This window comes from Callionymus lyra, chromosome 6 (genome assembly GCF_982586985.1).
Source record: "Callionymus lyra chromosome 6, fCalLyr1.hap1.1, whole genome shotgun sequence".
Classification (NCBI taxonomy): Eukaryota; Metazoa; Chordata; class Actinopteri; order Syngnathiformes; family Callionymidae; genus Callionymus; species Callionymus lyra.
The window spans coordinates 16,563,207-16,707,385 of NC_141823.1; the positions used below are offsets into that span (position 1 = coordinate 16,563,207).

Genomic DNA, 144,179 nt, shown 5'->3' on the forward strand with positions numbered 1-144,179 from the left:
GATCTATTGATGATCTACCAGTGCAGACGAGTCAAAGAGGGAGTCCGGGGGACCACGTTGGGCCCTTTGGCGGTCATTGTGAGGCCCTCATGAGGTCGGAGTAAAACTGATAGAAGAGCAGAACGTGTTTCTGACAGCTTACAATTTTATTTTGTATTTATTATTGTACTGACACGGAGAATATATTTGTTAAGTTCTTTATTTAGCACTATTTACTTTTTTCTTGGTCCTTTTAGTGAATATTTCTTGCCCCTTAAAATAATTTGAGTAAATATTGAGATCATATTTAGAACAAAAAAAGTTTTTATATATATATATTTTAATGGTTTATACACATTTTATAGGTGTATTTAGATCTGTTTATTGGGGCCTTTATTTTTATACGTGTTTTGTTTTTGGCTTTTTGTAAACAAGCAAGTAAGTAATAGTTATTTGTAAAGCGCCTTTCTAGACCAGGGTCACAAAGCGCTTGATCAATCAAAAGCAATACACAGTTAAAAATACATACAGATTAAAAAAGTCTAAAAGGCCAAGACAACACAGAACCAAATACAGGAGTTCCAGAAAATCAGGGAAAAGCCTGAACAAATAAAAATATATTAAAATGTTTCATGAAGGAGTCAGTAGATCCATCAAACACAGAGGGAGAGGAAGATCGTTCCAAAGCTTAGGAGCTGAATTGTGTTCAGGAACCATCAGTAGATTCTGATCCACAGACCTCAGAGCCCGAGCTGGGGTGTAAGTCTGGATCAGATCAGTGATGTAAGGAGGAGTCTGACCATGAATAGCTCTGAAAGTAAGAACCAGAATTTTAAAGTTGATCCTGAAAGAATCTGGAAGCCAGTGAAGAGTTTTAAGGATCGGAGAAATGTGAGTTCTTCTACTAGAGCGGGTCAGAATTCTCGCTGCAGAGTTCTGTATTCACTGCAGGCGAGACAGTTCCTTCTTGTTTAGACATGAAAATAAACTGTTACAATAGTCTAAACGGGAAGACACAAATGCATGGATTATAAAATCCAGATTGTGTTGTGACATAATTTTTCCTAAATTTAGAGATTTTTCTCAGTTGAAGAAAACAGTTATTAGTCAGTTTTCTGCAGTGTTGAACTAGAGACATGTCTTTGTCAAATACAACACCCAGGTTTCTCAGGCTCAGTTTTACAGACTGACCTTATTCACCCAAGTACTGACACAACCCTGGAACCTTATCATCAGACGCAATTACCACAGTTTTAGTTTTGTCCACATTTAGCTGCAAAGTGTTTTGACTCAGCCATTGCAGTCCCACTTTGCATGAGAACATGAATTTAACGCAAAAAACATGCATTTGTTTCACCTTTATTGCTGGTTCACCTCAGGCAAAAACTGGAATTATAGACCACTTAAGACGCCTCATAACAGATCAAACTTTGTTTACAAGAACACTCGCTGCAGAATGTTCTTCTCGAGGAAGTCCTTGAGCAGCAGACAGTTAATTCAGGGCATCGGCACCTCAACAGTCGGTAAAGAACGTGGGAAACATCATTTTTTGCAGCGAGCCAACACAATTTTTGAATTTTAGATGTTGTGTTTTTTAATATCAAATGTATTTATTTTGATTTATTTATGTTTTAGTAGTTGTAATATGTTACTCTACTGTTCCATCCTCTATTCATGGATGATGACAGTCATCGTCTGAACACTGTCATGAGTGATCAGAGAAGCAGATGGAACACAAAGGCTCCTCCCATGATGCAATACTAATAGACTCAGGGACTCATTCATTCCTAATGCTATTAGATTATATAATTCTGAATTTGGGGGCAAGCGCAGAGTGAAAGTATGATGTATTCTGTTCAATATTAATATTTGTATCCTTTTTCTTCGAGTCATTTCGTTCTTTATTTTGATCCATGTTCTTTATACTTGCACTTAGTTCTTTTGTTTGCACTTTGTTCTTGTTCTGTTTTTATGAAACTTGCTGTGAACTGGAACCTAATTTCCCAATGGAGACCTCCAGTTTTTTTGCTCTTTAACAACTGTATCCTCACAAAAGTTTTCTCGAGTAAAGAACCAGCAACATTTTTGTTGTTGAATTTACAACCTAAGCCAAAGTGTAGTTGCCTAGCCTTGTGGGACATCATCATCATGAGAATTAATATAAATAAAATGACCATACAGTGGACAAAAACAACCCTGAATATATGGGAAATCCTCATGAGAAATTCAACACATTGCATGAACCCACTTTAGTCCATGTTCTGATGATCCAATCATGATCGAAGATCGTGGCAAACCGAAGGATTAGATGAAAACACAAGAGTCTATATTCATCATAAAATTAATCTTACATATCGTGCCTTTAAAGATCAAACTGGTGATGTATGTTTTTTCAAGTCGAGTAATACCATTTTCAATCTGAAAAGCCTTTTGAACGCATTTTCCTGCTGAAATACCATCAGTTAATAATATTCCTCTGCTTAAGAGGAAAGACCTTTGAAATCTCAAAACAAATTCATCTTGAGTCCAAATATCTGCATAAACCTCCGTCATAGAACCCAACGACCAAAGGCACCACGGAGTCAAATTCGTCTCTGGCTTAACATTTAACATCTGCGGACACTCAAAAGAAATTGAGGCTTATTCCGTCTATACAATCACCGCCGGTTGATTGAAGATTAAATGATTATCTGGCACATGTGCTACATTTGCACTGTCACATGCGCCTTCAACTGATTCACTTTCAGTTCCTCTCCCGACAGATCGGTTTCCATATTACAGGGACATTAATTATTCATCTATAGTTGCTTGGCCGGCCTTTTGGAAAATAAAGCAAATCCTTTGGACCCCAAGCTATAGAATAGCCCGGGCGACCTCTCCGCTGACCCCTGCGGCATTGTCCGTCGGACTCCTACAGCGTGAAATAGGAGCTCAGGTGGAGATTATTTCCCGACGTGTAAAACTCGTCTCTACGGCAGCGCGAGGACATAAACTGCTTGGACGGCAGTGCGTGTGTGTGCAGTGCTTGAAGAAAGGTTTCCTTTGTATTGTGCAAAATGATATCTTTGCAGTGTAACCATCTCCGTTACAGGGGGAAGAGATTGTGTTACGCTCTGGATTTGCTTCAGAGAACTGGACAAATGAGCATGTGCGGGGCCCGGCTTCGGACTCTCCAAGTGGCTCGGTGGATTCACAAGGGGGTGGCGAGCTCGGAGATTAAATAAAAAAAAAAAAAACAACCATCCTACAAATAAATTACTCAAATCAACCGTTATTTTCAGCATTCATTTTAATCGAGTGATAGAAAACACCACACATATGTACACTTTTGCATAACAGTTGTATTAAGTCACAAGAAATACTGAGAAATAATCTTTGACAAAATGAAGACGTGTTTTTTTTTTTTTATGATTCATTATGAGGGTCGTTATGATAAACCAGGCGTCTTGCGAACGCCACCTGGGATCGTAACCCTAGCTAGCCAGGTGGACAATGAATGAAGATTGTGTCGTGTGGGATCAGCTGGTCTCATCAAGAGAAAGAAACGGCATCAAAGATAAGCCCGGAAGCCACTTAAAGACAGTGGATTATAAACCTGCATCTTCTTGACTGATTATTGTTATTATAGATAATAAATGTGTTTGTATACACAAATGTAGACTCTAACATATCTATAAGGTGTCTCGCTGCGCTAGTTTCGACCACTTTGGCATCATAAAAAAATGCAATAAATGTTCTTTGTATGCGTTTGCTTCCATTAAGGATCGTGAAAGAAAGTTTGGTGTCATTATCTAGTGAGTTAAAAGCTGCCTTTAAACTTAATTATTGATGTGCTTATGAAGCTTCATGAAGCAGTGTCAAATCCTACAGAGGTCAGTAGGTGGTGCCCAAAGTTTTAAAAATATCATGAAGCCTCATGAAGCTGATGTAGGGGTTGACATTTTATTAAAAAACAAGACTGAAAAATTAGAGCTTTTCGTTTAATTCATCATAGAGAAAAAACATAATTTATTGTCAGAACATTGAATTTCTACAATATTAAAGAAAAACATGAATCAATCGTCGAGTACAGGTAATAATGCAAAAAAAAATGTGCATCGTTGCATCTTTGTTTTAGCAGCCAAATTATTATCTTTTTTAATCACAGCAGAAATGTGATTCTTGATAAACTTCATTTCCCTCAGTGGTTCAACTCAGGGTTACATGTTGTCTATTCACACTGGTAGTTTACCAATGAGTTGTAGAAAAAAAAGCACAGATATGTTACATGTATTACAATATTACCACAGCGAGGGTGTCAATCTCGTGCCCTGGGCGGCTGGTAATACTGCTGAGTGGGTCTCGTCCGCCGGGGCTGTCCGTCTCCGCCTCGACGGAACTCTAGAGAACTGTCGTAGTACCCGTCGTCTTCCTCCTGCCAGTTTACATTTGATATGGTTGTGATGTTACTGTGGGCAATCAGATCAATTGTCAATCAAATCACTTGCGGTGATTTTCTTTCACCGAGAATCCCTTTTTGTTTTGTTTTTTTTGTAAAAAAAAGGTTGTGAAGGTAATTCTGAAGTTCTCACCATAACAGGAAGTGGCTTGATGTTGTGCAACAACACTTCCTCGCAGTTGCCGTAGTCGCTGAAGACCACCACTGCCGTGGAGCCGGACGGATGCACGGCATCTATCCTGGCGTGGTAGAACTTGGTGGAAAAGACAAAAAATTAGATGAACATCTGATACTATATCTCAAATATCTAAATTAATGATAAGAATTATTAAAACAATTATAATTATAGCCAAACATGCTTTAAATTACGTTAAAATCATGATCATCTTTCCTATATAACAAATAATCAGTAAAACTTTTCTTTCACAAGACAAACTTGACAGTAGTGATGGATTAGTGAAGCCTCATGAACAGTGTCATGTTTTTAGAGGTCAGTAGGTGGCGCCATCAGTTTAAAAATGACGCAACAGTTATAGTAACTAGTACAGAGACCGCCATCTAGTGGACTCTGAAAATAGTGACACTGCTTCATGAAGTTTCATCAGACCATCACTTCTTGACATACCTTGCTGTCCTCCCAGTATAAAGCCAGGCACTGGTCTCCAGGTCTCCAAGCCTGGTCCTCAACGTGGTGGCCTCTTTCTGGTCCTCTCGAGCCTTGACCTCTGCCCTGCCCGGTCCTTTTCCGTGGACCAGGGTTATTATTGGGAGCGTTCGCCCTGAACCCGGGCGGCTCTCTTACTGGCGGCTCTCTTCCTGGAGGCTCTCTTCCTGGATGCTCTCTTCCTGGTGGCTCTCTTCCTGGTGGCTCTCTTCCCGGTGGCTCTCTTCCTGGTGGCTCTCTTCCTGGAGGCTCTCTTCCTTGAGGATCTCTTCCTTGAGGATCTCTTCCTGGCGGGGCGAACGGCGTCGACTTAATCGGTCCGGTTCTCTTTGGCTCCATGTCTCCGTTGAGGAAACATGCATTGCCCGTTGACAGATGAGCACCTTGGGATGTTTCGGAGATATTGGGCCGGTGGAAAGGTTCTCCTCGTGAGCTGAACTTTAGAGGGCCACCCTCCCGCTGGGATTCGTTCGAATCGGTTTGATGATTCCTGCCTTTTCTTCTGGCATAGCTGGAATCTTCAGACGTATTGTCAGTTTGTCTCGGCCCCTTACCATCCTGGTTGTTAGCAAAACTACGAGGAGTTTTTGAACCTTGAATGGGGGGATTGTCCCTCGGCCCTCTCCTGTTAAACGATCCAGGAGCGTGTCCTCCGCCTCGATCTTCATTCCGAGGGCGCTGGTAGAAAGACCCGCTTGACTCCGATGACGGCTGAGGTTCTTTGACACTTCTCAAAGAGGCTGGTAATGAAGCTTGAAAAGGCTGCTCTTCCCGGGCGTCTCGTCTCTGCCGGTCCGACGGTCCACACGGCCACCTCTCTTGGCTCTTCCACTGCTGGGCCGGTGCCGAGCCGTGGAAGTGAGAAGGACCCTCCTGCCCTGGCTTCGGGAAGTCGGCGTCCCTGCTGAAGCGAGGCGGTCGGTCATTCTTCTGCTGCCTATGGTCGGGATGTGTGGAGTATTTGGACTGAAAGGTATCCTTGGGAAAATAATTGGAGGAGTTGTAGTGGGATCTCCTGTCATCGTTCCCAGAAGGAACCCTTGGTTCTAGGAAAAGAAAAGAACGTAGGATGAAAAAAAAAAAACGCTTAACTCTTACCCACTACATTAATAAATTGATTTGATTGAAGGATTAAAAACAATTGCTATATACTTTACAAAATCAAATTATTTGACTCACCATCAACGGAGAAAGATCCCATCTTAGATTCCAGGAAATCAAAAAGAGTACTTGGTCCAGACGGCCTTGCTCCTCCTCCATCTTCCATCTCTTCATCCCGCCTGGATCGACCCCTTCCCTTTCCTCTACCTGAACGATAAAATCGGAATAAACAAGGTTAAAGTCACCATGTTTGTGGAGCTAAAATCCTGGTTTTAAAGAACTACTCAATCTTGAAAACATTACAAATATTTACACTAATCAAATACACCCTAAAGCTAAGCTTTCAACTTTTTCCTAACTTAAAAAATTGCGTTTAAAGTTCCTGACCTCTTGGCGGAGGCCGAGTAGGTTCAACGGCCGGCGGGCTCGGGCTGCCGCCGATAGATCCCGTCAGAAGGCAGTTCAAGGAAGCCTCAAGGTCGTTGTTGTTTGCCAGCAGCGCCTCACGAGCAGCCTCTCTGTTGAAGCCCATCTCCATGATGTCTCCGAGTGCACGTTCATCCACCTGCGGCATAGAGAACGTGTTCAAAAAGTTGTGCAAACGCCGGCGGAGACACGTGTCCATCTGTTTGTTTGTGAGGGTTTTAGTTTGTCTTGCACGTGATAAAGTAAAACCTTTGATAGACCTTTATCCCTTGTGATCAAGGTGACCCAAAAACAAATGTGTTTGTGGTACCCCTTGCATTGTCTCTGGGTCAAAGTGAGTCAAAGGACCGAAAACAAATGTGTTTGTGGTATCCCTTGTGTTGTCTCTGGGTCAAGGTGACCCGAAGGATATAAGTGCACATTGTTATTTTAAAATAAACTGAACTGAAAACAAATGTGTTTGGGTCACCTTGACCCAGAGACAATGCAAGGTTTACCAGGAAGGAACGAAAGAAAATGTGTTTGTGGTATCCCTTGTGTCGTCTCTGAGTCAAGGCGACCCAAAGGACGGAAAACAAATGCGTTTGTGGTATCCCTTGAGTTGTCTCTGGGCCAAGGTGACCCAAAGGACCGAAAACAAATGCATTTGGGGTATATCTTGTGTTGTCTCTGGGTCAAGGTGACCCGAAGGACCGAAAACAAATGCGCTTGTGGTATCCCTTGTGTTGTCTCTGCGTCAAGGTGACCCGAAAGATTGAAAACAAATGTGTTCGTGGTATCCTTTGTGTCTTCTCTGGGTCATAGGATACTTCAGACAAGACAGTTGTTTTCTGGCCTCAGGGTCACCTTGACCCAGAGATAACACAAGGGTTAATGATTCATAATGAGCTAATCAAATACAGTGTGCAATGCAAGTTTTATTTTAAGAATCAAAACAATCCTCTCACAATTAGAAATGTTCTCTTTTTCCAAGCAAAGTGTGTTAATTGAAACAACATATGCTTAAAGATAAGCCATCTAACACTAACTTTTAGCAAGTTGAGATAAGTGAGAAAAAAAACACACGCAAATTAAATGAAATTTAAAAAAAAAAAAATAGAAAATGAGCTTTAATTTGAACAGAAATGTTCTTACCAGGTCTCGGTAATTTGCATCTTGTTGCGGATCCACTCTTTCAACTCTTTCTTCTCGTCTCCGGTTCTGGTACGAGCCTCGTCCACGAGAGGAAGAGAAACCGCCAGATAGGTTTTTCCCTGCGTTTCCACCTCCTCCGAACGTGCGTGGACCCTAACAAGAAGAGTTAAGACGACACGGAAATCAATATGAAAGTGTGGGAAGAGAAAACAATTTACTAGTACGGCAAGAGCAAACTTTCAAACTCCTTTCTTGCTGGAGTGCTGGAAAACAACTAGATACCAACGATATCCGTTTGTTAACAGATTAACAAGAACTCAACAACACATGAAAGATGTCAGATGTAGCATGATTAAAAGCAGGCGTGGGTGAATTTTTAACACCGTGACTGGCGCCACCAAGCTAAGAAATAAAGAAGGAAAAAGTATCAAATCTAGTAATAAAAGAAAGCTCAACATAAAGTTATTTTTATTGTATTTTTAAGGGGCTTTGAATTGTTAGTTTCTACATGACCTTTGAGATCCACTAAAAACTAGTGATGGTCTGATGAAGCACCAGATGACACACAAACACTCTGCTGTATGATCCTTTGTTTAAAAAGCTTTTTTTAACCTAACGGCGCCACCTACTGATCTCTTAAAATAGGACACTGCTTCATGAAGCTTCATCAACGTATCACAAAAACGAACCCACCCTTTGAATTATTTAATATTGTGGCTATTTCAGTAAAATCCCTGAAATAACGTCACAAACGTCAAAAAAATTAAGAAGTAACTTACGTCTTTGCTCTTGGCCACCTCCGCAATAGCAGCGGTCCGTTGTTTTTCAAACTCGTCATTCTCATCTGATGTCTTGAGCACGGAGCTCGGAGCTTGAAGGCTTTTCTTTTGGTCCAGATCAGAGCTAGATACCTCTTCATTTTGTGCACACCTCTGCATGTAGGTGGTAAAAAAAAAAGTTATAGACAGTACGTTTTTAAAAAATAATTAAATTAAGTTGCTGTTAAGCGTCTGTTTGGTTTAATATCCCCAAATGTTAGACCTGGATGATACAATTAATTAGTTTTCTTTTTCTTTTTGCTGCAGACAATTTTAAAATAATTGATTTAATAAAATAATTCACTCCCACTGCCAAATGTAATTGCAGTGAATATTCGTGTATATGTCCTATTGTAAGTTCTAGCATTGTTTGAAGCTAGAAATAATGAAAAATGTCATTGTCTATCTTTCTTCAGATTCAGTAATGGTAATTTCAAGGTTATTTTTTCAAGGAAACAAAGGGAGATACTTTAATTCCAAAAGGAAACTGATGAAGTTTGTTGTTAAAAATAAAAGCAAAGGTAACTTGAAATTATTGTTTAATTTAATAAAAAATGTTTTTAATTAGTGTTGTTAAAGCCTTCCCCTCTTTCAGTGAATGATGTTTATTATTGATATTTTTCTTCACTATATCACTTTATCTATAATGGTACTAATTTTATTATCTTAATTTGATTTATTATTAATATTATTGTTTATTAACATTTTTATAATGTATTATTGTTTTGTTGATTTTGAACTTGTGTACTGTACGTCTCCTTCAAGAAACATCTCAAGACATTTTTATTCGTGCAGGCTTTTCCCTGATTTTCTGGAACTCGTGCTTTGTTTTCGGTGTTATCTTGACCTTTTAAGTATATATTTTATTGGGTATTGTTTTGATTTTCAAAGCCCTTCGTGACCCCTGGTCTGGAAAAGCACTCTATAAATATTAGGGTAAGGTAGAACTTTATTGATCCCTCAGGAGGATCAATAAAGTTCTACTATTAATAATATAATATATATATATATATATATATATATATATATATATATAAAAAAAATAAAGTTCTATTATAACTTACTTACTTACTTAATTTGCAAAATACAGGCATGTCTTACTTTTACTTTCTAAATAATTCTTTGAAGAAATAAAATATCAAAGCAGGACTTCAAAGAAAGAGACATTAACAATTTAAATAAACCTTATAAATGTCATTATCATCAGGTCTATATATTAAATTGGCTTTTTCGGTTGTTGAAGGATAACTAAGGATTGTAAAGGCCAATGTTTTTTCAGCCACGTTAATTATAATTTCACGGATTTCACTTTTATTTCTTTTTTTTTTTTTCCACTCAATCTATCCAACCTATTTAAAGGGTGACGTTTACAGTATGTGGGCTTTAATGCTCACCTGACCAAACTGCACAAAAGGAGGCGGTCCACCTTCAGCTCCAATGTTATTTCTGTTGTGTTTGGCCATTCTCTGTGGATAATGTCATTTGTTTTTTTTACACAATCTCAGACAAAAAGCAAGTTCAATCTTGCCGACTCTTACCCGCTGCAGCTCCCATTTCTCCACCATGTGCTCCACCTCTCCTCCCAGGACACAGACCTTGGAGTCATCCAGGAGCAGGAGACCATTTTTAACCGGGATCGTTCCGAGGAGTTTGACTTTGGTCCCCGGGGGGGTGTTAAGACTGAAAGGCAGGATGGAAAAACGCACATGTAATCCTCGGATTATTTCAGGAAGCTAATTGAAACAAACGCACACGGATTTCAAACATTTGAGGCTTCAAACTAATTAAAAGTACCTGGACTCGCCTGCTGTCTCGCCAAAATCACGATATAAATGATATGGAGCAGTGCCAGGGGATGCATAGGGAGACTAGGAGAGACTATTAATAATCCCAGCTGCTCACCCATCCTCCTGGTAAATTAAAAGCCCCTCTATCTCATCAGGCCTGATAAGGCCTCGGCAACATTCATTAGGAAAGCGAAAGGACTTAGAGGGATTTTCCAGCTACTGATGCCCCCGTGCAACAATTAGGGGTTTTGTGCCAAACCTCTGGGTAGCATGCTATGCTCAAGCTAGCAGAAAGAATAACACGTAAAAGTTGCCACGAGTATCGTTCTACAAACGTTCACATTTCCTTCACGCAAATAATCCCTCTCCGCCTTTTTCCCGTGCAACACTTGCTCTCTAACATATTAGCATTAAGATACACAGAGTGTATGTGCACATGTGTGTCGCACATAAAGAGGGGATTTGTTCTTTTCATTGCCTCTCTCTACCCCGCCACCCCCCCCCCCATCATGAAGTTAAAGCTCTCATTCTGGCCACTCCACCTGTACAGACTGGCTGGTCACCATGGTAGCAGTCACCAAGGCCACCGTTGCTGGGTTGGAGACGTAATTAAGGCAGAGGATTGTTAGATCAGCTGCCACGGCATGGAAACCGCGGATTAAGGTGAAATTCAGGCAGGTGGTCGGGACGGGGAGTCATTACCACGATTGTCTTTACATTTTTCTACAATTTTGTAGTTTACAAGTTTGTCACAAACAGAGGCCATTCCTCAAAGAAAAACAGCCACGCATATTTACGCCGAACATTAATTAAACACCTTATTTTGGAAAGATGTTGAAACTCCAGTCCGACACAGTTGATGTGTCCGTCCGTCATCTGCAGACGCAGCATTCTGGGGGCAACCTTGCATTCCTCGTTGTCTTTCGGCGCCGAGATGTTTCGCGTTTTCTGCAGCTGCAGGACACATGGACCATCAACCTGGCAACATATAAATTAAGAGAATGAAAAACTTCATAAAACAAAAAAAAATATCTACACCAGTGGTCCCCAAAACTACAGCCTGCGGCCCGCCTCCACATTTGGCCCCACCCCCTAGACAATACCAGGGACGCATTTTGATTTTATTTTCCTTTACAGATAAAGGACCACCCATTTTTAGGGGGTAAAATATGTTTTGGGGGTTGCTAATTTAAGATCAAGACTGTATGTTTTTGTCATCACACTTTTTCTTTTTTTGTGTACAAACTGACCCCCTGATCTATACACACACACAATTAATTTAAATAACATCATCAACAAAGAGACATTTAATGATGATAACTTATGAAAAGCAAAAACAGTTGAAATGTTGTTCAAATGTATCAATAGTGTCTGGCAAAAATGTATCTGGTGAAGAGGCAAGTTGGATGATGAATCTGGACGTCAAATAAAGAATGCTAGGGACATCTACTGGCCCACGATAGAATTGCAATACACAGCGGTTTTGTTCCACAATCATGTGTGTGATGCACTTCTGTTTTAACTAATAATATTTTCAATAAATGTACCATAAAAATCCGATGAATGAAAATTAATTTACGCACCTTCTCAACCTTTCCACTGTTGATGTCAGGTGGAAGAAACTTACTTCCGATAAGTTTCAGATCATTCTGTAAAAAAAAAGGGTCAGAATGATTAGACTAAAAGTGAATCAAACATTTTGAATTAAAGACACTTATTTTTTTGTGAATTCCATTAAAATAGGATTGACTTACATCAAGTGCGATACGAAGAATGTCATTTTGTGTTAGTTTCTCAGAAGACCCGTTAAGTTGTTCAATTCCTTCGTCGCTGAGGTACCTGTAAAAACAGAAGAGTACGAAGAAAGAAAGAAAAAAGTTAAGTCAAAATAAAGGGTTAGTTATGACTTCATGACATGCAGGCTGATGCACCAACTTTACTTAACCAGTCTGTCGTTAATTATTTTTTAAATTCTCTTGGACTTTGTTTCTTTGCTGTAGTTTGAACAACACAAAAAAAAGCTTCATACAATGATTAGATGTCAAAGTATTACTTCTTAAAGGTTGTAGAAAGGAGACTCCAAAGGGAAACCTGATAACCTACTTTATTTTAGATAGGAAAGGCTTAAGTTGAGTTAAAGCAGAAAGCAATTATTTTCGCCTAAATGTGAACACACCACGATAATTTAATAGTAATGACCTAAGGTGTTGTGAACAAGATATTGATCGTACACATAGATAAGTAAGTAAGTAAGTAAAGGTTTCTGTTAAGCGGCTTTCTAGACCAGAGTCACAAAGCGCTTTAACAATCAATAGCAATACACAGTTAAAATATATACTTTAAAAGGCCGAGACACATAAGACGAACACAGGAGTCCCAAAAAATCAGGGAAAAGCCTGCACAAATATAAATGTCTTAAGATGTTTCTTGAAGGAGTCAGTAGATCATCAAACGCAGAGGGAGAGGAAGATCGTTCCAAATCTTAGGAGCAACAGCCTGGAAGGATTTCTCTCCTCTGGTCCTGAACCGTGTTCAGTAACCATCAGTAGATTCTGATCCACAGACCTCAGCGCCCGAGCTGGGGTGTAAGGCTAGATTAGATCACTGATGTAAGATCTGACCATGCATAGCTCTGAAAATAAGAGCTCTTTTGATCCAACTGAGCCCCAAGGGCTGAACAGCTTAGTCAATTGTTTGCTAGAAATCAAACAATGGCTGAGTGAAAACACTCTACAGCTAAATGTGGACAAAACTGAAACTCTGGTGATTGCTCCTGATGATAAGGTTCCAGGGTTGAGTCAGTACTTGGGTGACTTAGGTCAGTCTGTAAAACTGAGCCTGAGAAACCTGGGTGTTGTATTTGATAAAGACATGTCTCTTGTTCAACACTGCAGAAAACTGACCAGAAACTGTTTCCTTCAACTGAGAAAAATCTCCAAACTTAGGAAAATGTTGTCGGAACATGATCTGGAGCTTGTAATCCATGCGTTTGTTTCTTCTCGTCTGGACTATTGTAACAGTTTGTTTTCATGTCTTAACTAGAAGGAGCTGTCTCGCCTGCAGTTGATTCAGAACTCTGCAGCGAGAATTCTGACCCGCTCAAGTAGAAGAACTCACATTTCTCCGATCCTTAAAACTCTTCACTGGCTTCCAGTTTCTTTCAGGATCAACTTTAAAATTCTGGTTCTTACTTTCAGAGCTATTCATGGTCAGGCTCCTCCTTACATCACTGATCTGATCCAGCCTTACACCCCAGCTCGGGCTCTGAGGTCTGTGGATCAGAATCTACTTATGGTTCCACGCACACGGCTCAGGACCAGAGGAGAGAAATCTTTTCAGGCTGTTGCTCCTAAGCTTTGGAACAATCTTCCTCTCTCTTTGCGCTTGATGGAGTCTACTGACTCCTTTAAGAAACATCTTAAGACGTTTCTATTTGTTCAGGCTTTTCCTTGATTTTCTGGAACTCCTGTGTTGTTCTCAGTATTATCTTGATCTTTAAAGTATATACTTTTTTGAGTATTGTTTTGATTGTTAAAGCTTTAGATTGATTCCACCAGTCTTTTCTGCGGTCAGAACATTTATCTAAAAAATACATTGTTTAAGTTAAATAATAATAATCTGTAGTGATTAATCTGTAGTCATGAGCTGAAACAGTGGGTTATTGTATATTTAGAGGCCAGTATGTGGCGCCATCAGTTTAAAAATGTCATGATGTTTCATTAGAGCAGTTGTTAAAAAAATAAAAAAATAAATAGTGCAGACTGCCATCTAGTGGGCTCTGAAAATAATGACACTGCTTCATGAAGACCAGACAATCACTAAAAAGCTGTACTTATGTACTGTGTGCATTAAAATATTGTCTTGTATTAAAGTGTGTTTTTGTTAATATATTTATCATTATTTTGTTTATTATTGACGTTATTGTATTTGTTGTATAATTTATTTATTATCATTACTGTTATCATTATTATAAGTAAGTAAGTAAGTAAGTAATTTATATTTGTATGAGTTATTATTGTTTTTCCTATTATTTTTAACGTCTACTGAATGTCCTTATACTACTGTATATGTATGTAGGAATAATCTTCTAAAGGTTTATCACTCACTCAAATGCCATCATGGTAAATGTATGTCATTTCAAATCATCATGGAAATTCTTTATTATTTTTCTACATTCAAGATTGATAGAAATATGTGTAGTACTAAAGATCTATCGTCCAAACTTCCGAATTACAATATAATTGATGGCTTTATATACAAACGTTGGCAGTGGCAGGTGCAAAAGTTAAAAACGACACGTTTCCGAAGAGCCAAAAATCGATAACTACAATTTCAATCATCAATGTATAGGATATTAAACGTAAGACGCCTAATAACTTCTAAATAATACATATATCACACTCGTTGCTTTATTTCATTAAAAAACAACGATGAACTTAGTGAAGTTATTTCACGAGGCTAACCAAAGTTAGCAACATTGCTACCTACCAGCCTTGGGTTTTCAAAGAATCTTTCAAGTCGGTCATCGTTGCTCGGGTTACGAAGCAGCACGAGATGTCAATATTACATCCAGCAGTTGATCAATTCATTGATAAGTCGTTAATCGAAGTCGATAGTTTCATATTTCGAGGGCGATATTGTTCGCTATTATTAGTGCTTCACGTTCACAATAGTACTGCCGTAAAGCTGACGCTTGACGTAAAGCAAATACTCGCCGCTACGGATCGTCAAAATGGACAAAATACAACAACACCACCTATTTTGAACGCGTTAACGTTTATCATGACGAGGCAAATACATTGAATAAGGACTGACTTTAATACATGTGAAAATGAATGAAGTCAATGGCTGATGTCAGATTTTAAATATATATTTTAACTATTACATTCTGATTCATAATGCTGTATACTTGGCTCTGGCGATCTGGATAGTTTAAATAGCAAATAATTGGGGCCATCTTGATCTTGGTTTAGTTGAAAAATTATTATTTGTTAGATATAAAAATACAATGGTCAACAAACACTATAGTTTATGTATGTCATTGTTCTTTTAACCACGAGATGGCAGTATGTGCACACTAAAGTGAACTGTCCTCTTCATTTCTTCAACAAAAAAAGGATAATTATTATAGATAAAGAACTTTCAAGCTGTATATAAGGCTTATTGGATGTTCATGTAAAGCAAGTTTCCATTCATAAGCATAGGCTTAAATTGTCAGAAGATCTTATTTTATTCTAGTAAATAAAATAAGTAATGAAAAGTAAGTATGTGTTTAATAGTTGGATCTTTTACGACAATTACCAGAGATCCTAATAAAATGGCATCCAAAATAAGAATGCATTATTGATTAAGGTTTAAGGTTTTCAGGTTAGATACGCTTTCCAATGGAGAGTGAACTACAAAGAGTGTATGTAATTTATTATTTTATTTAAAAAATATTTTACATATATTTGACATACATTTATTTAAAAGTTAAATTATTTTTATTAATCAATTCATAATTATAGCTATTTGAATCAACCTATTTCATGCATTACTATAAGATACAGTGAACACAAAACAAAGAATATAAAAATACTATATTAAATGCCTTTTTATTACAAATATCTAGCCACAAAACCCCCCCAACAAGTTCAATATGAGCAAACAAACCTTTGCGATTCACTGCATATTTTTCCATTCGACTTTGCCTGAATGAAAACAATGCTTTAGTGGTGTTCGGGGAAATCATCTCACAAAAGTTTCTATTTGTTGCATCACATTACTGTCACAGCACAGCAGCGCTTGCTTCAGAAGCAGACAGAGTTTGGGATGTTCACTCACGTTACTCAACGTCAACAATTGAAAACGAACAGTGAAAAAAAAAAGAAATCTGTTGAAGTGTGACAACCCCTAATAAAAACAGAAGATTGTGTTTTCTCTGAAAAGGAGCGTAAGGAAGGAAATTTACCAATGGTTCAATGAAAGATGAATTTATGAACCAAAATAAAAATTGTGACAGCTTGCAGTGAAGACCTAAAACAAATAAAGATCCAAACCTACCTTAAATTTGGGAACATTTTTTGTGTTGCAATTCCCCCTGAAGACTCGTTCTTGTATATGTAGTAGAAGATGGATGGTATATAGAGTGTCACTATTGAACCACCTAATATACTGCAGTGTTCCCCGACCACATGAAGGTAGCTTCTTTATTATACTGTTTTTTCAAACAAGTTGCTTCAATCAGATAATATGTTAACAAAAGTAGCTTCAATTTAAACAATATTTTCAATAAACAAAGAAATTGCTTTATTCAATATATCAAGGGATAATACTTTTTTTTTTTCTTTGATTTCACAAACTTTATCATCCAGGCTGTTCACTCAGCTCCGTCCAGGCTAATAGGAAACTAAAATCTTCTAAACTATGTTCCATTGCACACCTCAACTAATATTACTGACTGCTCTGCATTCTCACCTAAAATGAGTACATGCCTTAAAACCTTTCACTATATCTTATTTATCATATTATACAATTATTTGTATTTTATTTATATCTATTTATAATATGTCTTAAATTATATTGCCTTGTATTACTGTTGTATCTGTGCACTTTACTTGACCTCAAATGCCCTCTCGGTCCACAACACAGAACAATGATGAATGTAATTTTGATTCTGTATTAGCCAAATACGTGTGAAGACATTGACAAATAAAATTGATAGTTTTTTTGTGTTTTGGCCAAATAATGAATAGTACATTTGTGTCTTGATTATCCAGTACCCCAACAAGTTGCGTCGATCAATTCAAGTTGTTTAGGTTTATTTTGTTTATTTTAGTCATAAAGGTTTTGAAATACTTTATTGATTCAACTAAAAAAAGTGTTTTTTTATATCGAGAATATTTATTCATTTTAGTGAAGCCACTTTTTAAGCTATTTTATAATTAAGAAACAAATATACCCAGTCCCCCAAAAGGTTGCTTAAATCAATTGAAGTTGTTTACGTTTATTTTTGGGGGGAAAAAGGTTTTTGGTTGAAGTAAAACATGAAGTTTCAAGCCTTTTTTAAATTGAAATAAATGTATACTATAAAGAAATTAATCTATCTAGTCCCCAATACAGTTGCTTCTATCAAGTAAAATCGTTTTTCTTTTATTAAAGGGAAGTCTTTTTTTTAAATCAAGTGGAAAAAAAGGTTTCTTCAATAGAAATGAAAAATGTTTTTAAAGTCTTTTTTTATTTTAAATAATTAAATATTTTAGTGAAGCTACGTTTTTAATTACAACAAAACACATCTATGAAAACTGAATATCTGTGATTTTATCATAATTCAGGGAATATATATTCCTTTTTATATTTTATATATATATATATATAAAATATACATAAGTATATATGACCACTTACTTTCTTACTATTCCTGTATATGCAACTGTACCATGAGTATACTTAGTTTATACTACAATTGAATTAGTGTACTTGGAAGTGTACTGTTGACATACTGTACAAAAAACTATATATATATATATATATATATATATGTAATATATATAAAAGGGATTTTATGCACAACTAGATGTATAAGAGTATTTCTCAATCATATTCAAAATGTTAATATCTTTGGTTAATCTATGATTCCAGAAATAATGAAAGAGATCACTGTCCAACCAGGTGCAGTTTTTAAAAAAACTAACTAAACGCTCACTAACGTTCAAAATTCCTCACCGGCGCGTCATAAACGGTCATCTTCAAACCTGACACAGTGAATCCCCTTTTCCTCGTGACGCCATGTGACTGACAGTCACCTCGACCAATCAAACGTGGCCTGGATTTGTAAACAGCATCAACGCAACCAATCCCCGTCCAACATGGAAACCCAGCCTCACGCGATTGGCTCGCTTAAACTCGCATTTAGAAAACGTCACTGCGCGGGTATTGTCAAAAAAAGAAGGTACTTGTCAAATGTGTGCTACTGTAGTTCTGCTGCGAAATATTCACGTTTCCTTGAAAGAAGATTAAACGTTGCTACTGGAGAAAAAGGTATTTAAAGTCGACTTGTGTGTTAGAGCTCAGGTAACTCTCGCGATACGTGTCAGTCTTATTAAGTGGATTAGCTTTAGTCGAGGCTTCTGCTGAACGACTGTGAGAATATCGTCCATTGACAAGAAGATTCTTCCATTCATTCTTCTTCTAAACTCATGTATTTACTGCTAATATATCACCTGTGTGTGTGTTTCTAGTGTCCCTGGTCATGGCGACTCTAGCGTAAAACTCTCGGTTCAGGTGTGAATGTTCCTGCAGCCTGTCACCGTCAGCAACCATCAGTTCACTCCCTCAACAACATGGACACCTACGGCCAGAGGTTCGACTCCATGGCTGGGAAGACGCACAAGAAGAAAGGTGTTCCTTCCCACCATGGCTCACACTACGACGATGGGATTCGCAAACCCAAGTTTGTAAGTATGACCACCATATATTCCTGTACATGCAACTGTACTCTGAGTATACTTAGTTTAAACTAAAATTGAATTAGTATACTTGAAGGTTTACTGTTGACATACTGTACAAAAACTGTGCACTAATGTATACTTCATGAAATGTACTTGAAGTACAGTATGCTACTGTACTACTGTGGTGATCAAGGAGGAAACTGTGCAAAGGATCATGGGAGTGGGTGATGGGTGGTCATGTTATTGTTGGAAATACATCCCTGTTCTAGATCTACATGTGTATGATCATATAGTCCTGGAGTTCAAGTTCATAGCCAATAATATGCCCATTTGCAGTACCTTTATGTACCTTAAAAACATGCACACAAGACAGAGAAATGTTTTACTTGCCTTTTTATGATTGATCAAGTTCCTTTCATAAGTCAAGTCAAGTTCTTTTATTGTCAAATATGCATGTATTAAGACATACAGCATAAATCAAATTGTGGTCCTCTCTTACCCACGATGCAAAACATGTAAACTTAACAACAGACATTAAACACTTAAAACAATTAAAGACTTAACAATAAAAGACTTGAACAGACATGATTAAGACATTCAAGAAAATAAATACAAATAAATGACCAACAAAAAGAAATAAATAATCAACAAACTTAAATAATCAACTAATAAACAGAATATAAACTATAGTTATACGCACAGGTTCAGGGTTTGGCATTGGTATTATGTACATGTAAATAACACCATCGGGAAACATGACCTTGTTATTTTTTTTACCTTTAAAGCTTGATGCATGTGTTGTGACAACAATATGTTATGTACGTCAAAACGTCGTTATCCACATTATACATATGGTGGCGTAGTGGCCCGGCGTGTATAACTGGAGGATGCTAGTTCACGTCCTGTGTTAGTCTGTTAAATGGCATGTGTTTTACCAAAATACGTACTTTACGTATTAACCTAGTTCATTATAGAGTATTGTATAAATTCACTCCTGTAAACTCTGAGTGTATATAAAATAAACTGGTAGTTTAGATGGTATATTTAAAAGTAAATTATGTAAACTTCAAATGTTTCAATTAAGTCCAAAGAAGTCCAAAATAAGTATAATTTAATACAGTACAAGTACATATACCTTAGTATACTTACTATACTTAAACTTAAGTATGCTTATAAAATACACTTCAACTGTACTACTTTTTGTGAAGGGCATCCCATACAGACTTAAACTGAACTATAAACTTGGGAGTGTGTACATGGTACACTTGGTAGTATAGATATGAGTATATTTTAATGTAATTATGTGACTTGAAATGTTCCAATTAACTCCAAAGAGGTATAAAATTAGTATAGTACAAGTATACATAGTGTAGATATACCTTAGTATACTTACTTCACTTACTATACTAAGTATATAGTATAAGATGAAATGCACATAAGATATACTACTTTTTCCAAAGGGCATCTTAGACTCATGTCTTGTGTTTCTATTTATTTTATTTAAAAGGGCACAGTGCAAGTTCATAACACGCATGATTAAACATGGTTAAAAAAAAGGCGGAATTAGCCATAAGGATAGTTTGTTTTGTTAGTTTTTCTGTAGTCCCCTGGCCATGATGTAAAACGGGCAAAAAGACAATACAGAGAGAGATTTTATCAGAGTTTCACAAAAGGCTTATCTTTTAGTGTTGGCAGCTATAGGTGCTGTTAAGCCACATTTTTTGTATGTTGTGAGCAGTTAGTAGTTGAATTATATCACACTGGAGTATCCACTAAACAGGATTTGCTTTCGACCACAATACTGTGAAAAGGTAAAAGAAAGGTACATGCCTAGGAGGGTGAGGTGCTTAAGTATAAACTGGGTAGGCCACACCCACAAGTGGATTTACCTATTCTCTTAATCCAGATTCACACACTTCAGGATCTATTGATGATTTTTTTCTTCTTGTGTTTTCCTGTCCAAGCCAAAAACCTGCCTTTTCCTTTGTCTTATGAAGGAGAAACTCCCCTTGTCTGACATTGTAGTTTAGAGGGTAGAAGCTTTAGGGGATCATTTAAAAGTTGATTAATACTTCAAGTAGGTCAACACTTCTGACTCTTAAGATTAAAATTGATTTTTATATGCAAAGAACGTGGCTGTGAGGCACAGATGGTTGCGATTCTTGTTCATTTTTGAGAATAACTTTAATATATTTTATTTTCAACATGGACTTTAGTATTTAATTTTTATTGTTGTTATTCTAATTATCATTTTAACTATCCTCTTCTTTTCAATATTGACTAATTGGTTTTGTTATTCGTTTTAGGATTTGTTTTTATTCCAATTACTTTTCCTTAACAGCAGGTAAGTTGTGGCTTGCTGTGTAATTGCAGGACTGATCCAAGCATATGTCTGACATATAAAGCAAACCATAATCTAAGATTGGATTAAATGTAAATCACTGTAATTATCTCTTCCTTTTACGTACTTGCCACAATAGTTGCTCGTCTGAAATGCATGTTGTTATAAAAAGGAACGAGACAAATGAGTGTGATATTTTTTTTTCGACTAATAATATTTATCATGCAGGAAAAAAGTCACCTTGACTGTTGTTTTTGTTTGGACTGTTGAAAATGAAAAGGTTAAAATTAGCACAGGGTTTATCTCGTATCCTAATCCATGGTCTCGCTTGCACTATCCATGCCATGAGCATTCAACCTACTGCCCACACTATCCTGGGTTCATTTTTTAATCAAGAGAAGATTGTAAATTTTATTTCAGCTTAGCAAAAAAAACCATCTATTTTATTCTTTTAACAATCAAGTGTTATCATTTTGGGTTCCAAACACAGGCTGTCTTGTGTAGTCAAATTCAAAAGACAAGTAGCTGCCATAATTGATTACTTCATCACAGTTGAATTAAGGAATGAGCGATGTATATTAAAGTAGAAATACTAAAGCTTAAACAGAATTAATATTACACTCTATAGTGGAGATAAAATTTGCAGCTTTTAGAGGAATGGGAAGCAATTTGCGTTTCCCTCTTGAAAGGTCTGTATTTCCTGCTGCTTCATGAATAAATAAACAGATTGCCGTTTTAAACTTTGACACTTTGTTGTTATAAGATGAATATAAAGAAAATGTCAGCGTTTATTTGCATCAATATGTCCAGACAAAGAAATGCTAGAAAGAGCGTGTGTGAAGTAGTACTTTATGACTTAAAATCCACTCACAAGTTTAACTTTGGAAAACCCTAATTCAGGAAAACCATGAAGTGCAATGAAGCAGTTTCCTTATCTTTAGAGCCTACTAGACGGCACTTCAGGGGCTGTTTTTTTTGTTACAATGTGTATCATTTAACAGTGGCAACAATATTGTGATATATTGCAATACTGTAGTAACAAGGATCTATTTGTAGTATTGTCCGAGTACTTGACTGTTGCAGAATTTACAGACCACATGACTCCTGACGAAGTCGTAACTGCTTTCATTTGTTTTGAAAACCAAATATGTTCAAACATCAGCTTTATAAGCTGCTGGAGTCGATCGTATCCTCTCGTCCTCAGTCATGGCCCGGGGATTTCAATGTTCATTTAGGTGCGGAGGACAGAATTACTGCTACCATCTTGCGACCAGATTATTATTTTTATTTATTTTTTAATAATCCGTACAGTGCTGTCGAATGTCGATACATTATTGTGATTAAGAATATTGCAATTTTTCGACATGTCAGTATTTTCCAACACCCCTAAGGCACCCACATTTTGAAACTGAGGGCACCAACTACAGACCTGTATGAAATGGTACTGCTTCATCAGAAATCAGAAACATTTAAACACAACATAGGAAATGACAGAAGTAAAGGATGAAATAATTGAACACAATCACAAAATAAGCAACAGAAACACAGAACAGAACACCAAGGAAGCCGTACTCGGCACCTAATCATGAATCCTCTGCAACCTGTTGCTACTAAATACTGAAGAATACTTTATTTTTCTAGTCATGATTTTCAATATGTTTTGAGTTGATCTCGGTTAGAAAACTTCATTTGTTCAGTTAACTCAGAAAGAATTCCGATAGCTTGATTAGATTTATTTTTCCTGATTTTTAGAGGGAGTTTTAATGTTTTTGGTATGACTTTGGTAAATGTTATTATCTCTATGGTGCTGTTTTCAGAGGAATTATTTTTGACACACTGTATATCTCAGAACACTCACACTAAGGATGGTGTTTTGACAAGCTGATCTAGTCGAGCCAATTTAATGTTTAGACCAAAAGAGTGGTTTGATCATCCATGCTGCATGATCCTCACATTTCTGACAGCTCCTGGAAAATTAAATGTTTGTTTATTCACTTTGTATTGCTTATTAGGGCCTATGTTTTGACAGTTTGACTTGGTAACACCTTGCTCGGATAAAGAAAAACAACAAATTAAACACTCCTCTAACAGACATTTTATGTTATAAAGTCTGTTTACACTTGTCTCCAGTTAATTGACAACAGGCCAGATGCCAACTGTCTTCCGGGCTGTCATTAGTTTGTTAAACAGACAGTCGACCAGAGTTTTTTTTTCGAGGCACCACCACGCAGGGCAGTGATGGTTTGAGAGAGAGTTGGCTCGTGTTTCACTTAAATCGATACTGATCCTCGTTGGGCTGCAGTCAATTAACTCCCAACTAATGGTGAAAAATACAAAATGCAATCCCAGTGTCCACACAGGAATGAGCAGATTCAAATTGGAACATCACTACACACATCATTGTTAATGAAGACAGGTGGACAGGGGTGAGAATTTTCCTTTTTTTTTGTGTGTTAAAAGGCAACTAATATCGAACTCGACTCTCCTGACTCACTCACATGTTTCAAATGTTGAATTATTCCTCTCCAAGATGCAGTAAGTCTCTCATCATGACCATGTTTTTAACTTATTACTTTATAAACTTCTCCCCCATATGAAATCTCCGCATACAAGAGGTTACAAGAGCAGATTATTATCTACTAGAAAGGCGCTATACAAGTAGAGATTATTATTGTTATTATTATTATTATTATGACGTAATAATGTGTTCACTCCTCCTCCAGCCAGCTTTAATCACGCCATCCTTTGTTTATGCAATGAGTCCTTTGGAGGTGGAAACTTCTGGATTTGATGACGCGTGGTGACAAACCTTGATCTTTGACCAATCACAGCAGAGTGGGTGTGGTTTGGTAAACAAAAGATTAAAGTCTAAAACCAAATAGGCCTATTTTAAGTATCTAATATTGTAATATGTTTACACATTTATTTTTTTTCCCCCTATCATTCTGTTCTTTATTCACTTGCCTGATTTTCTGATTGTTTTTTCTCACACAACAGGCTTTCATATTTTTAATCTGTAAATCATGATTTACAAACCTAAGAGAGGGTGAAATCAACTTTTTCACAGCTTAAAACAAAACAAGAGTGCCACAAGGATTATGGATATAACAGGATCATCCTCTTTGGTCTCATGATACTTCATGAGACACACTGTTCACTTTAAATAATTAAAATTAAATAGAACATTGAGTTGGTAAAGTACAATTTCAGAGGTTTTTTTTAGGCACATGGGTTATGAACGTGAGTAGCGTACTTTGTGGAAGAGATGAAAAACCAATTATAACAACACAATGGTTGTTAAAGGGCAGTTTTTAACCTTGTAGAGGTATTTTTACTCTGAATATTCTTGTCACTTTTTTTTTCTTTTTTTTTCCTAAGCAATTTCTTTCTCTTCCGTCGTTACGATTAGATTTTTTTGATTAACCTTATTCTTATTTTGTTGTTTAGGCAGTTCAAAGGACAAAGATTAAACATACATACTTACATACCATAATTACTTACTTACATTATATTTAAAATAGGCTACACATAATAAAAATAACAAAAACAAAAATAAAAGAAAGTAAAGTGTCTTCATAAATAGCATTTGCTTAATTTTTCAGAGTAATTTTGTAAATTTACTTTATCCCAGTGATTCACATTTGCAGCTACTCTGTTAAACTATTTTGTTTCTGCTCAATACACATCTGCTTTGACTGACGCACAGGCCACAGGGATGCTCAAAATTAAAAACATATTAAACACACAAAGAGTGGCACAGTAATACAATTTGAAAAAAAGGTCACTACACAAAGAAAGCTACGATACTACTTTAATAAGGTTGTGATTCCTACATTTGTATTGGACTAATCAGAACTGGTCACCCGTGGCCCTTTCATAATGTCTGATTTTGTGTTTTGTAATTTTTTTTTCCTGCAGCACCTTCCATTTAAAAATGATGTGGTAAGATTCTGCACGACTTTTATGATACTCAAGCTAACGGCTCTTTTTTTCCTTTCACTGTAGAGGTAACAAAAAACACCTAACCTTGTTAGTCCCACCGAGTCACGTTGCACTAATGCCTTTCTTTTTTAACTTCTTTATTTATTAGGATGCTTTCTTCAGGATCCTTCTACCTGATTACCATCATGCCTTTTCACCTCTTTTTTTCACATCTTTTAATTCTCCAAATGTCAAAAAGTGTGCACAGTTATTTAACGCACGCATGTCTCTACAGCTTGACAGATTTGCCAGCATCCGAATACCGGGCAGTAAAAAAGAACGACCAGCTTCTCAACATTCGGAGCACGGCACAGCCGATTGGTCCAAGTTTTCATCATCGCATCAGATGGAGGATCTTTCTTCAAAGATCACCTCGGAGAAGGAAATCCTCGCTCTGTTTGAGAAGATGATGGTATGTTTTCGGTCTAAGCAAATACAGATTTGTTGTACGGTTCTGACTACACAGCTGGCGATGGGTTGACGAAGCTTCATGAAGTAGTGTCTTAGAATGTGCTCAAAGCATATGATTATATCCATCTAGTGGATTCTAAAAATAAGCAGTTGCTTCATGAAATTTCATCAATACTTACAGAATTTGCTGTTTATATGTAACGTACATTCATTTTTTTTACAAAGAAAGTTGAACTCTATTCGTTCGACTGGTTTCTTTTCATTTAATAAAATAACGTATTGAGTTCTATAAAAGATCCTTAAATAAATAATGGTGAGAAACATTCTTACCATTTTCACGTTGCTTAATGTATGATCAACCAGAGTTGAACGTTCTTCCCTTTTCAACGGAAGGATGATTTGGGCTTACTTTCTTTTCTTTTTTTTTAATTTGGTTAGGAGGACATGAACTTGAACGAGGACAAGAAGACTCCATTGAGAGACAAGGACCTCAACACAAAGAGAGAAATGGTTATTCAGTATATTTGCACGGCTTCAAAAACGGTGAGTTTTGAACCTTTTTTTATTTTCCTTTACAGAAAACTGTACCCTTCAGATTTTTGTTCCAACCTCCTAGAGTATAAATTATTTCAGAAAACTCTATCAAAAAAATAATCTTCTTAGGTGTAAAACTTATTTAATATTCAGAGAAGTAAGACCTCTACAACTGTACAAAAAGAACTCATTTTTAAACATGATTATTTGTGTTAATAGAAAAATGAATCTGTCACCGTTTAGTAGAATGATGATGGATTCACATGCTTTATTTAGTAGTGAAGAGAAATTTAAAAGGAGAAATGAAGAAAAGCCCAAGAGACAGAGAGAAGAACTGATAAAATACCTTTAAAGACTGGAGACGATTGCAAAAGAAATCCATTAACACATGACATTTTGCAACCTTGTATTTGTTAATGGTCATTAAAACATTTTGATCACTTTTTGGAGACTGTGTTGAACAGAATTGAATTTCAGGGAAAGCTTTGAAATATCAGATCACAATTTGTGATACCACTCGGAAAAACATTGCTTTTTCTAATGTTATTACTTTTAAAACTATTAAAAGAATGTTTAATTTTTTCTTAAATAAGGGTCCGGCAGAGCAGTTAACAACATAGTAATTGAAGTAGAAAATACTCATTAAAGATATGGCCATGGTGTCACTTTCACTGCTGCCCCTTTGAGAACTGGTCTGCCAAAATCCCTCTTTGAGTTTTCGTGTTTTTAGGGAAGCCTAAGAAGCAGCCACCAGATTTCCCCTCAAGAATTCTTGGCAGAGCTGAAGTCGGGAGCGATGGATGAACGTCTTGTTGCTTGTCTCGATTCGCTGAGAGTCTCCCTCACCAGCAACCCTGTCAGGTAAGGTATTTACTATTTTGAAATCCTTGAGAAAATGTGTTTGTGGTAACCCTTGTGTTGTCTCTGGGTCAAGGTGACCCAAAAGGCCCAAAAACGAATGCGCTTGTGCCTGGCTTCCGTCAATACATATGCAGTGGTGGAGGTCAATCACCTTGACCCATAGTTAACACAAGGGATACCAAAAACACATATGTCACCTTGACCCTGAGATAATGCAAAGGTTAAATATGTTGCCCCCTGTTTATAAAGAGTTAATTAAACAGCCTGTTTTATGTCTATTCACAGGTTTCACAGATATTAAAATGAGAAATTCTATAAAATAAAGTCCTAACTTTTTAAATATCTTGTATAAAAAGGCTTTAAGCAGAAGGTCTCTCATCAGGATAAATGTAAGAAAATAATATAATAAAATAAGAACTTAATATACAGTAAGAATAAACTTATAATAGGATGGATCTTGGAAAAGAGTCTGTGTCAATGAACCAGAAACACTCAATTAATAGGGGCTTTCTATTTTTTTTTTAACAATGGTTCGACTAGTCAGGCCCTCAACGCTGCAGTTTTGAAAAATTGGTTTGGAACAGTTTGAAGTGCTGTAAAAGTGATTGAAAAGATCCTGGCTGTTTTACAAGTGTCAGCAAACTGTGGCCAGAAAAGTAAGGACCCCCGATTCTTCCCGTCAAACATGTTTGGGTTGAGAGACCCAATTAATGGAGGAATGTGGGACAAAGTCTCTGAAGTGGTCATTCAATTTTAAAGGTTCACTGTTGTAGATAGTCCTTTGCTAAATAATTTTTCGGTCATTTATAGATGTGAAACCGAAGCTGGTCTGGAGACCCACTTTTTTTTGTGTAACAGATCTTTATCTCGGCTCCTCTCAGCTTCATGCAATTTTAAGCTTTTGCGATCCTGTAACTTGAAATATCTAGGTTTCTGGCTCAATAGGGCGTATTTTATTCATGCAAAATCCACTGATCCAAATTTCGTGTTAGCGATCCGAACCTATTTTGGCCCTCAGACCGCTTTTAAAGACCAAGGTGTGGTTGATTAAAAAGGGGGAAAAATAAAACGAGTTCCGTTTAGAGTTTGTATTTTAATCTTTTTCACTTCGTGACCCAAAAAATCATTAAGGGTCACTTGCTACTTCGGTATTCTTTTTTTTTTTTTTTAATAAAAAAACATTTCAGACAGTAAAAAAAGATTATATTAATTGTTTTTTCTTTTTTTGCGGCATTATGACAAACTTAAAGACCAGTCCCTGGGCCCCGCTCTGGTGGTTAGGAACCACTGATCTGCAAAAATAAATGAATACCATTTAAGTCTTGCCAACACACATCGCACATTATCATCTGTTTTTGCTGTTTTTCCATTGGCGGAATTCATTGAGCAGATTCTGAACATATTTAGTCTTAATGTGTAGAGAAAAAAAGAGGCAATTATTAGCAGTGACCAGGTTGAGTTGTGATGACAAGTGGAGTCAAAACGGCTCTAGAAGTTGCACCTGATTTTAGCTCTTTAAAGGATTCTCAGGGTTTTGTTCATTTAGAAATGATTTTGTAGGAGTGTAGCCAATTTATGTTCTGACCCAGATGACATCACCATCTTCGCCTCGTCAGGGTTTATAATGGCCTTTTCATGCTTTCTTTTCCTGGTAAAAAGTATCTAAATGCTCAGAAGCCGCTTAATGAATTCCACCCACTGACAAACGGCGAAAAAAGCGATTATCAGTGTTACTTTCTTCACCTGTCTGACCCTATATACATCATTCAACACAAACATAAATGGTATTCACCTTCTGAATGATTTATTCAAAATGTTTCACAAGTGAAGGTTTTACTATTTACGCCATTTCCTTTCTCACGGCGCAACTTTGTCGAGAGGTATTTTCTAGGTAATTGACTTCATCTCCCCCTATGACACTGCCATTTGACCCACCAACTGCACACCTGGATCAGCAATTTCACTCCCTCTTCCTGTTTTAGGAGAGGCCAGAAATCTGGTGCACAGAACTAGAAAGGCTACAGGATGCAATGATTGCAAGTGGATTTGATGAATGGTTCTGACACACCGAGTGAAGATCGTCTTTTCATATTATATTAACACTGGCTTCAAGGTTTAAAGCAACTGTTTTCAGTTAAGCTACATGGCTAGGCCATGAAAATAATTAAAATGTAATAGTTTTTTTTTTCCATTCTGCCATCAGTTCAACTTGACACAAATCAGATCAAGGTTGCACTAAAACACCGTCATAATTGAGAATTAAAGACATTTGCACGTCTGTAGCACATCACTTATTATCCATCTCTGCAGAGCTCACTCCTGAAGTGAACTAAACAATCTGAGATTTTTCCAAAGTCAATCTGCTTTCATCTCCAATTCCCAGTCCGTTCAGGAAATGTAATACATTTCATGTTCCGGACCAAATTCAAACATGCTCTTCTACAGAATATTATTGGTTGGAATTTTATCCATTTAATATTAGAGTATCTGTAGATGTGCAGAAACATTTAAAGTCTGCAAAATTTCCAACTGATATCAACAGAAAGAGAAGATGGTATTAACTCACTTGATTGATCGAAATTTTGAAAGACTCGTCGGGCATTTCATGTCATAATTATTTGCAGACATTACATATAAACGTTGTGATTAGCATTAAAATCAGTCTGACTTATTTTTTAATCACCCTCTTAAGCCACATTTGATGAAGTGAAAAGTGCCTAAATAATGAACAATTAAACAAAATTCTGAAAATCTCCGTAGTTAGGAATTAGAAACCAAGATGTTTCACTCAGAGCTGTTTTCATTTGGCTCATAAATGTGTTCTTAAAACATTGTGTTATATATATTTTTTAAGTGTTTTACATTCTCTGGTTGAATAATACAGTTGAGCTGCTGAAATTATATTTAAATGCCGACAGTGGCCCCTTGGAAATTAAAAATTAAATTAAATTCAAGTATTGCAAGAAAATGGTTGGAAATAAATGGATTTTTCTTGCAACTTGAAAGATTTTAGAGAGAATTTTAACATAGATTTAGAGAGATACATTGAAATGGTGGTGCAATGTGCATACATGACAACGTAGAAGAAGTAATCCTTTTTTTTTTTTGTCCATTTACCCATCACTGGTAGGTGCAGTTGGCACAACTTGATCAAAGGATCAAAAAATTGCCCAAACTACCAGTAGAGTAGTGTTATACACATCATCGCATCACTGGTATTTTTACTTGGTACATGACTTTGTTAAGGAAATGCAACATTGTTTTTTGTCTATGATGTAATGTTTTGGGGAAAAATAAAAACCAATATTCATCCTCATGATCTATCCTTCTACTGTATTTCCCTGTTACTCCTCCCAGTTAATGTTTGGATCAGTTTTAGCTCAAGCTGATATTGACAATAAATTAATAAATAAATAGACAATGGTGACGTGAATTTTGATATGAATGGGTTATTAATAAGGTTATTTATACCATCTTTATACACGGTAACTTTCTATTTTGCTCCCTGTAATACTCTTTTCTTAAGTGGTTATTTTGACCTTAACCATAAAAAGTTCCTTTGAGAAACAACGATGACGCATTTGCTGCATAAAGTAGGAAGAGGTGTTATTTGCCCTTGGTGCCTATACAGGTCAGCGTACAAAAAAGATCCGTTCTGAGTTCACATTTTCTTCGTCTTTCGTTTTTCATTCTGAGTGAATGTCTTTCCAACTAGCTTCAGAACCCTGCGTCCGTGTCCTTCGCTTGCTTTTGTCATTGATCAACTGATTATTTTCCTTTTGATATCCACCTTTTCCTCACGTTGATGAAAAAGCAGACTGCATTTACAACTGAGCCATGAATATCAATGTAGTCGTCGTCAAACGTTCCTCCACTCTCTATTAAGAAAATGACATAACCATGTTCTGGTGAGAAGACGCACATACTGGTGCATATAGTAGCATCAACCAGATATCATTTAACAATGTTAAATGTTTCCCAGTTCCTTTAAAACATCCAACATTCTGTTCAATTTCTAACCACTGTAGGCTACCGATTTATGTTGTTTTCCTGAATACGGTTGTTGATTCTAGCCATCAGTCTTATCTCTTTAAGTTATTGATTTCATGTTGGCAATTTCAGTTGGGTGCAGAGCTTCGGGCATGAGGGTCTCGGTCTGCTTCTGGACATCCTGGAGCGATTGCTGTTCAAGAAACAGTAAGAAACATTTATTTTGGGATTTATTCATCAGTATCTGTTCATTAGTGTCTTTGTAAGAATGTGAAATGATTTGAGTGCAGTAGTGTTATTTTAATACAAAATAATATGAACTGACTCTTTTTTTTTTTTTATCTACAGGCAGGAAAAGATTGACAAGAGGAACCAGCATAAAGTTATCCAGTGTCTTAAGGCCTTGATGAATAACAAGGTATAATATTAAGAAAAAAGTATTAGGTTGATTCAGCACATGGCTTTAATATGCTGATGGTCATACATACATGAGGGTAAAGGGAGCGCCACTGTAAAATGAATGATCTATATTATATATCTATTATTTTCTGATTTAAATTTAAATTTTTTCATTTCCACAATTAATGATGATATTAGAATTCTGCCTCTTTAAATTGCGTAATGTGTCTGGTCTAAGTTCTGGATTTACGACTATAAAAGTCATGTCCATTTCTGTATTATTTTTACTTCCTATTTAGTTTAAATTTAGGTTCAGGAAAAACATCATTTTAGCCGTTATTATGTATAACTAAATTATTTCTATTTGAATCTAAATATTAAAGTGTATATATTTCTATTAATTAAGAGAAGACGAGTGAGTAAATCTGGTTACTGACTTGAGGCCAACAAAATTGCCAAAAAAACAAAAATCTATCGTTATTCATTGAGTTTATTAAGTAAAATACATTACAACACCCATATTATTTTTTGTAACGCGTAATCCTCTGGCTGAACAGGCGGCAGATGCTAGCGTTTTACCCGTAGGCCTCTCCGACGACCAAGACCTCTCCCTCGCTGTAGAGGCATCTTGGGATAGGATATATCCCAAAATGCTAAGGAGACAGCTGCTTCTTGCCAGCTGGCGATTTATTTTTCTCTACCTTCTTGCACCAAAATACATATTTATCACCTGTCGGAAGAACAAATGAGACTTCAGTGCACCTTTTTAATGTGTTTTCTCAAGTCAAAGTCGAATAACTCAGCGTGATGTGTTTTTTTTTTTCATATGTCAATGATGGTTTATTGCTTCATTTGAAAGACAAAATGCTAACATGGTTGATGTAATTCTTCTTTTGGCAGTATGGATTGGACCGAATTCTTGGGGAAGATAGAAGCCTTGGATTGCTAGCAAGAGCAATTGATCCTTCCCATTCTGCTATGATGACTGACGTGGTGAAGCTCCTGTCGGCCATCTGCATTGTTGGCGAAGACAACATGTATGTCCTATATCTAAATCCCCTTTTCCATTTATTCTAGTTTTATTTTTGACATTTAGATAAATTCCGCTCCTTTTTTTTTTTTTTACAAGTATTGCAATTTGTGTCGTGATTTAGCTTGGAAAAGGTCCTTGAAGCCATGACAACAGCAGGAGATTGGCGATCTGTCGAGAGGTTCAGTCCTATTGTGGAAGGACTCCAGGATCGCTCTGTACAACTACAAGTAAGATCACATCACTTACGTCTGTTTAGTAATATGAATATACAGTGTCCCCAAAACAAAATATTTTATTCAGTTTGTAAGGTGTATATAAAAAAATATAAAAAAAACTTCCCAAGGAACACCACTGAAAATACATACACAGAGTTTTATAATTCAGACACCATTCTGACACAATTTTGGCAACTTCTTCTATGACAGATAAGAATATTTAAGAATTAGCATCTCATTAGCAACTTTATTTTGTCTTTTTTTTCCTTTGACTATTGGGAATTTCCAAGAAGATGTGTGACTTTTACAAATTCTCCTTTTGACAATTAAAATTAAACGTCCTCTGAAAGAATAATACAGACCACGAGCCACGTTAAAACTTGTACAGGGCTGCAAAAAAAAAAAACCCACTTTATTCATGCCTTAGGTAATATTTTAATTGTTCTCCTGTACCTGTGGATTACTAGTTTTGACCTTGAATGATCCGTTGCTCTGCTTTGTTTATGAGTTTGCAGTTGGTGCATTCATATTTTAACACAATCCTGAGACGGTCACAAGAGAAAACGGACACGGATTACTTATGGTCCCTTGGTTTCTTAGGGCAGAACTCTGCTTTGCTTTCTTGCTCCTTATTTATTTCTACTTCTGCTTCGTTAACGTTCTGTCCCGTGTTCTTGCTATTTCAGGTGGCGTGCATGCAGCTCATCAATGCACTCGTGACATCTCCAGATGAGCTGGACTTCAGGCTTCACCTCAGAAATGAATTTATGCGTTGTGGTCTGAAAGACATATTGCTGGTAAGCTCAAAAGCCACATCTGCACGCATGGAAGCACGCACTCTTCCATCATGTATTACAATTTAAATGAAGTATACTTTGTTTGAAATACTGAAGATTTACTTGGACATCACGAATGAGATGCCACTGCTTATGACGGTGCATGCATATAACTAGTATGGTTTCCCACTAATAATAAAAGAAAATGCTCTGTAGACAAACTGTGAAACCCAATCATCAGTCAATGCATAAATGCATATGTTAAAAGTTTGGTAATACAATGTAACCAAGAACTTTCCTGTCTCATTATTTTTCTTGTCCAACTTCTTTATAGAAACTTACTGTTGTCAGGAATGAAGCCCTTGACATTCAGCTGAAGGTATTTGAAGAGCACAAAGAAGAGGACATGATAGAGTTCTCGCACAGGCTGGAGGACATCAAGAATGAACTTGAATATCCTTTTCAATTTTCCATCTTATAAGACGACAGTTTCTTCCTATGGTTCAGGTTTAGGTCCTGGTTGTTGGGAAAAGGTTGGTCGTAAAAAAACGAAAAAAAAGAACAGAATTTAAATTCCCCTTGAAATTTAATTTGTTGTATAAAGTCTCTCCATTAACATAAAAATCCTTGACTCTTTCGCACCGATGCGGGGGATGTGTTTAGCATTGTGCAGAACATTGTGAAGGACAGCAGTGCAGAGCACCACTTTCTGTCAATACTGCAGCACCTGATGCTTATTCGTAATGACTACTTGGTCAGGTAAAAAACTCTGCCTCACATGTCTATTGAAAGTCTTTTGACATCTTATTTTTGAACTTTGACACAGCCGCTTGACAATGAGTTGTACTGCTCAAACACAATTTTATAAGTACAACACATACTTTTTTTAAACTCTATTTCATTGTCACTTATTTTGTTTTTATCAGTCTAACATATCAGAAACAGAAACAAAATGGCTGTTTGTGTCATCCTCATTTTTCTGCGCACACAGGAGATGGAATCTGAATAAAAATTGAAATATGAACTTAAAGCCTTACTAATATATATTTTTGAAATGTTTCCAATCACACACTGGCATTAATAGGAATAATATGGAATATATATGGAAATATTTTCTTAAAACTATATTCAGAATTGATGCATTACCGTTTTGTGACCGAGTCACTGCTCATACACTGCAATTGATTTTAGTTTCAATAGGAAACCAGTCTATTAAGAAACTGTGTGTAAACTGTATGTTTTCTGATTCCTTGCAGACCACAGTACTTTAAAATCATTGATGAATGCGTCTCTCAGATTGTGCTTCACCGCAGTGGCACTGACCCTGATTTTAGTTATCGCAAGCGTCTGGATGTCGATTTCAGCCACCTCATAGGTAAGTTGCAGGTTTCAAAGGTTACATTGAATTATGGAAGTTGTTGAAACTTTTTTTTGTTTCCTTGTAGATGTCTGCATTGATAAAGCTCGTCTTGATGAGTATGAACAACAAGCTTCAGAGATGGCACTGAAGGTGAGTTAGAAACAATAGAAACCTGAACCTCTTAATATGCAACTGGCTGATGAAGCGTCATGAAGCAGTGTATTTATTTTTAGAGCCCACTAGAGGGAACACCAGGGCTGTTTTTGGGCAATAATCTGCCAATATGATACCAATAATGTAATCTGCCAATAATCTGCCATACAGTGGGAAGACTACAATATATTGTAATGTATTGTGGTACTGTAGAAATAAGGATATATTTGTAGTAGTGTTGGAGTACTTGACTCTGGTGTTGCAGAATTTACAGACAACATGACTCTTTACCAAGTGATATGAAACCAAAATATGTCCAAACATCATCTTTAAAAGCTGCTGGAGTCCACTGTATCCTCTCGTCCTCAGTCATTGCCAGGATCTTGTGGGAATTCAATGTTCATGGTCTGGAAAAGCGCTATACAAATAAAAATTACTTACTTACTTCATTTAGCTGCGGAAGACAGAATGACTGCTGCCATCTAGTGGCCAGAATATTTAATAATTTATTTTTAATAATAATAATAATAATAATAATCTCTATTTATATAGCGCCTTTCTAGACCAGGGTCACAAAGCATAAAAGTACTGTCGAATATTGATACAGTATTGAGACAAATAATACAACAATTTATCGCCATATCAGTATTTTCTAACACCACTATACTGCTCAATGTTTTAAACAGCCAAACTATTGAAACTTGACCTTATTTTTAGACTGCCACCTACTGAGCTCTAAAAATGAGAAAAGTCCATTGTCAGAACCTCTTCATACGACCACAATATATTTATGCATTGGTTGCCATCATTAGTACCTAATATGACTTATTGTTACATTGGCGCAATTCTAGAGGTCTGTTTTTAATAAATATCTCTTTTTTTTTAATTTAAGTTTGAGGAAGAATTCTTGAGCAAGCAAGAGGCCCATTCTAAACTGGTGAAAGGTGATGAAAGAATAGCCGAGCTTCAAGCTGAACTCCAAGCCTACAGATCACAGGTAAGCATTCTCTTTCCTCTCTTTGATTTTTTTTTTTGTATAGAGTTTTGAGAAGATGGTTTGCCTCTCATCCAGGAGTCTTCTTCAGTTCCAAGTAACTGGACCATGATCTGGTCTGCTTATTGGAACCCCCTGGATAACCATGACCTGAATAAGTTAGAACTGCAAAGAATCAGACAGGTCCGACTTAAAACAACTTATTCACAATAACTGTACATTGTGATTCTCAAACAACACAATAATCGTACCAGTGACGAAGTCGTACTGAAACATTTTGACATATTTTTGACCGCCATGTTTACAACATGTTAAGTTAGTAAGCACCAACATTAATTACAGTAAGACATAAGAATTTTTGACAAAACTAAAGGATTCTAAGTGTGACTTATAGTCATAAAAATACTTCAGTAAACTATAAATTGGCTTTTGAGTTAATGCAGTCCATGTTTTAAGTAAATTCACTTTCTGACCCTTATATGTGAAGTCTAACAGGTTATTAAAGTATTTTCACTGAGAGATGGAATTAAGTTATATCCTACCCATTCAAGCAAAAAAAGTAGCAGTTTGATAGTTGCTTAAATGCAGGGAGGTGAATTGGAGTGACCTTCTTGTCATTTGCCCACTAGACTTGTTAATTGTGAAAAAGTGTTGCCTTAAGAGGTTGCAAAGTTCGGGACTGAACTTTGGAATGTCTGCTTTATCTGAAACTGGGCCCCCGATCAATAAGCCATTCACTCCGTCTGATTACTCTTGTAGTGACATCACATTTTTGCTGTTGAAGATAAAAAAAAGTATTCGATTTCCAAGTATCTGAGTCTGTTTAAAGATCTTCATAGCCTTCAGATTCTTAATTTGTTTGGAAATAATTAAGTCACTATTACAATAACAGTTTTGTTTTCAACTGTCAGACTCATTGACATTGATATAAAGCTTTGCTTTATCAACCTGTTCTTGATTTTTGTACCTACATCATCAAAGATTTATTTTTCTTAACAAATTCCTATGTCCTTGTCCATACATCATTAAGTCATTGCTTTGTATGCAATCAAAGAGTAATTTACTTTGTAATGTGTTTTTTGAACCATCATCTTGGTGATGACCTAAACCTCGGGCTGGAGTTAAGGTGATTTGAGATCTGGTCCCAGATTTTAAGATGCAGCTACCTGTTTAAAAAGCAGTGGAGTTATGATTATGTGTATTATGATTTGCCTCACTCATAGCGCTATCAGGTTTACGATCAACAACTTCATTTGGTGTTGCTTTATCGTTAAGAGTTTTGTAATTTGCAGTCGAGGAGTTGCGTTTTTAACTAAGCGAGGAGAGAGTGAGCCAAACCAACCGAGTCAGAAAGAAGAGGCTCAGGTAAACAAGTGTTGCATATAGGTTTAGTTTTATTATTATTGAAGAGTGGTTGAAATCAAGTGTATTTTTAAATATGCCTTTAATGTTTTTTTTTTGTCTTGCACATAAAGTAACTTTAAACTGTTCTTCCACAGCTCGGTGCAATGCCTCCCTCGCAAATGAAACCCACGTCGCCTTCCCCCGCCACCTCTTCTGTGCCACTTCCCCCTCCTCCACCGCCTCCTCCACCTCCTTTTATGCCGGGCTGCCCTCCCCCACCTCCCCTGCCCGGAATGCCACCTCCATGTGGCGCGCCTCCTCCACCTCCTCTGGGGATGCTGGGGTCTCCGGCCCCTGACGTGCTGCCTTTCGGGCTGAAACCGAAGAAGGAATTTAAGCCCGAGAACTCCATGAAGCGCCTCAACTGGTCTAAGGTACCATTTATTTCAACGCTACTTTGGATTTTAAACTGCTTTCATACGCCCATAATCGAGAAAGTTTTCTGTAGCGACTAAAATGAGGCCAAGTATTACAAAGTTTCCTTCTTTTATCTTAACTTTGTTTTCTGATGGTTGTTGGCAAGCGGCTAAGTACTGCAGATGTTTTTACCCCCTTCTGTTTTTCTGCTGCGCCTTTAATTACTCAAACAGATGATCGAATGCCTGAACAGATTTATGGTAGCATACAGATGTTGACCTCTACCAGCATGACTCGCTCGCATCATCGGTGATATTGACATGTTGTGTTATTAATAATGTATCATCATCTGCACACGGGCTCAACGCGGATAAACATATGCTTTTAGGTTTTCTGTTACCGACCTTTTTTACCGGAACACTGGGGATCTAATGTCCCACATATGGAGTTTCTTTGCGCTGCGATCAAAAGTTTTAAAATAACCACCATATTTTGGTTGTCGCTTGTTGTCTCAGATCCGGCCTCAAGAAATGTCCGAGGGCTGCTTCTGGGTTCGAGCCAATGAGGATCAGTATGCCAAAGCAGACCTGCTCCATAAATTTGCGCTCACTTTTGGTGTGCAGAGGGCAGGTAAGACATTTATGGTCACTTAAGTCTACAGTCTGTTCTACTCCTATTTGGCCTGCATTCAGGCGGCCCCGAAACTTAATCTCACTTAAAACGTGTCAAAGAAAACCTCATAAATAACTGCATGGGATTACCCGACTGATATATATGCACATTTAACCAAATTAGAAATAGCAATCCTGGTTTTTCTCATCTTTGTTTTACTTTTTAGCCATTTTCTTTTTGTTTAATTGTTAAAAAAGATAAAGGTTTTTTATATAGATATATTAATAAGTCCTAATCGTTACAGAAATTATTATTTAAAGTATAACTCACCCCCTATTACTGATGGTACAGAATAGTTTCCTATTGAGATCTCATGGTCTTCATTTTTTATTCAGTCGTTTTCCTGAGCATTGCAGGTTGATGCATTAACAACTGGCGCCATGATTTATTGGAATTTAGGTTCCATGAAGACCCTCCCAATCAATTGCTTTTAATGTGCTGTGATGTACCGTTTATACTCCCTATGGTTGCTGTCAGAAATTATGTGCTTCTGTTTTTAATAATACTGTAGCCCTTGGGATCCCATGACCATGATGTGCCAATTAAACCGTTTGTTTACCAGAAAAGCTTTGTGCTGTTAGTGTTGGACCGGAGCATCTGCAGGCCAGCTCAAAACTATATGTAAATATATATAAATATATATATATATATATATACTGTATATATATATTATATGTATATATGTATTTTCTTACACTACATATTCATCTGACTTACAGTTTTCTGGCTAGTGTTGGTTTAGAATTGGTTGTATGACTCTTGTGTCTACTGTCCTTTTTTTCTTACCTTTTCCTTTTTTCTGTCTTTCTTTAAACATGTAATTAATCAGTTTATTTGATGTTTAAGTTAAATACTTGTTTAGAATACAAACTGTTTTCGGATGCGGTGATGACCTTAAGTTAGGTCATTTATAGCAAAAAGATATTTCTAAAAAAGAAAAAAGAAATTGGGTCATTTTGGTCAGACCCCTTAGACTGTTATTACAGGAGCCTTATCTAGAAGAACTGTCTAGGCTTAATTATTGTATTACCATTCCTCATTCCAGGTTTGCAACAGTAAGTCTGCTTCTTTTTCGCCCTTCTTACATCCATCCTCTTCATGCTGATAAAGGTGTGAAAAAGTCATGCAAAAACTTTGCTTGACAGATTTGAGTAAATGTGGCAGGTATTAAGACACGTCGACATCAGTCATGTGCAGTTGTAGTTCTAATGGGCTCAGTCATGATTAGTTTCTGTGCACACCATCTTGTCCTGTCACAATTTGGACTTGATTAACAACACAGGTTTTACATTTTAATTGGACATTTGTTTTCTACCCAGCGTTACAAAAACAAGAACTTTCTATATTTAATATAGCACATGAACTGTCTCTGGTAAACAGGGACACTCGCATTACATGTGTGAATTAAATAATTGATTTCATTTTATCTCGGTAAAATACGTATAATACAGATTTAATCTTTTAATTTCAGCTTGACATTCTGTACATATAGTTAGACACAATGACATAGATTTTTAAAACAAATAATCGCTGGATCATTTTGTCATCTAAGCAAGGATGGATGCAGCCAAAAAAATAGTGTTTTGTTTATGTATTTATTATTATGTTGAAAACCCTTTCCATGTTCAGAAAAAATGCAGAAAAAGCTAAAGTTTTGGTTAGTGTTGTGTGGAGTTGACCTGTATCCCATTTAAAGGAAGTGCACATGGCAGTATTCTTTCAGAAGAATTTATTTCTTCATTTAAAATTCAGCTGTAAAATCCTTGTGGAGTAAATTACATGGAATCCTTCTATTGACATGTGGAAGGTATTAAAAACAGTTGTATATTTGGATTAAAGTAAAGTACCCACAAAACAATTGAGTTGAGGAAAGGGCAGATACACAAGTAAAGCGGTTATTTATACATTGTAACTCCCCACTTACTTTATTTTCCTGTGATGCTGGAGTTCAAATCGTACCCAGAACTGTAACACGAGGCTGCTGCTTTGTGTCAGCGCACGTACCTGTCCTTATTAACACATTCGTGTTGTACGATGTTTCATCTCACTTAAGACCAACGACATCTGGATCCACATGAAACATTCAGGATGACGGGGTTGGAAATGGTGTTCACTCAGTTTTACTCATTAAAGATTAATTTTTCCCTGGAAATTTCCTTAGCTTTTTTTTTTTTCATTGTTGTTATTCAACTCTTTTTTTTCTTTTGTTTTCAACCAGTGAGGACAGTTTTTGGACCTGAGAAACGTATTAATTTATGATCGAGCACTAGGCTTCTGTGACACAAAGTCATGTTATTTTTCATAATATGATGTGTAAAAAAAACATTTTATATTAACGGATGAATGTTTGATAAATGGCATCAAATTAGATAAAACCCCCAGAATTTTGTCTGACATTTCTGTCCAGAAAGATGCATTTGCAAGTCTTGTATTATAAGGGAAACATAAAATCAAGGAAAAGCAGACTTATGGAAACAAATTGGTAATTTTAAAAGTAAAAAATATTCAGCAAAAAGTGTAGTTTTTACATTTTGTTACAGTCAGCATTACAGAAAAGATATCCCATAAATTTAAATTGATATTTGTTTTCGTGTTTTTCTGCCTAAATATGACTTTAGATCTAAAGCTGGGACTAAATTCCAACAGGGGATATTAAAGACAATGTTGTTATTTATTATTCGATCCTTAAATGATCATTTCCTCGCCACAAACATTTTTTTTTTTTTTTAAACGAATTGAGGTGAGCCCGGACACCATCACCTTCCACTGTAGCACCTGTTCGTCCTTACGAGGCAGTGACAGTAGAATAAAAAAAAACATAACAGTTTGTGTATTGCTGGCAACATCAATTTTAGATCTCTGCCAGCAGCCGCTGAGATAGAATATCCAGCTGTGGATGACTAATCTAGATTTTTTTTTTTCCCCCATCTTTCCTCTAATTGCCGTGGATGTTCACGTAGAATATTCAGTTGTTTTTTTTTTAATATTAATAGCATTTTGGAGTCTGTAATTACAGGTGTTTATAAGGATGTTCAAATTACGTTTTACCCAGAAGTTTCATTCAACCCATGGTTGCAGACTGAAAGTAACAGCAAGAAATCATTTGCTCATTTTTGTTAGTTTTTAGCAGGTGTCCCTGATCTTTTATTACAGTGTTGACCAGTTCAATGTCAGTATTATGTATATAAAAAAATGAACGTTAACTGCAAGAAAAGTCACGGTGAATCCGCAACAATCTGCAACAAGAAGCAACTATATAGTTTGTGTTTAACTAGTTTTCACTAGTTCACAGGCTTATTTTTCGAGTAAACTTGACTGAAATAAGATAATAATGTGTCAAGACTTGCATGAAAAAGAAACTATTTATATATTTTTTTCCCAAAACAATAACTTAAAGACAAATGATAATTAAAACAGCAGGATTTAAACACTTTATTTTTTATTTCCCTTTTCGTGTATGACCCAGTGACAAAAACCTGATGTTCATGCGAGTTGTTAACGTCACATTGCAAAGTTTATAAGCTGCGGTAGAGAGTTGACGGGTTAATTTGAACACTCTCATCATCCCCCTGCATGTGTCAAAAGCCTTAAAACCCTTCCAAACTTGAGTGCCTTCACAGTCGCCGTCAAGCGATGGTGATTAGTAGATCTTTTTGAATGCTATGTGGGTGTATTTCTTTCAACCGGAAAGCCTTTTGTTGTAAGACTGCGTGGAAAGCACTCTGGCTTGTGAAAGTTAACCTGACGAAAAGGGCTAAAAAGTTGTTGGTGGAGGATCAACGCCAGCAAGAAAATTGTGTAGTGATTCAGGATTATTGATTTCGGACTTTTAAAAATACAGAAAGCATGTTGTATTCCAAGCAGCCTAATTATATAAGATATTACATAAGATGGCACTTTTTTTCTTTTTTTTTAACTTGTCATTTTATATTATAATCATATTGGTTCATAAACAAACCAGTCACAAGAACAACTAGGGGCTCTACTGTAGTTCCCTTTGTAAACATAATTGCAAGTATTTTCGGTTTCGCTTCAGTATCAATCATCAGGTTCATCATGGCCTTTTTTTTTGTGTTTTAATGTCAACTCAACGTTTATGATCAATTATGTCGAATTGAACAACAGATTTTTTAAAGCTGTCAAATGATGCTCATTCCAGGTGCTTTTGTTCAACATCTATACGTGGCCCCTTTCCTACTTTTCCCCCCTCTTCCCCCCCATTATCATTGTTTTTGTGTCGCTTTTTCCGCCTCGGTTTCACTAGCATCAGCACCTCAATTTATTCCCAATTTACGTTTTATGTTCTCATATTGCCAAAGTAATGGGCTTGCTCATTAAAATCATATTTGCTGTCGTGTCTTTATTTCAGCTGATATTTTTCATCCAAACGTACTGTCTCGTAGTTGGAAGAAGGAAAAAAAAAAAAAAAAACACCGCTCACAGGATGTCACACTTGTGTGAACTGCACAATGTTGGGGGGGTGGTGGGGGGGAATGGAATCAGGAGATGAATGATGGTGCCTGCTATTAATCTGCTCACTGGCAAGACTTTTCAAAGTATTTTTTGTTGTTGACATACAGTCAAATTGAAGGCTTATAATAATGCTCAATGCTGAATCAAATAAGAGGAAGGAATAAGATGTTGTTGTTTTTTTTTTTACATTTGACTGCAGCTTCTCGAGCGACCTTAAGAGGGCACTAATCCACAGAGAATGCGAGTCAGAGGCCGTTATTTTTTGGTAGATGCTGAGGTAAAAATGGTCGGGATTATCTATTTCTTTTAATTAACATTGTGTGGTCTTAAATGATCCTAAAATGATGAAAGCATTGTTGGGGACGGCACAAAAAAAAGAAGCGGGAGAGGTTTGAGGGTTGATTAATTTCTTTGCTATCCGAGTTAGGGTCCGGGACTAATTAAAAAATCCCGGGGTCATCTTGTGCGGATCATAACAACGAGTGGCAGCCCGGTGCGGCTCCCTTTGATTCACTCGCTAGCACAACGGTGCCTCACTTCATTACTCTGATCTCTCTCCACTCTGCCTCACCCTCGCTGTTTGTCTGGGCGAGGGGAGGTAGTTTGGCGTGTAAACAGATCATCAAAGCCATTATGTCAGCATCGCCGTGTGCCTGGATCCAGCCGAGGTTGAGGGGCAGGTGCGCCCCCGGTTCCGGTTTGGTTGTGGATATTCTGGATGTCTCTTGCTCTTTCTGTCAGGGCTGACTGAAGTTCAAGCCTTAGCGGGAGGAGAGACGTATAGTGAGTCAACAGTCAAACTGAGCTGCTGCTTTGACTGTTCACATCCCCTCTGTTGACTGTAGAGTTGACAGATGTGTCGGAATGGTGGATTTGTTCACTTGCTGCAGACAGCCCCCCTCCTGTGCATCAGATGTCTCATAGTGGATTTACCTTCGGGCGATGATGTGGGTTTGTGTGTACTTTATTGGCGTGTGTGTCATGTTTTTTTTCACATTGAATGGTTATATCCCGGAATTATTTTCATGACGGCAACTTTTCAAATAGCAACATTTAAAAGTTTATCTTTATGCCTTGAGCTCCTTATGAGCTTTTTATAATGTTTTTTTCTATGAACTTCTATTGGTTTCTTCACTATCTTGGATATTTCTTCAGAACGCTTTTTCAAACCTTTTTTAATATATTTTGCTGTGTAGACCAGTCATGAGGTCAATGCTCAGCTTTATCTATTGATGCAACAGTAGGTAGGTTTGTATCATGAACCATCAGGAATATAACCAGGGCTGGGAGAAATGTCGATACACTGATACATCACAATATCTTTATCTCTATAGTGTATTTTCAGCAGCAGTGTATTTATTTTTTAGTTATTTTTTTATTATCTGTATCATTGTTCTATTAAAATGTATATTTCAACTTAGCATGTTTAAAATAAAATCATTTTATTTAAAGTTAACATGTAAATGGCATTTGCAAATTCTCGTTTCGCAATTAAACTTCTGGCTGCTAAGTACGAGAGGATACAGTCAACTAAACGGCAGCTTTTAAAGCTGATGTTTAGACATATTTTTTTGGTTTCAAAGTCAAGTGCTCAGGCGACACTAAAATCCTATTGTTATTCCCACAGAATCGCAATATAATATCGTATCAGAGCCCCGACTGTATATCGCGATACAAATCGTACTGCCAGTGTTTCCAATAAACGTCTCTTAATTATTTTTTATTTGAGAGTTCATTTATGCCTCATCTGTGTACTTGTACTATTGGTCCTCTACAGCTTATCCAGAATGCAGCAGTAGTTTCTTCAAACTGCCTAAATTCAACCTTCACTGTACCATCCAAGAGTCTTTCTTCTTGGGGTAACTGTATTTGGGGTTTCATTACAGAAGACGCTATGATTTAATTTGAACATCTCACATGAACTGTAACCTCTCACGAGTTGGCATGAGCTTTCGCATATATCATTAAAAATACTTTTTGAAATCTTAATCTGGGTTATATCATGGAATATCTTGATTTCATTTCCTTACATCATTCAGTACACATTTGTTTTTTGTATCTACTGCATTTGTTCTTGCCCTGACTAATGATCCATATCCTATATCATCAAATGCACCACACTAGCAGATGTTTTATTTTTTATTTGCAGCCACATTTCTAGACATTATCTCCCACGACACACTACATTTTTCCTTTTCTTTGTGATCAAAGTGTTCAAATTTTCTCCAAAGAGGTTCACCAGATTGCCAGTCATGGTCTCTTTCTCTGTGTCAGACTGCTAAACTTTGTTGCTGTAGACAGTAATATTACTTCCACACGTGTTTTTCTGTATGTGTGTAAGTACTTGTTGTCCTGGAAGAGAGACGTGTCCATGTCATGTAACACTGTTAAAATGCAAACACTTGACAAGGAAGTGTAATAGATAGATTGATAGAATTGTATTGATGTTCTCCATTGAAAACGGTATAATCACAATAAAGAGCAGCTTTTTTAAGTATATAAATGAATGTATTTAATGGAAAGAAACATCTCAGATAGTTTTTCGTTCCAGCAACTAAAATTATGTTTAGCATTAAAATGAATGGTGTTGTTCAGGACGTAAACATTTGCCCAAATTGTTTCTCTTTATCTTATTTAACATGAATTGTAATGCAAGTGACTGCAAGTTCTTTTGGGCGAAAACATTAACATGGCTGGACATGATTAAACAAGATAAAATATCTCCAAACACACTCACTGAAGCTGTGGTGGAGAACAGAAGATGCTCTAGTGAGGTGCTGATACAAATAATGATATTAAAACAAGTGTAAGCTGATAAATGGTAACATGCAGGTGTCTCTCATTATTCATGCAGTGTGGAAGATTCATGCTGAATTAAGTGTCTAACAAAGAACCAATATTCATCTGGTGTGTTCTTATTATGTTCTCTATGAAGAATGGTTAAAAAAACAAAAACTAATAATCGGGACGGATAAAAATGATGAAAAATGTTGACTCTAACATAAGTTGCACTGAAACAAATGAGTGAACATTAATAAACTAACACTAACTCTTCATAGTTTTAATAACCACAGTGTTTAAGATGTATTGATTGGCTCATATACAATCTTGTCTTTTCCATCCCTGGCCAAGAAATGCAGTCTTTGGGCTGTCAATCAAACCCATCGTCCACTCAACTCCACTTGTGAGATTCATGTTGAGGCTGGAAGTGTAATCCCAAAATAAAACCCTCACTAAGATATATTTATATATTTATTTAAAAAAAAAGGTTAACAGAAGTTTATTCATGTTCAATTTTAGAGATTGATACAAGAAAAAAAATGTATTCAAGGTTTGCAGTCGATCGAGAACAAAACATGAGTCAGCTCAACCACTGGTTGGTTAAAGGGCATTCTAATACATCTGATATAATATCGAGAGGTCAACATGAGTTTAGTACTTGAATTAGCAGATTTAAATGGTTATTTTTTAAGGTAGAAGCAACATTTTCACCTCCTGATTTTCCTCTAATGTCTCCATTTCATTGCTTCTTTTATGAAAGTGAATGGTTTCTTTATCTCTGTTTGACTTTTTCCCCCCATCTTCTCTACACCATTTCCTCTTTTCTTCCATTTCTGTTTCTTTACCTTTTAAACACGTGAGCAGACTGTGAGGAAAATATATCCACCGGAGAATCACGTAAGTCATGGGATAACTGTCTCCGACACTAAAGCGTTTCTGCTGTGTTGTTCCGCGTCAGTAGTGCCTCCTATGGTCATGCTAACCATGTGGGTCCATGTCTGGGGCATGTATTTGCTCACCTCCCCGTGTCTGCGCCACTTAGATCTCCTGATGTGGATTAAAATGTTATATTTTGAGCCATAAAGTTCAGCATGAAGCTGCTGTTAATATTATGTATAGCATGATTGAATAACCGATGTACTTCATATATTTATGGAGAGTGTTGTGGACTATCAGAGGACAGCTTGAATATACATTAAAAGATTATAAATGTAGATAAAAATTAGACATTTTTTAAATGTAAACATTGTCGTTCCTCTGGTAACTTTCATTCTCAATTGTTTATTAATGTAAGTATGTAAGTAAATAATTTTTATTTGTATAGCGCTTTTCCAGACCAGGGTCACAAAGCGCTTAAACAATCTAAACAATGTTCAATAAAGTATATATTTTAAAGATCAAGATAAAACTGATAACACAACAGGAGTTCCAGAAAATCAAGGAAAAGCCTGAACAAATATAAACGTCTTAAGATGTTTCTTAAATATGGCCAATGAATGCATATCACCAGTTCCCGTCCTTCACTACCCCCTTCCTTTGCTTTCTTGTTGTGATGGTGCAGATAAACATTATGTCTTAAAGCAGTAATCCAAACTTAGACCAAACCTTACCTTAAAAAATCAAGCTTATAAACTATTGGAGGGAGGAAGAGAAACACTTGGTAAGACACTTAATTCTAAATAAATTATAAAAAATCTGTTGTGGATTTTGTACCTTTTTTGGAAAATTAATAATAAAATGTTATCATCTAAATCACTCCTTAACATAACATTAAACTGTGTTTTTTCGTTGGTCCACAGCGAGGACTGAAGAGCATGAGATGGAGCCCAAGAGATCCCTCAAGAAGAAAATTAAAGAGCTGAAGGTGCTTGACGCTAAGATGGCACAGAATCTATGTAAGTATTTTTTTTTTCTTCTTACACCCCTTACTCCTGACACCCTCAGGTTAAAAAGTGTTGACGATAAACACTGTGACGATCTTCAAAGTGATTTGTCCCTCATTACTCTTTCCATTCTTACTCCTGCTCTGTAGAAAGGTGTAATTTAAAGAGAGATTCTATCAATGAGAGGATCCAGACATTCTTCTTAGCAATCAAAGATCTCTGCACCTCTTCTGCTTTCACAGGCGGGAAAAAAATAATAATCTTTGACCCCTGTTAAGGCTATTAAATAAAATGGGATTAATCAGATCACTAACGGTGATTAAAAAAAACAGCGGTTTGCGAGGGACTGAACTGAAAGTGTAGGTGTTTTATTCATTTCACCATTGGTGGTAAAAAGTCTAAAAGCTTTAATAAAGGCTAAGGAGGAGTTTTAGTTCCACGTCTTGTATAATGAGTCACTTGACTTTGTGGGAAAACCTCACACCATTATCCAGATGAAACAGAATAACATTAACCCAGTGATTGTCTCAGTACTATATACAGTATACATTTGCTTCATTCATTATTTAAAACGCTTTCTATTGATCTTACGGTTTTCTTTTAGTTCTAAGCTATACATTTCCAGAGCTTAGAAGCTGGAACTCACTGCTCTTTTATCCTCTTTTACATTTTTCTAATGAAGCCTCACATAATTTCTGAACTCCAGCGCCACCTACTGACCTATAAATTTAAGAACACTGCTTCATGAAGCTTCGTCGGCACATCGATCATTTAATATGCTTCAGAGAAGTCAATACAGTGACCATTTAATGTGATATTGTTCAATATGTAATTCTGTTTAATAGGGCTGTGTATTTGGAAGAATCTGCCGATACGATGCATATCACGATACATGTGTGAAGATAAGATATATCGTGTTATTGACATAAAATATATTGTTTCTTTCAACTAATAATAAAAAAAATCATAACATAGTAATAATTCAATGCTATTGAAAGCTTGAAACACTTTTTTATGGTTTTTACAAAAAAGAAATGAGCAAATACTCTCTCTAGCTTTCTCAAGCTGGTCCACATGCCCAGTTTTCATACAGCAGACTCTTCTCGACGTCACCACTGTCTTGCTTTGATGCCAAAATTAGTCCAAACATCAGCTGTAAAAGCTACTGGAGCCTGGTGTATCATTTCTTTTTCACTCATCGCTGCCATTTCGCCAGTTTTGTAGTTCCCAGGCTGTTGCTCCTAAGCTTTGGAACCATCTTCCTCACTCTCTGCGCTTGATGGATCCACTGACTCCTTAAGAAACATCTTAAGATATTTTTATTTGTGCAGGCTTTTCCTTGATTTTCCTTGAGACTCCTTTGTTTGTCTCTTTGTTATTTTGACCTTTTAAGTATATATTTTATTGTGGATTGTTTAAGCGCTTTGTGACCCTGGTCTAGAAAAGCGCTTTATAAATATAAATTACTTACTTACTGTGGTAGGCAGGAAATGACAATGTTGCCAACTAGTGGCCTAAGGTTTAATTGCAGCACAAAAAATGAATATTCCCTGTGAATATTTGAGTGTTACTTGTATAATAAAATATTGAATGATTGTGTTTTATACACACACTATTGAAATATAAACTATAAAATAACTGAGTTAACATAAAATGTTATTGCGTTTTTTTTTTAATTTAAATATCGATACAGTGCTATTGAATATCAATACAGTATTGCTATATCAATATTTTCCTAGCCCCCTACTGTTTATTTACGTTAATTCATCTTGTAATTTTAAACACCAACCTAATTTTGCTTATTGTGCAGCCATCTTCCTGGGCTCCTTCCGTATGCCTTATCAAGAAATCCGTCGGATGATTTTGGAAGTGGATGAAAATCAACTGACCGAGCCTATGATTCAGGTACTTGAGATAAAATTTGTGGAAGAAACTGATTTGTTGGTTTTTGTTCCAGGTTGTATTTTAACATTTGCATTCACATTGAAAGTAAAAGTAAAATAAATGTTTTTTCATCATTTTAATTAACGCATTGGATTATGTGGTTTGGTCAAATGAATGTTAAACAATCAAACATATTAGGTAGTTTAGAGTTCTGGTTGTTTTTTACTTTTTCCTCTAGAGTATATTTTAAGTAGTAAGTTGAAGTAACCTTTATGACCACAGTCAACAGAATGGATTTGGAAAACCTTGACCTTTTTTCATCCTTTCCGGAAAGAAGTATCACCATTGTCAATCATATTGTGCAAATGTCAAACTCTACCTTTTGTTGCTGGAATTTGGAGATTTTTCTCCAACATTGAAGTATTTTTTGTTTGTCAAATTCTTAGAATATCATAAAAATAGAAAATTAAAACTCTGTGTTAAGCAATATATCCTGTTCAAGTTTTGGTTATGTTCAAATGACTATGAGTCATGTGATATTTATTAATGATTTGTGTCAAGATTTCAGCAAATTCAAGAATCAAAATGTCTTTTTTTTTTCCTGTACTTGTAGAACCTTGTGAAGAACCTGCCAGAGCAGGAGCAGCTCAATGCTTTGACAAAGTTCAAAAGTGAATATGTCAATCTGTCCGAGCCTGAGCAGTTTGGTGTCGTGGTAAGTTCAAGATGGTCCTAACGCGTAACGAAAATGATATATTTTTGAAAACATCATTAATTCTTCTCCCTGTCCAGTTTCTAAAATAAATGTTTCATAAATAGGAAAATAAATGTTTCAAAGATCACACAGAAATAAATCTGTGACACAATAGCAATAACAGCCTAGTTTCTCCAGTTTCTTGAATCAATGACCTGCCATTTGTATTTATTTTACTTTACTAATCATTGCAATATATTGTATCATATAATTGAACGTAGATTAATTTCACTTTGATGTCACCGTTGTTTAAGTATAAAACGTTAAGTACTCATTTTCACATGTAAGTCAGTATCACTAAAATAATGCTTTGCCAAAAGTTGAAAACAAATGTAGTAGTCTTCTTGATGTGTCAGCAGTGAAGGTTGAGTCCATAATCAGATGCTGAAATATCCGGTGCTATACCGAGTTGTCCTTCAGCAATACATTAAACATGCTTAATTGCTTTGAATGGATCAACTGGGACCCCCACCGTAAGGCCGACTTCCTCCTTGGGGTCCATCGGTGGCTCCTCTTTTATGATACTGATTATGATTCCAAGTGTAAGCAGCTGTCAGTTGATCATAACCGCTTTTTCAGAAGGTGCTTCAGTTCACAATATTACTCTTCAGAAGTGTGCCTTTTTCTTTTTCTTTTTTTTAAGAATCTACATTTTGAACATCTGTTTTTATTCATTAAAAAGTAAAACACAATGTCAATTCACATGGTTGACGAAGACGATAAAATAAAATCAATAAACTATACATTTGTTAATTAAGTAAGTAATTTTTATTTATATAGCGCTTTTCCAGACCAGGGTCACAAAGCGCTTAAACAATCAAAACAATACTCAAAAAAGTACATACTTTAAAGATCAAGATAATACTGAGAACAACACAGGAGTTCTAGAAAATCAAGGAAAAGCCTGAACAAATAAAAACGTCCTAAGATGTTTCTTAAAGGAGTCAGTAGATCCATCAAGCGCAAAGAGAGAGGAAGATCGTTCCAAAGCTTAGGAGCAACAGCCTGAAAAGATTTCTCTCTAAAAACTGCCTGAACTTTCCAATTGACAGGAAAAAACTAAGTATCTTCTAGTTTATTATTATTTAACTGCAGTATTATCTTGTCATTTTGATAAATAATGGATCCCTTTAATCTTACTCTTACTCGTCACAAATGAGATATGGCTTTTACTTGAAACCTGATCTGAGAATCCACTAGGTGTGCCATGGTGCGGGGGGGGGGGGATTTATTTGTTTGTAACATCACCCCATTATTAAAACCCCAACACCACCACCACCTTAATTTACAGTCTCCACTGTGACCTGTTTCCTGGCCCACGGCAATATTTTCCAATTCTCTGTAATTGTTGGAAAGTGGTAATCCAATGCAGCCCTCTGTATAATCCACCCCCTTGGTTTCTTGCCCTATGCAGGCACTCCACAATTAGCTCATCGCATATGGTCCAATATCAGATTACTGTAAGCATCACTTTCTACTTTACATGCACCTTGTCCCTGCACAGATGTCTTTCAATTTAGATCGACTATATAAACATCTTAAACTGAGTCCTATTTGTTTCAAAAATAATTTTATCATGCCTTATTTGTCCTTCAACTGCAGAAAACTGACCAGAAACTGTTTCCTTCAACTGAGAAAAATCTCTAAACTTAGGAAAATGTTGTCGGAACATGATCTGGAGCTTGTAATCCATGCGTTTGTTTCTTCTCGTCTGGACTATTGTAACAGTTTGTTTTCATGTCTTAACAAGAAGGAGCTGTCTCACCTGCAGTTGATACAAAACTCTGCAGCGAGAATTCTGACTCTAGTAGAAGAACTCACATTTCTCCGATCCTTAAAACTCTTCACTGGCTTCCAGTTTCTTTCAGGATCAACTTTAAAATTCTGGTCCTTACTTTCAGAGCTATTCATGGTCAGGCTCCTCCGTACATCACTGATCTTATCCAGCCTTACACCCCAGCTCGGGCTCTGAGGTCTGTGGATCAGAATCTACTTATGGTTCCTAAACACGCTTCAGGACCAGAGGAGAGAAATCTTTTTAGGCTGTTGCTCCTAAGCTTTGGAACGGTCTTCCTCTCTCTTTGCGCTTGATGGATCTACTGACTCCTTTAAGAAACATCTTAAGACGTTTCTATTTGTTCAGGCTTTTCCTTGATTTTCTGGAACTCCTGTGTTGTTCTCAGTATTATCTTGATCTTTAAAGTATGTACTTTTTTGAGTATTGTTTTGATTGTTTAAGCGCTTTGTGACCCTGGTCTCGAAAAGCGCTGTATAAATAAATATTACTTACTTACTTACTTCTTTCCCCTTTCTTTTTCTGTTTTCGTAGATGAGCAGCGTGAAGCGGCTTCGCCCTCGCCTCAGTCACATCCTCTTCCGCCTGCAGTTTGAAGAGCACATTAACAACTTGCGCCCCGACATCCTGGCGGTGAGCGCGGCTTGCGACGAGGTCAAGAACAGTCGCCACTTCGGCCACCTGCTGGAGTTGGTGCTCCTGCTGGGAAACTTCATGAACGCAGGTTCCAGAAACGCCCAGTCCTTCGGCTTTGATCTGAGTTCCCTCTGCAAGGTACGAGTCTGGATCACTAACGACTTCTGTCGGTATTTCTGCCAATTTACTCTTACCACAAACGGAGAGTTAAAAAGAAAAACATGACGCTTTTAATTAACATGTGATTATGAAGTTTTAAATCGGCAGCCAGGTGTTGCACTTTAAAAGCAAGTATACAAACAGACTGTGATCTGGGGACATATGTTTGGTTTCTTTCTTTTTTCTTCACACAGTGAATTTTTTAATTACTTAAAGTAAGTTATTTTTAGTCGCGTATTTTTTTTTAACATTTGGTTGGTTTATCTGCATTAAATTATCAATATCTAGTTTATTTTTAATGTATACCCTTCCTTAGAGAACGGGGAACAGAAGGGACATTAGACTGATTAAACTCAATGGGGCCTATTATTACACAGTTTTCTTAAAGAATCACCTGCAGAGTTGGAGACATGCACGCCGCAGGGGGGAGATGTGGTTGGCAACATGGGATTTGATTCAACTAGAGTTGGAAACAAAGCTGTCTTGGTGTGCTACAATTCTTTTTTCTTTTTTTTTAAAAGAAAAGAAAACACAAAAAAATGTAACCTGCTGTTCCCTGGAAAGTATTCATTCATTCATTTTCTACCACTTACTATAGGTGGTATGATGAGCTTCATGAAGCGGTAGCTTTATTTTCAGAGCCCACTAGATGGCGGTATCTGCTCTAAAACCCTTTATTTTAAACAGCCATTCTAATGAAACTTAACATATATTTTTTAAAGTGAGCGCGTCACCTACTGAGCTTCATGAAGCTCCACCAGCACATCACTACCACTTAACCCCTCATTTCCCTTATAAACAATTTCTCCAGGGAGATCAATAAAGTTTGCAACCTTCTCACTACATCCTGCTGATGCAAACATTCATTCTCACTCACATCGTGTCATCAAGATGATCGATAACTGCGCGACTTGTTTTAACAGCTCAAGGACACGAAGTCAGCCGACCAGAAGACGACCTTACTTCACTACCTGGCACAAATCGGCGAGGTGCAATATCCAGATGTGATCAAGTTCATTGATGACTTTCAGCATGTGGACCGAGCAAGCAGAGGTAATTTACCCTCGACCTTTTCTCATGCATTCATGCCCTCATTATGTCTTGAGACTCTTCAGATGCTTTTATTTATATAAATGTAAATGGGCTTCAATCTAGGGGTGCGGCTATCGAATTTCCTTTTATAAACTATATGTTTACTTCTGTCTTTCAAACCCAAAGAAGGAAAAATATAAAAGGATTGCCTTAATCTGTTAGAAAAAGAATATAATGAAACCAAATTAAATGTGGTAAAAAAGCCTTTTACAAAGTCGAGTTATGCAATTTATCTAAAATTGCTTTTTTATTATACATTTTGCCTTTTCATTTTATTCAATTTAAGCTCAATTCATAAAATAAATAAGAATAAAACCTTATTCTATAATTTTCTTTTTCATGTTGTTATTTTCCTTCAGCAGACGAAATGCTGGTTAAGAATACGCTACTTAAAACTACACATTTATAACTACTTTATATAAATATATATGTATATATATAGATATATATGTAATCCTGGAACAATTAAGATAGACGAATTCTTAAAGTAAAGGTTATTCTATCTGTTGATTCCGAATGTAGTTCTTGGTTTATAAATACAAGCGGACCTTCAATGAACGATGAGTTTTCTACTTACATCTGTGATTTACTCTGAACTCCTTTCCTGCTTTGGTCACTCTCCAAGGATATTTCAAAGGGTTTGAAGCTTGTTTGTTCCGTAAACATGTATCATACTCTGTGATGTTGGGTTCTGATCTGTGCTGCACACGACTCATCCTCTGCGCTGTTTGAAAGGAGCATTAATCTTTTACTGAAGCATATTTACAAACGTTAAATGTACTTTTCTTTACAAGACAAAATGAAATCCTGAAAACAAAAGTGACAGAATTCATCATTTGCTTTTAGCATTTAGGGGTGTATTGTTGACTTTGGCAACTTATTTCTCCCCCCCAGTGGTCTTTGGCTAATCCCAACTTAATTAGTTGTTTTGTTTTTGTTTTTGCTCGGTGGTGTGTTCATGGTGTTCTTCAGCTCCCTCCTTAGCTCGATTTTTGGCACATGACCCTGACGCCAGGTACCTTGTCCTGGCTCACAAGAGATTTAATTCCTGCAAGCAGCCTCTCTGGTGGACATGATGCTTTTCTCACACTCGCACAAAAATAACAGTTGTACTCAGAAATGTACTGAGTGAGCCCATTGATGTTCTCGTCCTGCCATCATATTTCGAAAGGCTGTATTCTTAAAGCCGTTTCTGCAGTGCTTTCAGATAGAAATCCTCCTTCACGTGGCTAAAGTGGACCTTAATCCTATCCACATTCTTGTCGGTGTTGTCTGGTGTGTGGAGAGGAGTAGAGCTGTGTTCACCTATTACATTAGTACACAGCACGCCTGGAACTGTAAATTGCTTTTGATGGAAAACACGGTCAGATTCACTTCTTAACAACAAGAAAGAACACGGAGAATTTAAGATGTTTGCTCACCTGAGACTGAAGTGTGAAAGAAGCCAATGTCTGAGTAAGGCTGATGAAGCTTCATGAAGCAGTCTCCAGATTTATTACAGTACAGTAGGTGGCGCCCTCGGTTAAAATATGAGTTTCCACCAGCATGTGCAGTTGACATATACAGTTATGCAGTTGTTTGTCTTCCACAAAAGAACATGTTCAGTCACTGTAAACACATCTTTATAAACCTCGCCTTAGAAGTCTTGGCTTTATATAACAATGGTAGGATTCAGAGTAGCTTTCAATCATCAACAACCTGTTTGATATATGTTAAAAACTAACTAAATTTCATTATAATGAGCAGCAAATGACTACTTATTAATAGGGAAGTCACATTAAGGTTGTCATAATACTTTTCTTTACCATGGTTAAGAGTAAAGGCTTCTTTTTTAAGTACACAACTTTATTAAATAAATAAAAACTAATAGTCAATCATTTGGCATTCAGAGGTGATAGAAAGATTGTTTTCCTTAAAGATGCACAAATAAACAAAACCGTTTACATTCAAACAGTGTTGGGCAGCCTTTAAGTATAATAACAAACTTAATTATGTCTTATAAATGTGTAAATAAATAAGAAAACATTCAACTACTATACATTCACACAGGCTTGTCATGTGGATAACATAGTTTTCAGGTGGATCAGAAACAGCGATGCGTCAATATTTTCTTTTTCGCCAACTCTTTAACCTTAAGAAAGACTTGTAAGAAAACGCATAAACATGGCTTCTGTCAGACCTATCGCTCTTAAGGAGAAAAACACTGTTTTTAAGTCGTGTCTGTTAGATAACAAGGTACTTTACTGGAGTGTCCATGCCTGGTAAGTCTGCGGTTTTAACAAACACTAAGAGTAATGGAGGAAGACTCAGTTTGGAAGTAAATGAGGTATATCATTGTGACAAAGCAGGCAAATCACACCACCTTTGGTTTTATTGCAACATTCATTTTCTTTCTGTTATTATTGTTCTAGGTTAGAGTCATCGGTTCCTGAATTTCAATACATGAGGGGAATTAATTATTAATTATTTTTATTTATTTATCCAGGTTAGTCTCACTTTTACAAGAGAGAGCAGTTACACATAAAAACAATTACAAGTTCAATATTAAGTGCAGTAGTACACCATAAGAAGAAAGAAATAAGATTACTGAGGAAAAACATTCACAATTTACGATGGAGTCCGACTCGGGACAACAGTCTCAAATTTGTTGAGAGTTACTAGATCCTGGAGCTTGACAAGATCAATTGTGACCCTCGGCTGCATTAATCTTTGTCCCAACTCAGAGCTTTTTCTTCTAGAGTCTGAAATAAATGTACACTTGGCCCAGGAGAAGCTCTGATCCGCTGCAGTTTGCTGTACTTTAAGTCCCTACTAGTATCAAAGCAGCCCAAAACACTATATTATTCATAAAACAGCTGGCTAAACTCCAGATGGATGGAGGCCATCTGCTTTAAGGAGGTCAAGGCACCCCCCAGACAGGGTGCCGCTTATTTACAAACTAGTAGCGCAGAGAATTATTACCTTCCAGAACAAATGCCCCCCCGCCATGAAGAATCAATGCAGCCTCAGGTTTTGGTGCAGCTCAAAAGTCTTGACTTTCTCTGTGCTACGATTGCTGTTACCGTTGTAAGTAAGTAAGTGATGGTTATTTGTAAACCCCCTATCTAGACCAGGGTCACAAAGCGCTTTAACAATCAAAAACAAATAAAATATATACTTTAAAATGCCAAAACAAATAAGACAAACACAGGAGTCACAGAAAAGCGTGTTCAGGAACCATCAGTAGATTCTGATCCACAGACCTAAGAGCCCGAGCTGGGGTGTAAGGCTGGATCAGATCAGTGATGTAAGGAGGAGTCTGACCATGAATAGATCTGAAAGTAAGAACCAGCATATTAAAATGGATCCTGAAAGAAACTGGCAACCAATGGAGAGTTTTAAGGATCGGGAAAATGTGAGTTCTTCTACTAGAGCGGGACCGAATTCTCGCTGCAACTGAGTTTTTTATTAACTGCAAGCGAGACAGCTACTTCTTGTTGAGATACCAAAATAAACTGTTACAATAGTCTAAACAAGAAGACACAAACGTATGGATTACATGTTCCAGATCGTGTTGTGGTGCAATTTTCCCAAATTTAGAGATTTTTCTCAGTTAAAGGAAACCGTTTGTACATCTCTGCTGGTTAATGCACTCTTCCCTTTGAACCTACCCACTTGTTTTTCCTATATATATATACATTTCCCAAAAACTCTTGGGTGGGAATTACTAGGCGACTTATTAGTGGTCAATAAAGTCAAGGTCAAAGGTTGTCTCATCTTAACTTGATGAGACTCATAATACCAGGCTCGTCGTATTGATCTAAACAATAATGGCTTAAACGGTTACACACTGAGTTAAAGCAACGTGTATTAGGTGTTAACAGATATTTGTTAGTATATGTATTTATTGGTAAGTCGCTTGCAAACACCCATTTGTATTTAATATGATGTTCAAGTGATGTTCTAAGGCTTTTTCCTGGCACTAAACAGTGTTTTGTTGTAGCGAGGAAGCTGTATCGATTCATCTTTTTCATGACTCTTTAAGTTAGCGGGTAACTGACGTGCCAAGAGCGGCATCAATATTAACTCCAGAAATACCATTAAGTGAGATTATTTTTATGAACACGGTTCCGCTTTTGACCTCCTCCAGTTTATTTCTTATAAAACTTCATCTCATGATACAGTAAAATTCCAATCAACACTATTTCATTCTAAATAAAAGTGATTTTGATGTCAGACAAGTTGTTTACCACAGAGTTACCAAAATGTATTCTAAATCAAGTCTGTTTAAAAGCGGATGTCTCCAAGTGCTTAAGATTCATGTCATCATCTTCGTAAGAGCTTAGTTTCATTTAAGTTTCCCCCCTTTTTCATACTCGTGCAGCATTTATTCAGGGAGGAAAAAAAAAAAAGAGAAGCTTCTTATTTCTAAGCAGCTTATTATTTTGTCAACTAAAGTTATAATCAGGGCAATTTAAGCTACATGTCATAGTCCACGACTTCTTTAAAGTGTCAGCCATGACCAATTTAAGGGAAAACGTTCACCACAAGGAATGTTTAAGCATTGTGATGCCGTGACTCAAAAAGGACATGCGCACAATGGGAAACGTGAGGAGAAAAGTGGTTTAATCTTTCTGAGAAAAGCTGGTGATTCAAAGCTTTCACAAAGTCACAAAAAAAAGGGTTTGTTTTATACCGATTTGTGCCCTGTGTTTATACATTTCTTTCAGTATTTGTTGTTGTAGTTTAATTTCAACATGAACACGTCGTTTATAATTCTCTGCTTTTTTTTTTTTAGTTTAAATTGGTTCTTGGCCTCAAGCTAAATTGGCATTCTCTCACTGTCCAATCATAATTCAAAATGTATGACTCCTCTTGACTGGAGACTTGACCAGAGCCTGCATTTTCAAGATGTCCACTAGTGTGTGTGACATGAACTGTTTGTTACTGAATTTTACAGGCAATCCAAACACTATCTTCATATGCTATACAATCAATGTTTATTTTTTTGGCGGTCACTATCTGATATAATACTTTATATTACCAATAGGATGCTCTGACTCTACCCTTTTTTGTGTCTTTTCTGTGATACTTTTTTATCCATGTTGTATGTTGTGTTATTCTGCAATACCTGGTTTAACATATCACCCATCCAATCCAGGGTTTACCTGAGAGGCAGGCATCACATTTCCTCAGGGGCAAACGTATATACTTTAAATGTTGTAAGGTTCCATCAAGTGCTGATGGTCTGATGAAGCTTCATGAAGCAGTGTCATTATTTTCAGAGCCCACTAGATGGCGGTCTCTGCACTATTTTACTTTGTTTTGAACAACATTTCAAATAAAACATCACTTTCTTTTTTTTTAACTGATGGCGCCACCTACTGACTTCTATACAACATGACACAGTTTCATGAAGCTTCATCAGCACATCAATACCATCACCAATAGAAAGAAACAAAAAGGAAGAAAACCTACGAGAAGAAAAAAGTTGTCACTAGGCAAATTTTATAACGAAGCTAAAATCTAAAAAAAAAAAGTTTTATGATAAACCTTTGTTCAGTTTACTTCAAAATTATTTTGAGAAAAAAGCAATGGTACACAAATAAACACGTTTTGACCTCGGCCGAGGCCGCCTGCGCTTTACTTTGGCCCAGAAAAATGAAGTTTTATTGTTTTCTTTTTTAGCCAATTCTTATTAGAAAGGTGTCTATCCGCCCTGAAATATTTATTTGTTTCTGCTCCCCTTGTGTGTATGTGCCTGTGTCTCTGTGCACACCTGGGTGAATGTTGGTGCGTCTAGTGTCGGCGGAGAATCTGGAAAAGAGCCTCCGGCAGATGGAGCGGCAGCTGTTGCAGTTGGAGAGAGACCTTGAGACCTTTGCCTCTGCTGATGACCCCAGTGACATGTTCTTCGCCAAAATGATTATATCCTTTTCGCCCACTGGGTACATTTTCATATATATTTTGGAATGTATATATTTGTCCTCGTCATATGTATCTAATTGAGAAACTATTAGGCCTTGCACCTTCGTAGATTTAACTTCTAAAAGTCCACTTTATTTTTTTCATTCGGACACAAAAAGCAGGTGATGATTGCCGTGGTTCTCTATTGACAAGGTATAGAAAAACCTCTGAAAGAAAGTTGAAATTGAAGAGATTTTATTGGGAAGGGCGTGCGGGGGTGGGAAAAAGAATTCTTCCCATTTATTCCACTGTGTCAAACAGTCAGTTGGTGACAAGCTATGTTCATTGCAGCAGAACAAGTGCACAAATTGTAAGTTGTTTTGTTCTATTGTTGGTTGATAATAATAAGTCAACAGCGTCCGTTGACAAATGAAATGTGTGTCTTTTTCTGTTGAATTCTGACAGCTGTCCTTATCTTCTCCGCTCCCATCCGTTCACTCTTCTTTGAAGCAAATAAGTCAGTTAGGATGACAGTTATGTTCCATGCCAGGTGTGTTATGTTGCTTAAAACAAAACAAAAAAAACAACAACAAAGGAGTGAATACTTTCACTTTTCATTTAGTTCTGATCAATATCCTTTGGCTGTTGCTAAGATGTTGTTAAAAGAAGAACAATCTGTGCTGGCTTATTCTCCAGCATAACCAAAAAAACATCTGTAATACTCTTTTATTTGATTGGAGATGTTTTAATTTATTAAGTATAATCTTGTCATTAACCATCTTAAAGATTGATTTTAACCTGAGGAAATATACTGTATTTTCCCTTAGAGTCTCTTCAATGCTCTTCACAAGGATATTTCTTATCAGTTATGTTAAGGTCATCGTTTCTGATCAATGTTATGAAATTCCTTACCATCAAATTAATAAACTTTTCATGTTTTTTTCCCCTTTGGACATCATAATAATTTGCAAAGGGTCTCACAGTTTTAAATTAATTATTGTGAAGTTACAATTTTAAATTCAAAAATATTAATATATTGATTAAGACATAACCAAATAAAATCACAATTTCTTACTGAATTATTATATATTCTAATTACTTTTTTAATTAATTCAGCCACTTTAAATCCAGATCAGTTGCATATGGTTTGAATTTTACTTATCATTTTGAAAAATCTTTTCTATCCATTCGCAAATGTTCTCGCCAGCGCTTTCTTTAACTAAAAGTCATCGAACACCGAAAGGTAGAAAAATGTCCCTGGCTTCGTAAGTCTGTAAAAAATGACTTATTTGACCTCCTGTTTCTCGGTGTGTTGTCAACCTTAACCCACTCCCTCACAGCTTCAGTCAGGAAGCACGAGAGCAGTATGACAAATTGACCATCATACACGGCAACATGGACACTCTCTATCAAAATATGTTGAAGTATTTTGCCATCGACGCCAAGAAGACGTCTGTGGAGGAGATATTCACTGATCTCAGCAACTTCCGCTCCATGTTCATCGTGAGTAAATTCAATTAATTCCCAGGATAATAGATTTTAATTATCTTTGATTATCATCTTCTCTTAAATGTTTTATTGTTACAATTCAGATTGTATGTTTAGTAAAAAACCATAGTATTTATCTTAATTAGAATGAGTTTTTTTAGGTTAGCCTGGACATTAGTGTGTTCCCAACAGACATTACTAACATCATCATATGCCTTTTACAATGTACTGTATATAAACACAAACTGACGACACTAATGTTAATATGTTTTTGTTTGTTGTTTTTTTCAATTAATCTCTTTGAATGACTTAATGACTTCACAACAAATTGAATACTGTCAGTTTGTACTAGCTGGAGATATTTTTTTGTGACTTCTGTGTTATGCAAAATATAGAAAATCACTTGGCAAAATGAGTCCATTTGCACCAGGACGTATAAATCATCGCTGCACTCCACGGTCTCAGTCACTGGGCGCAGCAGATAATGATTACTAATTAAGCAAATAAAGAGCCAAGCCTGTCTCATCTCCACATTTCTGCATGCAAGGATGTTAACCTCCTGCAATACATAGTTTTTACTGCCATTTTTCCCTGCCGTCGTTTCGGGTTTTTACATCTTCTGATTGATTTAAAAAATGTTACTTAAAGATCCTTTGTATATATTTGTAAATAAGGTCCAGATTTTTAAAAAAAACAAACAAAAATGTAAATCTTGTGCTCTGCTAACCTTGAAGTAGATGTTGAGTAGGGCTGTTTATTGGCAAGAATCTCACGTTTAGACGATTAGTTATGTTGAGATATTGTGGGAACAACAATATATTATTTCATTTTAAAAAAAAGAACACCTTTCACGGCTTTTGCAGCAAAGAAATGATTGTAATATACTTTAGCAAGTACTTTCTCTAATCAAGTTTGAAAGTGCTTGTAAGAAAGTGCTTCTTAAAATATTAACAATGCAAAAATGAAGTGCATTAATGGTCTCGAGCTACCTTGAGCAACATGCAATATCTAGTATCAGTGTTTCATTTTTTTTAAACTCTTTTCAAGCCAAAAACGAGTCCAAACATCAGCTTTAAAATCTGCTGGAGTCTGGTGTATCCTTTCATTTTCAGTAATCGCTGCCATTTCGCTTTCATTTGTTACTTTGGCACGGAGGAAATGACAAATGATGCAGTAGTGGCCAGTTTAATCATACCACAAAATTGAATGACCGTTATTTTAGTGTTGATGGTAAAATAAAACATCAAATGATGTATTTTTACACACCTAGTGGAATATAAACCATATAATAACTTCGAATTAAAATAAAATGTTATTTCAAAATGTATTGCTATTTTTTTATTTTTTATTTATCAGTACAGTGCTTGAATATTGATACAAAACTATTGTGTTATGTCATTATATCTATTTTTACACACCTTATGTTTTTATTTTTAAATAATCATAATGTGTAAAAAATTGTGTCTATTCAGCATAAAAAAAAAAGTGCCACTCACGATTGTATTATTAGTACGGATTCACGTTTGTCATTGCTTCAAATTCACAAACCTCTGACTTGAATATATCCAAGGTTGGAACACTCGTAGGACAAATCGGCGTCAGCGTTAACAATAAGCTCCGCCACTTGTCTCTGAAAGTGTGTGTGTGTGTGGATCCACTGTACCCTCACCTGAAGTGAACCATACCTTTCCTCCTGGGTGTAAGTTGCATATAGGTCCTGGTTCATGTTTATTTTTGTGTCATTTTTTGCGGCCACGCAAAGAATCACACACACACACACATGCACACAAAGACGTGCTCACACATCCAGCATGTTCAGTCACCCGTAGGAAGGAGACCCAGGGCGAGGCCGCACATCTGACAGGAATCCAATTGAGCGTGTCTAATGGCAGACATCCAGGAGAGGTAAAGGCGGGGAGGGCAGACCAGCAGCGGTGAAGGAGAGTGGAGGGGAGGATAATTCGACTTTTTTCCTTTTTCCCTGTATTTTATTTCTCCCTTTTGGTTCCACATGGCGATGTCGCTGATGTGTTCTATAGGCGTATCAAAAAAATGTTTAAAACAATAACAGGCTTAACCTTTTCCTTGATGCTCCGACCACGATGAATCGGCCACGGCGTCCTCCAGTAATATGTGACATGGATTGAAAAACGAAGCATTAATGCACTGTTACCGTTGCAGCAAGCCCTGAAGGAAAACTGCAAGCAACGGGAGTGCGAGGAGAAGGAGAAGAGAGCTCGGGCTGCCAAGGAGAAGTCGGAGCGAGAGAAGCAAGAGAGACAGCAGCAGAAAAAGAGGAGGCTGCATGAGGTCAATGCAGGTAATGAACAAATTGTTTGTCTCCATTCTTCACCTGACATTGACCTTCACTTTTTTTTTTTTATGTCACACACTCTTTTGGTAGCGTCATTGCGTTTCAATCTGACATGAGAAGGATAACCCGGAAGCCTTGGAAACGTCGATGCACGCACCCCAATCTTGTAAATGCGAAGCTCACACTTATTGAATTCCAATAGATTGGTGGGGTCATTGACCTCTTTTGAACCCTTGTTCGAGGTCACATGACACCATAATCCTAGAAAACCAGCCATTACTGTCAAGGGGAGGTTTATGTTGCATGTTTCAAAGAAACCACAAATACACAACTTTTTAAAGTTTAAAATCAAAATACAATTTATTTTGTTGCTTTTATTTATACTTTTGTGTATTTTTATAGTCACAAGAATATTGTAGCTAATATTTTAGCGATGCTTTTCACTATATAACTTCATCTGGACGACACACCCAGATGTCATGTGACCAGCAGACCTACTTAACGGTAGTGATGGTCTGATAAAGCTTCATGAAGCAGTGTCATTATTTTAAGAGCCCACTAGATGGCGGTCTCTGCACTATTTTGATTTGTTTTGATCAACTCTTCTAATGAAATATCACATTTTGAAACTGATGGCGCCACCTACTGACCTCTAAACAACATGACACTGTTTCATGAAGCCTCATCAGCCCATTACTGTTTAACAGCAGTGGGTCAAAGACCCAGTTTTTTGCAAAGTACTAAATAACTTTGTCAAATTACCACAAAGAAAGAACCAAACATTTGAAACAACAAGACCTCTTACCTTTGTAACCAAACATGCACTGAAAATAATATTGAAATGAAGTTGTTTTTTTGTTTGTATTATCCAACAGATTTATTTGAATCTGTAGTATCCCATTGGAAGAAATTCAAGTTGATATCAGTTACAACATCTTTTTTAATCCATATACAATTTTTGCATTAAGAGAAAATCAATGAGATTTGAATAATCTTGGAGTCTGTCGACTCCTTGTTTGTCTGAGCTGAATGAACCGCCCTCTCCCAAAACGCATTAACAAAAGGGCTGGCTTTTTGTTTGTGGTTCAGTCTCGTCTTCAAAAGAGTCTTTCTGTGCAATTATATGATAGTAATCAATTCCCTTAAAACCCATGGCTATAGTTCCACATTGAGCTCAAGGGCAGCGCAATATGATGCTCGAGAACAAAGAGGGTTTCCTTGAGGAAACATCACTTTAGATGCGAAGCCTGTTTATGATTAGTTGTGTGTCTTACACGATTTTATGCATTCCTCGCACATCAGGTTCTGCACATATTTCCCCTTATATCACTGGGTCTTTCCGCAGTCATGGCTTTTTACACAGTGATTTGAAGCCTGGATTTATCATCTCCTCTCTGCTCCGGCAGTCAGAGCCTCACTTCGCATCTTATTTCATATTGCTCTATATGGATTGAAATTCTGATTGAATATGTATTTATCTTTCTCTCTTCCTGATGTGAGGAAAATCTGTTATTTCAACTTCCATCGTAGACCAGCAGATGTTATGTTTGAAGAGCAACAAATTGTACATCAGCGATTGAGTATTAGGATATCGACAAGGTCAACCAAGACAGCTAACATGAGCATTTTTACAATAAAGATGTTATTTTAAAGACCTGAAAAGGGAAATATTGAAGGAAGTTTTCTTGCCATGAATACATTAAACAAGCATATGAGTAGGAAAAGGTAGTTATTCGGGCTGAGTATCACGTTTGCTATTCACAGGTTGATCATGTCATCGAGACTAGATAATGATGCCGGTGATGGCCTTTTGGTTTACGCGGTGGCCTCATGCAGGGGAAATATTTCACAGAGAAATGTTGTTAGTGAGCTCACAGAAGGGGTTCATGTGCATAGGTATACGGTGTATATATAGCACAGGATTGTCGTGACTTTCGTCTGCTCGCCAGTAATGGTTGAAGCATCTATTGATTATATAGATGTAAGTTCAAGTTTTATCTATCGGATTGCTTGATGGGCCAGAAAAATTAAGTAAAAGTATGTTCAGGAACCAGTAAGAAAGTGATAGTATCGGTACATGCATGAATATTCATACACTTATTCCAACTTTTTCTACAATAAATCCAACACTACCGATGCCAGGAAACTTTATATTTTGTGTTATATCTGCTGTAGACTAATATATTTGACCACACAAAATTCTGTACAGACTTAACTTCATTTTGTCATTAATTTTGATGAGTTATATATTCCGGATTTTTAAATTTATTCTGATTTGATAGAAGTGAGAAAATTACCCTCTCAATAGGTTTACTGTCTTGATATGAAGACATATATATATATATATATATATATATATATATATATATTAAAATATGTATTTTTTTATGATTTGTTTTTTAATTATTTGGTTTTATTGTTTAATTGGATACAGTTAAGAAAAAGTTTTCAACATTACAGATTCAAGGACCCTTTTTGTTGTATGTTCTCTGTCATAAATAACCAATCTCAATTCTGTCCATACTTAACTTCATTTTGTTTTAATTTTCATGATAAATTTATTAAAATAGAAATATTTGGCTTGATTGAAATGTAAAAATAAACCTCTTAATAGGTTAAATGCCTTTGAACAGCATTTTCTATTTAAGATTTTCTTTAATTATTTGGTGTTATTGTTAACTTAGACACAGTTAAACAAATAGGCCATCAATGCGCTCTATTAAAAACATTCGTTAAGTAAAATAAACCGTAATGAATTTGACGTCTGCCTCTCTGGCTTCATTGCTGAGGTTTATTTATGAAACAATATGCTGAAGCCTGAACCTTTATTGTTTTAGTTTCCTCTGTTGCTCTTAAAACGTGGCTATTGAAGTCCCAGTAATGCCACAAAAGGATGAATACAGAAGACACGGTTTGGCTTCTTTTTCTACAGACATCAATAGAAACCCAGACTGGCTCAGACAGCCCTGTTTTTTTTTTTTGTGGTAGATAAGTCACATTACACACCTGCCATGCACGTTACTCTGTAAGTTGCGTCCAAATAGAGAAAGAGAAGCAAATTATACACATCAAAGAACCAATCAGTTGCACTATTGCCAAAGCCAGGATGCTTCCCCTCCTTTGTCCTGTTATTCTTCTTTGGTGTGTTGCCTCATCCTCGGCGCCACTTTTTACTGGCTCAATGACAACTTTACTCTTACCTCAAATGATTTATTCATCACGGCTCATTATTATCAGTGTGGCTTTGCTGTGATCTGTCTAAACTTTGCTGGCAAGTGGTTAAAAAATATATATATATATCAACATGTTTCATCATCTTCCGTTTAAACGCAGCTCTTGTTTGCATTCCTTAAAGCGATGTTCCGCCTTGGCCTGTCTCCGTCTCTGATTTATGTATAATATTTGACTATTTTCATTCCCGTATAGTCGTATGGTAGGAGATCTGAGTGGGTTTCACTTTTCCTCGCCTCCCAAAGGCACACAATGTGTTTCATGTACTCGTGGGTTGAAGTCAAACTGAGTAGTAGACATGAAGGCACATAGCAGAGGTTTTGCTTGATTGATCTGCTCCTTTTTTTTTTTTTTGTTGCTTTCTGTGTATCCCTCGTCTTTGTGTGGCTGTGTCTGTGTTTGTTAAGTGCATCGCTCGCTGCCTATGATAAATTGCCATAGTAGTGGAGATGGATTCAAACATCGAGGAGGGTTGATTTTGCTCGGAAAAGTCGTGCTGCCTCTCCGCTCAGAGTAATGATGAAGAACTAGTCTCAAATCCAGTCGTGGAAGAATTCAGATGTTTCGCGGATAAATCACAACAGAGGGTTTAAAAATAAAAAAGAGCAGGTTAAAAAAAATCAGTCTGTGCATGTTTTTCCCAACCTTTTCTTTGTTCAAAAGCGTTACTATTTTTTGTTTTAGGTTATTTTCGTAATGATTATCAAAATAATGATTCGTCACATCAAAACAAGACATATCTGGTGCAGCAAACTAACACTCTGTCTTAATGGGTAAGATAATGATACGAATACCGATAAATGATATTGAGTATCAAATGTTTTCCCCATCAGAGTTGACCCCAAATTTGGAAGACATTTTTTTATTTTTTTATTAAGAAAAAAACATTGGTAAAATATGTAACAATTAACAGAACCACACGTACCACAAATATTTATAATTAAAACGGTTGCAAATAGAAACTGCTTTTGAAAATTAGTATTGTTTCCGGATACAACATTTTAGTATCATTACTTTTTCTTAGTTCTAATACTTTTGACAACCCTTGAATGTATTTATATTGTTCTGAACAACTTGTGCGGAATTTTATTTTGTTCTTTTTTGCTTATAAAATTTGATAAATGTATGTTTTATCATCTATGTGCATGGATTTCTAATAAATTATTGTCCTATTTGGACAAAATGTACTTTTTGTGGGCAAGAAAATGTACATTTTCTTCCAATCCTCATCATCATTTTGTAAGCAATAACATTTACGTGTTGTTTCGATCTTTGCAGAGAATGATGAAACAGGCGTGATGGATAGTTTGCTGGAGGCTTTACAATCTGGAGCTGCATTCAGAGACCGCAGAAAGAGAGCACCGAGGCCCAAAGGTGAGTTAAGTCTCGGATCTATATAGATATATATATATACATATAAATATATTTATATGTATATGCCAACCTGGCAACCAGCTATTTGAGGGCAAACATAGAGGTTGACATTCACATTATATTTTTTAGTTTAAGTTGTGCAGAGCACGGCTACTTCATGCAATGATTTCCCGTTATTCTCACTGGACATATTAGACCCTTTCGTTGTTATTAACATTGAGTACAACTTTATTGGGCAGTAGGTCTTTATAAGATATGAATATTGCATGTTCTCAAAAAGGGGATATCAAACATTGTTATCACTTTATGATTACAATGGATGGATATCACATTAGCTTTTAAGATGTTTTAGTATTGTGTTTTGACTGCCCTCCTTACAGATAACCAGAACCGGATCATCAGCCCTGGTTCCTTTCGCCAGGTTCTCAGACCGATTAACCATGGTAACACTGAATATATTTGAGCTAAACGCATGATCATCTGCAACTATCTGCTGCTTGACCTTTCACCAGCTCTTGAACGCTTGCCAACTTTTCAGTTCCACTTCTCCGAGAATGTGTGCTAGAAATCAATAAACAAAAAAATCAGTTTCATCATGCCCACTTAAAAGATGAACAAAAATATAATTGACAATTAATACTAAAAAACAGATGAGAAGATAAAACTGTACCAGTGTCAAAGACAGACCTAATGGAACTACAGTTAATACTGTATTTATCGAGCTGTTAAATATATGTTTTTCCAAGCCATTGAGGTGAAGCATAAATCTATATGTTAGTTTTCTGAATGCATTTATGAACATTTCACTTGCATTCATTGTTCAGGTCTTTTAAGTACAATTCTACTTGCAGCAGTATACACAACCTGTAATTTTCCCATCTTAGTAAGACGGTAATATCCCTTTGTAAAGTGCTTTTCGCAGACCAGAGTCAATTGGGCCCGCAAGCAATTGTTGAACAATGGTTTACAGTACGTTCTTAAAAAGGATATTTTGACGTCATCTGAACATGCGTGAAACCTACGAGCAAGAGTATAAGCCTTCTTTTCCTTTTTTTACTGCACTTCCTTTTGACAGAATCACCATCTGTCAAGTCTCCTGTGAAAAAGTGATCGAGGTATTTAACCATTTTACAAGGAGAAATATTCTAAAGTTTAAAAGTAGGGAAAGTTTTTTTATTCTCTTTCGTATGTTAGATCAGAACAAAAACAATGGAGATCAATGCAGATGGAAAAAAACAACCAAATTATCATTATACATAAGATGGTTTACTTTTTTTTCACCAGTCATACCAAGCAAGACTTATTGAACTGCTTAGTTTGATTAGCATACCAAAACAGCAGCCATCCACACCTCTTTAAGCATTTTTAAAAACAGTTTTTTATAGTTCACTGCAGCAATGAAACTCATTAGAACTGAAGATTCGTGATCTTCATACTTTCCCGAATTTTCTTTTAGGGCATAAATACCCAAGTCGGGGCCATTATTACGCTTCAAAACAAATTGATTTAGGGCTAGATTCCAATCGAAAGTTGTCGATACCTCAATTTGATATTGATACCTGAACAATAGTTTTTAGATACCAATGTTATAAGATCAATTCTTAACAACCAAAAAAATGACATTACACAGTACAAATCTCAAGTGACATATTTCAGCTTTGGTTCATCTCCACTTCAAGCTGTTGTCTTAAAACCTGGCAAATCAACCTGATGTCCACTACTTTTGTCTTGTATCAGTTTTTCTTCATAAATTATCAAGTTATATCACCCTACCAAGTTAAAGGTAAGGAAACTTGGCACCAAAATATAAAGCATTTTTTTGATACTTGGTACTGCCGAAGCATTATGGTTGTTGCCACAAATGAACAAAATAATAGTATAGTTGTTGATATAGCCTGAAAAAAAATGTTATATTGGAAAAAATAAAGATATTTTTGTTAGTGTGTCCAAGTTATTATGATTTATTATTTTGGGAAAAATATATTAATTTATAGTGGCTACTCTTAATGTCGAACATTATTTGCTGATATAATAATTCCATTTTACTTAAGCCTTTATAACAAACAGGAATTCTTATCTTTTGTTTTACCTTTTTTTCAATTTTATCACCAGTAATTATGGAGCCACATATAATTTACTCTCTAACCCTATTACCACTTGTTACTTGTAATTTTGGTCCCGGTGGGCTGGGTACAGCACTGATGAATAAAATTATCCACACACGGTCCACCCACGTCGTTGATGGGAATGATAAAAGGCCTTGTTCTGTTGTTCTGCTTCGACTTATCTGAAATTAGATTGGAATGGGATGGAAGGGAGGGGAGAACACTAGGTGGGAGGAAAGAGACAAATAGAGGTGGCTGTAACATCAGGAGTGTTGAGAAATGGTGTGAGGAAGAAAGATGGAGCCAGTGGTTCGCTCTGAGACGCAGTAACGATAAAGCGAAACAAGGAATCTGTGTGAGGGAGTAAAGCAGTTCATCTGAATCAACAGTATGTCAGAATTAAATATTGGTGGTTGTGTCACTGGTTCCGCTGACCTCCCCTAGTAATCTAGAATGGGTAAGTAAGGAGCTCTCTCTCCTGTCACCGAAGGCATCATATTCACTGCCAGCCACCCAGAGTAAACACAGCTAATTACTTTTCGCTGCCCAACCCAAGCATCAGCTCAGTCCTCTCAGTGCCCATTCATCTTAATTTCCCCCACTCTGCCATCTGCCTTCTAAATAACACTTCTCATTTCCCTACCATGCCATATCCCTGTTGTCTGCTTTAACACTCTCATGCCCTGACAATAGCCCTTCCCAAACGTAATTGCCTGTTATTAGTATGGGCTCTCATCCCTCCTACGCGCCCCCTCCTCCACAACCAATCGAAACCGAGACCCAAGGATGCTCACTTTACTTTGGAGGAAGTTTAATCTGTAGGTAGGTCTACATGGGGGGCAGCAATTGTTTATTGTTTAATAAGGCGTTGGCTATTCATTTCTGGGTGCCTGACGCCGGGAATTAAAAAAGAAAAAATGCACCAAATATCTTCCGAGAAGGGCTAGAGTTAATACGTTGCTTATTTAAGCAAGTCTTCATTAACAAAATGCAGCATCAACGCTTAAGTCTGGTATGATTCTGATCAGGAATGCAGGGCAGGAGGAAAGGAAATGTATTAAAACAGTCGAATGAATTCAGATTTATAAGCCACCTGTTTCCATTCAGTCACTTGTTGAAATTACAAAATAACAAACACAATCGTGATCACTCATGCACCAATTTCATCTTGGACATGATGGAAGAACCTATGAAACACACTTTACTTTTAAATAAACTATAAAGTAAAAAAAAATAATTGTAGACCGTTATTGAAGGTGCAATTCGTGGAATTTAATTGTGTTTCTGGCTCCCTTAGTTTTAATTTCCCAAATGTTTAGTTTAGCCCCTGCCCATTTTTAATATTGGTTCACAAAATTAGAGTAGGTCCATTGTTTGGCCAGTGTCCTGTCTTACTTCCTGGTAACTTTTGGAGAGATATCAGTGTAATGTTGGTCAAAAAATTAAACCAATCATTACATAAATATGCAACAGAAAAAATGTTGAATATTGTCAAAACGTTGCATATTGTTGTTTCAAGATCATCATTTATGTTTGTATACACTCGTGTGAATGTAAACATTTAATATCAGAAGGTGGAAAAAAAAATCAGCCCAAAATTTGACCACTTGTTTATTATTTTGTGTGCCTGTAAGTGGTTGAAGTGTGATAACAAGTTATTACAGCCACAGACTCCCTCCCCCTCTCTCTCTCTCTCGCTCACTATTTTTTTCATTAATATCTTCTAATGTTTCATACTTTGATGTTAGAGTGGGACCCATAGTTTGGAGCAATGCATTTCCTAAGCTGCCTCTGCTCTCTCTCTTATCTCTTACCTCCCCTTACCTTGGCTCAGCACACTTTAACATCTGCCAGCAGCAAAGGTTGTTTTTTTTTAGCGTGATCTGCAGCCTCCCTCAAGTCCCACACACACACACACACACACACACACACACGAACAAAAACATAGAGACACCCCCAGACTTTAGGGGATGAACGTAAGCTGGCTTTGCGATACCTAGCCCAGGTTAGGATAAGGCTCTGGGGCTCCTAGACACTCGAAATTGGATTGTGCTGCATAGAATGATGGATCGATGGTGGTTAGCCACACAGGTGTAGAGACTTATTGAATCTATAAAGGAGCCATCGCTTTTTAACTGTCTTCTAGGAAAAGAGAAATAACTCTTCTGGCTCACTATGGTTACTTTCACTTTGTGGCCTGGTCTGTACGGGAGGTGTGGATACCCATCTGAAGAGTACTGTACACTTTGTTATATTACAGGTGTGTACGAGCCAATACCAGCTATCTAAACCTCATTAAATGATTTTGGTTGGGAGAGGAGTGAAGTGAAGAATACGTCTATAAGATTGTATCTTTCTTCTGAGATTAATAGTCACACTACTAGTCAGTAGATTCAAGAGATAACTAGTTTCATCTAGGGGTGTTTACAATCTTTGCCACCTGTGTGCTCAGGGGTTATAACCATAATGTAACCGGTTACATGCAGTTGCGCTATATTACCTACCACAAGAGGGTTCTTTCTCTATTCATGCACCTCCTATCAATCCCATTACAGGGAAACCCTTCCAGTAGTTATCAGACAACACTATTAACTTGTGTAATTCCAAAGAGGTTATTTTTTTTACATAAGGTATAAATCACAGAACTTCAATTACCACACTTTTCTGACTGTAAAACGCACTTTTTCTTCAAAATCATGTTGTGTCTATTAGGCCTTATCTATTAATTATTGTTTTACTTACTGACCTTGAACCAATTTTATGTGGTAAACTACAAAGCTACACCCTGAGTATTACGCCACGAGTGTCCAGATTTACTTACTTACATTTCTAATAATATGCCTTGCAGAGTAAGATAATTTAATTTGTTATTTACCACAGTTTTAAACCTAGTAGAATTACAATAAATACTTTTGTTAGAATACAATTGCTGCACTTTTCGTATCTTTCAGCAATCGTTCAAAAATGCATGTAGTTCGTCAAGTAATCCTCAAAACTTTATCGAAACAAAACCTGATTGGTCAACAGCAGCTCCACATGACTTGCAGGAATGTATATACTGTTAGGACTTTAAAGGGTAAAAAAATGTATATGGTTCTGATTGGTTTTCCATCTAACCATTTACATGGGTAGATGTTGAAACTGCTAGAGACAGTGCCATCTAGTGGACTATAAACAAGGACACTGCTTCATGAAGCTTCATTAGCAAATTTCTACCCTCTGTAATGATGGTTGATGAAGCTTTTTTTTTTTTTTTTTTACTTGGCTATAAGATATAATTTACATGAATGATGTCATTTATTTTATTTAATTGATTTTCCATTCCTCGCTTTTTCCCTTTTTATCTGTCGCACCCAGTGGTAAAGACATTCACTTCAATATAGTAATCTGGTTAATAATGCAATGAGCAATTTTCTGACTATTTTCTTCAGTTATGCTTTGTGTAAATTACATTTTACAGCCTCCTTATCACCCAGCGGCACACATTTACACTCCAACACATTTATAGATGATATAACGGCAGTTTTGACACTTGTCAAGAAGAGTATGAGCTTCAGAGATTATTATAGACACTTAAACTGTGTTAAAACTATTACACTATTGCAACTAGTATGTGCTGTGCAACTCTTTTTGACCAAAAAAAGGCTGACTCGGCTAAAATGACAAGCATTGCAATGACAATAGGACAGAAAAAGTGACCTTCAAGTAAAGGCTGTTTTTTGTTTTTGTTTTGTTTTTTCCTCCCGTTGAAATTCAGTGTTGATTTCTCAGCCTCTGTCAACCCAATTTAATACTTGTTGTTTTTTTTACCTCATTTGCACATTTATTTAAGTCAGATGTAGAGCCCGTGGCACCAGTTAAATCTCGACTGCAGATGGTTTTTACTTTGCTCATCAGTATATTGCTCATCAGCCCCTCAGAGGAGAGGCGTAATTGATTTGGCAACAGGTCTTCACCGACATTCTTCTGGATTTGATCTTGCAAACTAACAAGTGACTCCAGGAGGCACAAATATGTGCCTTTACTGGTGTCAGCGCAGCCAAGTGAGACGCTGCGACGAGACTACAAGGAGGAACTGACGATATAAGATATGAAAGTGATATCGATTTAAAAAATATTGGATTTAGCCAGCTATTTTTTTTTTTTTTTTAAGTTTCTCAATTTCCGTTTTTGTATTCCAATGAGAAAATAATTTTATTGTGAAACAGATTTCCTTTTTACTGGTTATTGTTTTAAGTTATTGATGTTATAAATGTCTGGGTAATTCGTAGAGAAGAATTTCATCAAGAAATACTGAAATTACTAGATTTTAGTATCATATCAATTGTCGTTTTGAGCTTAATGTTTTGTTTTTTTTGTCACATATTATTTTTTTTACCCGGTCTGGACTATATTCCTCATCATTCAGGTAGTTGCCCCTTTGGTTTGTCACTCCTTTTATGTCACATATAAAGCGTCCTACAGGCAGAATGACAAAAAGGAGCATCAATGGATAATTATCTGTCACTGGTGCTAGATAAGTGCGATGATGAGCACAAAAATAGACCAGCAAAGAAAAACTGCTGTGATCTTTTATCTTGGCAGTATAGTGGAATCAAATAATAAACGCCTGATGTTAAACTGCTGTCCTTTTTTTGTGCAAATGCATCTTTGTGCATTGACACTTTTGACAAACCTGTGTATGGTTAATGAGAAGTAGATCATTTTATCTCTTCTGTTAAATGTATTGCTACTTTTTTTTCTCTCCTGTTTTCTAACGGTACCAGTTTTAGTTTGTAGTGTGGAAGTGACATAAAGTTGAAGTTGATGATTTGCTATGATTGTTGTTAAAGATGGCAGATAAAGCCCTAATATGAATTTGATAGGTATTTTTTTGCGTTAGTGTTGCTTGTTATAGGATCTATTACAGTACTATCTTTAAGTATAAGACCAGAATGCACAGAGACGGCTGGGGTCCATTTTTCCTTTTTTAAATCTGAATACAACCCCTTTATTTCTTCTGTGCCACGTTCTTGCCTGATGAAATGACTAATGATTTATAAGAAATGTCAGAGGCAGCCACACCAGACCGCTGTTTTGTCCCCGTCAGAGCCAAGTTGAGCCCGAGGTAGGCAGCTATACCTATAAATCAATGCGTCTCTCTTCCCCTTCACTGTCGGTTAAAAGCCTAGATGGATCAACGGCTTCCGAAATTGTTGGCCATAATTATTGTCAATGGAGAAAAACCGAAAGTGGCGCTGACTCCTAACGGTGATCGTCTTTATATCTTAACTTTATATATTTAATGTGTCAGACATGACTCACCGTATACATTAGCATTGGGTATTGAAGTTATAGTCGGAATGGCTGATGAAGCTGCCACTCTTTGCCAAATTCAGGTCTTCTTATGAAACTTCACATTTTTAAACTGAGGGCGCCACCTACTGTGGTATAAAAGAAATGGACATGCTTCATGAAGCTTCGTCTGCCCATCACTAGCTTCAGTATGAGGGGAAATATTGACATTACTCATTATATAATTGTCTCGATGGTGAGTACCTCAAACTTGATTGGCTAAAATGGGCTTGGGATGTTCATTTTCCTATTAAAATCTGCAACAGAAAGTAAATGAATGATCACAATTAACCAACTCATTCATTCATAAATACAAATTATGTTGGTTATTGATTTGGCTTTTAAGTTTAACTAAATATTTTTTATTGGGGTTTGCACCAGAAATCTTTAAAGGATATTATGAATCCAAAAATAAGTCCTTAATTGGAATTAAAACGTCTTTAATCTAATTTAGTAAAGTCTTTAAAACGCATGAAAAGTAAGATTTTTATGTAAGTTTCTAATTTATGTTAAGATCTATTAAGCGGAGAGTCTCGCACCAGATGCACTTTACAGTAAACTTAAGTAAAGAAACTTTTTCTTTGGAAAGGTGTAAATTTTATGACTTTTGGCTGTCGACAAACTATTTTCTCTATTGGAGAAAACAGAACCAAGCAACAAGAAAGTTTTCACATCAATATTTGATTTGTTTTTTTCATCAATTTTAGTTTAGAGTAGTTTTGAGCAGTAGTTGCAATTCAATAAAAAAAAATAAAAAAATGTCTTTATATATATGTTTGTGAGTTCTTGTATAACTCCAGTTGCCTCGCTATGAAACCTTCGGAATAATCATAACCTGGATGAATCCGTATCTACATGGACATGGGCTTTGCTTACCCTTGTGTGTGCAGAGAATGATTTTCTCTAAGGTCTTAGACACTTGAATGGTCTCCAACCTTCACAACATCTTACTGAATGTATGTGAATTCTTGAGGTCCCTGTATTGCAATGTTTCCAAGTGTGTGTAACGTAAATCTATAATGTGCTGCATCTGAGTACGGACTGTTTTAAAAGTTTCGAATAAATACATAACAACACAACAGAATTAATAGCGAGAAAAAGCAAATCCAGCCATCACATTGGAAAGATATATTTGCTTCCTATTTCATCATTTACCTACCTGTTCGTGTAAGAGCTGCAGCTCTGCATGATGTTCGTTTTTTTATTCAATTTTGAAACCAGAATGAAATCATTTCAACATCACACTGTTACTGAAAGAAATGAGGGGGGGGAAAGGACTCCCAAGTCACACCACGTTCACCAAATTGACACCAGGAGAACGGCAGTGACACATGGATGAAATACACTGCAAGTACTTTGCATATAAAACATGACTTCAGATCGAGGTGTTACACGGTTTCCTATTTTGCCTTATTATGGCAAACGCAAGCGGCTCAGTTAGTCTTTACTAAATGAATTGGCTTTAAGAAGTTTTGCAGGCGGCTCAAAGTACATGTTTAAGATATTGTAATTATTTATACAAACACTCACAAGTTGTTTCTTGACCAAAAAGCGCTGAGGTAGTTTGTAAAAGTGTGTTTTTAAGTTTATTGAATTAAAGTTGTGGTTACGACATTGAATAAAACCCTTTGTTCATTTAGAAAAAAAACATTAAAGGGGAATTAATTATTGTTTCTCTGCTACACAAGGAAAGTAAAAGAGCAATTCACAGAATTGGGGGGAAAACTCATCAAATGTGCTTGCACTTGAGGATGCTGTCCTGTTGAGGGGTTAATAATTGACTCGTTTTTTTTATAAGTAGCAGTGAAGTGAAGTCATTGTGGAAGTACATAAAGCTGCATCTCATCCAGTGTCTACTTGAGAAGGCTACAGGAAGTCACGTACACATCCTGGCAAAATGACAGAATTTTACGGCTTTAAATAATATATCTACGACGTGCTTGTGGTTTAAAATAATCTAGAAATAAGATACATATCACGATACAGTATATTCTGATATTTGTTAATTGTACATTTTATTTTAAATATAAACCATAAAAGAAATATAAAATACAATTGGAACGCAAAATAAAAATAGATACAGTGCTGTTGAATATTGATACAGTATTGCCAAAAAAAACCTCACTATGTATTATTGTATCGATATTTTCTTACACCCCTAGTATCAAACTATAATTTCAACATCGACACACACTGTAGGTTAAGTTGATTTCTTACATTTTTTTGCATCACAAAATGAAAAGAAACAAAGCTTTACTATGCTTTGTTTGTTTCGTAATCTCTACTCCCCCTTATGTTGACTAAGAAATTAGACTATTTTCGGAGTATTCCATGTCATTTTTGAGTTACTTAAATTTTCTTCGTCCAAAAAGTCAAGCCAAATAACCTTCATGTGGACATGCATGTTTGCCTGTGGATCCAAAAATACGTGGATTACTCTGAAAATTATTCCAGCCCTTAGTTGAAATGAGAGTTAGTAGAAAATTAGTAAAATTTGAATTTTCATGAAGTACCCCTTTAACAAATCCCAAAATCAAAACTAAAGCTTTGTGTTTATTGTAACTGGGAGCATTGCTGCTCTATATCTAATATCAATGGTTGGTTTGTGTCTTAAGTGCTCTCTCATTGCACACTTATTAAACACTATTCTGGAGTTTAAATGCAAAAATTAAAGCGTTTGCGTCATCCTATTCATAGTCCTTAATTTCTGTTTCTATCAGCCATCAAGGGCTCATAGGAAAACTCTTTTTTTTCAATCCAATGTTTTATAAAAGGCCTTGCATTGATTTTGCTTTCCTTCATTGAAAAGCGCCTTTCATCAGAGTTAAAATAAATGTTAAACAAGTTAAACAGTCTTCGTGCACATTGACAAGAGAGAAAAGTGAAATGGTGAAGAGTGAGATGGATGGATATGAGATGACACTCGCGCTCAAAGGAGACGGAGAAGAATGTTACACGGCCAATCACGCGCCAGTGAATCCACTAATCATGCAAAACAAATTCAGTGTCAAGCAAAGCCCAACTGGCAAACAGGCTAAATACACGCCTCTGAGGCGTCCTGGGTCGCTCCTCTCTGTTGTGCCCTTTGCAGTCCCAATAGTGCAGCACACTTGGAGCAGCAGTGGACACTGGTGCTTAACTAGACATGATTTATGGATTAGAATATTCAATCATTTCACATAATTATTATGGGAATAAATACTTTATAAATATAGTTTAAGACTCCGATTTAAAGTGTGTGTCAAATTACAATTTAGGATTATTGTTATTATATTTTTTAAGCTAGCGATGCGCTAATGAAGCTTTATGAAACGGTGTTGTGTTGTTTAGAGGTCAGCAGGTGGCGCCATGAGTTAAAAAATGATGTGTTGTTTCATTGGAACAGTCGTTCAAAACAAAGGCAATTAGTGCAGAGACCGCCATCTAGTGGTGCTCTGACAATAATGACACTGTTTCGTGAAGTTTCATCAGAAGACATCACTAGCTGGAGTCTATCCCAGTTTCTTCAGGCGAGAGGCGGGGGACACCCTGGACAGGACACCAGTCTGTCACAGGGGCACACAAAGACATACAACCATTCACACACACACACTCATACTTACAAACAATTTCCTCAGTTTCCCAAGTGACATCTGTATGTTTTTGAACTGTGGGAGGAAACCGGAGTGCCCGGAGTAAAACCACACAACACAGCGAGAACATGCAGTTTGTCATTAATTAGTTAATGGACATTTTCTGACTATAACTCCTTCGGTTTGTGTTGAATAACTGGACATTCTTATCACATATTCTTGCAGCATCAGCGCTGATCTCCTCGTTTTAATGAATCATAATGGATACATTTGCATATGCATCATTACGAGCATAACAAGCGTCTATAACAAGATCACTGATGTTATAAACAACCCGTTGTTCCCCTTTCGTCAGGAGAATTTATGTGGCTTACATACCCGAGTTTCCCCTCGTCTCTACCGTCTCCTGGTGGGCTTCACGGTGACAGGAGGTTTGTGTTTGTGCGCCTCTTAATTAACTGCTATGGGGGAACAACGCAGAACTTCCCATATTTAAGTGAAGTGTTAAAGATTCCCAGGTGGCTGCAAAAACATCTCAATCCATCTGCAACCGCCCCACCCACCCCCCAGTAGTTTCAGGTGAAGTGTTTATCTTTTGCTTGTGAATTTATCTCTTTTACAAGGACAATTTTCTCCAGCATCTGTTGATTGACATGAATAATGAAAAGGATCCGAGGCCCGTGTTTCATCGATAAACCTTTGGCGTACTCTGTGTTGATGGTGTCTTGATCGGTTTATTCCATTCATCTGTTCGTTCTTAACGGAAAAGTAGCTGGTTGCAGACATCGATCTTGTTTTGAAATAAATAAATAAAAGGACAGTTTGTTGGACGCTTATCCAAACACCAGAATATTCCACTATATGTGCAGTAATTTAATACCAGTATCTTTATACTAACTAAATGTTTTATTAATCTTTCGCCATGTAAAATATCATCTTTCTTGACCTTTTTTTAATGTACCATCATTATATTCAGGCATCTTATCTTCATAACTCTACGCCCAATATAGTACTAATGCCCTTGAGTCCATGTTTGCATGTATCAACAGTGTAAATGAATGTTGACAAGCCTGTTTTAAATTCAACTTGGCTCCATTCTGTACTGCTCTCTTCTTTTGTTAAGTTCCTGTATTTCCTTTCTTGCATTTGGACTGTTGAGAAATGTATACAAAATAAGACACTTTAAAATATTTTCAAATTTTGACTAAAGCATAAAAAATAACACAACAGATCCAAGAATATTTTTAAAAATAAGAGCTAAAATAGCTGATACTTTATAATTTGTAGATATTTTTGTTTGTAATTATAATTAATTCTTAACATTAAACATTGAAAATGTAAGTTTAATATGCGTTACTAAAGATTACTTTGTCCTGGCTCTTAGGACCGTTACGACCGTTTAACAAATTAAAACAATATTTTGATTTCATTGTATAAATACACACTTATTTCTGTCTAAAGTGCACTTCAAATACACTCTGAATATTCCATCAGCCTTCAATGCATAAATGACCGGCTTTTATCTTGCCTTCACCGGAGATCCTAAAGATCTTGGTACACTTTCCAGTAAAAGAAAAAAAAAATAACATGACAGGAAAGAAGTAGGAAGAAAAAAGTGTCGCAACAGGGGACCTGTCATGATTTGTCACAATCCTATATATATAATGGCCATTAGCATTTTAAGGCACTCATTGCATACTTGATAACATCATGACAAGTGGCTGGTATTGCCTCCCGGTGTCTTGGGACCTTTTGACTAATACACTCGTATCAGAAGCTTCTTTTTTTTTAATCAAATAAGAACGTGATTCTTGTCGCTTTCATCATCAAATATAAATTCATAAATGCCTGAATTATGTAAAGAGCATGACATGTTACATTACCAAGACCCTGTTGAGAAATCTATTAATCATGAGATAATTGTAGAAACATTTTTTTTTATACAGTGCAAGATAAGTGACTTTGTTCAGGAGCCTTTTTTTTTGCAGATTATGTCCGTTATCTTTGCGACAAAGCAGTAACCAGTAAGCATACTTCATGAAAACCCAGCTCAAACTAAAGACCAAGACTATTCAAGACCTTGAAAGTAGTATTCCAGTGTTGTATTTGTATTTTTAGTAAATGGAAATGTTTTTTTTACTAATCACAAAATATGCACAATACCATGCTTGAGTAGAAAAATAATCATACTCCCCAATTTGTCTTGAGATAACTATCACAGCCAGAGACTGGGCAAGAAAGAAATAATCCAAGGCTATTGAGATCAAGACAACTCGGAGACTCTATAAATCGATCTTCCAAACATATTTTTGCTTAGACCTAGATTTTTCTCAAGGTCCTAGCGGGTTACATTGCACGATGAATTATCATCGTCGATATGTTTCGCTTTCAGCGCTTCACTGGGATGGAAAAGCGTTCTGTGAATTGGGATATGCTGTAATAAATTGTGATCTTATTTGCCATCAAAGTTTTCTCGCTGTTCTTTTTTATTTGAGCAGCTCTCGCTCTAGTCTTCGAAGGCTCTGTATGGTGGGGCCCGAGAGGGATATATAGATTTACCATAGTTGTGTTCCCGTCCTTGCTTTTCTTATGCAGCGACAGTCTGCATCATTATCTAGAAACAAATGTGTCGCTTGTTGTCTCAATTTGTTGTTATCGCGCAAGTTTATTCCCTTTTTTTTTTTTTTTCCTCTGCTGTTTGGCGGCGATGTGTTTACTGATTGGTGTTTTGATAATTGCAAGTAGGATTTTGCCACAAGCGCTCCTGCCTGCTCAGATGTATCACACTGAGCTATTGTTCTATTCAATGGCTGATTAAAGAAAACAAACAGGAATCTGAGTTATTTGCACATCTGACTGTGAGGAATAATGGCACGACTGTGCCGACGACATCTGGAGCCAGGGTTTTCTCCTTTCTGTACAGATTTTAAAGGGGTTTTTAAGAAAGATTTAACAAATTATTTCTCCTCTGTTTAATTGATATGAGTAAGTGCCATTTTCCTGTTTCCGCTAAAGTGCCTTTTGTTAAAAAAGAATCCAAAAACATCTTCTTTTTACATGGATGACCCCTTTTGATTCCTCTGAAAGTAGAAGCTCTGCAATCGTAGCTGTTCTACTGATCAATGACGGTGTTTCTACAAGATGAAACAAACAATACATAAGCGACAGATTCTCCATTGTGAAAGACCGGAGTTACGGCTCTTTTTTTTTTTCTTACTCAGTCCTATCACTCGTAATGACGGGGCAAACAAATTAAGTAATTTGAAGAAAAAAAAAGTTGGCATTTTCTTGAGGTGGCTGCAATAAATTCCGTTTTATCAAAGCAACATCGTCTTATAATTAAGACCATTTTAAGATGTATAAAGGTTCTTCATCTACGTTGATGATGTGTTGTATTTATTATATTGTTGGCAGAAAACACGCTATTATCTTATTGTATTGATTGTCGGGAATAACTGTAGAACATGCCGGAGAGGAGAATGGATTGCAGTGGCCCCCCCTGGGATCCCTGGGAAATAAGATGTATGGCTCATTTAAAGTAAAGCACTGTTTCCAGCGCACATGTTAAGGGTTCGGTACACGACCCATCAATAAATGTGCAGATATTGTACACATGAGCAATAAAAGCAATGGCATTTTAGTGCTTAATGGGAAATGAAGGAAAGCGCTCATTTCTCGCCTCCACATACACATCGGCGCGTTTCACTGTAGAACACACACAAAGGTCATCGGTACAATAACCCGCTTCCACTCTGCCTTGAAGTAATCCCGAGGGTGTCCCATAACAACTGGCTACAAACTATGCAACTCGGAACAGGACGCACTTACATCTGTCCATTGATTAAAATCAATATTGTCCAATCTCGTCAACAGCACTATCCTCGGCCTTCTGAACCCAAGGACTCGCGTGTGATGAAGCACAGCTTTGTTTGGTCCGATCCGTCCTTCTCTTGGTGCCACAATGTATGGAGCTCCAAGTTGTTGTTTTGTTTTGTTTTTTAATCCTGAGCAATGAAGAACTGCATCGATTTGACCTACCGAGCACGACTTGTTTACATTTCTTCAATCTCATGTGATGAGAGATTGTTATGAAACATTGTATCCATTTACACTTGAGTGTGCGGAGTGTCAATGTTTCATGGCATGTATGTTATTCAGAGAGTTTTGCGGCCCATTGATGCATGTATTTTTAATTGCGAAGCCTCTGCGAGTTGGCGGAAGAAGCGGCCCAGGGAAAGAGTGAACTTAACTCAGCCCAACTGTCCTGTCACTTAATTTATTTCTTCACCGTCTGCCTCGCTTGCTCTTGAACTCCAGTTCTGTCATTTCTCTCTGTGTGTCTGACTTGTGCTTGCAGACAATTACCGGGAAGTTACCATGATATATATATTTTTTTCCATGTTCATGCGAGTCGTCACCGAGGTCCAAGTTCTACCAGTGGAGATATTACTTTACTCTAAATGCAATTCCTTGTAAATTTCCATTTAATTTAAACTTTGACTCCGTGGGGGAGGATGCGTGGCTTATAGCTGAAATTAAAGTCTTGAATATAATCCTTTAACATTAGATTTAATTAAAGCCAACTTCAAATGAGAGCACATTTAAAAGCATTTTAGTCGATTATTGTTAGTGTTAACTAGGGCTGCAGCAATACACTAATCTCACAATATATATTTAGCTAACGATAGAAACATGATATGTTTCGATAAACTTCCATAATTTTTTATTTTAAGGCGACACTGGATTTTAGTGACATCTTGTGATTGTCTCAGAATTTTTTGGTTAAATGAAAAGAACAGAAATGTCCAAACATCAGCTGGAGTCGACTGTATCCTCTCATCCTCAGTCGTCACCGGGATCTCGGAGGATTTAATTGTTCCTTTAGCTCACTGCCGCCATCTAGCTGTCATATGTTTAATTAAAATACCAAAATGAACAAATGTTGTGAATATTTGCATGTTGGTTTTAATTTTTAAAAATCGAATTATTTTCATTTTACAAACACTTAATTGAATATAAATATAAACCAAAAACACATTTATCATAAAATGTGATTTGAAGGCCAAACAATGTTTTTTTTATATATATTTTTGTATAAAAAAAGAATAGTATATCGATACAGTCCTGTTTAATATCGATATGGTATGTTGAAAAAAAAAGTCTATATATTTTTTTTTCTCAATCCCCGTGTGTATAAAGAAAGGATTAAGATATTCTCCAAACATCACTACAGTTTTCACCCTTAAGGGAAATTTGTCAAATTAAGGAGCAATATTTATAGATTTATGGACTTGTTCTTTTTTCTCTTTTCTTTCCACCAAATCATCCCTTGTGAAAAAGCATTGTGGCTTAATGTGTTCGGGGTGTCATCATTTGAATTCCCAGAGGTTGGAGAGATTTTATTTTCCTCTTGCCAACTGGGGGGGGCGCAAACGCACACGCTTGCATCTTTCGACATGTCTGATCATCAAAGATGATCTAAAATCTAGTGAAAGTAGGGCATCTCTATGGCATAGTTAAAGATGCCGCCTCGGTGCAATGAGGAGCCTTTCATCTCAATTATTTTTACAGTATGTAATCAAAATGACGTTTATAATACATGTAACATTTCCCTCAGAAAGAGGTGGAAGAACACGGAATGGCGAAGAGTAGATCCGCGCCACACTTGAATTGTTCGCGGGGCAGAAACAAGGACAAACCAGTGTTGATGTAGATGGCCTGGAAACCAGATGGCTTGTGTCAGAGAGAGGAGGACTTGAGATGGAAATGGTTAAGAGATGGAGGCTGATGTGGCTGTCTGTAATGCGATATGGCAGATGCAATTTTATTTTTAGGACACAAGGCCCCAGAACGATAGGTTTTATAGGGTTTTGAGTGGGTTGATCTTTTTAAATATTCAACTTCAATGAAATATGAAGCATGACTTGAGGCCGTTTGGAATTCATAAGTCTGTTTGCCAGGACTGGGCCTGCATATTGAGAACTGTCGGAGACGGTCGGAGTGTTAAATACAAATCCAGAGTTGGCAGCGGAGACAATGGAGAGAAATATAAAACACTCGGGAGGAATATGCTGGAACCAATACATTGAGAAACAAATACAAATGCGTACTCTCCTGTTAAATGGATTAAGAACACTGAATTATAAGTGATATTTCCTAATTGTCTTCTAGTGTTTACAGCACATTGAATACGTTTAATCTGGGACTAGTTTAATCATTTTGTTCAACTCGGTTTTGTATGCGTTATTCGGGTCAAGTTTTAAATTAACCTATTTAGCTTGAATAAGGTTTAAGTTTGGCTTAAAGTTGTATTTTTAAAATAATTATGGTTTCAGTAAATATGTTTGGGGGAAGATACGAAGATAAACTATCTTTTATATCTTTGGTAGTTGGTTTATTACTTGGTGTAATAGATAGTTATATTTATTCGTCTTGTATTTGTGTTAAAGTTAAAGCATTTTAAATATTGTAAACAATATTTTGAAGTGCGAGTAGACCACTATAACTTGGTTGTTTTGGTAGTTTATTTAAGTCAAGGATTTGTAGCCCATGGTCTTTTTCATCTAAACACCAAAATAGAGAAATAATTCTGATTTCAATCTAAATACATGTATTTTTCCTTAAAACTGGGAATAAATGTGATGGGTATTTACTACTATGGGTATTTAAGTTTAACTTCAACAATAATTATTAAAAAAAAAGAAATATCTTTAAATATTGTCAGACGTTCCGCAAATTTGCCTTTACTTGGTAAAAAAAAAAATCAACAGTTCTGTAATATCTATATTCATTTAGATATTGAACGATATATTTTGTCGTGGACATTTCCATTAAGAATGTTGATATTTAAAAATGAATTCTGACACATTTTTACATGTCTCCAGCACCTTAAATTATCTTAAAAGCAGTAGTTTTTGAAAATGGCTTTTATGACTCAATTTTGGGTTTGGAATGGTGTAATTTCCTAAATTCTATGTTTGGCCTGTGCGAAAATATCTGCTTGAACACTCGCTTACAAGCTCGGATAAAGCCCCTCATTGTAGGCTTTTTTCTTTTCATCTCTCTGGTAACTTTAGAAAGTCTAGCAGTACTTGATGAGGTGACACCCTTAAGACTCTCTGGGCGGGTCCTCCATGCAAAGTTACATAGTGAAGAGCCTCGTTAAAATAACAGCCAGAGAGATTTAAACTATCATTACAGAAATGTTTTTCACTTTTACATAAAAGGGAAAATGTTACATAAATGTTCCATGAATTTTCTCTGGGGACTCCCGTTTCCTCCCACAGTCCTAACATACAGAAGTTGATAAGAAACATGGGGAAATTGGCATGTAGTTATGAGTGTGTGTGTAAGTAAGTTAGTAAGTAATTGATATTTATAGAGCGCTTTTCCAGACCAGGATCACAAAGCGCTAAAAAAGTCAAAACAATACTCAATAAAATATGTACTTAAAAGGTCAATATAACACCGAGAACAACAACAGGAGTTCCAGAAAATAAAGGAAAAGCCTGCGCAAATAAAAATGTCTTAAGTCTTAAGTCTTCTTGAGTGTGAATGGTTTTATGTTTTTTGTGTGGCCTAAAAAAGACTGGCTTCCTGTCCAGGGTGTCCCCCACCCCTCACTCAGATAATCTGGGATAGGTTTCAGCCCTCCTGCTAACCCTATACGGGAATAATCAGCAAAAAAATAATTTATGAATGTTACATATTGTTGCTTTAATAGTCCTGGTTGACTTTCTGTTTTTCCTTTTACCCAATACCTTCAATTTGCCTCAACTGTTCGAGCCGCGTTTTCCCTCATGTTCCATGAGATTGAACCACCAACAATCTATTCTGAACATGCAAGTCTTCATTGTTTCATTTCCTAAAGTGTCATGCGACTGCATTACTGCTCGTGCGCATCCATCACGCGAACCTCTTAGACGACCAGTTCATTCATCAGCGTTTCCCACTGATTGTTAACTGACAGACCAACAGACAGATGAACACACTTCCCCCGTCGGCAGAGGCATTTGCAAGCATATTTTAGCTCTGGTTGTGTGGAGCGCTATGAAGGAAGGATCAATATTTCCCTCTCCCTCTGAGACAGGTGTACACTGCTGGAGAAAAAAAAAGAAAAAGCGACTGATGGAATCTCTTAGTTATTAAGAGGCAACTGTGGTGAAATACATATGCATTAGCCGGCGACTGCTGGGCGGATTTACTAGTTGTGTCCACACAAACAACAACAGGTAGCAGGCAACCAATCTGAGACATGTTTAATTCATGCCACAGGCAGTCGAGTGAACTGGATTTACTCTGGTATCGGCGCACCAGCCAGTGTTTATTAGAAACACGTCTGTGTTTTTGTTTATCCTATGCAGCGGCGTGTGTCTGTCAGCCATGTCCGATGTGTGTGCGGCAGCCAGAGAGAGACGGAAAACCCCAGGAAGTGAGGCTGTTTCAGTATGGAGGAACATTCTCAGTCCATTACCCTGCATGTAAATATAATTAGAGGAAAGCAGGAGTAAAAGTCTGGGCTGTTAGAGCCATCTGCCAGGTGTTATTTTTTTTCCCCTTTTTTCCTCCGAATCAATTTATGATTTGCGATGCTTCCGCATTTGTCTAATGTGCATCATTTTTGTGAACTTTTGTTTCCAACGGCTGGTACTGTAGGCGGGTCCTCTTTACACCAATATTTGCAGTAGAAGTCTGGTTGCTGCCAATTTGTATGTCAGAACCTATTAAATGTGTTTTTATTCTCCTAGACAAACATTATGTTCCACAATTGAGACCTTCCACATACTGATTGTTCCTTCATTTACATTTTTTCTTTTGATGTATATTTTTTTTATTGCTCTCATGAGGACACTGCTGCCAGGACAGCGAGGATCTTTTTTTTATGTTTTTGAAGCATTGTTAAAAGCACCAAAGCATGCTAACGCAATGTCACGCTTCGCCGCAGCGAACAGTGACAGGGTTCCTACTGAAAGGCAGACGACTTGAGGGACATTTAGTTCATTCCGCTCAGATCTGCTGTGCTGCCCTGTTTGGTTTTAAGCGACGAGAACTCCAAAGACATATAGTTGCTCTTTTATTTTCCGTCTCTTTTTATCGTATTAAAGTACTACTTATTTTAGAACTCACTTCTTTCTGCCCATGAAACTTTTTTATTGCTGCTCTTTTCTCGATAAACTTTAAATCAGGGAGAAAGAAAAGGACAAACAATTTTCCTTCTCATGAAGTTTTGGAGGCTTGGTTGACGTTTATGTCTGCATTAAATGATAATGGATGAAACTAAATTTGAGATTTGCATATACAAAAGTGTCTTTTTGTGGCTTGAACATGCAAAAAAACAAACATATTTTAACTCAAGATAATGCTTGTTTTTCTATTGTTTATGGAATTTTAAAAAATGGAAAAAAGACAAACAACTTTTTCAATCTTCTGAATATGGACTGACTTGAAGCCAATGAACTTTTCCAGCGGTGAAAAGTTTGCATGTGGATTAGCTTTTTAAAAACAGTGATCATTTATCTCGAGGTCAAATCGATGTGATGGAAATGAACCTGCTGAAGATACTTTTTCTCGATATTCTCTATCTCGCTGAAAGATTTTTCCCCCACTTTTTATTTCCGCCTCTTTTATTCAACATTATTTCTATTAGTTGTTTCAACCGATAATCTGGGAGTACACAGTTCACTGACCCATGCAAGATACTGCTTTAAGATGTGTCATTAGTCAAAGAAAAACAAAACACAAATGTACTTTCTAGGTCATGATTCAAGCAGCAACTTGGAAAGAAGAGCTTGATTTATTTTAGTGTGTTGCTCACTTCATGGTGAGAAATACACATGCTGCATTTTCTTATTTTTCAGCGAGCATGAATCACCGCTCTCTTCCCAGAATGATCAAATACCGAAAACTTAACTTCTAGATAGACGAAGGGCGGGGGGGGGGTGTCCAAATGATAGCAAAAGCTTATCTGCCGTACTATTTGAAGGGCTAAATGCAAATGGGCCAAATGATCTCACATGGAACATGTAAATGAGCACCACAGTTTATGCAGAAAGCAAATAAAAACAAATTATGGTCCATGTGTTTTTTTCCATTGGACAGTGACATTCAATTTCAGCAGAAATATGATCCTTGTATCCATTTAATAAACCAGCAGGGTATTTTCCATTAATTAGCTGATGTTTTCTGCTTGTGCCATTTGAAGTTGATTATTCTGCTCTGGTAGGAATGTTTTAGCTTTTCTGTGTCAGTTGCTTGCTCAAGTGCTAGGAGATGTGTTTTTGTAGAAGGCAGATTGGGAAAGTGAAGGAGTCTGATACCACTTCAACCATTATTTTTGGCTACAACCACTTGTCTTTTGCGTATGAAAAATGGGGGATCCTTTTAAAAAAAAAAAAATGAATGGGAAGCACCGATGGCTACATCTTAAATGATTTAAAATAAAATAAAAGCTATTCAATGTTATGATCTAGTGTAAATATCTGTAATGAATTTAACTCAATTTAATTATAGATCCAATGACACAATTCCCTTTTGTGTTATAAAATATATATAGTTGAATAATCTTTGGACTTGGTCTTTTTCCTTAAAAATATGTATTAAAAAAAAAACAACCAAATTTAAGAATCTGCCTTGAAAAGTATTTTTTCTCTGACTTGTTTGGCAGATATTTGGTCAAGAACACTGGATGTTATATAGCAGGTTGCAACAATTTGTAATAAAGTTTTCCGATTGTTAAAAAACAGGGATACGCATTGAAATCCTGTGGTTAGCGGCTATATCACAGAACCTTTTGAAAGGGATACATTTCACTGAAAAACGGAACCATTTTCCTGCTGCGCTACCAATCATGGGTAATCTCAGTCTTTTTTTGTAAATATAAAGACATATTCTTTCACTTCTAGTTGGCTCTTGAAATGTGTTGAAGACCATTTTTGCCAAAGCCATTTAAGTGGTTCATGTATTGCTTTTTAAGTGCAGTAAGTCTCTGTACCACAAGCGAAAAATATTGTCTTTTCTTTGGCTTAAATAATAACAAATCATTATGCTACTATGCATACTTGTCAGAATAAGTCCTGATGGGCAAATGGGATATGATCTAGAAAGCAGCCAGGGCTGATGTATGGGGTGGACGGTTGTCGGTAGAATAGATTTTCACCCCTTTAAGTTGAATTGCTTGTTCCCACCAAATGCTCCAAAGTACTCTAGTGTCCCTTGTCCATGGGGGACACTAAGACTCTAGCCTGCCTTGTCTCCCCACAACTACCCGCTGCATTATTTCAACAATGGCCTCCGTAGAGGAGTTAATGGTATTTTCTGTTGAGCCTTTTTTGGATTTAATCCTCTCCAATGAAAGGTTCACCTCCTAATTTGTTTACGGTGAAGACTCCCCGTCCTCCAATCCAATCGGCAGCACCATCATCATGTCACTTTTATCTACTCCAATTGAACTCCTATAGGATCCCGATGTCATCCCCCCCACCCTTTGGTGGAAACACACTATAAAGGCAGCTTCATACCTTTGTCTAATGATGAGTTTTCGAGAATAAAAACAGTATAACGACATACAATATGAATCCAACCGAAGTCCACTGATGTTGCTTCTGCCTTCTCTGACCTGCCAAGATAGTTTGCTTTAAATGTAACTCACTTCCCTGTGAACCAGACACCAAGTTCTTCTTGTGGGTAGTGAGCCCTCGGGAAGCAAAAGTAACCATATTGCTCTGCCCCGCGGTGCTTAGTGGTTAACCCAGCCAGGCACACACTGAAAGCCCCTTCATCCTGTTGTGTCTCTTTAAAATTTCAGTGAGAAGGTATCAAGACGAGGAAGGAAAAAGAAAGCTTGTGTGGCAACTTTTTTGAAGTAAACTCGATAAAGAATGGGGATTCCTAACTCATATTTTAATCAAAAATAAAAAAAAGAAGGGATTTTGAAAGTAAATTGAAGATTTAAGGGCTTATTTCTACAATATAAAAAAGTTCTATATAAATGAATAGAAAGTTGAGCCTGCGATTCCTTACCGCGGTAACAAAAGGCACCTACACACAACACGCTGAAAAACACCTGCTCCCACATCTTGACCTGGTCACAGACAATAACTGAAGCAGTAAACTAATTTATTTTCAAGGACATATACCAGCGTATTGCTGTTAAAAGTGTTGAATGTAGACGGATAACGATGACCCTGGAATTTAGGTAAACAACATCCAGCTGCAGACTTCTTTTTTTTTTTTTTTTTGGTGGAAATGAGTTCTTCGAGGTTTCGGCTCAGTATCGTGCCCTTTTCTGCGTGTTCTTATTTCAAGTAAATTGTGTAGAAGCCGGCCGAGATTTTTTCCCCCTGATTTGTTGACCTATTTCAATTCCTTTTTGTTGCAGCACACAACGCAGGCGCAGTTTAATCACTGCGACAAATCAATTATATTGTCCTGCAGAAACTGGTAATGATCATTAAAGTCCTCTTGTAACCTGTAATAGGCATCTGAGGACTGCGGAGCCGCTCCATTCACTGACAATTGAAGCACTTACTTACAGTGCTGGTCTTTATACTGGACACTCTGGTTGAATTTCTAGTTTTTTAATGGTTATTTTAGTTGCACCAAAATTGGTTTAATTAACTGAGGGCTCCTGGTGTGCTTTAGCGATGATACCAGCAAGTGGTTGGTCCACCACAGATGGTAAAGTCGATTAATGCTAGTTTTGTGACCTACAAAAGTGTTTAAGATAATATAAGGAATAGATTATAAAACTGATGTCAATGGAAAGGAATTGGTTTTGAAAAGAAAGATGAAGATGAATAAGATGAATTCATAAAAAAGAGTTTAGGATTTATACTTTTTGCTAAGCCTTTGAGTTACATTGTTATAGTAGAGGTTTGACGCCATTGCCTTAAAGATTTTGTCAAGAAGTTTTCTCTTTTAAAAGGTCAACTGTCATGTCAATGTTTTGTTTTTGAAAGTGGAGAAACCTTAAGCAGAAAGTACATTTATCAATCCATTTACATGGATGGAATGATTCACCTAATTTCAGGTTTTGCTTGGTCATAATAACAGGCGTTGACCTCCAGGAGTAAATGCCAATTAGAACATTTTATGTCGCAGCTTGTGGTTCAGTCCGAATGTGCAAAAATGTGTTTAATGGAAAAATAAAGGATTCCCTGGGTAAAGTAGTAGATATACTTTTAGCTGCATTTTGTCTTCATTTTTCATAATTAACTGTTGGTTGGATCATCACTGATCATATATTTTTAAGTGTTAAACTTAATCATGTGAGAGACAAAAATGCTAAATTCCAGGGCAACACATTTTTGTTTGTCCCTACTTTAGCAAATATGTCAATCTAAATACAATGTATTATTATAACATTGCTACACTGTATGTACACTGTATGTTCCCCGAAATCCGGAGTAAAAGTATCTGGATATGTAGTAAAAGTATCTGGATGTTCTGTTCTATGTTAGTCTTTGTATCCTTTGTCTTTGTTGTTTTTCTTTAATCTATGTTCTTTATCTTTAGACTTAGATTGTATCATCTTGTTCTTTCTCTTTATTTCTCTTTGTTCTTGTTCTTATTTTATTTTGATTTATTTTTTCGTGAAAAATTGCTGTATTTGCTGTGGCTATTGGGGAAAAAAACAATTTCCCGAAGGAGACCTCCTGAGGGATCAATAAAGTTCTACCTTACCTTACCTTATCAGTGTAGTTCTAGGTGTCGAAATACCCGGGGTTAGTTTTAGTCGTCCAACACTGTTATGAGCGAGGCGACACTTGATGATCACGATGGTTTTGACGTGCAAACATTTTGTTTACCTGATGCAGAGAGAGCAAGAAAGTGTGAAGAAGGAATAATAAACAGCCTCATCCAAAGCACAACAGACTTACTACTTATTTATTTATTCAGAGTTTACCAACATTTTCGTCGCCGTGGACCACATAAGATCGTCAGTTAGTACAACCATAATTCATACATAAAGTGCACCAGATGGACTGTCAATTTTGGAGAAAATAAAAACATTGTAAGTGCGCCATATAGTCCAAAAAATACATTAATTATGCTGCATTGCGTGTTTTTTTTTACTTGCTTTAAACATTGAATTTACTTGAGCCAACAGTATGTTTTTAAAGCTCTTAGGCATTAGCTTTGACATGTATATATACATTTATTTATTTTTCTGTGCGGGCTAGTATCAAAAACGTGGTTGACGTACTCGTGGCGTTGTAACCTGTGCTGTGTCTCAAATCGCATACTAGCGTACTAAAAGTTAGTATTTTTAGTACGTTAGTGTGTCTCAATTCTTAGTATGCGAAATTTAGTGCGCCATGCATACTAAATTGGCATACTAACACGCCCACAAAACTAGCATGGTTCAATGGACACTAACCATACTAAACAGCCGCCATTTTAGTGACGTTTTAAACGGAAGTTACGTCATATATAAATGCATATATATGCATATACTTAAATGTGTATTTTCAGCAGCAGTAGGAGGATAAACACGTCTTCGCTGCTGATACCAGCTTAAATATCTCGCGATTATTTAGATTCTCATAATTTTTCTTTATTTCTTTTTCCAAAGTTGCAATACGTGCTGCCAGCAGGTGTCGATAGCGTTCAAACAGCTGGTTGAAACATCGTTAAATAGAAGTAGAAGAAGAAGCTGTCATGTGATTTCCGGTTAGTGTGTAGCTTCAGGGTTTGATTTGAGACGTACTATCTGCGGAGAATTTGCGTACTAGTTAGTATGCATACTAAACTGATGCATACTAACTTCTAGCATACTTAGATTAGTATGCGATTTGAGACACAGCACTGGTCTTACATGGCAATTTTCAGCTTCAAATTTGACGAGAGGGAAGATGGCCGTTGACACGAATACGTGTAATTATCATGTTGGAAGGATTTCTCCGGAGGCGCCGACATCTTACAAATGAAGGTCAATTTAGTCGCTCATTAATTGACACCGATGCTCGGGATTGTAGCGCTCGGGCTAAACCTGTGCAACCATGTGTGGAATATGAAGACGGCGACGGAGGCTACTCTTCTATTCATGCGCCGCTGTAATCCCAGTGTCTCTTGGACCAAGTACAGGCCCTTTAATCAAAGCATATGTCAACTACTTAAGAGCAGCGCTCAGGGGAAACCCCGGGCTATCGCTGCACAAGTACTGCAATCCAGGTTGTACTTGACTTGTTCGCTGGTAAAGTTTTGGGGTCAGTGGCTGTTTAAAGAGGTGTAATGTGTCAGATGAGCCATGTTTTACATTTCTCGGGCATGTTTTCACAGCTGTGGTGACAGTTTGAATTGAGCAGCTATCTGGGCTTCAAAGGGCAGCGAAGGTGCCAAGACTGGCAGAAAGAAACGGAGTCCGCTCTTTGATCGCGCTCAGTTCTAGAGGCCACGGTTGAAAAGAAAATGCTTTTTCAAATGCATCCTGAAAGACTTGAAAAACACTCGTTAACAGAACTAGCTTCGACCTGGTTATGTGTCGACTCTGAGTGTTTTCTAAGAACATGTTGAATATATTGTGTATATATATGGTTTCTTGTCCTTGTACTCTACTATAATTCACTGTGTTTCATATCAATTGTCTTTGTCCTCATTGTGATCTTCATATTCACATCTTCTTCTTTACCTTTGTCTTCCTCATGTTCTTCTATGTCCAAGTCTTATTTTGTCGTGATCTTAAAAAATTCACACCTTTCCATCAGTGTCTTTGTCTTCCCTTTCATCGGTGTATTTGTCTTCTTCAGTGTTTTTGACTTCCTTTCCATCAGTGTATTTGTCTTCCCTTTCATCAGTGTCTTTGTCTTCATTAGTGTCTCTGTCTTCCTTTTCATCAGTGTCTTTGTCTTCTTCAGTGTTTTTGTCTTCCTTTTCATCAGTGTCTCTGTCTTACTTTTCATCAGTGTCTTTGTCTTCTGCAGTGTTTTTGTCTTCCTTTCCATCAGTGTATTTGTCTTCCCTTTTCTTCAGTGTCTTTGTCTTCATCAGTGTCTCTGTCTTCCTTTTCATCAATGTCTTTGTCTTCTTCAGTGTTTTTGTCTTCCTTTTCATCAGTGTCTCTGTCTTACTTTTCATCAGTGTCTTTGTCTTCTGCAGTGTTTTTGTCTTCCTTTCCATCAGTGTATTTGTCTTCCCTTTTCTTCAGTGTCTTTGTCTTCATCAGTGTCTCTGTCTTCCTTTTCATCAATGTCTTTGTCTTCTTCTGTGTTTTTGTCTTCCTTTTCATCAGTGTCTCTGTCTTACTTTTCATCAGTGTCTTTGTCTTCTGCAGTGTTTTTGTCTTCCTTTTCATCAGTGTTTTTGTCTTCCTTTTCTTCAGTGTCTTTGTCTTCTTCAGTGTTTTTGTCTTCCTTTTCTTCAGTGTCTTTGTCTTCTGCAGTGTTTTTGTCTTCCTTTTCATCAGTGTTTTTGTCTTCCTTTTCATCAGTGTCTTTGTCTTCTGCAGTGTTTTTGTCTTCCTTTTCATCAGTGTTTTTGTCTTCCTTTTCTTCAGTGTCTTTGTCTTCTTCAGTGTTTTTGTCTTCCTTTTCATGAGTGTCTTTGTCTTCCTTTTCATCAGTGCCTTTGTCTTCTTCAGTGTTTTTGTCTCCCTTTTCTTCAGTGTCTTTGTCTTCCTTTTCTTCAGTGTCTTTGTCTTCCTTTTCTTCAGGTGTCTGTCTCCCTTTTCTTCAGTGTATTTGTCTTCCTTTTCTTTAGTGTCTTTGTCTTCCTTTTCTTCAGTGTCTTTGTCTTCCTTTTTTCAGTGTCTTTGTCTTCTTCAGTGTTTTTGTCTTCCTTTTCATCAGTGTCTTTGTCTTCCTTTTCTTCAGTGTCTTTGTCTTCCTTTTCATCAGTGTCTTTGTCTTCCTTTTCATCAGTGTCTTTGTCTTCCTTTTCATCAGTGTTTTTGTCTTCCTTTTCATCAGTGTCTTTGTCTTCCTTTTCATCAGTGTCTTTGTCTTCCTTTTCTTCAGTGTCTTTGTCTTCCTTTTCTTCAGTGTCTTTGTCTTCCTTTTCATCAGTATCTTTGTCTTACTTTTCTTCAGTGTCTTTGTCTTCCTTTTCATCAGTATCTTTGTCTTACTTTTCGTCAGTGTCTTTGTCTTACTTTTTTTTCAATGTCTGTCTTCCTTTTCATTAATTTGTAAGTCTTCTTCTATGGTGTTCCTCAAAGGTTTTTCTCACACCTTCTTGATTGTCTTTGTCTTCCTCATTTTCTTCTATGTCCAAGATACATTTTGTCATGATCTTCAAATTCACACCATCTGTATTGTCTTTCACCCTTTTCTTCAGTGTCTTTGTAATCATTTTCATTAATTTTCATGTTTTCTTCCGTCTTCTTCGTTCTCTCTTTATTGTCCAAATCGGTTTGTCGTAATCACCAAACTCACACCTTCATTGTCTTCATTTTCTTCAATGGCTTGTTCTTCAATTCTGTCTTGTTCTCGTCACTGTCTTCTTTAGTTGTGTTCCTCAAATTCACACCTGATTCATCGTCATTCACTTTTTTATTTTCTCTCTATTTGTCCAAGTCTTTTTCTTTGTGTACTTTTTCATTGTGTCTTATTCATCGTCTTCATCCTTTTTCTGCATTGTTTTTCACCCTGATCTCCATTGTTTGGTTTCGACTTACAGTAATTCTCTTCATCTTTTCCCTTTTTTTTTTCTTCTCATTTTCCGTTTCCTTCATTGTCTTCCTTTTTTCTTCATCATCGAAATCTTCTTTCCCGCCTCATTCTTTTAATTCGCACCTTGAGTTTCTGAATCGAAAATCTCGTGAAACATTTGCATCAAAACAAGACCTTTCGTGGGAAGCAGCATTTCTTGCTAAATAAATCTCTGACAGTCTTCAGCGAAAGCTTTGTTTTTTGCATTTTCTGTTTGCCTGGAAACGAGGTTTATTTGCAAACACACTGTTCCATAAAAAAAAAAAAAGATGATGAGGAGATTAAACTTAAATCACAGTGAGATGTTGTAGTTTTTAATGCGACTTGTGCAGCAGGTAATTTGGACGTTTCCAAAAAACATAGATCCGAGTCAATGGCATTTAAAGAGATTCAACAACTCGTGTCACTATTAATTTTCAGTATTTTTGGCGAGTCGCACTCCCAATTAAAATTCTTTGAAGCTTTTTGTTTACCCGGTGCATGCGTGCGGTCGCCCTCGCACCCACATATGTAATCAAAACGCACACCCTTCTTAATTTTACAGTTGGTTCTTTCTTGTCTGCTCTCTTTCCTCTCTCCATCCTTATTTATTTGTCAGGGGTTGTGTTCAGGGACGTCCCTTGTCATTCGTCAGCGTGGCCCATAAAACATATTGTCATGACTGACTGGCTACGCTCCAAACTCATTACCGATTGGCTGACAGAGCAGCTCGCTCTGTTCTGCTCTGCTGTGCTTGACTCCTGTTTGCCAGACATTTCAGGCTCAGGAAACTTTAAATGCAGCGGAGTCATTCCGAGCTCCATTCCTCTCAGCCTAGCGCTCAAGGTCACATGAATATGGATTTACCCTCTCCCTTCCAACGTGCACATACTGATGATGAAGTCTAAGATCTACTCAAAGGGATTATAATTCAGGATGTGGGTCTGATCTGGCCCTCGATCTGTTCCACTGTACGTGCGCGTTTTGGGTCGCAAACACACCGAGGGGTGGAGGAGCGAGCGCGAGGTGCCGACTGAAAAGAAAAGAGTCATTGTGATTACCGGGGGGGGCTTAGTGGGAGGGTGTAATTGCAACGAAAAACAGATTTGCATATTAAAAAAGGACACGGAGGATTATTGAGTTGTTGCTGTGCAGGTTTGACAGCTGAAGTCACGATGTGTGTGTGTTCGCGTCGTTCACGCCGGTCATGTTTCTCCTTCGCATGATTACGACACCTTCTCTGCGCCGTGTCTGCTTCGAGCTTCTGCAGTGCAACGACAGGGTTCCTTCACCCTTGTGATATCTATGGGGAAACAAATGTGTTCGAGGTATCCCTTGTGTCGTCTCTGGGTCAAGGTGAACGACCTCCCTGGCTTCCATAAATGCAGTGGTGGAAGTCGTTCACCTGAACCCAGATACAACCCAAGGGATACCACAAACGCATTTGTTTTCTTCACACCACTGTGTCACCTTGACCCTGAGATAACACAAGAGTTAAATAGTCTTAAAAGGCATTTAATTCAAGAGTCTACAAAGTAATACATTAATATGTATATATAAGTTTGAAATAAAAAATTCAAAACATATGATGAATAAATATTTGGTTCTTTTAACCCTCAAAATATTCTGTAACATTTATTTAATTTATTTACAAATAGTTTATTAAAAAAAAACATAATAAACATAATAATAGTTAAACCATCAAAACAGTTCAGTGTAAATTCAAGGAGAATTCTCTTCCCAACCAATGTACAAGGTTAGTTTTAGTTTGTGCAGGAAATTGTATTTTGTTGCATATTATGTTTTAAGATATAGTTCAACCCAAAACTGTAATTCCACTCATTTTCTACTCATCATCATGTCGACTAAGGGATTATTGTCAGAGTAAACTGTTGACAAAAATTAATATCTAGCGACCAATGCTCACCAATGCTGCTCTTTGTACAAAAAAACAACAGCAAAAAACTTCCAAATACTTTCACATATGGAATTGAAAAAAAAAAAGGTAAATAGGTCTATATTTTAAACTTGTTTTTAGTGGAATGTCTCTCAGAGTAAATCTTTCACAAACTCACACAAGCTTAATAATGGAGATTTATTGAATTATTTAAAGCAATTTGTCATGTACAGACGAGCAGTATGGAGGGGTTTGGATGTTTTTTGTGGTGTGTGTTTTTGAACGGAGACAAGTTAGCCATGGTCGCTACATTAGCAATGAACATCCAATTCTATTTATAACTCCAAAAACCCTTAGTCAACATGAGGGTGAGATTTATTTTGGATGAAGCATGCCTTTAAAAACATGTCACCTGTACAATGATTGCAATGTTTTTGATTTTTGTTTTGCTTTATCTAGTTGGTCTTACACCAATGGATCAAATTAAATGTTCCTTAAGTTGTAGGAACCCTGAACCAAATCATTCTTTCAAACCTTTTCTTCCCGACTCGATCAACCGCCCTGCTTGTTACCTTCACAACGACTCGCTCTTTCGTCAAGTCGTGCACTCATTTCTGCTTCCCTTTATCCACCCAACAGAAAACAACAAGACCCCGGTACAGTGGTCTCACTCCCGCGACAGAGCCAACGTGACGGCTGCAGCTGCCAAGGAAGCCGGCGTCGAGGGCGAAGTCGCTCCGTCGCTGGTACCCTCCTCGGCTCGGCCCGCCGGCCGCCCGGAGCCGGGACGCAGGCCCAGGAACGCTCCCGATCGCAGCTGCGCTCGCGAGCGCGAGATCCCGGCGGCGAGGGAGGTTGCCGGGCCAAGAGAGAGGGAGTTGAAAGTGGCGCCTGCAGCGCTCCAGCTGTCCTGCGCTGGTACTGCGTCCGGTGGCGACGCGAACAGCGAGTCGGGTGTCGAGGCCCTCCTGGAGAAACTCCGAGCTTTGTAACCGAAGCTTCATCTTACGCTTGTTGTTCGACATACTTAACTATGATAGAAGAAAAAAAAACTGAAAAATATATATTTAACCAAATAAAGCAATGTAAAAAATATATATTCTTAATTAAACACATTCCTGAAGAAGAGATAGATTTTCTTCCTCTCTATTTTTGTAACCATCAGTGAGTGTGAGCTGTCAGGTTATTTTTTCATACTCGTGTTGTTCTCTGTGTGTGTTAGTGTTTTTTCTTATTCCTGTCAGAATGTCTACGCTGTTCTTTTTTACTTCTCGACTGTCAGAGCTTTCTGTCCAAAAATATTTTATTAATTGATGAATTTTATATCCAAATTTATAATAAAAATTTAGCACAATAGGTTTGTGTGTATTTATTTTTATTTTATTTTCCACCTGAATAAATGTACATTTTATTTTAGTGCTTTAGTAGCTAATAATTAAAAAGATGAACTTCAGGAAGAAGTGTCTTCTTTTTCAGCCCACCAGATGGCACTGTGTAATCTGTAGGGTTTTTTTAGCCCCGATAGAGCCTCTCAAAGTTGGATCGGGTATCGGTGAATAAGGGTCAACGTTGTCAATGTTGTTGTCTGTCAAGATGAACATTGATCTGCTTACTGTGAAGACTCTTCAATGTTGGTGTTTTTGAAGAGTTGACACCACTGACTTGATTAAGAAGCGTCGTACCCAAAAAAAACAAAAAAACACAAGGACAAAACAAAGCCGTTAACTTCTTCAGGGACGAGATAAGATTATGGTCTGGACGATGTGAAAGCATCAAAATCAACGTATTTCTTTAGAACCATAGTTCTGTCTACCCTCCTGTATATACTGTATATTATATATATTTGACTTGAACATTTTGGTTCAATACAGAAGAATCTTTATTTAATTGTTTTTTTATATTTCTAGCATGAGTTGTTTTACTGTAGGCCAAGAAGGTTAATATTACTTACTTAAATACAACACTTGTTTTGGTTCTGTATCGGTTGATACCCTAAGTCAGGGGTGTCAAACTGGTTTTCACCAGGGGCCACATCATCATAATGGCTGCCCTCGAAGGGCCAGATGTAACTTATAAATGTAACTAAATGTAAGCTAATGTAAAATAAATGTAACTACTCCTTAATGATAAATGACTTTGAATGTATTACTTGAGAGGGGGCATAACTACTGTAAAACCAACAATTGTGAGCTGCTAACATGTGTGATGTAGTATTTTACAATAAAATAAAAATGGCACATGTGCATGTGGTGCACTAAATACATTGCTACACATAAAAAGAAGTCAAAACAAGTTGCAACTGAAATAAGTCTGACAAGCAACTTTTCCTGTTGATGCACATGTCTCATCACACTTGTCATCTCAAGCAAAGAAAAAATAAATCAATTGCAGGAAAATCAGATTGGTGAGTCTTGTCATTATATGTCCCAACAAGAAAGAAAGTCTCAGTTCACAACCAGTTATTGGTCACGTTTTTAGGTTCCCCAGCTTATATATTGGCTGTCGATTCTTGTTGATGAGTAGATGCCTGAACACACCAAGTGAATCCCCTCTCCACCATCCATTGGTCATGTTCTGCTAGTTTGCCTTTTAATTCATCGGCAATTTGTTGTTTTTCTTGATGGGTAAGCATGTATTCGCCTTCACACCTTTCTTGAAATAGCCTTCCCTCTGCATCAACTTTCAGTTCTCTTCAACATCAATCTCTCGGACAAGTTTTTTTTTTTTTTTTTTTGCTCGTTGGTCAAGGTAAGGCAGGCGGGCCACATAAAATCACATGGCGGGCCACATTTGGCCCGCGGGCCTTGACTTTAACACATATGCCCTAAGTAGTGATTGGGTGATGAAGCTTGAAACGGTGTCATGACATTTAGAAGTCAGTAGGTGGCGCCATCACTTTAAAAAAAACACGGCTTCATGAAGCTTCATCAGACCATCACTAACCCAAAGCCTAGGTATCGGTTTCATCTCCATAAAAGAAAAAAAACACTGCGTCCTTAGTTAATATTTTAGAGAGCATCTTGTTCAACCTGGCGTCTGTGTACTGATGTAAATGATTCATCATTAATGAATGATTAAAATAGATTACATGAATTAAAACTTTCGTCTCGGTGGCACTCGGTGGCATTTTTTAACGACATAATATGCTGTATTACAACTGAATTTTTTTCAAAAAAATTGTGGCAAATGCTTCCCTGGGTTTCTGAGCAAAGTAACAGTTAATGTTTAAGTACAAAAGTGTAAAAAAAAAAGAAGAAATGCGTGCCTACTATCGACCGCATCCCTGAGGCGCTTTCTTTTTTCTTTTTGTAATTGGCTCCTTCACTCCACTTCATCACACCTAAATATTTCAACAATATGTTTGTGCATTTTATATCCACATTTACTTTTGTTTATTTGATGACCAGCAATTCAAGCTAATTGTAAATCGCGTTCAGAAGCTCACGGTTTAATTACACGACGCTACATCCAAATTTTCAAAAATCTCGTTGTCGTGATGAAATGCGAAAGCCTATTATTTCCTGCATTGCCGCCCCCCCTCCTCCCCTCGTCCGTCTTCCGACGGTCAAACTCGGTTTTAATTAAATCTAAATTTGAGATCAGGCGTAAGGTTGCTGGGATCTTGTTATGCCGAGGGAGCCTTCATTAATCGCAGGCCTCCACTTCAGCCCAGAAGTTCCATCCAAGTGCATAATAAAGTGGAATAAAACTTGAAGTCGGTGTGAGTGTTTTGTACATTCAAACCACTCTTTCTCTCTAGAATCTTATTGACTCGTCGAGTCATGAGTGTGTAAACAAATCGTCCTCGTCACATTTAAGGAAACGTAATGTAGCAAATCATCCTGGATTTTCAGGTAGTTTGTGCGTATTTACTTTGTGTTTCACTTTGAGGTTGTGTTAAGCAGGTTGGAAGGGAAGCGATCCATCTCTGTCTCCTACAGAATACATTGACACGCTGCTAATTTGACTCTCAAATGCATTTGAGAAGGTGATCTCTGCCTCTGCATGAATTATGTTCAAAGACGGGGCTTTTTTTTTTCTTCAATCCAGTACATGCACTGAGAAAACTCGAATCAAGTGTTTACATCTTCTTTTTTTTTAACCCTTGTGTTATCTCAGGGTCAAGGTGACCCGAGAACAAATATAATTGCTTTAAGCTTTGTGTTGCTTCTGAAGTCGAGGTGAACGACCTCCTTGGCTTCCAGAAATATACGTGCAGTGGTGGAGGTCGTTCCTTCGGGTCACCTTGACCCCGAGATAACAAGAGGGTTAAGTCGTATTAGACTTGATGATGAGCTACATTCACAAGTCCAGAAAATTGTTTTATTTTAAGATTATAAAGATTTATTTAACATTTTTCAATTTAAAAAATACACCTACATTGCTTGTTAATAGTTTTAAATGGTACATTTTACGTAGTGATGAGCAGATGAAGCAGTCATGTTGTTTAGAGGTCAGTAGGTGGCGCCATCAGTTTAAACATAATATGTTTTATTAGAACAGTTTAAAACCAAGGAAAATAGTGCAGAGACCGCCATCTAGTGGACTCTGAAAATAATGACACTGTTTCATGAAGCTTCAGTCAGTGATTTCTATAGAAAAAAGAATAATTTCACAATTCAAGAAACTAAACAACTATGTTTTTCTCCTACTATTGGCAGATTATTTCTTACTCATCAATTAAGGTACAATTCAATATCATGAAAAATGTTTTTTTTTAGACTTCTCAGGTGAATGCGACTTAAATTAAATATACTATAGACTTTAAAAAGCTTTGATTTTTGTGTATTCTCTTTGTAAATATCTTCACCTGATGCAAGGCTTCTTCGCTGACATATTTTAAGACGGTTTACCAAGAAGAAAAAAATGCTGAATATGTGTTTTCAGAATCAGAAACATTAAAAGAAAATGTAAACAGTGCAAATACAGATGGAATCTGTATTCATATTTTTGTATTTTTATTGTTTTCTATATCACAGTTTTAAAACATTGAATAAAACAGAGAACTGTACACTTTTTAGTGATTCATGAAGCTTTATGTGTCAAAAACAAACTTTATTAATGATTTTCAAAATTACCAGATGTCTAATGATAAAGTGGCTTCTTGTGCGATTGTCTTCTATCATTATTTTCCTGAATTGTGACCCGAGGTAATGGCTTGGTAAAAAATAAAAAAAGAAACCTTCAAAATCACCTTGAGACCAGAAGGAAACCCAGAGCCAAATTCATCTGCTGCCCTTTGATACTGCATTACAGTCTCCAGTCGACATTGTTGTGTTTCATCTGCGCCTTATCCTGCATCAATTCAAGCATTTGTAAACATCTGCGCCCTCCACTTTGTATCGTCTCTCGTCATTTTCAACAAAGCTCTCTGATGTCTTTTGCGTGGTTCAGGAATGAAAGACATTTTCCATATTTTGAACGACAACAAAAAAGACCTTTTTTTTGTTTAATTCAAACGTGCTCCTTAAATGTTGGATGTAAAGATTCAAACAAAACATCCAAAGTCAAAAGACCTTAACAAAAGAATCGAGTAGTATTTTTATTTCCTGACATCCAGCTGCTACTTAAATTGCAAATGCGATTCAGAACTAGTTGAACTTATATTTTTAGACGCCGTTGTCGCCGTTGATTCCCTATTGCCCACAACAACCGGGAGACTGACAGTCGTCGAAAGACTCCGGGCACTCGTGCTTTGGTGGCGGCGGCGGCACGAGCTCGCTCGCTCGCGCTTTGATCGGAGCTTTGAGCGAGAGCGAAGGGGCAAGCGATACGTCAGACGCCGTCTCTCAGGAGAGTCATTATCCTGTTTAGAGAGACTCTAATGAGGGAGAAGGTGTCGCACCTCGGCTCGCTGTCGCTCTCTAAAGCGCGAGGCTCGACTTATGCTTATAAAGTAACTGACGAAAAAAACCGGCCTCGTTGACACATGTCAAACTTCCCTCTCTCTTTGTCAACGACGACAGAGGAAAGTTGAATAAAGTTTTTTTTTTTTTTTTTTACTTTTTAAATATGTAAGCTAGGTGACACAGATGAAAATGAAGAACAGCAAAAGGGTTTGGGGAGATAAACTAAAACAAAATCTGCATGTTTTGTACGGATATTTCTTCTTGCTTCTATGTCAGGGGTGGGCAATTCAAATTCTTCGAGGGCCACATTAAATTCTGTGAATGTTGTTAGGGGCCGTCAAGCAAAAAGAAAGACGAAAAAATCCCTTAAAAAGAAGGATATGTGTCATTAGGTCGTGACCTTTATTAAGCTGAATAAGCTGCAATTTTATTCTTGTATAGATGAGGTTTTTTTTTTAAAAACATTTCTTCAATTAACTTAAAAAAAAATGTTTTGAGCGATTAATATATACACAAAAAATTACACACAAAAATGAGGTAAGGTTATGTGAAAAATGTAAATGAATAATAAATACAAGATACATTTTTTAATGCATTAAAACCATTTATACATGATCATACTTTGACATTACGAGGGCCGCATAAATACAGTCAAACGCTGTTCTACGGATTTTAACTGCTGATATTTGGTTTTATATCAGTCCTAATGTCAGAGTAAGAGTTAAACAGACCAGCAGGAGCGTTAACTCATTATATTAAAATCACCAAAACTAACATGTGTACTCATTCAACCTGTAAAAGTAACTTTAGACTTGAAAATATAATATATAAGTCCATTCAAACCACTTCCTTATCTTCAAAATAAAGGGCCTAACAAACTGTTAACCCCTTTAACCCGCTTTTCTAAAAAGAACGGTTATTTACCACAAATAAAATCCTATGTTGTGTTTACAACACGAGAATTCTGATTTACAGGAAGAAAGATGACATATTTTAATGGTTGAAAAGAGACAATTCACCTGAGAGACATTTTGTAAATCAAGGCTGAAAGTACTTCAGCTACAAATATAAGAAGGTTTTTCGCAGTTATCTTTCCCAAATAGGTCCCATGTTTGCCTTCAAATATCTCAAAAATGAATCGTTTTTAATTATATTTATCAAAAAAAATATATTGGATAATGGTTCATGTTGTGCTCAACTGACTTGTTTGTGTGAAGAAGTTCTGGCTTCTGTTGCATCAAATTAATATGAATTGGATTATTCATGGTTCATCAATTGTACTAGTTTTTACCTTTTTTACTTTTAAATATTTAACATATCTTGCAAAAACATGTATTGTATTTGAGAAATATATGATCAATCTCATTCTACTATACTTTGCATAGATCAGGTGTCGAACAAGAGCACACAGCTAGTGATGGTCTGATGAAGCTTCATGAAGCAGTGTCATTATACTCAGAGTCCACTAGATGGCGGTCTCTGCACTATTTTCCTTTGTTTTGAAAAACTGTTCTAATGAAACATCACATCTTTTTTAAACTGACGGTGCCACCTACTGACCTCTAAACAACATGACACTGTTTCATGAAGCTTCATCAGATCATTATGACCCTTAAATGGTTAAAATTATCACCCACTTATATTTGACTAACCATAACCAAGTACTTCAGATCAAGTAAAGCCTTTGGTAATGTTTTAATGTCAATATTCAATCTGAATTGTTTCATATCTTTTCATCAGCCCTGAAATAATTCACCTGTTTTTGCCAACGGAGGTAGCTCACGCTCTAGTATGTTCCATGTTTTTTTTAAAGTGTGAAAAAATGTCAACAACTCTGAGAACTTGCCATGTTCACTTGTGTCTCACAAATGACTCTGATGTCAGATAAAATATTTATCTTCAAAGCAGGGATGTCTTCGCCCAGGTGCCTGCTGGGAGATGAATATATTAGCCTCAATTAAACAAGATGCTTGTCACTCGTTGGACCTTCTTGAGTGATGTCAAGTGATGAACAACCGTCGGGTCGACTGGCAGCGAAAAGTTCGTTTAATGCAAATGAAAGATATTCCCCGACAAGCCGGGGCGTTCGTGGGAAGAGATCATGGGGTTTGTTTTCGTTCATCTCTTGCCGACGCTGGGACATTTTTTGTGACTTGTTGCATTGAAAATAAATGAAAACTCTCCTGTTTTTTGGGGGGGTTTTTTTCCCCCTGTGCCATTAGTTTTATTCTCCCACCAGCCCCTGATTCCGTGCCAAGGCTCCCGCAGACAACAGGATGGAGTGCAGTGAAGTTTGGCTCTCTGAACTTCCCACCTGCTTGATGAGGGAACTGCTTAGCGAGCCACAGGCTGTACAAATCATCTGGAGCACAGACATGCAGCACGTTGGCAAGTTGTGAAGTTATAAAAGCTGTGCCTCAGCCAAAGCTCCCCTCATGACTTCAAAAACAACACTGTCCAATCACCAGATGTGTTGTCGGGTTCATGGCACTTGCAGAAAAACCTAGTGAGGAAAGAACAAATCCAAAATATCCTCACCCCTCTGGCTCTCACAGTTTGTTCCTTTTCAAATTTCAAAGCAGGTTATTCTTTGGTCGGGAGGAAAGGTGCCTTAATCTGACATGGATCCATATCGACCTGGGCTGAACTTTATTTGGAGACGGTTCACCGGTGATCACCTGACATGTTTACGTCACACAAACCTACTTCATTTAAAGGTTTGCTGCATCCTCGAAACATAGAGACAACAAACACAAATGTTGGTATTTGATGATGAACTGTTGACAATTAAGGACTTTTTAACAAAACAGAAGAGAACCGACTCATCCACCTACCTGTGCTCGCGTGGGTTTCAAGAGGGCACTCCGGTTTCCTCCCACAAGAAATGTAGAAAATATTCCATGACTCTAAACATTCAGTGAACGTGAGTAAGAGGTTTTTTTAATCTATATGTGCCCAGCAGGATATGCTATAGGGCCCCAACAGATATATTAAGCTGTTATATGCAAAAAGGGTTCAATTTCCCCTTTTTTTTTGTACCCTCGGGTTGAATCATTTTCAATATTATCCTTTTTATTGCCATTCAACTGTCCTCAATTTGATTAAAGAAATTGTAGTTCTGTCATTTCAGAACAGTGATTAAAAAAGAATCGTTTTATACACTTAAGAGCTGTTTTTTCTTCATTAATCGAAATGAAATAAGATTTGCATATTTTTATTTTTAATCATCACTTTTATGTGTTCCAGTACTTTTGAAGAAGCTACATTGATATAATATAAACTTATAAAGCAGCTGCTTTAAAATCAGCTTTTAGGAAAAGTTAAGTTGGATCAATGATATTTCAAATGTATAAATATTATAAATGTTACTCTGTTTCATGACGCTTTGTCCACCTATTACTAATAAACTTCAGTTATGTAACACTCCTGTCATCTGCTTTCTGCAATATTTATAAATATACTTTATTTTTTTTAAGTTTTTAACAGTTGATATATCATCAATGATAGTCTATCAACAATATCCTATTTTTATAACTCTGATTGAGTTGGTATGGATCCACTATCCGTCCCTCCACCCATTGTGCTTGAGGTTAGCTTGTTAAAGCATCAACGTAAGCACTAGTGATGGACTGACTAAAATTCATGAAGCGTTTTCCAAATGTTTAGAGCGCACTAGATGTGACTCTCTTCTCTTTAAATACTTGTTTTCAACAGCTATTCTAATGACGAAGCTCAGATGGTAAAGTGGTTGGCTCGTGAATTATAAAATTCCAACTTTTATCAAATTTTTGAATGAGAGAGTCGTTTAGGAAGCTGTGATAACTCCTGATGGAGAGCTGGTGTGCTGCGTCACAGCCTACTCCCATCAATGATTAAATTAAAATTACATTTTTGTCAAAGAATGGAGCTATTATGCGTTTGAAAAACACATTTTGTAATTTATACATTTTGACATTTATGTATACATTTTGTCTTCTGTTTATTAAGTTATTTATACATTTGGACATTTTAAAATTTTCGTTGTCCATATTCAAATTAGTGGGCGGGTCGAACATCAGCCTAAGGCAGTGATTGGTTACAGCCTTGGATCAACTACCACTGCCTTGAGAGCATCACACGTTCATCACACGTTCATCTTAGCTTTACAGCTAATTTTGGATAATCCTGGAAAAATGGACCGTGTCCATGCTATTGATAATAACTTATGATCTGATACAGATGTGAATGAAATAAAGTAAAGTATTAAGTTGTGCTGCGTATGTTTGTAAATAAGTTTTATTTCCGGTTAACTGTGTCGTTCTAGCGATCAGAGAACCTGAGTTATTCATTTCCTGCACAGATGTGTTAGGAAACCACAATGTCTCAAGTCCAACAACGCTCATAAAAACTCAACTATGTGAGAACAACAAATATAACGGTGGTTTGAAGTGTGAACTTGTGCACTCAAAATATTAAGTGTAAGTGCAGAAGTGCATGATTTGGAACACACACCGTTTGTGTTCATCCCTTTACTTCCAACCTATGCCAAGTTACCAAGGTCGTATTTCTGTTTTTCTCTATCCTCCTAAGTGAGTGACTTTTGTTTGTAAATTTTGATACAGTAGTTTTGTTTATAGCCTTTTTATTCGTCCTCTTTGGAGCAATTTTTGTTGCAAAGTTTTTTTATTGCCTGAGTGCCTGAGTTATTGCTATTTTATTTCCCCCTCTGTAGTGAGCGATATTTTTCTTATATATTTGTCTTTGTTTTGGAGGACTTTTGTCCCGGTCTGTTTTGTGTTTGGTTTCTCTGTTCATGTCGTGCAGTTCCTAATTGTGATTCATAGCGTTTCTTCTTCAAGTCACATTGCTTAGAAGAATCAAGTTAAAAGAAATATACTTGTAATACATTTCTTGAATTGCTTTAATTCTGCGTCTGATCCCAGTCTCCAGCCACGGCCTGACAGAAATGAGTAAGTGAACAGGAAGACTTCTTGGAGTAAAGAGTCAAATCCCTACAAAATTACATATAAGCACAAACAGAAGGTCAATTCCTAATGTGGACCGGTCATTCCACTCATTTAATCTCACATAAACACACCACCAGAGTCTCCTTTAAAATCTCTATCATTGTATTTATTACCAAAAAACTTACCACTCAACAGTTCCACAGCAAATATAAGCAAAAAGTCAGTTGAAAAAAAAAACTCATAAGTGATGAACCAAATATCTAATAGAATAATCATCCTATTGATAAACACTCAGCTGAGATATTTATCTCTTGAAGACTTTCTTTCTCCAACTAATGAGCTTCTGCTCCATAATGACAAACAATCACTGAGCGCCAAGAAGACCAGACACACTTCTCCTAAAGGAACCTCTCGTCGCATACAAATCTTCAGTTTATCCACAGCCTCTCCTCTGCCAGGCGCTGCTTCATCTCTCCCCCGGGACGACAGAAAAACCACACAGGCAGATAACATTTTACTCGGTCCCAGCCAAGGAAAGATTAATCAGATATAGTTGCCGTGCTTGTGTGTGCATTTTTTTGAGGTTTAAAAGGGCAGATTTAATGGCTGAACTTACCGTCACACATATGTTTTTCATATTTCTCCAGCAAATTGAATTATATTTGGAAACCTTTGTTGCATTTGACTAATGAAGGAAGCACGATTAGAATTAATTTGGAGAGCAAAAGTCACTCCAGGCATGACAAGTAAACACCTTCTACCATCTAATATGGAAATGATTTCAAACTGTTTTGAATTTCGTTGATTTGCAACTTCGCTTCTCAGAAAAATGTGTTGGCGAGTGATCAGTTTTGCCCTTTAAAAGAATTTCACCGCCTTGTAAAAAAGGCCAATTCTGTTATTTGTTTTCTTCTGACGTCTACAATTTTTAAAAACATAATTGTCAGAATAAATCACCTCGAAACTAATTTGTTTGTCATCTTTTAGGACTTGAATTGACTCATTGTCATGCGTTATCAAAAAAGATCAAATGTCTAGACGAGTCCTCAACCTCCAATCTCTATGATAAATATTCAGCACAGGATCTTTATCTCATTTTAAAAACACAAACAGGTGAAAATCAGACAGGGTGGCAGCATGACTCACAATCCACTTAGAAAAAGACACAAAATAAAATACAACTGCCAGGAATCACAAACTTCAAGAACGAAGGGTCGACCAACAAATCAGGGTCTTACAACTTATCACGAGCTGACGCTGGTCTGCAGAAAACCCAATGTATAAGTAGGGCTGTGAAGATTGAAATATGCTAACAGCAATGCAGCTCTCGAGGACCGCCCAATGAAGCTGGATCACCCGTCAACTTTCAGCCAAGACAGAAGGCAGAAGTCAGAAGTAACTGACCGCGATTGCATTGAAAGTAAGTGAAGTGAAAAATACTTAAATAAAAACCTTATGTTAAAACTTGGTTATTGATGTCAAAATTAAACTTGGATATAGAGATTAAATGGGTATAAGCATAGGTTTTGTAACAAGTAGTGATCAGTTAATGAACCTTCATGATAGATTGTCTTTATTTCATCAGAGCAGAATGTTTTCATTGGAAGCTGACTTTCCATTTTTATTTTTTTTTAAACTTTTTTCACAAAGAAATTCTCTGGGTCATGATCAATAAAGCATCTCTTTGAAGATCACTAGAAACAATTCAGATAAAGTTTTGGGAACGCAAACACATACAAATACGTGATGGGTTTATAAAGCTTTGTGAAGCAGTGTCCTTATATTAAAGCACAGCTTTCTTTTCTATGGTTGTTTTCAAAAATAATTTTCAGTTGAAACTATATTGTTAAACTGAGATTCCCACCTATTGACTTAAATAAGGACACTATTGTGTCCTTACTAATAAGTTCACGTGTTGCAAATGTAAATAAAGATTATGCTGATTTTTATAGGACTGAAGCATTTTTGGTTTCAAGCATGCATATTTATTAAGGTTAGTTTGTCAGGAGTTGCTACATATAGATCAGTTAGAATCTATAAGATTTAGGTTATTTGATGTTGTTTCAGCCTAATCTTTTGAACGTGTTAAAGTTGAGTTATCTGCATGGCTTTTAAGCGCTGTTTAAACTCTCACTTTAGTGAGGTATTGTAATCCAGAACACCTCCAGTCAGTTAATGAACATAAAAAACATATAAATGTTGTCAAAAACCTTTAAATGCTAAACTTTAGCCCTAACTAAGTGAGGAGGGACCTTAACATGTGTGTCCTGTTTTCTATTTGTCATTCAGTTCGTTTCAGCGCTAAAAGAATACACTGCAGCATCAACACGAAGTCCTTTGATCCTTTATATTGAAATACATTCATGTTTTCATAATAGTATGAAAAGATTGCGAGTGTTATTTTACGCTCAGTAGACGTTTGACTTGTTTGTCATGCATTACATCTAAGATGCGGTCACGGTCACCCACCGTGTTGCATTTCCTAACATTCAATGGTTTTGGACAAAAGTATGTGGTGAAAAAAACATTTTAATTGAAACATTTATTTTCTTTCCTTCTTAGATCATTCAGCATCATTGATGGGTTCTTCTATTTCAATTGAATTTTGCAAATCGTCCTTCAACACACCCCATGTCCAGGCACGTCTAAATAACATATCCTTGGCATAACAAAACCAACAAAACGTTATACAATTAAGAGACAGAAGTAAAGTTCATACAAAGAAGTGATGCTATAATCTCTGATGAGTGATTAGATCTGTGGCTCGAACATTGTCATTCAGTGGTAAAATGGAAAAAAAACCTAAATGACTTTGGTCGACAAATCACATCTGCTATGATCTCATGAACACGATGGTTGTTAAGACAGGAAAAAAAAATATGTATCTTTGCGCTCAATCTTTACAGAAACACTTAAAAATCCAGGAAAATTAGCTTCTCTCTGAGAAACACTCAACGTTATTGTCCCTCACTATTGTCTTTTCCCCCTTTTCTTTGTCACTGGTGAATGTAGGAGATTAGTTAAAATAAGACAAGTTAAAATACTCCTTTATTTATCCTGCAGCGGTGAAATTTAAGTCGTCACAGCAGCACAGTTGGAAAAAGAAATAGAAAAAGATAAAACACACTTATTAGATTAAACAACTGGTGCACATGTACAAAAAAAATAATTAATAAAATAATACTATGATTCACAATAAAATAACAATAATGAACTATTAAAATACGGCAATATATAGCATTAGTGCAAAAATACACTACAAATAAAACAATGAACGGTAGCAAAGTGCAACACAGTTCAGAAGTGGGGGAGACTATGTTATAAAGACTAACTTAGTTGTTTTGTGATTATAAAACCCTTAAGAATCGTGCAAGAAGAATTGGTGCAAATGCTCCTTTCTGCAGCACCGGTGAATAGATCTAATAATAAGGTGAATGAGGTGTGCAAATACTTAAATAAAAACAATTGAGGCCGCAGAGAGTTTTTAAATAGAATTTCCAATTCTATACTCAGCATAATTCAAAACAATTTTTTTAAATAATTTCTGCAAAAAGACAAATGACACCTGGACTGCCGAAGGTTGGCCCTGACTGTAAACCCCACCTTTGGACTAATCCATTTCATATAATAAATGAATCCACCAAAGATAATGTTTAATTTTAAAACACCACATAGAAAATCCAAGCAAAAAAACATCTTTGAAGAACAAGCAACAAATTAAAGATAACCCATATAAAAAACACCCCCGTCCAAATGGAACGTGCCAACAACAACCCCCCCCCCAAAACACCCCTATTTTAACTGTGTGGTTCAGTCCATCTGGTTCTCTTCCCCAAACCAGGATGTGGTGAGTACCTGATCGATCGTTTGAAACAATAACGTCACAAACAAAAATGTTGCTGATAGAAAAGGGATACACTAACAACAGAAAAGCAAATAATACTTTCAACGTGTTACTCTGTGATGACGAAAAAATTATTGCATCTTTGAAACTTCAACATCTGAAACATGTAGCAAAGAGTTGGGTTTGCTATTAGTCGCCCTTTAATGTGATACGTTGTAAACGACTAGTATCTTAAAACATTCTTTAGGACTCATTCATTGATGATCTATTATGGCTAATATAATAGATGGTGTTAACAAATACATAATAAAATAAATGCATCTGCATTGAAAATCCACCTAACAAATAACCTATTTTCAATAAAAATGATTTTCTTTTATAAGTGCCAATTTGTGGTTTCACAAAACGAACAACACAGTTTGCGCTTTAATAAGTAATTTCTCTGTCAAGAGCTTCATGAAACTCGAATGAATATTTCAGTGAGACAAGATTTGTTTCTCCGAAGATTTCATCTACGAATGATAGGAGATGGAGACACGCACCTGGCCACCGCGTGAAAAAAGAAAAACACAGACCCGGTCGCCTTCCTTTAGTGGCCAAAAAAGGTTTTTCTGATGTCAACGATTAGTTTTCATGGAGCGAGTATTTACTCCCTGAAGTTTGGCAGCCTGGTCAGACAACATACGTGGGAGTGTAAAGCAACCGAGTGGCAGAAAAGTCGAAGGCACGCTTGACAGGGAGCCAATGATAGCGAGGCGCGATAGCAAGTTCAATATTAGTCATTCAACACAACATTCACGTGCAATCGGCGAGCGCCTCACACCGTGTGTGTGTTGTGTGTGTGTGTGTGTGTGTGTGCGTGAGAGAGTGTGAGAGTGAAAGTCGTGCGGCTCAGGAGAGTGACCTTGGATGTGGACCTCGATTGTACTTCAGGCGGAAAAAAAAGTTTGTTGTGTGATTTGTGGCTCAGGGGCTGGAGTCTATCGGTCAAGTACAAGCATTGGCAAGTGCTTCATGAAACAACAATCGACCCAGAAGTCGAGATACTGCAGGTGTGTAGCTCGTCTGAAACGACAGATTGAAGGTTCTTATTTACGGAATCATTACTGAATACGTCCTTTCTGGATAGCAATTTATCATGTTTAGTATTTCTGACCCCGGTTGATTGAAGAAGTTCCTCGGAAAGCAGCCTTTGCTAAACATTAAATGCTACATAAGAGAAAAGAAGTGATGTTGGATTCACTCTGCCCACTGATTTGACTCAAAGAGACCTGAGGGGTTTCAACAGACTCTCTCCTCCTTCCCTTACAAATATATATATATATAAAAAAAAAAAAAGGTAGGTCATCAGCTGACAGCCTCGAGTACAGCTTGTTTGCTGCAAAGATATTTCTAGCATCAACTAAGTTATCAGCTGAAAGAGTTTTTGATAACGTTCACATGAAACAACACCACAGAAAACTCTGACTCTGGGAGGAGAGTTGCAGAGAGCATCTGGAGTTCATGTATCACAACCAGCCCTCAATGAATAGCTCTGCCCACTCTGCCTGGTAGAAATCTGAGCAGACTTTGGTTCAATGTCACTTTTAAAAGTATTTTTAGAACGATAAATGCTCGATAATGAGGTCAGTAGCTGCTAACACTCCAAATCGGTCTTTTATTTGTCGGTTCAGAATCTCACAGTAAGTCGGCAGATTCAGAATTTCATGACTACTAACTACAATGGAACTAAGAGCAGGTTTTCCAAGGCTCCGTAAAGCTAAAGCATATAACATAACTATGAGTTAAGGGTTGGCCTGAGTGGTAGTTTAACATGTGCCATAGTTGTGGAAGAGTTCATTAAGCATATAGACGTATAGAAGAAGTATTTTCAAGTCTACTATGAGCATACTTATTTTTATCAATTAAGTAGTAGACTTGAGGTTTACTTTTGACATCCCTTAGAAAACTAAGTACTGTATATTCAAGTTTACTATTAGTATACTTGTTTGTACTCAAATTAAACTAGTAAAATTGAAGTTTATTTTTGGTATCCCTTAGCAAAAACAAATATATTCAGGTGTACTATGAGTATACTTGTTTCATTATAAAACTGAAGAAATACACTTGAAGTTTACTTTTGACATCCCTTAAAAAATCACTGTTCAAGTCTACTATGAGTATACTTATTCTATACTAAATGGAAGTAGTATACTTGATGATTACTTTTGATATTGCTGAGCAGAAAGACATATATTCAAATGTACTATGAGTATACTTATTTCATTATAAAACTGAAGAAATATACTTGAAGTTTACCTTTAATATCCCTTAGAAAATCACTATGTTTAAGTCTACTATGATTACACTTATTCTATGCTTACATTTAAGTAATATACTTGAGGATAACTTTTGATATTGCTTAGCAGAAATAAGTAAATTCATATGTACTATGAGTATACTTATTCTAAATTGAATGAATGAATGAATATTGTTTTTTTGACATCCTTACTATAAATATAGTTAAGTATTCCGAACAACCTGCTTTAGGTATACTCATTTTTGGGTGGGAAATATTCCTTTGCTCCTTGAACTCTACCAGTTTATTTTAGCATTACTAAACATGTCCAACAAATAATAAAGACATGTTTTCTAAAGACATTCACATACAAATTGATTTGTTTGACTTGAATGTTGTAGAATTAAGAGTTTGGTTGTTGTTGTTTCTACCCGGGGGCAGCAGCAGGTAGAAGCCATACAAGTAATTACAGATTCTTTTAAAAGCTTGCTAATTCAAGAATAAACTATAACCCGTTGAGCTATTTCTCATCACCTTCATCCACCTTCATTTTAACATTTGCTGTAAAAAGGCTGAATATTCCCTCCTGGGCAGAAGAAAAGCCCAACAAAGAAAATCCAGGATAAAGTAATTTCACAGTTACCTAGGTTATTTTTTACTTTAAAAAAATGTGCTGCTTGATCTTATGTTGAGGTAATGGTGTCAAAATAGTTTCAAGACATGGATACATTTTTCATATTTTGCCAGACTGGCACAAAAATAGAGTTACTTCAATCTTTGAGGTGAAGCTCAGCACCAGGGATGTGTTGATGAAGCTTCACGAAGCAGTGACCGTATTTTGAAGAGGTCAGTAGGTGGCGCCCTCAGTTTAAAATAACACGAGGGTTCGTTATATTGGTTCAAAACTAATGATTATCGAGGAGAAAGTGACATCTAGTAGGTTCTGAAAATAAGAAGTGAAGACCATCACAACGCATGTGATTGACGTATAGACCTCTTGAAGTTGACGTTTGAACCTGAAACAAATATACTTACCGTATGACAGCTAGAGGGCGCGTGTGTATGACATGTTGAACGCACGTGTATGACTGGTTGACCACGCAGCAGATTTTGAGTGTACAATAACCAAGACAAACTCGCTCAAACCGGTGGCAGTAATATCACTCCATATCCGTCCACCATGATGTGACGTGCGTCGTAAATCCCAGGTAATGTTCATATACTGTATAAGGCGCTCTGAATTATAAGGCGCGTCTTTTTTCGAGAAAATGAAAGGCTTTTAAGTGCGCCTTATAGTGCGGAAAATACGGAATGCTATGCTTACACTTCAGACTGCGTCACTTGGCGCACTGCTCTATATATAATTGCATTCAACAATCGTCAAATAAATTGTCTCTCAAGAAAATCTACTTCAGCTTTTTTTTTTAGATTTGCAATAACTCGTCTTTACATGCTGGTGTTCAGCGATCTCTCGTGACAATTGAGATATAAAAAGCTCTCCCTTGATGCATCCTGAGGTGTGTTTACCTGCGCCAGTAATGAACCCCCCCCCCCCCCCCCCCCGCTGTACTCACAGAAACCCATCTCTGCGACTTCTTTAATGAGCCTGGCTGCTGTTTTCAAAAACCGGACTCCCTGTCAATTTCCTGCAGCAGGACCCGGGACAAACTGCCTTACCTTAAGCACCTTAATTGGCTCGACATCATGTAATCCATCTTTGAAATGAAGTCAAATTAATAACCATCATTTAGTTTGTGAAGGGATGTCACGTTCATTAAAGTTGGAAGTCATAAAAACACCCTAAAGACGAGGTTCAAGGCCGGGTTCAAGCTAGGGTTCCCCCCCTAGTGTGTCTTATATCACGGATCTGTAGTAAGGGTCTGTCACCTCTGAAGTGTTGATTTTATTGTAACAAAATGCTGTCGTGCTGGATGACCTCTAGCTGTATATGAGTAACTGTCCCTTCCTGCAGTTCAAGGTCAATTCAAGACAAATGTATCGGGTCGATAATAAATCAAAGAACATACTTTATTAAAAAAAAAAAACTGTTTTTGCCAATCACTTACTGCAGGAAGGTCAGTATGAGAAGTTCCAGTGAAGTCCTTTTTAAGATAAATATCCAGACCAGGGGTCTCACATACACAGGGGGGCTCCTTTAACCCCTTCATGCGGGGCCGGCAATTTAGAGAAGACACATTTGGAGAAAGAAAATTAAAATGTGATCAAATACTACCTGTTTGATTTATATTGTTTTTACTTTTTGAATGAGAAGTCGATTGTTTATGAGTAAAGTTAGTTCCTCTGACATTTAAAATAACCTTTTTATCTTGGGTTTTATTTGTTTTACCTTTTCTTATTCCTTGTGAATAAACCAACATGTAAAGATTTAAAACAGATCTACACTATATTTTACTCCAATAAAAATGTAAAAGTACCAATCATTTTTTACTTCTTCTCTACACTACAGTGTTTTTTTTGAAGATGTTTGTATTGAATGTTCTTATATAAACATGTATGTATATCCAACATGCCCATCAATGGGAAAAGCACATAAACAACAACAATAAAATACATTCAAATATGAAAAAGAGAAAAGGAAAAAAAAAAGAAAATATTTTCAATATTAATGATTTTACACTCTTTCCTTCACATTACATTCTTATTAAAAAATATACTTTAACTCCAACCTCCGTTTCCTCCGGACTATGAGAAAGTATCAGAAAAGATCACTTTCCTTTTAAAATTTCAGGAAGAAACTCGATTTCCTTTACATTTTTCAGTTTCATCCTTCAACATTAATGATATTGTTTCTGTTGGTAAAGGCTTGGTCCGGTCATACTCGCTGCTATACATACTTGTTCTTGTATTTTTGTTTTTCTGGGTAAATACTCAAAACACAATGTTTTAAGGTTTTACAAAGTATTCACAATGTAAGCTGATTCACAAATTTCCAAATACTTTCTTCATTTTTCTTCTTTTGGATTCAATTTATGTATTTTTATGTATATCCTCATTAGACTATTTTATTGCATATATTTAATTAGAGCATTATATTACAGTTTGTGAGCTTTCTCACATGTTTTAACCAAACTTCTGTGGATATTTCCTTTTGGAAATTTCTGCTTTTGTTTATACTCCGATAACTTTTGAAAAAAAAGTTAGGTTTTTATATATTTCTAAAAAGTATTCCTTTCTTAAATGGATATTCATCTAATAAATCCTCTGAAAAACACAGTTCCCTTCATTTCCAATTAAAGAGGAGTGTTCACTTTCAATAATGTGTTTTGATTCCTCTTAATAAAAATATATTTTTTCTGTTTTGCAGAATACATTTAATTAAACATGTTTCCGATAAATTACCTTTTAACTCTCTCGGTTTATTTTGAAGCCCCGAGTGAGTTTTAATTTGGCGGGGAACGGTCCTTAATTGCTCCTACACATCAAAGGTTGTCGACCCCTGGGCTAGAATTTCTGGCAGCTCTGCGTCGATCGAGCTCTTTTATTAGAGACAACCTGGCACCTGTGTTTATTTCGTATGTTCTCTCCAGCTTCACGTTTCCTTCAAGCACTTCCTGGACCTTTTTTTATTTCCACCCACTGCTTACGACAGAAAAAAAAGAAAAAAAAGAGGTTAATTGATGGCATTAAATAAGGGGCGAGCGTGACGGGTTGGTTGTCTATACGGGTTTTCCTCACTCCAAGTAGCTGGGACGGACTCCAGCTCCCTCGTTGTCTGCTCAGTTGCACTTAATCAAGCTCATCAGCAGCTCGGCATTTAAGCCTTGGACAAACCACTCCACCAGAATGTTTATTCTGCTGCCGCCGAATTAAGGTCACTTACGCCTTGTTAACACAACTTTTTTTTTCCGGGGACGTTATTGCACCCCCTGTTTTGCCACCTGGAGAAGAATCGAAAAAGGCGTCAGAAGAAAATCTCGGGCTGAGCAACAACCACAAGTTATATCCATCACTTAAAAATAATAAAAAATAAAGATCAATTAATGTGGAAATATTTTCTCTGCGGGTCTCATTTACTGTGGAGAAAAAAAAAATAAAGAAAGCTCTGACAGATGAGAAACATGCCATTTCACTGAAACACACAGCCAGTGATTGCAGTGGATGTCTAAGACGACAAAAACAAACCCTGACATGGAACTGATGAATATTTTCATTGCACAAAAGCAATTTACTGAGGACTGGAATGACATAATGCTCTCTGTCTTCAGAGCGTTTCAGTACTCGCTCCCTTAAGGCTCTATTTTCTCACTCATGGTGAGAGGGGGGGGGGGGGGTTCTGATACACTGCTCAAACAAAGCAGAATGTGTGAGCTTAGGGTAGTTGGATTTATATCCTTTAAGCTATTTCACTCGCGTGTGGGCAAATTTAAACCTCAAAATAGCGGTTTCTATGTCGGTTTAATTGACGGCGCGCTAAGCAATATTCAGAAGTTGGTGGAGGAGCTTCATCTATTCCAGGAAAATGTTTTCTTTTCGCAGTAGAAAAACCAAATGGTCTCATTAACGTTGTGTTTGCAGTGTACATAATGCACTCGCTGTCAGGAGGACACAAGTGAAGGTACCTGTTAACGCAACTTTCACACGCATATGGTCAGCCTGTTACCAGCCGAGTGGGCCGTCCGTGGGAAAAAAAAAAAAAAAAGAAAAAAGCACCACTGAAAAGTGTCAAGCCATGCCTACGCACACAGGGCTGGAGGAGCGTGTTCATATATTCAAGCTGTCTTCCCGTTGGTCTGTGTTCGCCCCGACATCCCATGATTCCAGTTGACAGCAGCATATGTGTCACCGCCCGCTCTGAGACCCAACCTGAAACAATGGCAGGTGAAAGCCAAGTGGGTCACACGTTGTCTTCGGGGCGTCGGTCCTCCGAGTCTGCGTCCTCCTGTGTTAAATAGCCTGGCGTCATAAATCACTAAACACGTGTAAGTCGATCAACCTGTTGTGGATCGTCTCCAAGGAACGATGGCGCTCCACACCATTCCTCTCAGGATGCTACGAATGCTCTTCGCCCAATAGTTGCTGATTAATGCATTAAGTGGTGTTTGGGTCGATTCATGGCCATCATCCAAAATGAGAAATGGTAAAAAAAAAGAAAGAAAAAAGGACATTCTCTGAGGTTAAAAATCTTTATTCAAAAGACAAAAAGTTCTAATGACAAGTTTAAATAACTTTCACCACCATTTTTGGTTGAAAGAAAAAAATGTAATTTTTAGCAACAAGGCGTTTTTAGTTATATCTTTCTAAGAGAATGATTTAGATTTGCAATTAAGGTAAGGTAAATTAATTACGTCATGTCAACAAACAAACTGAATATATACAAAACAAAATGATATACATCAGGACACGGGTGCAATGATACCATATGCTTTGCAATATACTGTGATACTGAAGGATATATTTGTAGTATCATCGAGTACTTGACTCAGGTGTTCCAGATCGTACGGACCACATGACTGTTGACGAAGTCGTAACTGCTTTGATTGTTTTGAAACCAAAATAAGCTTTAAAAGTTTTTGAAGTCGACTGTATCCTCTAGTCCTCAGTCATCGTCGTTAATTTAGCTGAGTAGGATGTGATGACTGATGCCAACATCCGGAAAATAAATTGTAGCAATCTCAAAATTGGGATTTTAATTGTAAAAATAATAATTAATAATAATAATTATTTCACACATACATCATTGACATGTAAACCAGTAACCAATTGAAATCTCTACAAACTCCTGGATCAACTTGGCATTGTTTTAAAATAATAATGGTCTGATGAAGCTTCATGAAACAGTGTCATGTTGTTTAGAGGTCAGTAGGTGGCGCCATCAATTAAAAACTGATGTGATATTTTATTAGAACAGTTAGGTTATAGAGCAGAGATGGCCATCTAGTGGACTCTGAAAATAAGGATACTGTTTCACGAAGCTTCATCGGACCATCAATAGTTTGATTCCCAAAAAAGTTTTATTGATTTAAAACTTTGGTTATCATGATGTAATTGGGTTTTCTACAGATACATTTAAAGGTTTTAAATGTGGTCAATCATTGCTCAAAAAGGCATTTTACTAATTTGAAAACACAATCCTGGAAGACTTGTAACTGATTGCTTCATGTGGTTTTTAAATAAAAGCAAAAAGGTAATTACTTGAACGTCTCGTGGGGTGAATATTAGCTCACATTTATTTTGATGGCAGCAACTTATTTTCAAAAACGTCGGAGCTGCGGAATGAAGTGATGCAAATTAATGAAACGAATGTCTATAATAATGATGTGCAAAGACAACTTGGAAAACAAAATCGTCAATTTGAAAGACACTAAAGCTTCTGGTGTGAATAATATCGTCCAAATATTGAGCGTTGAGAGCGGTCTCTATGCACGTTAATTAAATAAGGATGCTCATCATCTTTATCTTTTAATGGAATAACTGCATCGTCACGGTAACACTTCCACAGATCCTTGTTTATAAACATGCTGCTGTACGCACAAAGTTATTCCGTGTGAAGAGGGCGCTAAATAATGTTTTTTCGACATCAAAAGCTGGTTTAAAATGAAAGTTGATTGCTTATATCTTTTTTTTCTTTTCGGCAATGCATGTTCTTTAAACAGGCTGTTGATAACAGTTCAAAACCTGCATCTCGGCTGGTAAGTGGCTGGATTACTCTGGCGTGGGCAAGGTGCACATCTGGAGAGACCTCGTAAAGTGTTCATAAAGGTTACAGAATAGCGTATGCTGCTATTCAGAAGCTCTCAGAGGCCTTATGCACTTCAGAGAAACACGTGACCACAAGCTGCATCCAAGGTAACTTCGTGGCTCTGCAGCATGGAGTCAGGATGCTAAACTTAACTGTATGACTCGAACTTTAACTTATTATTCAGCAAAATGTTCCAAATTCAATCATCACCAACAATTTTCATTATTTTCCTCAGTCCAATGAACACATGAAGAGATCCCTAATTGGCTGCTCAAGTAGGTGAAGTATTCGATCAAATAGAGGCTAAATAAATGATTATATGTTTTTATAAGCAGCAGTTTCAGCACCTTAGCAGGGCAAATAAACGTCACCTTTTTTAATTCATCAAATTTACACGAGGAGCTTTAAAAACCTCCCTCTTAAAGTGATGGTCTAATGGAGCTTCATGAAACAGTGTCATGTTGTTTAAAATATATAAAAGAATCTGCTTTAAAAACTTCCGAAGTCGACTGTATCCTCTAGTCCTCAGCCATCGTCGTTCCGTAGGATGTGATGACGGATGCCAACATCCGGAAAAAAACATTGTAGCAATCTCAAAATTTTAATTTTAATTGTAAAAACAAAAAAAAACAATAATAATTCTTATTTCACACATACATTATTGAAATGTAAACCACAAACCAATTGTAATCAAAAACATCAGTCATGTCTACAAACTCCTGGATCAACTTGGCATTGTTTTAAAATAATAATGTTCTGATGAAGCTTCATGAAACAGTGTCATGTTTCTTAGAGGTCAGTAGGTGGCGCCATCAGTGTAGAAATGATGTGATGTTTCATTAGAACAGTTTTTCAAAACAAAGGAAAATAGTACAGAGACCGCCATCTAGTGGACTCTTAAAATAAGAACACTGCTTCATGAAGCTTCATTGAGTCATCGCTACTTCCTACTACTAAGAGTTCGGCTTACCTGTATTTCAAGAAGAGGAAGCATCTTCATTTGTTTCCATTTGTTGATTCATTTATCAAAAGAAGATGGATCAATGAACAGAAACCGCTACAAAAAATTAAAAGGTCATTTTTCTTCAATAAAAATGAGCAAGATTTTAACTTCTATAATAATAAATGTTTACATTTATTGCATCTTCATTGCTGGGTCAAACGGTAGTTTATGTATGTTGTTGTTTGTGTTCATTATTTGTTCCCGGCAGGGACTCCTTTGATGATTTTTCGGAGACGAAAGTGATGCACCATTGCCTCTAGCCTGCCCCAAAGGAATTTCTCGAGAGATCAGTGATTTTCTGCGTTTATGACATAATCCTTCACTTCAAAGAGAGAAACAAGCGATTTATCGGATGGAAATTATAAGAGTGCTAAAAATATATTATTTTTTTTATTCCCAGTCACACATATAATAATAATAATAATAATAATCTCTATTTATATAGCGCCTTTCTAGACCAGGGTCACAAATAACCAACATAACATGTAACAAGATTTTAAGTAATTATCAATCTACGGAATTAAGTGTAGTTTTTATAATAGAAGTTGATAGACGTGTATATTGGGAGGTATATGAGAAAAAAGTGCAAGTGAAATTTAAAATAATATCATATTTGACCTGGATTGACATATAAAACTGTGAAAATTACCTGTTAAATACTACACTTAGTCAAATTAGACCAAAAAATAAATTGGTGGTCCCCACCTCCCGGTCAGGGGGCATGGTTAGTGAGCCGCACAGAAAGAAAAAAAGGTTTTTATTATTATGGCCTAAAAGGTGTTTCATTTAGAAAAAGAAAAGACGTGATTCATGTAATTTGTGACGAGTTAAAATGAGTAAAACACAAACCCTTACCCAAACCAAATAATGCTTGAACATAGAAATACTCACACATTACCACAAAATCTCCATAAGCTAAAAGACACACACATATAGAACACCATCGTCAGCATACAATCAAATATACATGGATGGAAATACACAAACATTTTGTTGTTACCGGTCCAGAGCCGTTGCTGTTGTGGCGAGACATTTTTTCATGCACTCAATTGTAGTTTTTTTGCAAGTCATCCTATTTTATTTTTTTCTATCTTAACTTCAAATAGATTGGGGTCCCCTGCGTTAAACAACCTGCACATAATTTGAAAAAACTCTGTAGAGACACTATGAGCTACATTTAAAGCTAAGCTAATTTTCTTCTCTGTTTTTTATCTTACTCAAGTGTGTTCTCGATCACTGCTACCACCTGCTGCCCAATTATATTCAATTCAATCTCAATTTCAATTCATCATTCAAACTGGACTGTAAACATTTTTATTGATGATTAAAAAACTTTGAAATATAAAAATACAACAAATAAAATACAATGATTTGGGTCGAAAACCACGATATATGTATGTATTAGCGACTTGGCAGATGTATGTGCTCTCAGTGCTTTTCCGGTTTTTATTAAATAAATAACAATATTTGAATACGCTTCACAAACCTGAGGTATAAAAGCCTTGAAATATGATTCTTGGTTTTTCCAGTGGAGGTGAGAGCGTTCAGATTAAAGGATGTTGAAGTAAGTGCCAGCCTCAGAGACACATGTCAAATAGAAAGACAAGAGGGGACCTTGATACCGACAGAGTGTTATCCCAGCTGGAATCTCAGCTCAAGAAGGAATCCCACACCAGAAACAGAAAGATAAGCATCATTTATTTTCTTTTTTTTATAGGAGTGGGAGAATGGGACCGATCGGGCTTTTGATTCCCCTTGTGAAGGATGATGCTAGATATTTGCCGAGGAATTACCGGGATAAAAAAAAAAAAAAAAACGACTGTGTGCTGACGACTGCACATCGTAAGTTTTTTCTTTATATCATCCAGAAAAAAACCTTCTTTATCTGAAAAAAAGATGACTAACATCTGGGAAACACAAATAATTCAGCAGCACCACATATAGTGACAAAGAGAATTTAGCGAATTGTCTTCCGTTTCATGTCTTTTATACACTTTCTTTCTGCCTCTTTCACACTAACATGCTCATGCATAAAAACACTGGCTGCCACACGCGCTCCTAAATCATTGATGAATGTAACATCTGTGGCCTTTTCCTTGTGAGCTGAACCGTCCCACTGGAGGTTTGGTCCTGTTTCCCAGTGCCCGGCAACCCTTTGCATGCTTCACTTGAGAGTTCGAAAAGAGACAGACTTTATATGTTCAAAAAGGGGGGAGAGATCCCTTTGAGCAAAGTTGGTGAGTGGCTTTATTATCAAGAGGATTTCGGTCACGTCGGCTCTCGCGGATGAAGTGAGTAGAACATTCTCTTCTCAGTCAGTCTCAAGTTAAAGTGCAGAATAACAGTTCATTCGCATCAGTTTAATTCAAATTAGATAATTGACTACTGTTCTTTATTTTATCATAACAATTGTAATGATTGTGTTTTTCTTTTTAACAAACAAGCTTGAATACATGACTCAAAAATGTGTCCACCCGGGAGAAAAGTGGCTCCACCAGAATCTTGAGAAAACACCCCTTGCTGGCAATTTCTGCAAAGCTCCAACAGGATGCTTCAGGCTGTGTAGATTTTTAAATGTGTTGAAAATAAAACAGTCGGAATTTCTCTCTGTTGTTCCAACCGAAGGCAAATACATGAAAAACATGAATAGTAAAATAAACAAGTTAGAAAATTCTTTTTAAACATGCTTTAATTTCTACCTGATATTGACTTAAAAAAAAGAAGAAGTTTCTGCCCAAGCAATAATATTATAGACATGTTTATCCCTTATCTCAAGGTCAAGGTGACCCAGAGGCCAGAAAACAAATGCCCTTGTGGTATCCCTTGTGTTGCCTTTGGGTCAAGGTGAACAACATCCCTGGCTTTAACCTAGAGACAACACAAGGGATACCATAAGGACATTTGTTTTCGGGCCTTCGGGTCACCTTGACCCTGTGATAACACAAGTGTAAACCACTGATCTATAAAGGATTAAAAATCATGATCACTTCTTAACTTACCTCCTTCTGGATGTCAAATACTTGAAAAAAAAGCACTGAGACTAAACATACATCTGACAAGGACCTCATTTCACCTACAAATTCAATAATGTTGCCAAATCACTATTAACGGTTACATTTTAAGATTTATATATGCGTTTAATTGAATGTGAAACCCTCATTGATTCTAAATGAACTAGAACAAACCACCTAAAGATCAGCACATATTACGGATGGCCACACAACAAACAGTAATACATTATAGAAATAAAATCCATGAAACAATTAGTGTAGTTATCTTTTGCTGATACAAAAATTGAATGTTTAACTACAGAGTCTGCTATAGTGGACCTCCAAGACAGTGTTAGGATTTTTAACTTTGATATCTGTTCTACACCAGTAGAGTGCGGGAAGGTAAAATGCCAGCCCTAAAATGCAACATCACAATTGATAAAAGCAACATTAACCAGTTCCATAACTAGTCTTCTCCATCCATCTTCCTCTCCTCTCACCTTCCAGGCCTCCACGAGAAAACGCCCCGGGGTGGGTCCTGGTATGTTATAATTACTTGTGGCGTGCTCGGATAACGAAATCCTTTCCACCTTGGAAGGTTCCACTCTATTATTAATAGGCAATATCTTGTATATATAGACAATAATATGAATAAATCTTTCAATCTCGTAGTGGCCCACTTCAGTTTATGAGCCCCTTCATGTATCGGTAATCCTTCTCCATTTCTCCAGTTGGACACAAGAAAATGTTATCGTTTGTTGTAAAACACCCTCTTGATCGCTGAAGCAGAAATCCAGTTTGAGGTCAATAAACAATACATTTGTACAAAATGTTCTTTCTCTCTCTCTCTCTCCTGGATCACATTTGATTCTGCATCGACATTTCCATTTGCCACATTAAAAGTCATCCATTAACCTGTAAATGTCTTGAACCAGAGGGAGGAAACCGTAGTGATAAAGCTTCACGAAGCTCTGAACTTATCAGAATCCACTAGATGGCACTCTATGCTCGATAATACTTTTTTTTAACAACTATTATAACCTCAAATCGACACTGCTTCATCCACATCTAGTGTAGTGATGGGCTGATGAAGCTTCATGAAACAGTGTGATGTTGTTGTTTAGAGGTCAGTAGGTCTGTTTAAAAGTGATGTAATGTTGCATTACAATGGTTGCAGTGCAGAGACCGCCATCTAGTGGACTCTGAATATAATGACACTGCTTCATAAAGCTTCATCAGACCATCTGTACTCTATAGTGTTAGAGATCATGAAACAAAACAAGTTAATTCAGTCACAAATAACCTCTTTATCACCAAAAATCATCAAAATAAATCATCATATTTAAAGATATGTCGTAGTACAAACCGATAATGACCATGTAGAAAACGGTGGTCAAGTAAATCATATATTTGGCTATTGCTATAAAAAGAAAATCACATGATGAAAAACAAAGCTAAAAACGCTGCACGCAGTCGACACATTTTCAATGAATCTGGTTTAATAGGAGTGTGGGTAGGCTGTAGAAATAATTGCCACGTAAAAGGTTGAAACATTTTTGTTGACATGTTAGCATGGCATGCTCCCGTCTTCTGCTTATCATTACTGTTTTCTCGTAAAGGTCACTTTTTATCTTCTCCCTGGACTCAATTGTAGGGAGTCACTTGGCTTTAGACACAACAGGCAACAGGCGGCACAAACCAAAGAGAAACAGAATCCCTGTATGGAAAATATTGTAAATTATGTTTATTTTTTAACACAAAAGAGGGGATCATTTTGGAAACATCATACATTTTTCATGTTGAGATTTCCTGGTGGTTTTGGTCGTCGTTCCTAGCGGAGAACATCAGTTTTTGAACGTGTAGAAATTGTTAATGATTTCTCGTGATTTAAAAAACAGAAGAGTACCGTAGCTGTGGTGGATTTAAAAGCGTTAATTAATCCGGAGAAAAAAAACAAACTGAATTGCTTGTTTTTTAATATATTCAAATTGTGCATTAAGATGCGAGACACTGCCTGACAAAAATTAAAGCAGAATCATTTGGTTAATTTTTATTCGAATTCATCTACTGATCCTGATATGTCGAAAGTGCATGTGCATGCACTCATCTATATCTTTTTAATAAGATTTAAATTAATTTTCTTCTCTTTGACCAAGACATTGTTAAATTAAATCTCAATAATTACCCAATGTGTACGTTTCCTCACTGCATGAACGTGTATATTTTATTGTTGTTAAAGTGATCAGTTCAAACTTTGCTCTTTTTCTACTCACCCTCATGTCAACTAAGAGTTAGGATTATTTATTATATATATAATTTTTTTTTTAGCATTAAAGACAAGTAAATTACTTTAATAAACGCCAACAAAGCCATTTAAATTGGCTTCCAGTATAGGATGAACAATATTACGTATACAAAAAAGTTGTAAAATTAATTCACAATATTGGCGATTGGCCATTATTATTATACTTTTCTTTTCTTTTATTCATTTAAAAAAAAAAAAAATACATACATTTGGAGCTTTATAGCTTGGACCTGAAGCTCTGGTTCAGTTTTTGACTCATGATCCATTTATGAAAGCGGCTCTTTAGTACTTTTCTTTATGTCATTCTCCTTCAGACCCCTCTTCTTGTCGTGATTCATTTGGAGAACATACGTTAGAGTGAATCTCTTAAATCACATTGCAGTTGATAGTTTCCGTCACTTTGGAGGATGAAGTTGGCAACACGTTAAAGCATTTTGGATTGAATGGAGCTTTTTCAAAACCCTTTTTTTTATTAGCCCTGGTGATGCTGCGAGTGAAGAAAACCTGAGTCATGCACTGCAGAGCAGCCTGTCATTGTTACTTCTCAACTTACATTTCTCACTTTTGTTGAGGAAGCACATCATCTTGCAAATTGAACTTATGAATATATTGTCTTTGATCAGCAACTTTTGTATCGATCGAACAATAACTTGTCTCTATTTACTGCTCACTTGTTTTTTTCATGTTGTTTTTTTTTTGGTCCTGCAGTGAAATTATTATCGTAAAAATTCACCTGGTGAGCAAATAACGAACCTTGTCCCGTGTTTACAGTATTTCTTGATCTTGTGTGAAATATCTTTATATTCTTAAATATTGTAAACATTTCGTAACACAAGCAGCTCATTTTACAAGACTTTATGCGACGCAGAAATAAATAAGTAATTATTGTAGTAATCAGACCATAGCGAGGGCCCGGGGGCCACATTGATTGTATTTATGTGGCCCTCATGATGACAGAGTGGAACTGATACTCATAGAACACATAGAGAATGTCTGACAGTGATGACAATTATATATACGTATATATATATATTTTTAAATGTATCAAATCTAAATACAATTTAAGTTCTTTGTTTAAGACTTGTTGTCTCTTTGGTGAATATTCCATACCTTTAAAAACTTTCAGTGAATATTAAGATAATATTTAGAAAAAATATGTATATTGTTTTTCCTATTAATATTTTATCTTTTCTTTATTTATTTTTATGAAAGGTGAATATTTATATTATTAGCCAATATAGGTTTATTGTATGTTCTTTTTTTTTATTATGTGTTTTTCCTTTTTTCTTCTTTTCTTAATGTGGCCCCTAAGAAAGGGTATTTTTCCCACCCATGCACTAGACCACCAGTGATGTAAGATTGTATCCGTCCTTGAGTTTCAAAGTTTATCTAACAAACCTTAAATAAAGTAAAATGTCATATCATATCAGTGATTGATTATAAAACAATGTTTTTATTGGGGGGTTTTTCCCACTGATTATAGCAGAGAGCAGCAGTAGAGGTAGTACAAGTAGAAAAAAATGACATACTTTTATTTTTTAAACTACTAGCTCGAGATCAAAGTACACAACAAATTGACTAATTTGTTTCTTGTCATTTAATATTCGCTACAAAAGCTGAGAAAAACATCCCTGGGCTGCTGTATAGCTTCTCTTTTAACAACAGGTCATAAAATTAGACACCTTGGTTCTAACATATTTCATTTTAAATCGTGTATAAAAGCTGGGTTTTTTCTTCGTTGCATCAGATGCATCTTTTGTGTCCGAACACAGTGAAGGGCAGTCGTGATGCAGCCGGAGCCTTGAGAGTCGGATTGTTTAGCCTTTGGAACTGTACTTGAAAGGACACGTTGGCGCAGCTTCTCTCTGCCAGTGATTGAATGAACCGCTGCCACTAATATGCAAATCAAATAGCTTTTGAAAATTTCAATGTGACAATATATTTCATGAATATTGTTACATTTGATAGACTTCTCTCGCTCAGGGTTTTTCTTGTGACGTGCCAGATGCTGCTCACCCATCAGGCGCTTTTCTAGGCCAAGTGGATACATTCCATACGGATGTCTCTTCATGCCAAGGTGGGATCTGAGCCCCCTATATGCTGTCATGTAACTAGATTAAAGGGGCTATTTCCTTCCGTCCTCCTTTTGTAAATATAGCTAGATTTTACTTGGTTTTTAATGCACCTTCACTTTTCTTTCATTCAATTAGAGTTAACCCACACACTTAGAGAAACGCTGTGGTGCCGAGAATAAACACGTCGGTGTATGAGCGGAGAAAACATTTCAATTTCCATTGAATTAACAATAGATCGAATCATTTTACCAACTCAGTTCTTCATAGATTATTTTTATGCGGGCAGTCCTCCTTATTTTTTCCATGCTGGTCAATTACATTTGTTTTTTTAACAATTAAATCTTCATAGAAAATATATTTAATGTATCTTTTAAACATGTTTGGATCCATCCTGAGCTTCAATTTCAGAAATAAATAAAAAAATAAATATCGGTCAAACCTTTTACTAGTGATGGTCTGATGAAGCTACATGAAGCAGTGTCATTATGTTCAGAGTCCACTAGATGGTGGTCTCTGCACAATTTTCCTTTGTTTACTTCTCTAATGAAACATCACATCATTTTTAAACTGATGGCACCACCTACTGACCTCTAAACACCAGGACACTGTTTCATGAAGCTTCACCAGCACATCACTACTTTTTGATAACACATTCTTTATTAACGGGAAAATGGGTCCGGCCCTGAGGCCTTAACCCTTGCGTTATCTCCGGGTCAAGGTGACCTTCATGGCTTGACAAATCCCAACCGAGTGGGTGTAGTTATGGTAAAGAAGACTTAATCTCCAGAAAAATGAAGCTTTTTCAGTGGACAGGTTTTTTTAATTTTATTTTCTAATGTAAATATTTAAAAGAAAAGAGGGTTTTGTACAAACAGACACATACTAATGCTACAATAGAGGTCAAAGATCAGTTTAAGACACACTTAAATCAACGCATTAGTTGACCTTTAAGTTGAACACCCCTTAGTGTACTGCCTATCTTAGGGGAAACAGTTGAATAACTAAACATAAAGTCAAAATTAAAATGTTAATTTCTGGAAGAGCTCAAATCTAAATTCATGCAGATGAAGACATGAGTGACAGATGTGCTCAGCCTTGCCAACAGTGAACACAAATTGACCAGGTCTGAGATCCCATGAAGCATCTGGGCTTCATCACTTAAGTGCATACTATTGGATTACATTTTACTGCAGAAAAACAACAATAAACATGAGTGAAATCCAAGACTCCTATTTTGGGTTTGTTAGAGGTCAAACTGACAAACGGGGAAACACATTACATCGATGTTTTGACGTCGCAATATGCACTGCTTACACCTTTGATACATACTCGGGGTGATGTGTGTAGTAATAAATGCATTTCTATTTTTGTAAGATTAGTTAGATGATAAATCCTCTTGTGGAATAGCATTCCAATTTCAGTTAAACATCCATTATATTTGAAGAAGTACATTTCGTCAAAATAATGAACCACAGAATCAGCTATAAAAAAAATAGAGCGTGGGACATAAATTCTCTTTTTTTAGCTGACATGCTGATTGATCTCTCCTCCGCAATGAACAATTAAAATAAACGGAGTAAAAGAGTCAGAAAGCCACTGACGTAATTATAAATATATATTTTATAATACAGGCGTAGACATACAAGAGATTTCCCTGTATAACTCATGTCTGAGAAATGTATTATGTGCATCGATGCTTGTTGGAATTAATTGTTTTTAATCACAAATTATTGTTCACAGATATAGATCAGTGACAAAGACATAATGAAAAGTAATGAATCTATAGAGAATAAACCGTGTGTAAAATTAATATATATGAGTACGTTTAATTGGTTCTATGGTTATGTATCTATCCAATTTATGAACATATAGCAATTATATAATAATGTGAAATTGTCTTGACTATTCTTTATGCACAAGATGGGATTTGTATTAACACATAATTAACCTAATATCAGTCAAAGTGAATTCCTGTCTGGTCGTCTGTAATCTTATTTTCATAGCCCACCTCTGGCAGATCAAATATCTGAAACAACTAATTCACCTTTGGAACTATAATGTATTACTTGGTTTAATATAATTTTAAATATATTGACAAAAGGTGTACAACCGTTGAAACCAATGTACAACATTTTGAATGAAATTTGCAAACTTATTAAACAAACAAATTACTTTTCTATAGTTTTTTATGACTTTATATATATATATATATATATGTTATATATATGTTTACTTCTCAGCCACCATAGAAAGGCCAGTTTGTTTGCATTTTGGCTTAAATATATAACAATTCAGATGAACTTTGCAGGGTTAAATATGATTCTACTCAGGGAGCATGAAACTGCAGTCCTTTTTTTTTGCTAATCCCTCAAGTAGCCACTTGAACAATGATTAAAAAAAGCACCTTTTAAATGTATGCTTCACTAAAGGCTAGAAATAGTAGTATTGAGATACATAGTAATTTAGTTCACACTGTACCACAATAAACTCCAAGGGAAAATGAGTTTAGTACCAGATTAAAGCCTTTCATTTTCTGTTCCTGAGGTACTGTTTCTGGCGATGAGGCTTCATGAAGCATTGTCATTTTTTATGGAGCTCAGTAGGTGGCGCCAACGGTTTAAAAATGAAGTGAGATGTCTTTAGAATAGCAGTTCAAAGGATTATAGAGCTCTTAAACTGCTTTCACCAACCTATTTGAACATTTTTTGTAAAAGTAACGATACAGAGTACATTAAACAGTAGATTAAAATATTCCATTCAGTTAAAAATAATTAACAAAATAATGATTATAAGACTGAAAATGCGAACTAAATTTTTGTCTTTATAGAGTTTATAATAATAAAGCCTTTTTCTTTTTCTGTACAAAATGTTTTTGTTTTTAATTTGACCTTAAATATGATTCACGTGCTGTATTTTGCTTTAAAATGTATCAGTAATTGTTAAGGGAATTGTCTTGTAATGATGTTAATTTAAGTTTTTTTTCAAGAATCTAAAAAGACAGGGATCTAAACCTCATCGTATACTGTTAACAATGCATGATAAGAATGCCATGAGCTTCCTTCAACCACTTCTTTTAACAACGTTACCTGATAGGGAACAAGAGAGTGGACAACAGATCCGCACAGATATCATATTATTACTCCAACGGTGATTATCATCAATTATACATATGAGTAATTCAATACCACGCATCCCTTAAATGGGCCGGAAATAAATGTTTTCAACAACTCCACAATGTTCAAAAGGAAGAGCAAGTGAAAAAAGGAAGCAGTCTTTTTTTCCCCCCCTCTCAGTGACAATATGGATCACGTCTGAGTGTCACTACAATGCCGAGACAGATGTAGCTTTCAGTGTCTGGGCGTTATTGATAGTCCTGCAGCTAAGTGATTTCCTGTCTTGTACTGATAACAGGAAAGGTGCTTTATCTCCTCCACGTTCTGCTCATGTATAATGGCTTGGATTAATAAACCGAGGGACAGCGAGCAAACTGTTCTCACACAGATTCGGAAGTCAGATCATGGAACTAAAGTTTATAGCCTCTGATTTGCATTCTGCCACATCATCTGGTCTTTTTGTGAGCGAGACGGAGGAGATTCTTGTCCTTTGTTATATATCATAATGGCGGGCCAGTGGACCTGTAATGACTCGGAATTGTATTATCTTACATAAGAAGTCAATAACCATTAAGGTTAAGGGTAGATACGAAACCACACGTGCTCTGGAGCTTCGCTGCGTTATCGATTTATAGCCATTAGCTTTATATCTGACATGCCAGCGTGACTTATCTGATTTCTCCAAGACTGACATGTTGTTTTCGTTGTTTATACTTTAACAGGGAATCTGACTCATTTGAACATGGAGTGTGTTCCCCATGATCATCTCCCTTCCATGACTTTTTTCCAAACGCATCTCCAAAACGTCCAAGTCATAGGTTTATGAAGCTCCATGAGGCAGTGTCCTTATCACCAGTGACCACTAGATGGCACACTATTCTTGATAATTAGTGATGGGTTGATGAAGCTTCATGAAACAGTGTGATGTTGTTTAGAGGTCAGTAGACAAAGGAAAATAGGGCAGAGACCGCCATCTAGTGGACTCTAAAAATAATGAAACTGCTTCATTAAGCTTCATCAGACCATCACTATTGATAATCATTAGTTATGAACAGTTATTCTAATAAAGCATCACACCACTTGCTACCCTAGTGAGGACTCGTTCTTTCGGTATGTCGGATGTTAGCATCCGTGGTTCCCCTTAATTAAGTTCTATTAGCTTTCATGAATCCTCCGACCATGACCATTCCATCATATTATTTGACTGAATGTAAGGCTTACCTGGTTTCCAACAAGGTAAAATAAACTTGGCATTTTAAAGCATGTATTTTCAACTGTGTATAGTTTTGTTTTTTAAGCGTCTTGTGGCTCTGGACTGTTAAAGGAACTTTACAAATATAAATTACTGACTTACTGATAATCTCACCCAAAGAAGGGTACCTTTGGTCTGAACCGACAAAGGGTTATAGCTCCAACCATGTAATTCATCTGCTTTGTTGGTAGTAGTGATGTGATGATGAAGCTTCATGAAACAGTGTACAACAATAACAATGTTATTTGGAGGTCAGTAGGTGGCGCCAATTGTTTAAAGATGATGTGATCATTGTACATATATTTCATTAAAACAGTTGTTAAAAACAAAGGAAAATAGTGCAGGGACCGCCATCTAGTGGACTCTGAAAATAATGACACTGTTTCATGAAGCTTCATCAGACCATCACTAGTTTGTAGGCTCTCTTGTGCTTCATCTTTAACCCATGCTTAAAGCATTGTCTATTGGCCTGACTCCGCCACCTCTTCAACCTAAGCGGCTCTACTTCAAGCTTATTGTTCGATCGTTTTAAGGCCTGTCCGGTTCAAACTTAACTAAAGGTATTGGTTATCTTTTTGTAACCAGGGCACCCTTGTGTAACACAATAATACCTTTCTTTTTTTTTTCACTTCCAGTTCGCCAGTTCGAGAGCGACAATACCAGAATGCTCTCCATTCACACCAGAGACCTTGTAAAAAATAACAAGTCAGTGTAAAAGGCTGACTCGGCAACATACAGATAATTGAACCTCCTCACTTTTGTTGCTTTTTGTTTGCTGAGTGATGTCAGCAAACCAACTACTTTACGTTGTATCAACCTGTTATCTCATCTCCAGCGTTATCCCGTTGAAGATGCTTACAAATATTTTCAAAGCTACAAGGGCTGGACTCACTACTTCAATGTGTAAAAACCTGCATTGTGAGAAAAACACACGGAGGCAATGATATGTAGCTTCCTGGACAGCACGCAGAGGGAGGGGCGGCGGGTGATATTCAGACAGCTTCGCCTGCAGCAATGAAATCAAACAGAAATTCCCCGCGGAGTTAATGTCTGTTATTAAAGGCTGTTCCAGAGCTGTCAGGGTCAGCCCATACCCTTTCATACAAGTGCCAAGAGATAAAGGAAAAACGAAAAAACAAACACATAATAAATGTCTCTGTGTTCAGCACACAACGCAAGTAATGCGTTGTTATTGACGCACTTTGAAATTAAACTTTGTCCCTGTTTGCGCAGACTTAAAGGAGTGAACTCTGGAAGGTTATATAGTGTTATAATGAACGGAAAAAAACGACAGGGAGGCGAGAAAGCATTAGTTCGACAGTTCGAAGAGACAATTATTATAGAAAAACTAATCCTCGTTTATGAAGTGGAAGCAGAAATGGTGAGGAAGACTTGATGGTCAGTATTAAAAAGGTCAAGCTTTTTTTATTGAAGGGGCCAATTTGAACCCCGAAATGATTTATTCAACGTGTCTTCAAATAATGTTGTGTCTATGCGTTAATAAAACAGCATCAGTTCTTTCTTACATGAAGTGAATGGGATACAAGTAAAGATCAAACCTTCTTCAGCTGATTCTACTTGAAGTGAAGTTAAATCTGTTTTTGTTTTTTTTATCAACATTTAAAAAAACAATACATTTTCAGACTCACAAGGATGACCTGTCTGAAGAAACGTTTTCCTTAGAATTTATACAAGTGGTAATAAAGCTGTTAATCTTTTTTTCTTGTGGGGATATAAAAAAAAGTGTAATAGATTATATTATATTTACTTTAACTTTAACTTTTTAATCCCTTTGCAGATGTCCTTCGGGATATTAGGGTATGTAGATGGATTTAGGATGGATGGATGTACTGGATTAATAGATGGATGGATAGAAAGATAGAAAGTTAGACAGGAAGATATGGTAAGTAAGAACATAGAAAGATAGTGGGATGGATGGATGGATGGATGGATGGATGGATGGATGGATGGATGGATGGATGGAAAGATAGATGGTTAGAAAGTAAGATAGTAAGACATGGAAAGTAAGAGACATAGAAAGATAGTAAGATGGGTGGATGGATGGACGGACAAATGGATGGATGTATAGATGCTTGATGATTATATTATTTTCTAGTATCTAGTATAGTATCTAGTATTTTTCCTTCAGCCGTCTTACAAAACCACTATTAAATATACATTAGTTGTAGGACCCTTTTTAAAGGCACAATGCTAACATTTAGAAAAGTGTTTCTGGCTCCCTTAGCGTCCAAACAATGTAACTTAAGTGTCAGGAATTCCTTTTTTGCAATTTCAAAATGTTCTGTGTTTTTAAAACGGTTGCGTCGGTTTCTCGTTCAATCACCATCACTGACACAGTAGGTGTTCTTGTGCACATTCACTGACAAGAAAATATGAAAGTGATAAAAATAATAATTTCTAAATGTTACTTACTGTTGCTTTAACTTAAAAAGGCTTTTGTAAATAACTATTATACGCATGTGTTATTTTCACTGCACCGTATTTAGACTCCAAGGAAACAAGATTTTGCCTATTCCGTTCAGATACGGGGTGGAGAGAGGACAAACTTGATAGCCAATTTGTCCTCTCCATCACCAACTTTTTTCTTCATTGGTTCTCTGAGGGGATCCCCAGGCGCCGGCAGGCTGGCTCGGAAATGTAATCCCTTTAGTGGGTTCTCGCTCTACCCTCCGGTTGCTTTCCATTCAGACAGACCTTGAAGACCACCAGTGGGAGAGGATGGAGGAGGGAAGTTGGCACCTTAAATGCTTTAAGTCATATCCTGAAGAATTTGTTTCCAAGTGAAAAGCACCCGCACGATCCCAGGGGGCGTTTGTTTTAATTAAAACGCTTCTTTTTAAAGGTTAGATCGATACATGAGTTTAAAAACATAGGTCACGGCGGTGTCACTCATACCAATTGGCGAGTCTGTTAAGTTGAGGAATCACATCTGATTTATTTAAAGTTAAGTGGATAATCATAAATCAAGTTGTGTTTAGTGGCTACTTTAAGAACTCACGCAACATTTGTGTCTTTACTTTCAGTGCCACAAGAGTTACTAATATGTTGTTTTTTTTATTTTGGATGTAATGTAATGTGAGCCCAGATCTTCAGGTGAAGAATGTTTAAAGATAAGGACACCAGGTTAGAGGGGTGGAGAGAGACAATGACACAGCTTCATTCATAAGGAAATAAGGACATAAAAAGATGTCTGATGAAGCTGCACAATGCCTCAGTTTCAATACTCAGTAGATTGCACTTTAAAAATGTTTAAAAGTTTGTTAGAATAGTTTAGGAATGAAAACCAAATGAGCAACTATTCATATCGCTAGGCTAAGAGCATGTCTTTGAATAGCTATTCTAATGTAACCTTGTGTTATTTTAAAATCTGAGGGCGCCACCTACTGAGCTCAATAAAGACACTCTCCTTCATGAAGCTTCATCAGAGCACTTAAAAAATCTCAACTATGAACAATTTTCTAGTTGAAATGCTCAAGTTTTTTTGAAACACAACATTAAGGTCAAACTTGGCATAACTGTGCACAAAATACAATTGTTTTTTTTCTTTAAATACAAACTAAATTAAATGCTTTTTTTTACCACTCAAACATGGGTGGTAAAAAAAAACAACCTGTCCTTTCCTCTCTGGTAACAAACAAGGTTAGACATGCTCACTTGATACCAAAGTTCTTTAAAATGCAGACCAAATTGATTTTTCTCTTTCACCCATTTAGTCAAATCAAGATAAGTGTTGTAGTTCATGCCCCTTTTAACTGAACGACGCTCTTACCATTTACTATGCAGGATTATTCTGGCACTTAGTCCAGAAGCGGCACAACAAATACATCACACTCTTTCTGTTCATATATATTCTATCCATGTTGCCAAGGTAATTCTTCGCACCCTGCGACGGCGTACATTATTTTGTGACAGGCTGTAAATGCGGCAGTCAAGCAAACTGTGGAAGTGACACAGCTTGTATCTGGTCTCACTCTCTGGCATCAAAAGCTGGCTCGTAGACCATGACAAATATGGAAGACACGCCAATTTGTAGATAAAACGGAGCTATTTCTTCAACAAATACACCTGCCATATTGGAGATCAAAGCTGTGGATATGTCAAATGTTCGGTTTGTGAGTTGGTATGTGTCTGTCTTAAGGTATAATGTGTGAGTCTGTGAAGCAAAAACAACTATGACAGTAAGGTTTTACTAATAACTGTATTAACATGAATGCAAATGATCATACTTTTCAATAGTTAGAAATATAGATTTAGGGTGCTGATAGGTTCATTTCCGTTTTACATTTCTGGACCATAGAGCTAGACATAATGTGTAAATTGCATCAAATAAATACTGCAAATTAAAACAAATGACTTTTGAAAAGAGTAAAAAAAAATCGGTATCATCCAACTGGAATAATTACATATTGGTCAAATAGCAAATGAATTAATGTATATTTTACTTTAATAATCAGTTAAGATATAAATTGAAAGCATTAGAAATTGAATTAGTGATGAGCTGATTTCTTTTTTATTTTTGTTTAAATCGTCATGCCTTCATAAGTCTAAAGTTATGTGAGGTTTCATTAGAAAATCTGTTCAAAACATTGGATATTAGTAGTGATGGGTTGATGAAGCTTCATGAAGCAGTTCCTTCTAGTGAAGCAAAGTTCATAAGAAGGTATTCTCGGCTCTATCTATTGTTTTGAACTGCTATTCTTATGAAACCTGACATCATTTTTCAAACTGAGTGCGCCACCTACTGACCTCTAAAAATGAGAGCAATGCTTCTCGAAGCTTCATCAGCCCAATACTAGATTTTAGAGCAGAGAACGCCATCTAGTGGCCTCAGTAAATAAGGACACTGCTTCATGAAGCTTCTTCAACCCATCACTAAATGTATGTGTCTATGAGCACCAACACCTTCATCTGAAGTATTACTAGCCATCTGCCACGAACTGTAAAAATTTGTCTAAAATAAAATGAGATTATAAAACCAAAACAAATCTAAACTAATCCTCATAAACAAGTTCCACACATCATATTATCATCATCAATTGAGAACGTGCACATGGGAGCTGATATTTATTCCTGGTACTTTCCCAACACGACTGCATCATCTGTGAAAAGATGTGATGCAACCCTCAGGACTCCAAAGTTTATTTTGCAGAAGATAACAACAGCAAAGCCTGATTCCACTGAATCGAATATGAATAGAAAGGAAGCAAATTCTCACACAGATATCATATAAAAGGTCAATGTATTGTGAGGATGTTTAATGATGGATGGATAGAATAATAGGGAGAGATTTTTTAATAAACAATAAGATAACAAATGCTGCTGGTAGAAAATGATTCTTGATATTTTTTTTAAAAAGAAAAGCTCTGTGATCTTTGTGATTTATGTGCTGATTAAAGCTGATTGTAAAGTATGTGTAAAAAGTGCTATCTGACAGTAATTGACTTGTCTTCTACATATTTAATGATTTTTTCAAATATAATTAGTCTTGTCTATGAACACCGTTGGCTTATTAAAGATTTAAAAAATGAATAATGCACATAAAACATACTACACACCCAGCAACAAACCTGATTGTGTGATAAATATTTTAGGATTAAAGCGTCAACGGTGGAACGGTGCTTTTCCACCTGCAGTGGAAAAGCGAGAGAAGAATAAGAAAAAAGGGAGAATGACTAACCCAAATTTGTTATCTGACTTTGCTGCTCTTCGGTGTCAACATTTGGCAACGGTTACAGAGGCGTCACACAATTAACTCACTTAGACACTTGTGACTAACAGCCGGGTTCGTGACACTGCTGATGTGGCTACTGCTCAGTGAACGGTTCACTGCACCTTCTTGTGCGGTCAGGTACACAGTGTGAATATAAATGTTCGAAACTTTCCAGGCGAGAAGGGATCGAATGAAATGCTGCAAATGTACTTTTTTTAGCCTTGTTTACGATCCAAACACTTCCATGATAGAAGAATGATGTTGAATCTTGAACGAAAAAACCGATCAAATGATAGTTTATTAGTAAATATGTGCTGGTGAAGCCTCATAATACAGTTTAATGTTGTTTAGAGGTCAGTAGGTGGCGCAATCAGTTTAAAAAAGATGTGATGTTTTATAAGATCAACGAAGGAAAATAGTGCAGGGGACCACCATCTAGTGGACTCTGAAAATAATGACACTGTTTCATGAAGCTTCATTAGACCATAAAAAATGACAACTTTAGAACTTTACCAACAAACTTTATTGATTTGTCTCTTGGTGCATAATCAACTTTTCTAAAAAACGTCATCAAATTATTTTCATCACATTCCACTAGCGATGTGATCATTAAGTTTCATGAAGCAGTGTAGTCATTTTAAGAACCCACTGGGTGGCGCCCACAGTTATAAAAATAATTTTTGCTTTGTCTCTTACAGTGTGGCTGTAAACGGGGGTTGGCAACCAAACCTTTTTAATCATCATAAACTTTGACTTTTGTGAAGGTCAGTGAAGCCTAAAGAGTAAAAAGACAAAATATGACGAAAAATCAAGCACAAAAGAGGAAAAAAGGGGTATAAATATTAACAACATCAAATAAACTATTCCAGTAAATACATTTAGGCATCTCGTGTGTGTTAAAAAAAACATCAATATAAAATCAATTTTCTATATATAATCCAAGACGTACTAAAAAAAAAGATCTTAAAATGTAATTAGATAGTTGTTTGGTACAAACAGCTTTTTTTTTTGCATTAAATGTGCAATATTAATAAAAGGAATAAAGTACAGATAGAAAAAATTGCCATCCCGAACTAAAGTATTGTGAATACTATTGGAAGCCGAAATAAAAAGGAACAAAAACCTCTGAATTCTAATGTGTTATTGTGAACACACAAGAATGATGAGTTTTCACGTGTCTGTCATTAACTTCACACAGCAGGTTCAAGATAATCAGGTGAAATGTTGCGTAATTTGAGACGCCAAGTAAAGGTGAAAACTTGGCATTCCTGTGCACGACAAAACAACAACGTTAATGCCGTCAGGAAAAGAAATAACAAGGCCACTACACATGCTCATACCTTGGTGGAGGGACTCATTAAAGTTTGAAATCTTGTTTTCGTAACGACATGCTGTTGTTTTCTGAACACATGGTAGATTACAAATGCAACGATGCCACTTCATCCTCGCGCTCTCTGCCTACGTTTCATCAAATCCATGTTAATAATCTGTTCATATTTCACGCACGTAGTCATATATAAACCTCCAGACTATTATCAAGCGATGCTTGTCGCCGCTATACATTCGAAATTAGAATGCACTTTGCCTTTTGTCCGGAGCACCAGTTCTGTCATTGGCAACCAGTCAAAGATAACAGCTGTACACTTTGCAGGTTCAATGAACTCTTGGCAGCGACCGAGTCCTGCGGGAGACGCTCATCATTACGACCCGTTTAGGTCAGCGGAAGGAAGACACAAGCAGATAAAAAGCTTGATTTAGTAAAAAAAAGTTTAAAAAAAAAACACCCAGGTGTCTGAAAGATCACCAACCGCAACAACGGCCTGACAATTAGTCGAGTGCACACTTAAATAGACTAGACTTTGACCCACTCTTAGTCCTCCCGTGGGGGAGCCGTGACTTGAGGCCTCGGGCTACGAGGGCAGTGAGGAAATAACAAAGGATGTCACTCTTTCATTTCTCTTGTCCTTAGTTTCTGTCACTCTTTTGGTATTTAAAACATCGCCTCAGGTGGTGCAATTGGAAATGTTTTATTCACCCGTACAACAGCTTCACTCGCCTCGCTGACCTGGAATGCCCGGAGCAGTAGACTTTTTTTTTTTTTGTTGTTGTTGTTGTTTTTTTTCGACCAAATTAAATGTCAAAGCCACTTGGTCCAGTTTCTGATATACGTTGGTTAGTTCAAAACATAGTTTGGTCATCTATGTGTTACTATACAGAGTATGGAGTGAATGATTAGATAGCCTTGTAAGACACCTTGGGTTTCTTGAAAGTCGCCATGAAAATAAAATGAAATATTATTATTATTATTATTACTATCATCTAAAAGGTAAGATAAATGAAAAAGTAACAGCTCACCAGTCCACACAGCAGTAAATTGATTGCAGTTGTAAGATAAGAATATGTTTAGATACATTATTGGTGTAAAGTAGTTATGGCCTGGTGAAGCTTCATGAAGCCATTTTAGAGGTCAGTAGGTGGCGCTCTCCGTTTGAAAATGATGTGAGGTTTCATTAGAAAATCTGTTAAAAACAAACTTTTATAGAGCAGACAGTGCCATCTAGTGGGCTGGGAAAATAACAACAGTACTTCATGAAACTTCATCAGCCCAATACTACAACAGTGTTCGATCAAAGTGGACCTTCATAGTAATACAAAAGTTAAGCTGATTCTTTGTAGATACTCGTCACTTTGTACTTTCTGTTCATCACTAGTGATGGTCTGATGAAGCTTCATGAAACAGTGTCAATATTTTCAGTGCCCACTAGATGGCGGTCTCTGCACTATTTTCCTTTAAACAACTGTTCTATTGAAACATCACATCATTTCTCTTTCTGATGGCGCCACCTACTGACCTCTAAACAACATGACACTGTTTCTTGAAGCTTCATCAGAACATCTCTAAAGACCACCATCTTACGCTCCACACTGGACTGAAGGCTATAGCTAGTGGGTATCAAGACTGGTGACCTACTTACAAGGCACCTCGATAAGTGTAATACATGCAGAGGGTTGAAATGATGCTACTTAAAGGTCCAAGATACTACCAAAAGAAGTATAAACAACAATCGAAAAAAAAACCTATAGTATATAAACAAAGATACATTTACCTTAATATGAAAGTCTTAAGTTAATCACATGAAAAACATAATGCAATATATAGGAGAAGAAACATTATTCATCTAGATGGAGGTGTGTGTCGCATAAAAAAAAGTACCCCATTGCTAATATTGATGTGCTGATGAATGCTTCATGAATCATTGTGGAATTGTTTTCTCTAGTTATTGAGTTATTTTATTAAAAGACAGCCAAAAATAGGTAAGGTACAAAACCAATAGTGGTTGAAGGTAGATGAAAATGTGCAGGATATATAAACTGTTTTAGACACTGTACAGTGTCAACCATTTTTATTTTTTTTTAATGCCTAAAACATTGTCCTTAAATAACCCAAAAATATCGTGTCACAAAGACACTGTGGTTTAAAAATAATGCAACGTTTAGTTAGAATAGCTGTTCAGGACAAAGGTATTCTAGAGCACATAGTGCCATCTAGTGGG

General features: G+C 36.6%; 2 protein-coding genes across 5 annotated transcripts; one reads left to right on the forward strand and one right to left on the reverse strand.

Annotated features, from left to right (window-relative positions):
• Positions 1 to 3,288: 3,288 nt before the first annotated feature.
• On the reverse strand, positions 3,289 to 15,021 carry tdrd3 (tudor domain containing 3). 2 transcript variants are annotated; one of them, XM_087793920.1, is made up of 13 exons: positions 14,836 to 15,021; positions 12,102 to 12,186; positions 11,931 to 11,996; positions 11,165 to 11,325; positions 10,099 to 10,240; positions 9,955 to 10,026; positions 8,522 to 8,674; positions 7,743 to 7,895; positions 6,570 to 6,747; positions 6,261 to 6,389; positions 5,043 to 6,127; positions 4,551 to 4,670; positions 3,289 to 4,393 (listed from the first exon to the last, which is right to left on the reverse strand). In XM_087793920.1, exons 1-13 carry the CDS (start codon positions 14,871 to 14,873, stop codon positions 4,277 to 4,279), a joined length of 2,499 nt encoding a protein of 832 aa, XP_087650046.1. In that variant the 5' UTR covers positions 14,874 to 15,021; the 3' UTR covers positions 3,289 to 4,276. The 2 variants fall into 2 exon arrangements, with proteins under 2 accessions (XP_087650046.1, XP_087650047.1); XM_087793921.1 differs by having other exon boundaries at positions 3,289 to 4,427.
• Positions 15,022 to 18,283: 3,262 nt separating this feature from the next.
• Positions 18,284 to 99,895, forward strand: LOC148076567 (protein diaphanous homolog 3-like). 3 transcript variants are annotated; one of them, XM_087793929.1, is made up of 29 exons: positions 18,284 to 18,366; positions 18,567 to 18,782; positions 25,036 to 25,059; positions 25,334 to 25,510; positions 25,948 to 26,052; positions 26,774 to 26,904; positions 31,027 to 31,101; positions 31,243 to 31,312; positions 32,194 to 32,330; positions 32,448 to 32,553; positions 33,228 to 33,338; positions 33,652 to 33,770; positions 33,960 to 34,076; positions 34,574 to 34,692; positions 34,763 to 34,827; positions 35,723 to 35,827; positions 37,324 to 37,602; positions 38,101 to 38,215; positions 47,311 to 47,406; positions 49,205 to 49,299; positions 49,892 to 49,993; positions 52,362 to 52,601; positions 53,546 to 53,675; positions 59,497 to 59,621; positions 60,939 to 61,103; positions 63,270 to 63,408; positions 67,912 to 68,007; positions 68,388 to 68,450; positions 99,179 to 99,895. In XM_087793929.1, the coding sequence occupies exons 2-29, from the start codon at positions 18,669 to 18,671 to the stop codon at positions 99,529 to 99,531; spliced, it is 3,573 nt and encodes a 1,190-aa protein (XP_087650055.1). In that variant the 5' UTR covers positions 18,284 to 18,366; positions 18,567 to 18,668; the 3' UTR covers positions 99,532 to 99,895. The 3 variants fall into 3 exon arrangements, with proteins under 3 accessions (XP_087650055.1, XP_087650057.1, XP_087650056.1); XM_087793931.1 differs by lacking the exon at positions 68,388 to 68,450; XM_087793930.1 differs by lacking the exon at positions 25,036 to 25,059.
• The last annotated feature ends 44,284 nt before the right edge of the window (positions 99,896 to 144,179 follow it).

Coding starts and splice junctions, on each gene's coding strand:
- tdrd3 (XM_087793920.1), bottom strand. CDS start 14,873: ATGACCGACTTGAAAGATTCTTTGAAAACCCAAGGCTG. Junction 8,675..9,954: donor CTTTTGTGCAGTTTGGTCAG/GTGAGCATTAAA, acceptor ACCTACATGCAG/AGGTGTGCACAAAATGAAGA. Junction 6,128..6,260: donor GGGATCTTTCTCCGTTGATG/GTGAGTCAAATA, acceptor TTCTTTTCCTAG/AACCAAGGGTTCCTTCTGGG.
- LOC148076567 (XM_087793929.1), top strand. CDS start 18,669: ATGGACACCTACGGCCAGAGGTTCGACTCCATGGCTGGGAAGACGCAC. Junction 38,216..47,310: donor TTTTGGTGTGCAGAGGGCAG/GTAAGACATTTA, acceptor GTTGGTCCACAG/CGAGGACTGAAGAGCATGAG. Junction 52,602..53,545: donor ATCTGAGTTCCCTCTGCAAG/GTACGAGTCTGG, acceptor TTGTTTTAACAG/CTCAAGGACACGAAGTCAGC.